Genomic DNA, 109,530 nt, shown 5'->3' with positions numbered 1-109,530 from the left:
CACTCATTTCCATAGAGTTTTTTGAAAGTAAATAAAAGTAAAATGAAAAGCCCAAGAAAAGTCAAAAGAGAAATTTGGGAAAAACACACCCTACCTGTACAATAAAATCCAATCATGGGATCGAAAATCCAACTCTGTAAAAGTGTTCACCACATTGAAGACTATCACTGTCTGAACTTTCATCACGATCAAAAGTCATTTCACCATCGGATCGATGGAGACAAGCGATAGAGATCCTCCCTGGCATCTCCCATGCTCATTCCCCACCTTTCTTTCTTTCTTTTCCTCTTATTTTGCCTCCTACGCCACCAATCCACTTTTATATACATATTAAACAAATTTGAAAACGTCGCGCACCTCGTTTCTTTTAATAATAAATTAAACTGTCATTATTTATTTCACATTTCATAATTATAAATTACACTCAACTTATGATTTTCCACCTTATGAAAAATACTATCATATTCATAATTAAATTTACTACAAGTCTGTTCTTGAAAAAATATCATTTGAGTTTAATTACCTGAAACATTTTTACTTTGAAATTCATTTAAAACATGATATAATTGACTATTAAAAAAATTCAATTTCATAAAAAATTAGAAACATAAAATAATTTTTTTTTCAGCGCCCAAGAAGTCGAAATTTGTAATAACCCTTAACCTGTTAATTTTACTAATATTTATTTACTAAAAAAAATTTAAGTAATATTCTAAAACTTAATTCCATAAATTAATTAGTCATTCAATTTATAAAAATCAAATCATCAACCTTTTGGTATAACTTTTATTTAATTTACTTCATTTGTCAAATTGTTCAATCATATCAAAATTTCAAAAGTTAAATTCATAAAATTCACATTTAATTAATTTACCCCTTTTGTATATATTTTCTAAATTCACATATCAAAATTTAATCTTAATTTAATTTCAATTCAACTATGTTTAATGTTTTGTAATTCTATAAAGTTTAACTTCAATTATAAGAATTAAATTGATTTGTTATAAAATTAAATTCAATTTCTTTTTAATTATCCATTATAACAATTTGATATAATATAAATTTTTATCAAGTTTTTCTTACTATGATTTTCTGATAATTATCAAATAATAATTAAATTAATTCTCTTAACATACTTGATATTCAAATTTTTAAAACTTAATCTCAATTATTTGATGATTAAATTTTTTTTCAAATCTAAATTTAATTTCTAAAATTCTCACTCCTTACATCTAAATTTTTTTTCAAATTATTGATTTTTTATCAACTTCTCCAAAATCTTTCCTAATTAAAAACTAACACGTAAATCTTTACCACTCTTTTTAACTATTTGACCCATAATTTTATAAAAGACTTTATACTCGGAGAATCTGACGTGTACTTAAAAACCCGAGTATTACACCATCACTATATATTGTCAGTGAAAATCCAATCAGCGTGACCTTGAGATAACAAGCCAAATTCCATCATGCACATTTTATTTATATATAAAATAAAAAGTACATAAAACATGAAATTTCAAGAGAAAAAGTGTGTATGGACTAAAGTCTCTAAACCGACATCTTACAATCTTCATCGTTATTCTCACATGCATATTTCACTCACATATTTCAAAGGAAATCCAAGTGAAAAACCAACGGACCAACGCATGTTAAGATATGGACTCACATATCTAACAATAATTCATGATTAAGCTATTCATCTCTTATAGTATTTGTTTTCTGTTCGTTCAAGAGTATGGGTCACTTATGTGTAAAGCTCAAACGTCATCACGAGACTTAGATGATGGGCCTAAAACTCGTGAGGCCCAATAGCCCAATGGGTATGGTCCCAAAGGCTAGAGGGTATAAAAGATCAAGAGTCTGTTCATTTTGTAATATCACATCTTTGAATAGAACAGAACCCTGATCTCTCCCGCTTCCCATTGCCATATTTGGGTATGTTTAATATGAATAAATGCATGTTCTGAATGAATTTGATAAATATATCCCATTATGTTTTGGTGATAATGGAGATCAAAGATATATAACAATTGGTATCAGATCCAGGTTCCATCCTCACCAAAAATACCTTTTAAAACACAAATAACAGCTGGGCTGTTTTGGGCGATCTAGGTGCCGTTCAGGCACAATTTCAGGCGCAATTTCAAGCGCCGTTTCAGGCATGCTTCAGGCGCTGTTCAGGCGCCGTTCAAGGTGCGCCTCAGCCACCATCCGGCGCCGTTCAGCGCCTTTTGAAGCGCCATTTTCAGGCGTGTTCGAGGCACCATTTGCAGCGCCGTTCAGGCGCCGTTAGCAGCGCCATTCAGGCGCTGTTGGCAACGCCATTCAAAAGGCACCATTCTGGCGCCATTTCAGGCGATCGGAAAGACGTTTTGGCGTCGTTGTCCGGTCGGAAACGCTGTCACGACGTCGTTCCGGTGATGGCGCCGTCGTTCTGATGCTGGTGCCGCCGCCGACGTAGTTTGGCGTCATGTGCCCACTTAGTTCTGAGTCTAAATTTTTTTGGAAGATGGGTCCTTGCATAAGTCCCCAGTCCACCCATCACTGAAACCCAGAAATGAGAACTACACCAGATAATGTACAATATTTAGAATATATAAGCCTTTGGGTCTTTTCCCTTTATAAAATCCGGACCATGAGCATTGAGAACGGTTTGGCTTTAGACTCCAGCTCCCTCTCTTGGCTCACTTGTTTCAGCATTTAATTTCAATCATAAATATATATATTACCAAATAAAATTGTGGGTGAGCCATGGTCCAGTAGCCCAAAAGAAATAAAAATTTTTTTTTTTTTTTTGGACCAAAAATACCCCAGAACCATGATATTTGGAAGAGATTTGGTTCCTGAAATGAGGAGGAGCGCAATTAACAAAACCCGAACCTCATCGCCGCCTTTACCTCCAGTCCCGTTTCCTTTTCCACTGCTGCAGATGATTCATAACATGGAGGGGAGGGATCAGGTTTTTTTTACGAGGAAAATATTGGAGGGATCTGACGTTGACGCGGGTCAGAATCGATTTTTTGTCCCAAAGAGTGAGGTGCTATGGGGGGTCTTATCAGAGGAGGAGAAGAGGGAGGTGGAAGGAGGAGGGGGCGTTGAAGTAATGGTGGTAGATCCGAGGGGTGGGAAGTACACTATGAGGTTGAAGAAGTGGGTTAGTTTGAATAAAGTAGTCCTGAATTCTGGGTGGCGAAAGCTTGTGGAAGATAACGGGCTGAAGGCAGAGGTGGATTGTGTAGAGCTATGGAGTTTTAGGGCGGATTCGAATCTGTGTTTTGCCTTGAATGTCAAGAGAGATGGAAGTCCAGTAATTAATCGTTAAAGAAGATGATGATAATGGTGTAAAATGGAATCTTGTAAAGTTTTTGATGTTGAGTAGATGTTCTTGATTATTGTTTTTAGTTTTTGTATTAAGGTTTTGATGGTCAACGATCGGAATGGCTTTTTGTTGCATACTACCATTCTTATAGTCCCAATCCTCAACCCATCTATACTTTACGTTATGATAAAGTAAGGTTTTGATGAAGATTGGTCACTCCAAAGATGGTAAATGTCAACGTGAATGACCATCGGGCCCTTTTGAACCAACCACCGAAGCACACCAACACTATATATTGTGAATGAAAATCCAATCAGCATGAGCTTGAGATAATAAGCCAAATTTTATTTATAAAAAAATTACACAAAACATGAAATTTCACTAGAAAAAGTGTGTATGGACAAAAGTCACTAAACCCACATCTCACAATCTTCATCGCTATTCTCACTCACATATTTCAAAGGAAATCCAAGTGAAAAACCAACCGGACCAACGCACTCTTGTATAGTACCATTATAGCTAGATTCAGATTCTTGAAAATTAATAATATATCATCATCATGGATGGTATTGTCAGTTGTCTCTCGACATTCAAAGCAAAGCACAGCTTCAAACCCATCCTAAAACTCCACAACTCAATAAAATCCACCCCTGCCTCCAGCTTATTATCCTTCACAAGCTTTATCCATCCAGAACCCAACACAAGCGTAGTTGAACTCCCCCGCCTCCTCAACTTCATCTTATTCCTCTCCCCCCTCGGATCTACTACCTCAACTTCAACGTACCCTTTTGGTCTCACCAGCTCCCTCTGCTCCTCCTCCGATAACTGTCCCCACAGCACCTCACCCTTGCTGATCAAAAACCGACCCTGACGCACGGCCACATCGGATCGTGTAACACTGTCTTTCTCGTCACCAAAACCAGGCCACGCCCCTGCATGCCTTCAATAGGATGCAGCATTGCAGCGGGCAGTCGGGAGAGAGGCAGGTCGTTTTCTCCTTCATTCGGCACCATCTCCTTACCAAAAAGCCTCATCTCAGAGATTTAGAGAGAATGAAAAGTCTTTCTTGGCATGAGGCCTGACCATAAAGCTTTATTATATGGTGTCGAGTGTGCTGACTTCAGTCATCAGCTCACTCCTGGAGACCGAATTTTCATGATTTGTTGGGCTTTGTGGAGCCTAGTTTTGTTTGATCCGGTTTGACGACCCGACCCGAATAATATTGCATGACTTTTTTAATGGGAGATTTATTGAGGCCTGTTGGGCCCGTTTAGCCCATTGTGGAACCACCTTTTGTAATTAGGGTTTTTTAGTATGGTAGGGTTGTCGTGCTATATATATATAGAGAATATTGTAGCCGTCATGTTGTACTCTTTGTATTCTTCCCTGATAATAGTGATATCCCTGCAACTCCGTGGACGTAGGCAAATTGTCGAACCACGTAAATACTGTCTTGTGCGTGTGATTGTTTTTCTTTGGCGTGTGTTTTCTCTAATTTTTTGTTTCTCACGGGTTGGGAATTCGGTTTAATTCCCTACAACTGGTATCAGAGCCTAGGGTTAGGTTTGAGTGGGAGCAATGGCAGAGGAAGCAGGAAAGGCGTCTGGAATAGAAAAGTTTGATGGCACAGACTTTGCGTATTGGAGGATACAGATTGAAGATTATCTTTATGGGAGGAAATTGCATCTGCCTCTTTTGGGGACAAAACCTGAGAGTATGAAAGCTGAGGAATGGGCGCTTCTTGACAGACAGGTTCTAGGAGTTATTAGGTTAACTCTGTCTAGGTCTGTTGCACACAATGTTGTAAAGGAGAAGACCACAACAGATCTGATGAAGGTTTTGTCCGGTATGTATGAAAAGCCGTCCGCAAACAATAAGGTGCATCTGATGAAGAAATTGTTCAATTTGAAGATGGCAGAGAATGCATCAGTAGCACAACATCTGAATGAATTTAATACAATCACAAATCAATTGTCATCTGTAGAAATTGATTTTGATGATGAGATTCGTGCTCTGATCGTCTTGGCTTCTTTGCCAAACAGTTGGGAGGCAATGAGGATGGCAGTAAGCAATTCTACGGGAAAGGAAAAACTCAAGTACAATGATATACAAGATTTAATTCTGGCTGAGGAGATTCGCCGAAGAGATGCAGGTGAAACCTCAGGATCTGGTTCTGCCTTAAACCTTGAGACAAGAGGTAGAGGTAATAACAGAAATTCAAATCAGGGTAGATCAAATTCCAGAAATTCTAATCGGAACAGAAGCAAATCTAGATCAGGCCAACAAGTACAATGCTGGAATTGTGGGAAAACAGGTCACTTTAAAAGGCAATGCAAAAGCCCTAAGAAGAAGAATGAAGATGATTCTGCTAATGTTGTAACAGAAGAGGTACAGGATGCATTACTTCTTGCAGTAGACAGTCCACTTGATGATTGGGTTTTAGATTCAGGAGCTTCGTTTCATACCACTCCACACCGAGAAATCATACAGAATTATGTTGCAGGTGATTTTGGTAAGGTGTATTTGGCTGATGGTTCAGCCTTGGATGTTGTGGGTCTGGGAGATGTCCGGATATCGTTGCCCAATGGGTCTGTTTGGTTACTGGAGAAGGTTCGATATATTCCTGACCTGAGGAGGAATCTGATTTCTGTTGGACAACTTGATGATGAAGGACATGCAATACTATTTGTTGGTGGTACTTGGAAGGTTACAAAGGGAGCTAGGGTATTGGCTCGTGGAAAGAAGACTGACACTCTGTATATGACCTCATGTCCAAGAGACACAATTGCAGTTGCTGATGCAAGTACTGATACAAGCCTATGGCACCGTAGACTTGGTCACATGAGTGAGAAATGGATGAAGATGTTGCTGTCAAAAGGAAAACTACCAGAATTGAAGTCCATTGATTTTGACATGTGTGAAAGTTGCATCTTAGGAAAGCAAAAAAAGGTGAGCTTCTTGAAAACTGGTAGGACACCGAAGGCTGAAAAATTGGAACTAGTACACACTGATTTGTGGGGGCCTTCTCCGGTTGCATCCCTAGGAGGTTCAAGGTACTACATCACCTTTATTAATGACTCAAGTAGAAAGGTATGGGTTTATTTTCTGAAAAATAAATCTGATGTATTTGTAACTTTTAAGAAGTGGAAGGCCATGGTTGAGACAGAAACAGGTTTGAAAGTAAAATGTTTGAGGTCAGATAATGGAGGAGAGTACATAGATGGAGGATTCAGTGAGTATTGTGTTGCACAGGGAATTAGGATGGAGAAGACCATTCCTGGGACACCACAACAGAATGGTGTGGCTGAGCGCATGAATAGAACTCTCAATGAGCGTGCTAGAAGTATGAGGTTGCATGCTGGACTACCAAAAACTTTTTGGGCTGATGCTGTTAGCACTGCAGCTTACCTGATAAACCGAGGACCATCAGTTCCCATGGAGTTCAGACTTCCTGAGGAGGTTTGGAGCGGTAAAGAGGTGAAGTTTTCACATTTAAAAGTTTTTGGTTGTGTTTCTTATGTTCATATTGATTCTGATGCTCGTAGTAAACTTGATGCAAAGTCAAAAATATGTTTTTTCATTGGCTATGGTGATGAGAAATTTGGCTATAGGTTTTGGGATGAACAAAACAGGAAAATCATCAGAAGTAGAAATGTGATATTTAATGAACAGGTTATGTACAAGGATAGGTCAACTGTAACGTCAGATGTTACAGAGATAGATCAAAAGAAATCTGAGTTTGTCAACTTAGATGAATTGACTGAAAGTACTGTCCAAAAAGGGGGTGAAAAAGATAAGGAGAATGTAAATTCACAGGTAGATTTGAGTACACCTGTAGCTGAAGTTCGTAGATCTTCCAGGAACATTAGACCTCCGCAACGTTATTCACCTGTTTTAAATTATCTCCTGTTAACTGATGGTGGTGAGCCAGAGTGTTATGATGAAGCCTTGCAAGATGAGAATTCAAGCAAGTGGGAGTTAGCCATGAAGGATGAGATGGATTCCCTATTGGGGAATCAGACATGGGAACTGACTGAATTGCCAGTAGGAAAGAAGGCTTTGCACAACAAGTGGGTATACAGAATAAAAAATGAGCATGATGGTAGCAAACGTTACAAGGCCAGATTAGTTGTTAAAGGGTTCCAGTAGAAGGAGGGCATTGACTACACAGAAATATTTTCTCCAGTTGTGAAGATGTCAACAATTAGACTTGTACTTGGAATGGTGGCTGCAGAAAACTTACATCTTGAGCAGTTAGATGTGAAGACAGCATTCCTTCATGGTGACTTGGAGGAAGACCTTTACATGATTCAACCAGAAGGGTTCATTGTTCAGGGACAAGAGAATCTAGTCTGCAAACTGAGAAAGAGCTTGTATGGCCTTAAACAAGCTCCTAGACAGTGGTACAAGAAGTTTGACAATTTTATGCATAGAATTGGGTTCAAGAGATGTGAAGCTGACCATTGTTGCTATGTTAAGTCCTTTGACAACTCTTACATCATATTACTGTTGTATGTGGATGATATGCTTATTGTAGGGTCTGACATTGAGAAGATCAATAATCTGAAAAAGCAATTGTCCAAACAGTTTGCAATGAAGGATTTGGGAGCTGCAAAGCAAATCCTTGGTATGAGAATCATTAGAGACAAGGCTAATGGTACATTGAAGCTTTCACAGTCAGAGTATGTGAAGAAAGTTCTCAGCAGGTTCAACATGAATGAAGCTAAACCAGTGAGCACACCCTTGGGTAGTCATTTCAAACTAAGCAAAGAACAGTCACCAAAGACAGAAGAAGAAAGGGACCATATGAGCAAGGTGCCTTATGCCTCAGCTATTGGCAGCTTGATGTATGCTATGGTGTGTACAAGGCCAGACATTGCACATGCAGTGGGAGTTGTGAGCAGATTCATGAGTAGGCCTGGAAAGCAGCATTGGGAGGCAGTCAAGTGGATTTTAAGATATCTGAAGGGTTCATTAGATACATGTCTTTGCTTCACAGGTGCAAGTTTGAAATTGCAGGGTTATGTAGATGCTGATTTTGCTGGTGATATTGATAGTAGAAAGAGTACTACTGGGTTTGTTTTTACTCTAGGTGGTACAACTATATCATGGGCTTCAAATCTACAGAAGATTGTTACTTTGTCTACCACAGAAGCTGAGTATGTTGCAGCAACTGAAGCTGGAAAGGAGATGATTTGGCTACATGGTTTCTTAGATGAATTGGGTAAGAAGCAGGAGATGGGCATTCTACACAGTGACAGTCAGAGTGCAATTTTTCTTGCCAAAAATTCGGCTTTTCATTCAAAGTCGAAGCATATACAAACAAAATACCACTTTATCCGTTATCTTGTTGAAGATAAACTGGTAATACTTGAGAAGATTTGTGGATCTAAGAACCCTGCAGACATGTTGACTAAGGGTGTCACTATTGAGAAATTGAAGCTGTGCGCAGCTTCAATTGGTCTTCTAGCTTGAGGACAAGAGGATGAGTTGTAGGGATGAGGGATTGTTTCTTGGAGGATAGCGGTTTGATGTTGGTGATTGGACTAGTCTCCAAGTGGGAGATTTGTTGGGCTTTGTGGAGCCTAGTTTTGTTTGATCCGGTTTGACGACCCGACCCGAATAATATTGCATGACTTTTTTAATGGGAGATTTATTGAGGCCTGTTGGGCCCGTTTAGCCCATTGTGGAACCACCTTTTGTAATTAGGGTTTTTTAGTATGGTAGGGTTGTCGTGCTATATATATATAGAGAATATTGTAGCCGCCATATTGTACTCTTTGTATTCTTCCCTGATAATAGTGATATCCCTGCAACTCCGTGGACGTAGGCAAATTGTCGAACCACGTAAATACTGTCTTGTGCGTGTGATTGTTTTTCTTTGGCGTGTGTTTTCTCTAATTTTTTGTTTCTCACGGGTTGGGAATTCGGTTTAATTCCCTACAGTCTACCACCATTAATTTCCACTAAGCAACACCAAAACCTCCATTAATACTAATGAAAACAAGAGAATGGCGAAATTAGTAACATATATACTTGATGCAACTAGTTTAAACTTCGAAAAGAGCAGAAAGAAATTTAAAAGAAGATTTTTATTACAGATAAGCACCTTACGTTTTTTTCCAAGCTATTTGAAGTTGCCGGGAACTACCGGGGATGTTAACGTGGAACCGCGTCCAGATACTTAGAATCTCATGAGTCATGATTGTACAATTTTTTTTCAAACTATTTGGAGTTATTGGGAGCCACCGCGATCTTTACGTGGAACCGTAATCACGGGGCTAGAATGTGTCGATAGTATTTGATAAATCAATTTAATGATTTCAATTATTAAATCAATCTTAAATTTTTAAAAAATAATTTTAATGTAAGTAAAAATAAATTAATTTTAATTATTATAGTAAAATAATTAATTCTATTCTTACTTAAATCTAAAATTATATTTTAAAAAATTTATAATTGATATAAATTAAGTTATTAAATAAATTTATCAAATAATTAAACTATTTTCCTAAACTGTTGTCCTTTTATATTCTTGTGTCCCACGAATTTCTTAAACAGTTGACCCCTTATTTTCTTGTATACAATTATATTTTTGTGTCCCACAAATTGAAAAACGATACCATAGCATGACATTTTCGATGTTTTCCCATTAATATATGTTTGTCCAAAACTAAAACAATCGTTCATGTAATTTTTATCTAAAATAAAATTATTTGGTAAAAGATGTTTGATAAATTAATTTAATGATTTAAAATGAATAAATTAATCTTAAATTGTTTAAACATGATTTTAGTTTAGATAAGAATAAATTAATTTTAATTATTATGGCAAAATAATTAATTATATTCTTACTTCACTCTAAAATTATATTTTTAAAAAATTTATAATTGATATAAATTAAGTCATTAAATTAATTTATGAAATAGTTAAACTATTTTCTTAAACCGTTGTCCTGTTATATTCTTGTGTTCCATAAATAGAAAAACGATACCATAGCTTAACCTTTTCGATGTTTTCCCACCAATATATCTTTGTCCAAAACTGCAATCATTCATGTAATTTTTATTTAAAAGAAAATTATTTGAAGGACACGGACAACTTCAATAATTTATGGCATTCTACATTTCGCTTCCTACGAAATGACCTACATGCTTATAGTGGAGTCGAATTGACATGCTTCTAAAAGGTACAAAGGAGAATATACATTTTTTTAAGAATGGTATATAGTAGAATGTTTAAACACATTCACACCCATCTAACTCAGACCTATAAATTTTCAACCTTCAAATCCTGATCAAAGCATTTAATTTTTAGAAATTCATGAATAAATACAAAAAATAATGTTTTTGAACATCGGTTTTGGAATAAAATATTTTCAAAAATAAAAATAAATAATCATGTTTTGAAACTTCTAAAATTATAATGACATTAATAATCAACTATCCATTTAAAACTATACACATTAATCATGTACATATAAATTGTAAATAATCACAATATGCCAAAAAAAAAAAAAGTAAAATAATTTTTAAATTTTATAAATATTTTTTATTTGTTGCGATGAGAATAACAAATATTTAGGTTGTAATAACATTTTTTCTTATGATATTTTTGAATTCTTTTAGAAATATGATGTCATGATGGTGTTTTTTTATTTAATTTTAAATAGAATTTTAATGTTTAATAAGGTTAAGTGTTAGATTTTTTTAATATTTTATTTTTATTAAATGTTAAAAAATAAAAAAAAATTAATATATTATTTTTTATTTTAAAAAATCATATTTTAATTTTTTTTCTATTTAATAAAAAATTTATAATAAATCATAAAATTAAAAAAAATAAACAATGTGAAAACAAATTAACAAAAAGTTAAAAAAAAAAACAAGCGCTCTTGTCGTTGATAGGCACAAAAGGTAGAGGACAAAAAAACGCATGCAAAGAGGATACTAAATGATAGACAATGTTCACACTATCGAATCAACACAACATGATTGTCATATTATGTCGTGTCTTGTGCTGATGGACCATTTAAGTAGATCATCCTACTATATTAGTATTTAATTTATTTTTTAAAATCATACTATTATCTTAAAAAAATTATTATTAAATAATTTTTTTTATTATTACTTCAAACTTATTAAATGATTATTTCATTTTTTATGTTTATCAAGTTTATAATAGTAAATTTTGTAGAAATTTTAAATTTTTGTTTCTAAAAATAAATAAAAAATATTTGAATTTATTTGTTATCATAATAACAATAAATTTAAAATATTGAAATATTAAAAAAAATTTGAAGATAAAGAAAATTATTTTATTAATTATTTCAATTAATTACATGAAAAAGATAGAGAAAAATGTGAGAGTTGCATCACTTAAGTTTTAATACATTTCAACTAGATTGACATCCACCTAACTAACTAACCATCATTCATGTGTATTAGTCAACCTTTCAAATGAGGCACAATGGGATAGCGCAACGAATTGGCACGATGAGTTGTGGCCTTAGGCCCAACACAGCCCACTACAATAATTGGGTCAGGCCAGCCCAATCTGATCTTTTGACATGCCAAGCCACATGTCAAACAAGCGGTCCAACCCATTTGACAACTTAGCATGAAATGATAAAAAATCACCATTTTCTTCTTTTCAACCTCTGAACCCACACACCTAACCCTTTTTCTCTTCTTTTCTTTTCATTCCCCACTTTTCTTCCCTTCTACCTCTCTGTTTTCATCTTCTTCCTAAAAAATTCTTTTCCTTTACTGAAAAGACAACAAAAAATGAGGGTGCACATTTCAGATATTTAATCAATTATGATTACATGGATGAAATGCAGCAAATTCATAAAAATGGCACCTGCCAATCTGCTGGAGAATTTACATTTTATTGCAGCTGAAAAAGATTACAGGATAAATTGAGGTATGAAGAATCCAATTAAAAAAGAAAATTTCAAGCTCAATATGCTTGATCACCAAAAAAGAAAACAACTGTGTGACCCATTCTCTCACTGGGTTGGGAGATGGATCAGTACCCCTTTCTGCTAAAAAAGAAACTGGGCTTCCATGATGGTATTAGTATAATAACCTAATTCATGAATTTCCTGCAGTTTGGAGCTCCACATAGGCAGGGGACTTTGGATTCGTCACGTTCATCTGGATCAAACAAGTAATCGTACCTGCAACAAGGAATGGCCCATTGCACAGGTTTTATCAAATCCTCAACCAAACCCAGATGGAAAATTGGTGAAGGGAAATGAAGGGGAAAGAAAAGAAAAGGCCTTACGTAAGCTCATCCCCTGCTGAGACATTGATCTTTGCAATTAGGACTATCCGACTCTCTTCATCACCCACGCTCATGATCCTTGCATAACAGTTGGGGAAGCACTGCAGGATAGGGGGACGAATATTCATATTGAAAGAAGACACACTACTTGATTTTTTGTTTTCGTATGAAAATTTTAACTTCAGAAATAGCGACTTACAGAATGGTTGATTAGGCGTGCAATATTCCCCTTGTTTGTAGCATCAATCACTACTTCCTCACTGATCTTAAACAGCTGCAGATCACATGTTCATTGAATTTTAAGATTCAGAATCACCACAGAAAATTGAAGTGACAAAATTCATCATCAGAAACAGATCTGCTTGAGACCAAAAGGACGAGCCATGGGCTTTACATATAACTTTAAACAACAGGAATTATGGAGTGAATGAAACAAAAGTGAAGGACCCAGTTGGCCAAACTGTTTAAGATTTAACATCAGCATGAATGTAGTTTTAACACAAATTAAATCATGTACTTGATGGGTCGAACAAGGGTACCATACCAAAATAAAGTGTTGCTGTTACTGCTGTAACTTTCTTTAAGATAAGACTGAACCAACAATAAAAAACTTCCCCTAAGTTTGGATCTTGGAAATTTGAGAGAAAATGAGGGAGAGGAAATAAAGAGTAAAACTAAAAAAAATAAAAAATGAAAAATAGATATAAAGTTAATACATGTTTCTCCTCTTCTATAAAAAAAAATTAAATAATTTGAAAATGTGTGTTTCTAATATTTTTTTTATGGTAAATCAAACATGAAAAATCATGTTCTTCATCATTTTTTCCTTTTCTCAATACTTTCAGGGAACTAAACATAGCCTTCTAGTCTAGGAAATGGAAATTTTCCACACCTATAGCTAACGATTCCAATGACAATCAAACGAACCCAATAATGATTGGGCAATTCAGAAACTAAACCAAGATTATCATTTGATGAACTGAGCAAGTCATAGCTAAACATAGTCAAGACAAAGCGTGAGACAAATATACATTATGGAATAATAAAGAATTTACTCACATAACAATCTTTGCCTTCTAATCGATACTTTGCCTCCCTAAGATCTGCAACACTGCGCCTCACCTGCTCACCACGATACTCAATAACCTGGAGATAGATATCCCATAATTAATAATTCTATCCTTTTGAGGAAACCACACAATATATTCTTCAATTAATTTTCGTTTACTCTGCATGTGTATTATTAGCCTTGCTGTAAAATCAGTGGAATGCAACCATTTGGGGAACTTATCAACAGTAAATTTATCACAACAAATGATGTGGTCCTCCAAAATACTATATGTTACTAACTTATAACTTATACCATTTCTCCTTCTTGAATGCTCCGACGTGCAAAGAGGCCCCATCCATGTATTCCAGATTTGCCAAAACAAACCCGGTGATTTTCAGTTCTCTGAAGCAATGAATATACTGTAAGAAAAATAAATTTTATGTAGGCAATAATTACAACTCATAATGAAAGATGATTTGCCTGCAAGTGGTAAAGGCGTTCCTTGAATGAAGAAAATGTTTGCGGATCTTCTAATTCCTGTTAGAAGAAAAAAGAAACCTTTAAATGGTTAATACATTATACCAGCCACAAGGGAAAAAATAATCCACACCTACATATCCCCCAACTAAAATTGAAAATTTTAAATATTTGAAAGGGTAAAAACAAAGACAAGAAAATTACTTTGTACAAGCTCAAGCCATCTATTGCATCCAAAGAATGATGCCTTGGCCCCATCAGTCGGTGGAATATTGCCCCTGCACCCACCTTTGAGCAAACATAAAAAAGAGATAGAAATCAGAGACCAAAGAGGCCCAATTGATCATATAACATTTGGAGACATTAGAAAAATAATGCAAAAGGATATCTGAACTTAGCCATCACAAAAAAGGAATTGCAAGCACTCTTTTCAAGGATACATAGAAAAGCATGTGAAGTGATAAAAAGTCTCAAAAAATAAATTAGTGGCACAACTAAGGTGCATAAATGGAATACATTATTGATTGATCTTTTGAAGACCCGGCATCTTCCAGCAGACAGTGGCTCCAACTCATTAGTCTCTAATGCCAAGGATACAGGAAGTTCCGGTCTTCTGGATGAAACAAGCCTTGACCCCCTGAAGCTCTGATCACGTTTCTGGTTTTGTCGATTTCGGGCAGAGAACACCCCTGAAGGAGTACGTACAACTAAAACCGTATCTGCGTTTGGAGCCCTGCACCAGAAACAACAGATGAAGAGGCAGAAACTGAACCAATAAACGACATGATACATACAGGAATCCCCCTTTTTTTTTGGATGAGGGAGTGAGGGATAATAAGCTACTAGCTAGCCATATCTCCATCATAAATCATTAGTAATTTGAGGACCTTCTCTTACAACTATTAAGTTTGGAAACACACCCCTGCAGGTACATGTATACACGAGCATGCTCATTTTCCCTAGGTGGGCAGACGGTGAAGGGCTTTCCCCCTTTTTTTTCTCTGTAGGGGGGATCCAACATATATAATTTCTTGGGCAACACAAAGTGTTTTAAAACACCTATATACCATCCTCAGGTGCACATAAGAACCTTTTTCTTCAGAATCAGTTAAGTGCATAAAACTCACTATTACATCAATTGTTTGCATAAAAATATTTTAAAACAAAAGGAGAGGCACAACGTAACCTGTGAACAGCACAATATGATAACTTTTTCGTAATTTGTCTTCCATTCTTCTCCCCACAATGCAACTGAAAAGGAGATTTATTAGAGTAGAGGAAATGAATATTGTAACAGCCTTCTTGAACTCCAAAATGCATCTTCATCAAAAAGGCCATCTCATGAAAAGTATGGCATCATATGAATATATTCATAAGTAGCATAGCAGCAAGGAAACTTACTTCCATGCTGTATCCTGCTCTTGATGCACACATTGCATGAAAATAAGTGGCACACTTGCAACATTGTGTGCAGGATCCATGAGTCTGCTTACAAATTACACAAACCTGCATAGCACACAAGAAAAAAAAAAGCATGGTTAACATCCAAGCAAAGGATATATTACAAAAACAGTCATTAATTTTAATCACCTGACCAAAAAAAAACAGACTAGAATGACGTACAATTAACCACACAAACAAAAAGGCCACATCTAAACTAGTTTTATGTTGGCAATAACAGCTGTACTTTTTTCTTCACTGGATGCTACATGTAATCATTAATGAAGAGGAGGCTCAACAGAGATGTGAATGGCATTTATTAGGTGTCAGTTACACAACATACTTGTTGACATTCAGTTCCATCTCACACCATATTCATCATTTATGTCCTCTCACAGATTCAGTTTACATTCCTTTTGACCTTCATCTTGTCCTTCTAGAGCTGTTTATTGACTCCTTATTAGTAAATTAAGTGGAACCATCTTAGAAATTCTCAAAGTTGCCTTGATTTGTTAATATATTATAGTCTTTCTTCTTATGCAGTGTTCATTTAAGCATACCTATTTCAAAATACACCTATTTCTTCAACATGTTTCTAAGCTGACCAATACTTTTTGCCACCTCTAAACTTCTCATAATTCTTATTCCATATTATACTATAATATTGTCAATCATCACTCGTCCATTTTAAATATCCTCATTTTGCATGCATTGTTTGAACACATGTTCAGGGATTCCAATTGGATTTTCCTGCATATAACATCTGTATGTCTGCCCTTGTATCCAAAAGTTCTTTTTGCATGCAAACACAAAGATGTTACAGGTTCACTAAGTTCAGGCCATCACTCATGGAGTCAATATGAAATGCTGGCTTCTCCCTTAAATTTTGCTAATCTACTTCATAATGCACAATCATCAAAAGTTTTGCAATCCAAGCATCTGTAAATAGATAGTGTATGAAAGTATTTAGAAGAATTTCACCTTCAAAAATGAAGTAGATGGAATTCTAAGAATTCCAACAGCAGGCTCCATTTTCTCATCATTCAAGAAAGCAACTTCAGGCCGAAACCAAGCACACGTGACATGAACCCACAGTCCTTCAACATCAGTAGGCTTTAGAGCACCCCCTAAAAGTCAATATTCACATTTAGTAAGGCCAAAAAATCTTTGAAAGACATTGGAAACTTTAATAAATGATTTTTTTGTAAGTGAGATTTTTTTTATATTATTTTGTTCCAGCAAATTGAACCTAAAACCTCCCACCTCCCACATCCCACACCAACCCCTTGCCACTTGAGTCAAGCCTCGAGGAATCTTTAATAAATATATTAGTTAATTAAAGTTAAGCCCAAAACTAATCATCAAATTTACTTTTTGTTGGCAAGACATCTTTATTCATAGTGATATGTAAACATCATCCAAATCAGAAAGGGGCTTGACCCAAAAAGTTAATTTTGAAGATTAAAAATCTAGTTGCCATGCCTTTTACAGGACAAAGACAGCACTCTCTTTTAGCATCAGGTGTTTCACATGCTCTGCAAACCCATGAAGTAAAATCTTTAACATTTCTTGCCCCATAGCATTCTTGGTGGACAGCTATTTGACACCTGCACCCAACAAGAATAGAATTGAGATGCTTAAAGTAAAGTACAAAGAATGATCTTAAGTCAACAAATGCATTTTAATTTTCATCACCCAAAATGTACTAAGTTGGTATGAAGATTCAATCAAGAAACACCTGTTGCAGATGATCATCTTGTTATAGTCCCAATCCTCAACCCATCTACAAATAGCACATCTTTCTGTTGTCCACTTTGCGTGAACAGGTTCATACTTCTCTGTTGTAATGAAATTAAGAGTATAATTAGTTTCTTCAGCAGTGAAAAGTTATACTGCAAAATGCCTCATGGCTGCAGTGGCAGACAGAAAAAAAAAGACGTCAAAAGATCACAAAGAAAAATAAAAATTACCTTTCAAAAAGGAAAATAACTGCTGTTTTTGTAACTTCAGAGGATTGATACCATGTGTAGTATACTCTGCAAGCTGCAGCAATCTCAATGTTAAAAGGAGAATATATTGGAATTGTTCATCTATGACACGTAAACTTTGGTGAGAACAAGGGGTGATTCTTTCTATAATCACCACAACACTTAACATCACAAGTTAGATGGATAGAGATTTTGCAGATGAATAAAATATTGAGGAATTATCCATATGTTCAATGAGTAATCGAATAAACATCTAAAACTGCTAATCCCAGTGACAAATAATTTGAATGCAGCATATTACATAAAAGACCAATGTTGAACCCCCAAAAAAAAAAGGCTCTCTTTCATGACTGAAAGGGAACAGTTTCCTTTCATGATTGTTGCATATACATCTACTGTTCTTTCACAGGACACGAAATGGTCAGAATTTAAAAGTTTCACAGCAATTCTTAACTTATATGTTATTAAATTAGCCTGCTAATAGTTCAATAAAGATATCAGGTACACAAAAAAAAAAAAATATATATATATATATATATATATATGAGAGTTACAAGCTCCAATCAGGACTGAGAAACTAAATTAAACCCAGAGCATAACTTTACTAAAGCCATGCACTAACTACTTAATCAAGAGGGAGAATTTTGAGAGAACCATAAGCACTAATGGGAGCCTTACAATTAAAACTTCTAAGCAAATAAATAGAGGAAAACAATAAGCTAGAGAACTAATTAGGTACAAGTAGTCAAATGAGGGGGGCTGGTTAGGTTTCAAATTGCAGAACCAAATATTAGGCCTGTATTGACATGGCTGCATAGTAAAGTTCTGGAAAACAAGGAGTGCAATAAAGGAAGATTGTACTATGCATTTACAAGCAACTGCCAAACTAATTATAATATAAGGTTCATGTTTAATGCCCCAATTTTTACTGTGCACAAAACAATTCAGACAAAGTAGAGAATCACCATGCAGGTCAGTATAAATAAGCTTGACAGAACCACAGCGGAGCTCAAATTTAAAATTAGTTGCCAAATACACATTAAATGCATATTGGAAGTTCTAATCAACACAGTCTAAATTCTTCCCATGATTGAAAGACCGTATTTTATTCAAAACACAGATTACGCCAGAAATTTAAGTAGTGCTTTGAAACTAACAAGAACCGGTCAACTGGTACAAACCCATTTTTCCAGTGGTATTAAAGAATCCTTTACTTTAACGCTCGCCTTCCATTTTTTAGCTCTAGAACCCGTATGCCTTTCCCATTCACTAAGTGTTTGCTTCCTTGTGCCACATGAACCACACTTGCAAACAACCCTACAATAACAAATTGGAAGTAGGTTAGCAAAGTATTTTACCAAAAATAAAGTTTCAATCAACCGATTTTGCTTTGCAACTCAGCTGAAATTAATTGAACTTAATTCCCTCAATAGAAATGAACCAAATTATGAGTAAGTCTCAAATCAATGACTGAACTTCAGGACATGATCCTTTTTCTTTTTTTTGATAGTTAAAGAAAGGTATGTATAATTTAATAACAGTAAATAATACACCAAAGTACAACTTCAGGACATGATTCTTTAATTTTATTTGTTTTCATAAAACATGCTGTAGGAAAGTGGTGCAAAGGGAAAAAGTTTTGAGAACCACACAAGCAGATAAGACAAGGTTACATCAACTTACATATGACATTTCAACATAAAGACCAAAAGAAGACAACAAAAATGGCAAAATGCAGATCACTGATAGGACCCATTTTACCCACTCAATACTCCTTATCTTTCTTTCTTTTTTTCTTTTCTTTTTTTTTTTTTCTTTTTTTTTTTTTTTTGTGATAGGTCACTGATATTCCTTATCTTCATTTCAAAATATTTCTAATTTTAATTAAAAACATCTTTCGTGCCCCTTACTCTGGACAGTAATTAATCCACCACACTAAAGACCCCTTTGGTAGCATGCCTCAAATTCAATCATTGGCAAAGAAAGTTCTAACTTCCAGCTTACTTATAACTCAAAATTCTGTAGCCTTGTCAACTTATTTAAGGAATTAAAGATAAATCAACCATGATATTTGTAAATATTCCAAATGAATGGTTGAAATTCTAGTTAATATTGAGTACTAGATGGTCCACTGTTTCAAGAGACATCTTTTCCCAAGATAGAACAAGGATGCAGTGGGTGGGAGTGGGGAATACATGCAAGAAAGCAGTAATAACAATTTTTACAGATTAAAATTTACTCTAGCATTTGCCACAAGTGTTAGGGCTTACACATGAAGATTTGGAAGATATATTCCTTCCATTCCTGTGCACACAACAGCTAACTTGTCAGGCAGCACAGGAGGTCCATTATTTTCTATACACCTGCTAAAATTGATTCACGTCATTAAAAATAAAAACTAAGAAAAAAAAAGTAATATTAGAAAGCCACAAAAGCAAGCCGACAACAAACTGCAGAAAAGAAGAATCAAAGATAGTGATGACATACTTGACTTTGGGCTGCCATTTATCTGAATCTGATAATTCAAAATTGAATTTAGCTTTGCAGTCAGGACAGTAATAATCAATGTCCTCCAGATCCTTCAAAACGTAATCAAGTCAGTGATACTTTCCTTCATGAATTAGAGTAAATAAACATATGAGACAGAAGGAACAAATTAACATTGAAGATAACATCAGGTGGACAAACCTTCAAACGTTTGGTAGAAATTTTCTCACATTCAGCATGCACCCAGACATTACAACCATCACAACATACCTAATCCGAAGAGTAAGTTCAAATAACAATCATATGGAACACTGAAATAATCATGTTGAAAAGAACTATACACTAAATTATTGTACAAAACTCACCCAATTGCCTCCATCTGAGTGATGCCATGTCTTCTTGCATACACCACAGAATTGTTTTGATTTTCGCAACTGTTACAAAATTCATGGGAGCATCACTCAGGAAAACGTTGTTCCATTTCATTTAGAGAAAAGAAAACAAGATACCTCCAAGACAAAACATTTCTCACACACCTTAGCACAATGTTTACATAAAAGCTGGGTTTCACCAGTTGAATTGTTCATTTTTTTCGAACTTTTGCATGGTAGAACACAGCCACAACCATCACAGGGTTGTGCCTCCCCATTATTGAATACACCCTGCAAAGAAAACCACCGGAATTAACTCTTAAAACTTCACATATCACATTTTGTGGCATTATTAACTGAATAAAAAGCAACTCAAAAGTTATCCAAAATATGAAGGGACAAAATCGTTGGTCGCACATGTCCATGGTAATACATGATCGATTAATACATTTTAAAACAGTATCTTGTACATGGGCTTGATCCACATTCAACCACAGTTAAGTTTTAGATGAATTTCAACTAGCGCCCAACTGAGAAGTGACAAGTTCCGAGACCAAGTTAACTTCACTGGCCTACCACTGCCTCCATTCCACATTAAATCTCCAGATAACAGTAGACATCCAAATTTTAAGGGTTTAAAAGCTGTTTGCTTTAGGTGGACGCATAGGGGTTGTTGCCACGTTTCTCTATTTCTTTTGGTCTTTTGCCCCTGCTTCAAAGCTGCAGTCTGGGGCTGCCGTTTATGGGTTTTCTTTAAAAAAATTATTTTAGAAAAATGGAATTGAAACATTAATTTATAAATAATAGAAAGATTAAAAAAAGATAATGATAAAGATGTTTTAAAGATAACTTATCAGATAACTTAAAACACTGGTTTAAATAAATAAATAAAGTTAGAAGATAAAAATTGGAGGATGATAGAAAATGATTTATCACATAAATAAAATAATAAAAAATGAAGGATAAAATGATAAAAGTTGATGAAAAATGATTTACTAAAAAATTAGGATAATGAAAAATAATAGATAAGATAAATATAAATCCAGATAAAACCAAAGGTTAAGGACATAATCACAACTCCCAAAATTTTAATACAAGGTAAAAATACGGCTATGGCTTGAAAACGCTATCCTCATATGCGGTTTTGATGAGGCGTTCACTAAAAAAATAAAAACAAAAAATTAATTTTAATACAGTGTAAAAATACGGCTATAGCTGCGTTTTGGTTGAAAACAGGGTAAAAATACGGCTATAGCTGCGTTTTGGTTGAAAACTGACGTTGCTATCTCCATATGCGGTTTCGATGAGACTAAACCAAAAAAATAAAAATAAAAAATATATTTTTAATATATATATATATATATATATATATATATATATATATATATATATATATTGATGTCATCCCTAGTCATGGCAGTTGGGAAAAAAAAAAAATTTGGCCATCTTAATAAAGGCATAGAAACTTCACACATAGCAAAAAACTCTCAAACCAGATGACTAAATTAGGTAATAATATGCCTCTCAGGGTTATATTGTACCCCAGAAGACACTACAGGCAAGGAATGAATGAGAAACCGGGAGCAAGGACCTGGGAGCAGCTCCAGCCACAACTTACATACATCTGTTTTCTGAACCTTCGAGAATGCTGGCAAGAAACACTCACCTAATAACAAGATTAGGAAAACTGTAATTTCAATCATACATTCAGGCCAAATATTCAATTAGAAATGTCTTTCACCCTTTCCACAACTATTAATTAGCTTCACTGCTTGATGTCCCAACCCAGTTCCAACAATGCCGTTCTTGGACCCAGAAAACCAAACTGTTTCAAAGTGTGGTTTCTAAAACTACTTGTGCAAGTTGGGATGGCATAGGGCTTGTATAAAGACTCCTAAATCCATCCCATTCGTGATCTTCAACCAACCTAATGGCAAAACTTGAGGGTCTTCCAGAATCATTTTTCTCAGATATGAAGAGTTAATAAGAAAAAAGTTGAAAATCTTTCTGAATCATTTCTGAACTAGCAGTTGACTTCTAGTGGAAGAATATAAAAAAAAAAATTCAAGTATAAGCAAGAAGATGAAGAAAGTCTTCAAGAGTAAACTGGAGTCAAGGTCTGAGCCACAACCACCAGAATACTTACTTTATCTACTATATTGAGTTTACTGATAGCAAGACAAGTTCACACTTGGATATAAGAACACGGGAATATCTTTTGTGATGCTCCACCCAAGTCAGATAAAATCCTTCATTTGCATATACTGAAATTGAAGAAAGGAAGAATAAAAGTTAAGAAAAATTGAGTTGTGGGAACTTGCCTGGTTCTGAGAGTGGGATTCCTGATCCTGGTTTGAACCAGTGGCTTCTTCAACCCCAACGGGATTCTCTTCCGTACGAGATAATTGTCCACTCCCATTGTTTGTGTCAAAAAAACCGTTCTCGGCTAGAAATGCCTCCTCAATTGCCTCCCGAAAATCACTCGGCTTGCTCTTGTGCAACTGGGTCTGCCCTTGAAATCTGACAAATAAAAAAAACCACTATTAAGAAGAGACTAATGATTTCCCTTAGGCAAATTGTTAAACCGCAGAATGGGTTATGACCCACCTGTCCAGATATTCTAGAAATGGAAATATCATCCCGTGTTTGACCCAAGCATAATCCTGTTCATCACCGTTTTATTTAGATTTAAAAAACAATGAAAATATTATAGGTGGAAATAAAAAAAGAAGAGCCCATTATAATAAAGTGAGAGAGAGAGCACCCTTTGTTTTCCATTTTTGGAATATCCAAAGAACATGACACAAATTGCATCAGCAACACAAGAACTCAACACCGCTTCTGGTGCTTCAAACACAGGGTCAATCACAATTGCAGGCCAAGCTGGATATCTCTTGCCTGATTTCGCCCACACTATATCTCCCAACACAAATTCCTCCGGCCTATAGAAATCCTTCCGCTTTTCGGTTTTATCCTTCCCTGCTTTCTCCCTACCTTTGGAGTTAAACCCCGGGTAATCACTAGCTTCTACAAGTGGATTAAGGCCATCATGTAATGAGGATAATGAACTATGTGAACAAGAATATTTTTTGCTCTCGGATTCTCTAAACCCTACATAACCCGCTTCTCCTTCCTCGGCTTTTTCGCAAAGTCCATAGAGATTTGAACTTGGCAATCTAAATGTCTCCTCCTTGTGCTGTTTCTCTAATCTCAATGCGCCAGTTTTCTGCCTTCCGGTACCAATTCTCTCCTTTTCATATACTACAACTTCGAAATCATCCAGATTTGATTCCATGTCATCAGCCTTTGAATCCTCCTTCGTCCATGAATCAATTATCGAGTCATTGAATCGCGAAGGAAGTGCCCGATGACGACCTCGCGAAGACGGCAATAATGGAGGACGAGAACCCTCCGCTTTTGGATTCCTTCCTTTCCTCTTGCCCTTCGAATTCGACTCCACTTCGCTGGCACAGTACGAAATCTCGGTGCACAAAGAACCTGCAACAATGCTATCCTCCTCAACGTTGCCAGGCGTGTCAGCTGGACCATTCCCATCTATTCTTCGCTTCTTGGGTTTTATCAAAGAAGCAACGTCGTCACCAGGCTGTTCGAGTTTGCACCGCTTGATTTGCGGCATCTCAATTTTCATCGTCCGCTTTATGATCATCTTCCACACATCAAACCCACCAAAGCCACATTCAATTTCCAACCCAAAACCCTAAATTCCACCTCCCACGCAGCAACAAATCCCAAAACCACCTCAAAATTCACCTACTCCGCCCCTTTGTCCTCCAATTCCCGATCCCCAAACACCCCTAAATCCCAACAATAAGCCCTAACTTTTTCCGCGAAACCCTAAATTCCCGCAATGGAACAGAAAACGGCGAACAAAACCCAAGCCCCGACAACTCGATTTCCCGGCGAATCGCAAAGACTCCGAAAAACAAAAAGAAAAAATTCGAACAAAACCCCCCGCACCCACTCCCCGAATCGACCGCGATAAAAATTAGACAACCAACTTTCTCGGGAAAATCCGAGGATTTTCTCAGGGAAAATAAAAGGTTTGTCGAATTCGCAGAGAGAGATTCGGATGTGTAGAGCGTCCAATGGGACAATTGATTATGTGTTAAGTATTTATAGTAATTGTAAAATTAAAATAAAATCGAAATCATAATTACAAAAATAGAAGCTACAATTATAATAATAAATAAACTTAAATTCTAATACGTGTAGGCTTGGGGTTTTGGCTCCAAACTTTTGTGATGAAATTGAAACTTGAGGGGGAGAATTTGTGGTTCCTGGGTGAGGCGCGAAACGAAACGGGGACGGTAGCATGGGTTTCCACGCACCCTATGGTGGGGGTTTGGGGATTTGGGCCGTTGCGGTACGGCTGATTTTAGAGTATCAGAGGTGATTGGTGGTGCCGCCGCCGTGTTGAGTTGGGGTAGTCGTGGGTGCATGGAGTTCTGTGCTGCTCTTTTTTTGTGGGGTCAGTCATCAGTGGGCCAATTGCTTGCTTGTTGTGTGGGTCCAAGTACCAACGTCCAAAAATGGAATAATTTTGGAAGATTTCTAAATTTGGCTATTTTCAATGAATTTATTTATGGTTTATAAAAGAAAAAAAAAATGAAATCATTTGTGGGTGTTTTAATTAATTCGATTTGTTGGAGTCTTGTCATCTCCATTATTATACTTTGTAAGTTTTTTTAATGAATTAATTTATGGGTTTATAAAAGGAAAAAATGAAACCAATTGTGGGTGTTGTAATTAATTGGATTGGGTGGAGTCCTCTTATCTCCCTTATTTTATTACTTTGTAAGTTTTTCTTAATGAATTTATTTATGGGTTTATAGAAGGAAAAAATGAAACCATTTGTGTGGGTGTTGTAATTAATTGAATTGGGCGGCTTCTTGATATCTCCATTATTTGATTACTTTTTAAGTTTTTTTATTTAAGGAAAAAACTTTAATATAACAAATATTTTGGTAATAAAAAAAATAAACAAAAAATATATATTTTTAAAAATATTTTGGTAGTGAAAGAATTTAAATATGATTTTTTAAATTATATGTATTATTTTTAATTTTCTTTTTAACTTCTCTAAATTTTGTAATAAATAAATAAAATTTAGATCAATCACTTAATCCATAAGATCTGCTAATTCTTAAAAATAATTTGAAACTTAGATAATTGATATAATTAATACTATAAGGTTGCGAAGTTAAAAACCTATCCAATTGACATTAAAAAGCTAAATGTTAATGGTAAACACAACAATAAATCGGAACGGGTTTGAAACTTTGAATTTAGTGCTAGATTTTATAAGCAATTTTTTAACAATTTTAAATGTAATTAGCACCAATCATATAAATGTAAATAAAATAAGAGAAAAATAAAATATAAATGACGCAAATTTCAAGTGATACGTTACATTGAAATACAACTCCTACAATCATACTTCATGTTTTAAAATAAAACCTCGAGTAATACTTCAAACTTAAATACAAATAATCCAATGATACCTCTCTCTTATCACATTTTCATAAGATTTACAAAGATAATATCAATATAATAAACTTATGGTCACTTACATCCCTAATTTATTATACCCCAATCTTACTTGAATCCGACTTAAATAATGAATGATGAGTTCTTAACAATGCATACTTCGATATTTATGAACTTTATATCATTGGATTACATAATTTATCATCACATTAAATGTGATTTTATTTCTTATTATACTCGAAACTATATCTTATATAAAATTTTTGTTTTATCATCATCAAAACTTGGATTTTGCTAAATCGTACACAAACATCACATACCAAAACCCATCATGACCTTGCTTGTTTAATTCGTAGACCAAAAATAGAAAATAAACAAAACAAGACTTAACGCATTAATTTATTAACGAGTTTATTAATATTTTAAAAATATTTTGATTATCAAATAATAACTCATTAAATTAAGGAAAACTTAATATTTTTTTATTTTTTAATAAATTTACTGACTTTAATAATGATTTGGAATTTAAACCACTCATCGAGTTAATTACAAATCGAATAAAAACTAATAAAAAATGCTCTATATATAATTGCGGACTAATGGTGTACATATGACAAATAAATTTAATTTATTTAATATTGAAAAAATAAATTTTGATTATTTTAAATGAAATATTATTCACCATTAATGTTTTTAAAATATTATCATTCATTTCTTAAAAAAAAATTATATTCACTATAACATATTTCTTAATAAAAAATATAATTTATGATATTCTTATATTATTAATATTCTTAGTTTACTAAAAGCTATTAATTTCCTAATTTATTTGCAATTATAAACTTTTTTATTTTAATAAGATTTAAATGTAATTTAATTAATATTATATAAATTAAATTTATTAATTTTTTTTATAAAATCAAAATAAAAAAATTTATTTTCGAGAACAACTAAAAATTCACCAAACAAAAAGGGAAAATAATAAAACAAGGCTATTTTTGATAAGTATTATACTTGCAATATTCATTTAAATATAATTATATAATTTATATGTTGAATAATAATAAAAAAAAAATTGATAGTTTATTTTAATGATATATTTTTTTCAACTCAATATTTGGATCAAAATATGCCATTAGTCTAACATACGCAAAACAGATGGTGTGAAAACGACGTCGTTTAGGTTAGCTTCTTTAACACTAAAACCCTAACGCGGGCTCCTAGATCTACAAATTTGCGTCTCCGCATCGATCAGCGCTCTGTACTTCCAGGCAAGTTCCGAGCTATTTCCTCAGCTCCGTTTGTTTTCTCAGAAAATAAAAGAAAGGGAAAATTTTTAGTTTTTCGGTTTCAGAAAGTTCAAACGGAGCCTTAGTGATTGATTTTGAGGCGCTTGTTCTTGCTTTTTCCAATCCAGACATTGATAATGCATGATTTACTTGAAATCATCCGTTGTTTTATTTTTTCATCATTTTCTCAGCAACCAAAAGGAGCGATTGCGAGATCACTGATCTGTACATATCTGCATTTGATGCTGTACTAGTTTATTGTTGTATTGTTACTTTTCAGAATTTTAACTTGCTTTCCTACATTTTCTCGGCGAACATACACAGAAATATTGCATTGAGCGGTGAATGAGATAATTGGTGTTCTATTGTTGTTCATTATTTTAATTAATTTTCATTTCCATATATTTTCTCTCCACTCAAACAGAGCATTTATGATATCATTGATCCGTGTAAACTACATCAATTATTTGGCACGAATTTGGGCCTTTTCTGTTGGTTTGGTTTGGATTTGTTTTCACATTTGTGCTTGTATCTCTACGTATTTGTTGTTTAACAGATAAATAAGTCTTGGCATTTGTGATGGTTTTTTCTATTGATTGAAATGGATTTATTGTTTTGTAGAGTTTTTTTTACGGTTTTTGTGTTAACATTTAGGTTTTTCAACCTAAATGTGCAATTCTATTATGTTGGAAAGGTTGAGCCTTTTAGGCCTTACTGCATACTCCATGAGAAAGTGCTGTTCTATTTATGTGCACCATGTCAAAGTTTCACTCAATTTCCTCTGAACAGCTAAGATGAATTTTTAACCATGGAGTATGCACATTTAGATGAACCCTCACACTGTGAAAAGGCCTAAATATCTGCATTCTTTGGTTGTAAGTTTGCAATTTGCAGCAGCTACATGAAGTACATACTCTGGTAGATTTGTGGGAATTATTGTGAAAATAGAGGGTTTCCTTTAGGTTGAATGTAAATTTTGAGTGCACATTGATTCTTCATCTCATATGTATTTTGAAGGAAATGAACCAGTGCTTGTATGTTGATTTTTATGTATTTTTGAGATGTTGATATTCTCTTTCTTTCTCGCCTCTTTTCTTTTTCCCTTTTATTTTTTCCTTACAAATTCTTACAAGTGAATATGGATATGATGGCTAAAAGTAAAAGGTCTGAGCAGGAAAGCAGTGTTGGTAGTGATGAGATGGAAATGGGGGAAAGGAAGAGGGCCCCTTGTTCCTGTTCAAGTTATTACATTGTGACATTCGCAACCTCTTCTACATCAAATTTTCCCTTGCTTAAAGCTTGGCATTGGGTTGAAAAAAAAGGCGTGGGTTGCATTCTAGAATTGAATGCTGACCTAGAATTCTCCCAACATGATCTATAACCCTATTATTTGAACATCTGTCTTCTGCCATCCTGCTTCCTGCGTTGATAAAACCTTCATGCTGATCCTTTCACTGATGATTTTTTTTTTTTTTGGGTATTAACCTGCTCTGTCTAACTATCCCTCTCAAAAAAAAAGAAAAAGAAAAAGAAAAAGGAAACAGGAAATGTTTTTATTATATCCTAGGTTCAAGCTCATATAGCCTTGTTCAATCTTTCCATCATTCAAGGGGAACTTTCAAACATACCCATCAAATTCAGACCAAACAATTTTAGGTAAGGTAATTATTATTATTTTGGTGCATGGTTTTGAACCAGGAACTTTCCTATCCCTACCCTAGTCTACCCCAAAGCCACACCTCAAGGGCTCTAGGTGGGGTGGTTATTGTTTTTTCATTTTTCATTTTTTGTTTCTATCGGTGTTTTGAAAGGCTATTGGGGCCTCAAGTTGAGGCTATGCAAATTAGCCTTGAGGCTATAGCCTCAATAGAGGATAATCGAGGCTTAAGGCTCAAATATTCAAAAGGTTTTAATGGGTTTAGGGTCTTTATCGACTTTTTATATACATTTTTAAGAGGTTTAAGTCTTAATATTTTATTGCTTGTTAACCTGTGCTTTTACGGGGTTTTGATATAAATTTTTAAGTTTTGTCTTGTATCAAGATTAGGATTAAGCCTTTTAAAAAACAAGGGATTAGTTGACTATCAATTAATTCTTTAAATGATAATGAAAGGAAGAGATTGGGAAGAAGAAATAAAAGATTGTTGGTCACTGTAGTAACCGAACTTATATAATCATTATCTTATTATTGATGGATAAAGGAAAAAAATAATTGTAATTAATGGATAAAAAAGAAAAATGGATTGACACTGACTTTGATGGAGAGGATAATGGAGCAATTGGATATAATTATGATTCATTAGAGGATCCTATTGGTGATAGTGATGGTTTGAAGATTATTTGAAAAATGCATGAGAGAGAATTGGATTTTAGAACAAACAAAAAAACTAAATTAGAAGCCATTGAAAATGACGTACAATTAATTTGAATCATTTGATTATTATACACTGTATGGTTTTTTTATTATTTACTTTTCATGTGATTTTATTAATATTTTTCTGATTTTTAAGATTTTTTTCTTTTTATTATTATTAAAGCTGAGGCCTACGCCTTATTCTGTCTTGAAGTTACACTTTATCTCATCTAGGCAAAATGCTCCCAGGTTGCCTTTAGCCTTTTAAAACATTGGTTTCTATAATAATATTTTTTTTTTACTGCACTAATTAGTAGGTAAATTTACACTCCATTGTTCATATATAACTACTTTAATGGAATGCATGAGAATCATCACTTATTTACCAGATCTTAACATAGAAATTTTAACAAGTCCTTTTTTTTAGCAAAAACCTGGTTATCAACATAGATTTATCATAATCTTTATGAGATCATCCTTTCTGACGGATGGATGTTTATTTAGCTTTATAAATGCATGGATTCATTTATGGAAGCAATCCAGTCTCCATTTTTAGATTATTAATGTTGAAGCTAAATTCTCTTTCAGAATCCTACAAATTTGGGATGAATCAACTTGTTGAAGCTGCAGCCTTAATTTCATCCACAAACCATCATCCTTGCTCTAATTGACTGTTTCAAGCTTAGAAAGTTGTCACACTGGTTTTCTGGGATATGATTATCAGTAACTCTTAATAACTATTCTCCAAGAGAAGTAGGGCAGGCAGAATGGTACGAGTTTCAAAGAAGAATGAAAATGGTGGAGTATCTGAACTGAATCCAGAAGCTGAAGAGCGTAAAAGACGAAAAAAATTGGCGTTCTCCAAGAACTTACTGTCAGATACTCCTTCAAAAGCGTTTTCAGCTCTGAGCCCTTCAAAAACAGTGATCAAACACCATGGAAAAGATATTCTGAAGAAATCTCAGAGGAAGAATCGGTTCCTCTTCTCATTCCCAGGTCTTCTTGCTCCTATTGCTGGTGGCAAGATTGGTGAACTCAAGGATTTGGGAACCAAGAATCCTATACTCTACCTTGATTTCCCTCAGGGTCAAATGAAGTTGTTTGGGACTATAGTTTACCCGAAGAACAGGTATTTGACTCTGCATTTCTCTAGAGGCGGAAAAAATGTAATGTGTGAGGATTACTTTGATAATATGATTGTATTTTCTGATGCATGGTGGATTGGGAGAAAGGAGGAGAATCCAGAAGAAGCCCGACTCGAGTTTCCTAAAGAACTGAGTGAAGGACAAAGTGTTGAATACGACTTTAAAGGGGGTGCAGGCATGGCATCTGACAGTAAGCAAGGTGTTAATAAACCTGAAATGAAATATGTAGAACCGCAGTCACCTAAACCTGAGCTAGAAGATGATTTGTCTGGTGAAGACAGTTTGAAAGATGTGGTTGAAATGACACCGAAAGATGTTGAAGTGACACCAGTTCGACATTCACAGAGAACTGCAGGAAAAACATTCAATTTTGCAGAAGCTTCTTCTGGAGATGATTCTGTTGAAAATGATGGCAACATATCTGATGGACAAGAAAATTCTGGCTCTGCAACACCTGAAAGTGGCAATGAAGATGCTGAAGCAAGGACTGGAGCAACCACACAAATTCAAGAGTCTGCTGGGGCAGCTACCAAGTCAAGGAAACGACTATCTCAAGCTACTATATCCACATTGTTTAAGAAAGTGGAGGAACAGAAAACATCCAGAACTCCAAGGAAATCCTCATCAGCCAAAGCTTCTGCTCAGAAGACTGATTCCAGGAAAGCTCCGGAACACGGGAAAAAAAGAAAAGTAATTGAGGAAACAAAATCTGAGATAGACATCTCAACAGAAAGTGAACAATCTGATGAGGAAAAGAAAACATCTAGAACCCCAAGGAAATCGTCATCAACCAAAGTTTCTGCCCGGAAGACTGATGCCAGGAAAGCCCAGGGACCCAGGAAAAGGAGAAAAGTAATCGAGGAAACAAAATCTGAGATAGACATCTCAACAGAAGGCGAGCAATCTGATAATCCGACCTCTGATGCTTCTGTTAGAGTGTACAAGAGAAAGATGAAAAGCCCTGCAGCTTAAACAGCATTGGCCCAATGACTTGACTAGTGAGTCCAACTCCAGCTTCAAAGATTTCTCTTCCATTGATGTAAGAGAAACTGAATCATTACAAAACGCCTTGTTCTTCATGTTTTATGTCATACATACCTGTTGGTTTATTGTTTCAGGTGGAATTGACCACTGTTGATCACAATTATTCACAATGTGCTATAAAAAGCTATTAATTCCTCTGTTAGTATGTGTGTGTGAAGTCATGAAGAAATGTAGACTTATTTGTTGAAGCATTTGCCAAACATATACAAATCATTCTTTTTTTTTAGTGAACCTAGAACTAAACCCCTGAACAGATTAGCATAATCCCATCAGGAAACCTGAGTACTAGTTTTGAGAATGAGATTCATGCAAAAGTTATGTCAAACGGTTGAAAAAACCAGCCATCTAAATAAAAAACTTGGAAAATTAAGGCTTGTTTGGATTGGATTTTTGGTAGCTAAAGGCTTCACTTTAAGTTCAATGAGAGAGATTATGGACCTGATTGGGATTAGTTTTTAAGGCTAGAAGTACAAGTAGAAGCAAAAGGATCTACTTCATGTTTTTAAAAGTTGTGTCCCTTCAAACTTTGCCTTAGATGTCTAAGAAGTCAACCCCCACCCCCCACCCTTCCCCTGCTTCTTGAACTTTTCTCGATCAACTGCCCATACGGAGCCATATCTTGGGGTACTGATCACACCTGTCACAACCAGTACGGGGCGATCCAAGGGAGCAACAGGAATTGGATAGTACTCCAATCAAAGTTGTCTTGTCTATTTGAGGAACTTCGAACTTACGTGGAAATTGATTAATGCTTGATAAAACTTTCATAATACCATAACCACTCATTTAAATTATGACTTCTTACTTTTAACTACTTGCTCTTAAATCTTCAGAATCCCACCCAACTCCACGCAGCCGACTGGGTTGTGATGACTCGTCAACCACAAGATGGAGAAAGAATGTATGGAAACTACTAGATGTAGGGAGTGCAGACACGAAGCATGGCCAGTTGGAGTTAATTGTTTATTCTGACCCAACATATCCCAGACATTTGAAAGGGCCCGAGCCAAGAGTGTAGACTGTAGAACACAACCCCACCGGTTGTAGCTCTGTAAGTGTTTTATTCGACATCTTCTTTTATCAATTCAATTATTTGTTCTATGTACGAACCTCTACAAAACTGAGCTCATTGCTTTTAAAATACTGAACCTGGAGAGCAAAAATTGGAATAAGGGTAGTTCAGACTTCAGAGGAGTCATTCTCTGCTATTAAATTGCCAGCATACCCTCTACTTTTCAGTACTGGAAATTGAGCTCAGTAGAACTGTAAGTGCTTTAAAAGTCTTATTCTATAATTTAATGGTTGGGAACTTGGGATTGGATGGGGTGCGTGGTACCAATTCAGAGCAATTTTTCAGTTCAAAAACTCCTTTGTTTTTTGCTTTTGAGTGTGCATGTATATTTTTAAAGGATATGCTGGAGAAACAATTAAGACTCTATTTGATATTAATTCTTTCCGAACATCATTTCTTTAATAAAATTATTTATTTTTGAACTTAGAAATGAGTTCTCTATAATAAAAAAATAAAGAAAACATGTTTAATAATTAAAAACTGTTTTTTTGCTTTTTGTGTTTTTTGTTCTTAAGAACAAAAAAATGATATTTTTAGAGAATATTTGTAGTGGTTTTCTATTGTTTTTATATATGATTGTTTTAAAAAATAATTATATAAATATGTAAAATGATTAAAAATAAAAGACTATATATAAAAATTATTTTTAAAACATATTTAATGATATTAAAAATAAATTAAAAATATTTTAGGTTTTCAAATAAATTTTTATTTTATAAAACATCAAAAAATAATTTTAAAAAACCATTTTAAAAAATTATTTTTTAGAACTGTTTTCGAAATCAATTACTTACTAAACAAGTGTTCTAATTTTATAGTTCGAAATAATGGTCTAAGAGGGGAGAACCTAGAGAAGATAGCATCAAAATGAAAAGACACACAAAAACAGAGATGAGATAGATATCATTCCACAACAGGGGACAAAATAAAACAGAATAGAGACATCCAACAAATGCAAAAGAAGCTGCAACAAGAAACCTATGAGATGCCACTCCCACGAGATTCCATGCCCATGGCCTCTCTCTAGTTGGACTAACGTTTAAAAATCTCTCACCATCTTCTTCTCCAACGAAACCCCTCTCCCCCCATCTTCTCATGTCCTAACTTTGAAACAAACAATAAATAACCCATAAAATCACCCCCCTTTTTCCACACTTTTCACCAATAATCTATAATGATAAATCACGATCCAACACTTGGAACACACTCCATTATTTTCTACTTGTTCCCCAAGTGTATTCCACATGCCAGTTAGTTATTTTTCATGATATATAATTGGTGGAAACTTCACCAAAATCATAGCAAATTGGCCAATGAGAGGGCAAGGAGAGATAGATGATTGGGGACAGTGTGGCCAAAAGAAACAATAGTTTTTGTCTAAAGGGGGTGTCCTTTTTTTTGGTATAAACAAACCAACAATGTGATACCTACCGCCCCATTATTCTTGTTAAGTGGTTAAGAGAGTCATGAAAGATTTCTGAGTACTCAGTGGCCACTAGTTGACTTGCTTTTTTGTGCCTAATCAAGGGATTATGAGTATGCTTTTTCCATTTTTTTTGTTCATTTGAAGGCTCAATCTTCATGTCAATTGGATGGTAAATGTGGGTGATCCAAGCTATTGATTTAGAGTCCTTAATGGGGTTTCACGTATATGCATATGTAATCAAAAGTAGAAGCTAGGGCTATCCTCACAAATGAGGCTCTATGATTAGCTTGGTCATCAAAAGTTTTTATTTGAATCATGCCTAATGGTGAAAAATCATTCGCAAATTAGGTCGGTTTGGATCGATTTTTAAATACTTTATAATATTTAATTTTTATTAAATAATTACGTATTTGAATTTGAATGTTGAAAAGCCCAGTTTTGTAATTTTTATATATAAGTAGTAATACCGTCTTAAATGATTATTATTCGAAATTGTGTCAAGCTAAAAATATAAATAATGGAGAAGATGACAATATTGTTTTTGTTTGATTAACTAAGCGTATGAAAAAACGATTTGTTAGCGGGTGTTTTAAATGTCACATCTAAATCCGACTTTGAATTACTTAAATTGTATAACTTTCAAATAAAAGGATGATTAAAATGTATTAATGAAGAGGACAATTATAGGAAATATCAACCAAACTCATTAAAGGGGGATTCAAAATGGAAAAAGTAAAAATCAATGGCTGTGATCGATGATCATTGTGCCATTGGATCTTGGATTCCCTTGTTAGATTGGACCCACCACCAGCAGAAAATATCCACACACAAAAAAAAAAAAAAACAAAAAACAAAAAACAAAAAATAAAATACAAGAAAATCCAAAAAAGAACAAAAAAAAAAAAGTCATAATTACTGAATAACAGAGTATAAGGCAGAGGCTGCCATAAAATGCCATATGTCTGACTGTTAAATCTCCGCCCTACCTTCCTTATCACACTCCACACCTCTCCATATCTCCTCTCTTTTTCTCTGTTCTCTTCTCATTCTTCTCTCGAGCTTCATATTCTATCTCTTCAATGGTGAACATCTCTCCATTATCATCCCCCCTCTGAACCCCCATCCCCACATCCATCTTCGTACCACTTAACAGATACTAGATATTTATAGCTTAGCTGTTCGTTCTGTTGGTGCTCTTTTATTCAGAGCTTTAACGGCGGATTGAAGACCCTTTTGATTGTCTGTGTCAAGAGTTTTCAGCTTAATCTTCTGAATCTTCTGCTCACTCTCTGGTAAGATTGAATGAGAATTTTCTTTCTTCTCCCCCCCCCTTTCTTTTCGAGCTTTTTTGATTGGTTTAATCAAGTCTAGAGTATGTTCGTCGGAGGGCGTTGGATTTTCTTTTTTCCAATAAATACTTGATGGGTTATGCTCTAAACCTCTTTTTTTTTTTTTTTTTTCGATTCAATTTTTTAAGATTTTTTGATTTACTAAATGAAGTTCATACTATATTCTTTGGTGGGTCTTTGGATTTTTTTTATTTTTTATTTTTATAAATACTTGGTGGGAGAAGCTCTAAACCTTTTTTTTTTTAATTTATTTAATTTAAAGTTCACAATTTGAGATTTTTTTCTATTGGTTTGATGAAGTTTAGAGTCTTTAGACCATATTATTTGGTGCTAATTTCGAATTTTTTTAATAAATACTTGATGAACATTAATCAAAGAATATTCAATATTTCAGCTCATTTGGTTGAGGAAAGGTTGAAAATGGCCCCTAAGAGTGGACGTGGAAAGCAGAGGGGAGACAAGAAGAAAAAAGAAGAGAAAGGTATTAATTTATTTTTTTACTTAAATCTTATTTAACCTGTAATTAACATTAATTAACTTCTTAATCACATGTTAATGTAATTTTACAGTCCTTCCTGTCGTCATGGATGTCACCGTCAACCTCCCCGATGAAACTTCCGTCATTCTAAAGGTTTGCTCATTTTCTACATTTTTGGTTAACAACCTCTTTTTGAACAAATAAATAAATAAATATTTTTAATTTTATATAAAATTATATCATATATCATTATATTTTCCCAAAAGCAAAAGGTTTTTTTTTTTTTTTTTTTTTTAATTTTTTAAAGATTTTGATATACAAATAAATTTGTATTTGGCATTATCAAAAATCGACATCCATGATTTGGATTTTGTTGTTTGCATTTTGAATGATAAATTTTTTTCATATACTTTTATTATAAAGTCGTAGAAAATGACGTTAGTAATATTGAAATAGTCTAATTTTTACACTATATTTTATATAAATTTTGTTTTTTTTGAATAAATCATTATAAGAAGGACATACACGCTATACATATAAACAAATAAATGGTTGTAAAAGGTTGCGTAATTGGACCGGCCGAAATCTGCGGACATGAGTTGTGGATGATTATTTGATGTTATTGTATTTAACTCAAATTTATCAATATATTTATATATTGAAAAAAATGAATATTTGGGCAGGGAATATCAACGGACAGGATAATAGATGTTCGTCGGCTCTTATCCGTGAACACGATAACTTGCAACATCACCAATTTTTCGTTATCCCATGAGGTAAATTATGATTTTACCCTAGTTTTTCGTGGGGATTTTAAATTTGAATATGCCATGGAGGGGTATCATTGACTTTTTGTTGTTTATTTAGGTGAGAGGGCCGGGATTAAAGGACACCGTGGATGTTGCAGCGCTGAAGCCATGCGTTTTAACTTTAGTAGAAGGTACTCCATGTGAAACGACGTCGTTGCGTCGCATACTACGTCGTTTTATCTTCACTGAACAACTCACTCCACTCATTTTTTTTTTTTTTCATTTTCGACTCTACGACGTCGTTTTCTGCTTCGCTGAACAGCTAGCTCAGCCCATCGTTTTTCCGTTCTTGGTTCTACGACGTCGTTTTTTATTCTACACTGAATCACTGACTTCAGTCATTTTTGGTTCCTGCAACAGAGGACTATGACGAAGACACTGCAGCGGCGCACGTTCGAAGGGTTTTGGACATTGTAGCCTGCACTACGTGCTTCGGTCCTTCACCGTCCGATGCTGGCAAAAATGCCCAGGGTGCGCAGGATAAGAATTCCGGCAATAAATCGAGCAAAGCTCTGGCGAATGCCAAGCAATCATCGTCGTCGTCGCCGCCGCCTACGCCATCGTCGGCCAATGAAGGAGAGGGAGAGATGAGCAATTCCTGCCCTAAGCTTGGGAGCTTCTATGAGTTCTTCTCTCTCTCGCACCTCACGCCTCCTCTGCAATGTAAATATCTCTTTCGCCTTATTCCTAATTTGCGAGACTCGAATCGGTGTGTTTTAGTGGCGTTCAGACGCTAAAACGGAACGTTTTAATGCGAGAACGGTCGTTCTATTCATGGCTGTCGTTGTTGGCGAGTGCATAAGTCAACAATGAGTGAAATTTAGTGGCAAACCGAATCTATTATGCTTTCAGATTTAGATCGAGTTCCAGTACAGCAATGGAGTATATGAAATTAAGCTTTAAAAGGAAAACAAAAAAAACACTCTTCTATTCTTTGGTTTTAAAAAAAGAAAAAGAGAAAGAAAAAACCTGAATTTTTAAGAATTATGTTTTATTGTTTGTTTTGTCCTTTTTAATATTTTGTCATATTTACAGAATTGGGTTGTGAATTTTTAAGAACCATGTTGAAATGCAACCATCAGAGATTTATTTATTTATTTATTTTAAATTTTAAATTTTTTCAGAACGGCATCTTTGTTTCATGTTCTTTGAAAATATGAGGCAATTTGGTCTACTATCAACATAAGGAAAAAATAAATGCTTTGTTTTTTCCTTTTTAGAGACACAGAAAAGAAAATTTCAATTTTTGTTTCCTTGTATTTCTAAACGTTCGTCACCAAATCCTAAAAGCAGAATTGAATGCAACAATTAAGCATGGTTTTTTAAAATAAAAGTTTCATTTTTCAAATAGCACCTTAATTTCTTGTTCTATTAAGGCAATTTGGGCTACTATCAATTATTAATCATAGACACTCAGTGGGTATCCCATGAATGTTGCAGTTATAAGGAGAGCAAGAAAATGGCATGATGATGAGATTTTAGTGCATGATCATCTTTTCTCGCTTGAAGTAAGGCCCTCTGACAGAACCATTTTTTAAGTTTCAGTTAGTGCTTTTTTTCTTTCTTTCATTTCTATTTTGGAAAAATCCTCATGAGCTGCTTTGCTCATGGGTAGGTGAAGCTTTGCAATGGAAAATTGGTTCTTGTTGAAGTCTGCAGGAGAGGATTTTATAGCATTGGAAAGCAGCGGATTTTATGTCACAACCTTGTTGATCTGTTACGACAACTTAGTAGAGCCTTTGACAATGTTAGTTTTGTTAACTCGCCAAACTTGGGTTCTTTTTGGTTTAATTTTGTCTATACTTGTACTTTTTCTCTTGGGTTATGTGCACATTTGTGTTTATATTTCGGGCTATGTATAACCTATCAAAAGAATAAAAGGGAAAAAAAAAGAATAAAAATTCAGACCGTATATATGCTAGACATGGATCTTTGAACAATTTTCTAGTCTTGTCTCCTTATAATCCAATAAAATTGGAGTTAAACATGTGTCTAGTCTCAAGTGATTTGGTGGAAGTATCCCGAGATTGAGCTTCATGTCTAGTTCGTAACATTGTTTCATCCTTCAGAAAAGTCATACTTTTGGATAGTTCTTTCTTGTTGCTTCCTCTTTTTGGTGGGTCTAAAATCTGATTGAAGTTCTATCACACGTCTTATTTATCATATTTCAGGCTTATGATGATCTCATGAAGGCATTTTCAGAACGCAACAAGGTACATGATCAATGCACTGATTCCTGTGTTCTGATGAATTGACTCTTTTAATCTAGCTATGAGGTTTGACCTTGCAGGATATATCATTTCATGATATAGTTTGTGTTGAATTTCCTTTGGACTAACTACTTGCTATGTTCTATAACCAACTTCCTACACGCCCTGCAGTTTGGAAATCTCCCTTATGGCTTCAGAGCCAACACTTGGCTTATCCCCCCTGTTGCAGCACAGTTACCAGCAATTTTCCCTCCTCTACCTGTGGAGGATGAAACATGGGGAGGAAGTGGAGGTGGTCAAGGAAGAGATGGCAAAAGCGACTTGATACCCTGGGCTAACGAGTTTTTGCTTCTTGCATCTATGCCTTGCAAGACAGCTGAGGAGAGGCAGATTCGAGATCGGAAAGCATTCCTTCTTCACAGCCTGTTTGTAGATGTTGCCATTTTCAGAGCCATTTCGGCTGTGCAGCATGTAATGGGAAAACTAGATTTGACCCATTCATCTGTAAACAGTGAAATTCTTTACAGTGAGAGAGTAGGGGACTTAACCATTATTGTCATGAAAGATGCTACAAATGCAAGCTGTAAGGTGGATACTAAAATTGATGGGATTCAAGCGACTGGAGTGGGGCAACAGAATCTAGTAGAAAGAAACCTACTGAAAGGGATCACTGCTGATGAAAATACTGCTGCACATGTAAGATAATTTCTGAAAAAAAGGATCAATCAGTAGGACTGTTCCTTGAATCCGGAATATTTTCTTTTTGAATTAGTATATATGAAGTGGTTTCCGCTAAAATGGTTGAAGAAAATTTTGCATTTTGAGTGCAGGATTTTGCCACTCTTGGTGTTGTCAATGTCAGATACTGTGGGTATATAGCTGTGGTTAAACTTGAAGGGAAAGAAAGTAGCAAAATGGATACTCATTTTCAAAGCATTGAACTTCTTGATCAGCCTGAAGGTGGTGCCAATGCCCTTAATATTAACAGGTTTTTGTCAAACCCTACAACATGTCACTGAAGTATCCTGTGTAAGCTATGCTGTTCTCATGTTTTTACACTAGAAGTGGAGATATTCATTATGAACTTGTGAATATACTGTTACAGTTGAGGAAATCTTACCATTGGGTGGATTATTGGATTGCGTTGACAATTGAGAATTGCTTGGCGCCTTAGGAACTCATTATTCATGGGTCTAGCCAAGGTTTTATTTTGTAGAGAATGAGGAAATTATGTTAGTCCAAAAAGAATTTGTAATATTTCTTTTTCTTTTGTTTGAAATTTTTGTGAACATGGTGGAAATATTTACAATTATCTTACAGAGTCCAAAATTATTGTGTCAATTACATCTAGGTTTCTACTGAAATTGAAACTTATTACCATGATCTCTCACCTGGGAGAATTCTGTGGCTAAATCAAGTCATTTTCTTAGTGGTCCTAATTACTTTACTTTATCATCAATAATGTGGCAAATGTTCTCAGAAGATAAAAGATTGGGTTTTATCCAATCTCGGAGTTCTTTGGGATGTACTCATCAAATGGTGGGTTAATTTACCCTTCATGTCGTATGAAGCTTGTTTATAGAATGTTGTTTATCCCAATGCTGTTTGCTATTTTCTATGTTCACTCTTCAGCTACCGCTTCCCTTCATAAGAAAAGAGATGTAAGAGTTAAAACTGCATAAAAGCTTATTGACAAATACATTCCTCCATAAGTTTGTGCTGTGCCTGTGCATGCTCCTTAATCTGTACTTCTCCTTTTGATCATTGATGTAGTTATTCATATTTCTCACTCTTACCTTGTTATTTACAGTTTGAGATTGCTTCTTCACCAAAGAACAGCTTCAGAAAACAACAAACTAGTACAGCATTCACAAACACTTGAACACGAAGAGCTCAGTGCTGCTCAAGCTTTTGTGGAGGGACTGTTGGAAGAAAGTCTTGCTAAGCTTCAGGAAGAGGAAGTAGAAAAGCACATTTTTGTGAGATGGGAACTTGGAGCGTGCTGGATACAGCATTTGCAGGATCAAAACAACACAGAGAAAGATAAGAAACCATCTACTGCAAAGACAAAAAATGAGATGAAGGTCGAGGGACTTGGTACTCCTCTTAGATCTCTTAAGAACAATAAGAAAAATTCAGATGGCAACAATCTGAAAATGCAGTCTGAGAAATCAAAAACCCCTGCAGAGTCTGTTATTGGGGAAGCTGAAAATTCTACACTGTCCTCAACAAAACCTCAGCTTGAAGCTAATGCAAATGAAAATGAACTTGCACTGAAGAGGATGCTGTCTGATGCAGCTTTTGCCCGGCTTAAACAATCTGAAACTGGACTCCACCGCAAGGTAATATTTTGTCAATACCATTGGAGGTATAAGCTCCTTCTTTGTTCAGTTTCCTGTACTTATCCTCCCATGTCTTTGACAGTCTTTACAGGAACTAGTTGATCTGTCCCAGAAATATTACAGTGAAGTTGCACTTCCGAAACTGGTAACCACTGAATAATATCTGATTGAACTTGATTATGTCTGCATGAAAATAAGGTTGTGGTGATTTCTGTTTCTGTGTCTGCATGAAAATTGTCCAATTCAGGTTGCAGATTTTGGTTCATTGGAACTCTCACCAGTGGATGGTCGGACGCTGACCGATTTCATGCATACTAGAGGTCTTCGAATGCGTTCTCTGGGACATGTTGTAAGTGCTGTACTCCCCTAGGTTTTGATTCCTTTACATGTCTTAGTAAAGTATTTCTGCATCATAAAGAAACTCCTAATTTTTATCTCAATTTATTGATGCATTGCAACCTCTTGAACTTTGGCAAACTGTGTCTGCATCAATTGTTAATTTGTTATTTGAGGTCACAGTGTTGGACATCCTTCTGTCTATAAGTGTGTCTCCTGTAGCTATTTTCCAACCTTGTTTATCAAAAAGGTTTGAATCAATCATCACCAGTTACCTGCAAAAATTACCTAAACAAACACTTTTGTTTGTTTGGGTAATTTTTTATCTACCCCCAGAAGTAAATATCAATTCCTGCATGGGATATGTAAACAGTCAGAGACTCAGAAATTTGAGTCATAGATTGACAAGTCATCTGTTTCAGTGTCCTTTCTGAGAAATGGGAAATCTCATTGAGATTTATAATTAGGATTACAGAGATTACACAAAATTTATCAGCTTTTTAAGGTTCATTTCTCCATTTAAAACATTGTATTTTAAGAAAGTATCTTTACCATGGTGTAAGATGGAGTATCTGTGACATTTTATGTCCTATGAGGTAATTTCATCCATTTTGAAATATTTTAACAAAAGGAATATACTGAAGTAGGAACTTTTACTGAACTAGGATTTCATCATTTTCTTTTGTTGGACTTGCCTGTGGGGCATTTGCCCAACAGAAGGCATGTCAAGTAAACATCCTCTGCCCATGTCTGATGGTACTTCACTTGTTTTGAAGCGTCCATATAATATTGTTCAAAATTATGAAATATTACTATACATGGGTTTTTTTCCCATCTCAAATAATGCTTGGTATTTTTTCTTTACCAGGTTAAACTTTCAGAAAAGTTATCACACGTGCAGTCACTTTGTATTCATGAGATGATAGTGCGGGCTTTTAAGCACATTCTGCAGGCAGTAATAGCTGCTGTTGTTAATCCTGAGAAATTGGCTATGTCAATAGCTGCTGCACTGAATCTGATGCTTGGGGTTCCTGGAAATAGAGAATTAAATCAGTCATGCAATGCTCATCCCCTTGTGTGGAGATGGTTGGAGGTATTCTTGAAGAAGCGATATGAATGGGATTTTAGCACATTAAACTACAAAGATGTGCGGAAATTTGCAGTTCTACGGGGATTATGTCATAAGGTATTTTGGCATTGGCCTATGTGTTCCAAAACTTTGAGTATGCCCCACATTCTTTTATATTGGATATGTGGGTTTTGTAGTTTTATGATTTTAAACATTATATCATGGGTTATTTATATAAATTTGAAGAATGCTTCAGTTGTGTTGAGAGAATGGAAAAAGAATTAAGAACTTACTTAGGATATTTATATCATGGATGGGCAGCAATTATATATATTCTTAAAAGCAAAATTAATTTCTTTCCTAGTTTAGGGAAAATCCTTTCAGGAAATGAAATATATTAAAACAAATATTTGTAATGCTTAGGAAAAACTCATGGATAATAGGTCTTCTTGCTCACAGTGGAAATGAGGGCTGACGATTCTGCCTTTTTCTTTTTCAGGTGGGAATTGAGCTAGTTCCAAGGGATTTTGATATGGATTCTCCATACCCTTTCCAAAAACTTGACGTTATTAGCTTGGTACCAGTGCATAAGGTGATGAACAAACTATGCTATTTGATAGAATAATAGAACACATTGTTTCTTATCTTGTCTTACAAATAATTAAACCATTCAATAATCTGGATTTAATTGCATTTCTTTTTCTTTTCAGCAAGCAGCATGCTCATCTGCAGATGGACGACAACTTCTAGAATCATCAAAAACAGCTCTAGATAAGGGAAAACTTGAAGATGCAGTCAGCTATGGGACAAAGGTATTTGATTTAAAAGTCCATCGGTTTGTCATTTCTATATGTAAACTACCAATCGGGTGCAGCAGAAAAATCTTTCTTTGCCTGTTCATTGGTAAATTAATATGCTACCTTTTGTATTTTTGTGGTTTTTGCAGGCTCTGGCAAAGCTGGTCGCAGTTTGTGGTCCCTACCATCGAATGACAGCAGGAGCTTACAGCCTCCTTGCTGTAGTTTTGTATCATACAGGGGACTTCAATCAGGTCCATTACGAGTCCATTTTGTCTTGGTGTTCATGGAATCTTCTCTGTTATAGAATAATAAATTTGTTGTCTTTCTCAATGTTCTGTTAAACTATTTCTAGAAATGCACCTAATAGATTTGCCCTTTAGGCTCCAGTCACTATATAGGCATCTAACCTTCAAAGATATTTGGTGTTTTCCTTTCTTTGAGAAAGTTTACATGATATGTGTTAGAGTTTGGTGACCCAAATTCTATTTGGTCTGATCCAAAAAGCTTGCAGTGCGACATATGTAGTAAAGAAAAATTATGAGATATTTTGGGAGGTTTGTGGTGGTAGTGCAGGGATCAGGTTATGATGTTTATGCCTATGTAGTAGTTGTTCGAATCTCTCCCCTTTTGCACCAATTTTTGACATAGTGGATTTTTTTCTCCTTTGCCTATGGTTTTTCCCATCTAGGGTTTTCCATGTAAATCTATGCTGTTTTTTTTTTTTTTTTTCCTTGTTGCCTATTCTCATTTTTCCATAACTATATGGTTAATTCAAGAGTTGTCCCAATTTCAGGCCACAATTTATCAACAAAAGGCGTTGGACATCAATGAGAGAGAACTAGGACTTGATCATCCAGACACAATGAAGAGTTATGGAGATCTTGCTGTGTTCTATTACAGACTTCAACACACAGAACTGGCTCTCAAGTATGTTGGTCTTGTGTAATGCACTATAGACTTTTCATGTATTATTCATAAACATTTGTGCTTTCTTGCTTGAAATTTCAGCAGTCAAGTTATATTGTTTTTCCCTTTTTTGATACTTACCATTTTTTTTGTTCCTACTGGAACTCAAACTTGAAACCTCCCTTCTTTATTGTTGTTGTCATTTAGTTTTTTTTTTCACTAAATAAGATGATATTGTCATTTATTACTGAGAGTCTGACATGAATAAAAGGGAAATGGCTATGCCAATTAGTTTTTTTAAACCTTCATTCTGACACTGTTTGAATGATAATTTTGTTAAGTCAAGTACCAATTATATGCAGTGGAAAAAATTGAGGAATTTTATTTGACTAAAGATTATGAAGGATGTTGAATCAAAGGTTTGCACTGATATGTAAATACTATTGGAGCACTGATATAAGAATACATCCACCTTTGTTTGACTTGCCAATGGCATCTAATATATTTCACTTGTTTAGTTTTCTGTGCACCATTTGGACTGTACTTTAGAAATAATATATTAGCTTGTCTTCCATATTACTTGTTGATCTTCTAAGCAGCTTCTAATCAATTCTCTAATAGTCGATAAAGCCATATGGTTCTGTCAATAGAGAATCTGGTGTACCTATTGGATAGATTAGAAAGTGCATTGGTTACAAAGATGCTGACACAAAGTTTCACATGACGCTACTAAAATATGATTGTTATTGATCTGCTGACCTAAAAGTCAACCTGGTAGTATGGTCACATATATCTAGTATGTCCTCCTTCCAGGACTGCTTATATCTCTTTTGCTTGTTCATTTCTTTTTATTTAATTGTTTGATTCTTTTAATATCGGGCCTTTTTGTCTTTTAGGACTGCTTTACATGCAGTATACTGATTATTGGATGCATGTAGTTGATGGGTTTATCAATAATGTCATACTAGTTTGTGCTCTAGTTTCTTTCTTATGCTAGGAACATACGTACTTACCATTAGGATTACAGGAGGAACTATTGCTTCTGTAGTGATTCCATTTTGTTCTATTAGGTTTCAGCAACATGCTTCACTTTTTATTTTGTTTGAATGCTAAATCATAGGTTTTTTTTTAATTAACTTGAAAATAACATCCCGTCTAATCATAACTTTTTCTGTACATTATCATGCTTTTGCCTAAATGTTTTAAGCGATGTAAGACACAGAATTCTATACTAGCCTGTTTATCCATGGCCTTTTTGCTTCCATTTGATTTTTACCCCTGGCCACATTTTTCATTGATCAGATATGTAAAACGCGCGCTGTATCTTCTGCATCTCACTTGTGGCCCATCTCATCCAAACACTGCTGCGACATATATCAATGTGGCTATGATGGAGGAAGGCCTTGGACATGTGCATGTGGCCCTCAGATATCTTCATAAAGCTCTAAAGTGCAACCAAAAGTTACTTGGTCCAGATCATATTCAGGTTCCTCCCTATTTTAGCTTCTTCCTGTCTTTTATTTTTTTGTTTATTTTTTTTCCATTTATAATATAGTCTTTTGATTTATAGTTGATGACGGAATGAAATATTTTATCTAATGTGAGTTGGAACATGGATTACTTTGATATATTGAATGGGAACATGGTGTGTGCTTACTTTGTGGTATGACAAGGGTAGGCTCATTGAACACTCACTTTGAATGTGGTTGGTTCGAAAGTGCTTTTCTTTTTTTCTTTTTTCCTTTTTTGGTTATTTTTTAAATGTATCAAGCACTTTTAGTTCATAATTTTCTCAAAGATGCGTGGGAGCCTGTTATTAAATAATGAATTATGTAGAGTGTAACTGTGTAAGATCAAGTTTAACTATGAGCTCTTATTGAGCTCAAGTTTCTGCCTGCCCCCTACCCACAACTCTGTTATTGTTGTTGTAATTGTTTTATTAGAAGGAAGATAATTCATTGCATTGAACTTGGTGAGGACAATGAAGGATGAGAAATCCTTCCAAGATTTACAGAACTGATAAAAAAGGAGCCTGGTGTGCTGTTTTTAATACTATTTTTATTTTTTCAGTTGTTATTAGTATAGTAGTACTTTTACTACCATTACACTAATGGACACTGCCTTGATATCTTTTAATGGAAGTTCTGTTTGTGTTTATTATGACTATGCCAGAGTTTCTTATTTGCTATACCATAGAAGGGGTGTAATTGTAATCTTCCCTGTTTTAGACCCAATAATCTTATTTGCTATATTATAGGATGTTGAGCTTGTAATGGTTTTTCCCCTCTTCATTTTTTTCCAAAAAGAGCATCTCTTTTATGCTTAACTTAATGGTACTAAATGGCTTATTAGCTAGGGGTTTTCTCTTAGGATCTGATTCTCCAGTACAGATTGAAGATATGTATTCTGCACAGTAGGGAATCAGTACTGTTTATAACCATAATCTGTGCCATAAGGCTAAAGCTATCCAATGATTCTATTGGGGTTGCTTCTGCTCAACTGTAAGCTTGGGGCTTTGCCTTCTTTCCCAAATACAAACTTTGTTTAAAAAAAAATTTAGCTATATAAACATCATCTTGGACATATTGTATATTTAAGTAACAGATTACAGTATCTCAGAGGATTTCATCTGAATTTAGAAGGGAAAAATTATTTTGGGCCACACTTGTGTATATCATTCCTTTGGAGCTAATTTCCATCTCTTTTAATGCTCTCCAGACAGCAGCAAGTTACCATGCAATAGCAATTGCTCTATCATTGATGGAAGCATACCCTTTGAGCGTTCAGCATGAGCAAACAACCTTGCAAATTCTCCGAGCAAAGCTGGGCCCTGATGACCTGCGTACACAGGTATTGAGTCCAAGATATCCACAAATCATAAATTTTCTTTTGGAAGCATTTATGTCCCTTGCTACTTAAAGTAATAGCTCATATGCATGAATTATTATTTATTAAAGGTACTAGCTATTCACACCATAACATGGATTTTACATGGTTTATCTATAAAATAACTTAGTTGGCAGTGCTAAGGATTGAAAGTAGTTTGATAGTTAGGATAATTAACGACCTTGATTTTAAATATGGAGTCCTGTCAAAGGAATGATTTGAATAAATGAGCTTGTGTGCTGCATGATGACGCTTTCTATATCATCTTTTTGAAGCACGTGTGATGATTCTTTTTAATTTCATTCTATTCAAGTTTTGTCATTTGAAAGTGGTTCTAAGTTCTGTAATGGAATGCTGTAGGATGCTGCTGCTTGGCTCGAGTACTTTGAGTCAAAGGCTTTTGAACAGCAAGAAGCTGCAAGAAATGGGACTCGAAAACCTGATGCATCCATAGCCAGCAAAGGCCACCTAAGGTATGCCAGCATTGTCCTTGGCAAGATTGACCATTCTGCAATTGATCATGCATAAGAAGTTGATAGGGTGCACAGTTGCCCCTGCTATTTTGATGATTCATCATACCATTGGGTTGCATTGTTATTAGTCTGGTTCATTTTACATTTCTTAATAAATATAAAAAATAAACTATTTTAAAAAATTATCATATGGGAAATACTAACCTAAAAATATTTGGGAAAAAAGGTGTACTTGCTATAAATGTCACCTTGCAAGCATCATGAACCTAAACTTTCAATAGGCTTCACTTGGGTCTTCTTGTTCAAGAGAACCATGTCAAAAGGCTGTACTTTCCTGGCTATAGTGCTTTTTGAGGAGTATCTTCATGACTGAAAGGCAGACACAGGGTATTAGAACAATAAATGTGGTACAGATGGCCTTTAGGAATATTCATCAGGAGGACCCCATAGACTGGTATCATTACTAGCTATATGATACATGTGCCTGATAGAGGTTGAAAATTGGCATGGGTTTCTTTCTTGCACATAAACTAATGTTTCCTTGCTAATAATAGTTATGATATATTTTACTTGGCAGTGTATCAGATTTGCTTGACTACATCAATCCTAGTCAAGATGCCAAAGGAAGAGATGCTGTGACAGTGAAAAGGAAAAGCTATATCGCAAAGGTATATTGTTTTTTCCCTGTAGGTTGTTCAAATTATTTTAACCCTTAGCAAATGGGAAAGAGATCTGGAATAGGCTTAAAAAAGTTTTTATTGACTAATATCATGGCATGAGGAAGATTGACTAATTGCTGTTATTTGTTGACCCTTCAAGATTTGTCTGCATGTCACCCTTTCACAGCCTTAGTTCAATTGCCAACAGCCACTAAAGGAAGGTTGGTAATGTAATCAAGCTATGTTAAATGACCCAATCAGTGAAACTGCTGCAGTAAAACTCCTCTGGCTAATCTTTTGGCCCATTAGTGAGCCTTCCATCTAGCCTAGTTTGTGGCCTAAAGCCAGCTCAGCCATGGGCAAGAATCTCAAAGGAGGCGGCTTGGTTTCGGGTCAAAGAGGAGTAAACAAACAGTGAGCTGCTAAAATACCCCAGACATGTATGGGGACAATTTTTCACAAAACCAACAAAACATTTTCTCCAATTAACATGTCTTTTTTCAACCAAGAAAAACAAAAGAAAAAAAAAAAGGAAAAAAATGAAAGAAGGAAATTTGTCCTTTTTGCAGTTTTGGAGGTCAAACATTCAATTTTCTAATGATGGTTTCTCTTTTTTGCTAGTTTTTTCTAAGAAGCAAAATTGCCCACCCTTCAACATAATTAAATGACAGCCAAGATGCCTATTTTGAAGCCCTCATGTCTATGTGCGTGTATATACCTGTAACTTTAATCTCATTAAACCATTTTGAATCTTTCTTTGCAGGTTAAAGGGACATCCTACCAAGATTTCAGTTTAGCAAGTCCCGAGGATTCTCCAAAAGATACCCCAAAGGAAACTTCAGATGAAGAAAAACAAATACGTGAATCTGGAGGAAGTGTAGATACAAATCATGAAACCAGGTTTGCTTCAGTTCCTGCCGAACAGCCTGTTATGGATGAGGCTTCTGGGGACACGCCGAACATTGGCAATGAAACCTCCTCCGAAACGAATGCTGAAGGAGAAGATGGATGGCAATCAGTTCAAAGGCCGAGATCAGCTGGTTCATATGGGCGGCGAATAAGACAGCGAAGAACAACTATCAGCAAGGTCTATAGTTATCAGAAAAAGGATGTGGATACTGAATTGGACTATAGTCAAGTTAAGAATACTTATCAGAATAGTAGGTATTACATGCTAAAGAGACGTACAATATCTGCTGGCAGTACAGATTACCACACCTCAGGCTCCTCCCCAGGTACTAAATTTGGGCGCAGAATAGTTAAAGCTGTTACATACAGGGTGAAGTCTGTGCCATCTACTAAAACAGCCACAAAATTAGAAACTGGTACAATTTCTGCACCAAATGACATGAGTCCAATTTCACAGAAGAAATCAGTAGTGAGTCTTGGAAAATCTCTTTCATACAAGGAAGTAGCGCTGGCCCCACCTGGTACTATTGCTAAGATGCAGGTGACAGTGTTCCAAAATGATATTCCAGATAACCGGCAACTTGATGTTGGAAAACCAGAAGTGGAAACCAATGAACCAAGTGAAAGTACAGACTCGATGATTACAGAGGCGGTAAATATCAATGCAGAGGAGAATAAGATTTCTATTTTACATTCTAAAGATTACTTAAAAGATGAAGTCGAAGTTGTTGAAAAGAAAAATGAAACTCAGTCAGGTGATGCAATCGGAAATATTCCTTCCGAGATTGTTTCTAAGAGCGTGGAAGCTGTTGAATCTCATGGTGCTGAGGTTCAAGAGGTGGTACAGGGTGGTGTCAAAATGGATGGCAGGCCAAATTCAACTGATTCTCCTAATGAGGAGCTATCTGAGGACCCTAGCAGTTCTGAGCCCAATGAAAATTCTCACTCTGCCTTGCAGGGAGTTGAAAATTTAAAGGACAAACCATCAGTTCTGAATTCAGGTGATACTCGAGAGTTGCCCAATAAGAAGCTGTCTGCATCAGCAGCTCCGTTCAATCCATCACCAGCCATAGCACGTCCTCCACCAGTGGCCATGAATATTACTCTCTCTTCTGGTCCCGGTGCCGTTCCAGCTGTTTCTGCTTGGCCATTGAACATGACTCTTCATCCAGGGCCTGCTGCTGTCTTGCCTGCAGTTAATCCAATGTGCTCCTCTCCTCACCACCCATACCCATCACCTCCTCCAACCCCAAACATGATGCACCCATTACCTTTTATGTATCCTCCTTATACTCAACCCCAAGCAATACCGGCCAGTAACTTTCCTGTGACTAGCAGCCCATTTCATCCCAATCATTTTGCTTGGCAATGTAATATGAATCCTAATGCATCAGAGTTTATGCCTGGTACGGTTTGGCCGGGCTGCCATCCAATGGAGTTTTCTATCATTCCACCTGTTATTGAGCCAATTTCTGATCCCATTTTGGAGCCAAAAGTGCAATCTGGTAATTCTGAAGGTCTGATTTCGGCTCCAATCCTGCCCGAAGAGATTAGCAATGGGGGAGAAACTATTAAGGAAGTGAATCTTCTTGCATCAGAGGCAATGGGTGATGCAAATATAATACCTGTGGTTGGCTCAGAAAATGGGAAGGAAATTGCTCATTCAGATCCTTGTACGGTTGAAAGTTCTGGGAAGGAACAACTGGGTCACAGTAACAGCCCAAATGAGTGTACTGGAATCAGTAGTGAGAAGAAGATTGATGGTGAGAAAACTTTCAGCATTCTGATACGAGGGAGAAGAAACCGAAAGCAGACTCTGAGAATGCCGATAAGTTTGCTCAATCGACCATATGGCTCGCAATCTTTCAAAGTTATATATAACAGAGTTGTCAGAGGGAGTGAAGTTCCCAAGTCAAACAGCATTTCTTTGAGGGAAGAGAGTGCAGCTGGTGCTGTGTAACCCGCAGATTTGTTGTTCACAGACCTTATGGTTGCAGGATGGTTGAGAGAGAAAGAAGGTTGCATTCCTCATTTTGTCAATATACAAGTGGCAGGATAATCTTGGAAAATTTCTTGTATCATGGTTGCAACTTACCTATCAGTGTTTTGATTACACCAACTTCCTGGAAAATGCAGGTTAGTTCCCTATAATCAAAGCCATCACTCTATTTATTATTGATTTTTTATTGAGGAGAAAATGGTAGCTCATAGGATGGTGTTTTATTTTTATTTTTATTTATTTATTTATTTTAAAATTTCCATCACCATGGGTTCCAACTCTCTTGCTGGAACCTTCTGGCCACAAACTATAAGTGACCAAGCTGTTAAAACATTCTAATCATCACATGGGTACAATATCCATATGGTCTCAATGCAGAATATTTTGATTTCTCAGGCTACTATTCCAACATTCAAAAACCAATACTGCAGGAGCTTTTCATTTTACTTCATCTTGGGTCTAAATATAAACAATCATGCAGGAAAGGAGACCATCTTTTTCACATCAGGTATCATCCTGCTATTCAAGTTTTGGTTCTGTTTGTTAAATTGTTCTAAAATTAGTATAGACTTGCAGCGATTAGTGGGGATTTCTGAATTTTTTATGCACCTAGAACACAGTTTCATAACTGGAACTACTGTTTGTATCTATAGTTGTTAACTCGTAAAACATATTGTGTATCGTTTTTCCATTTTTCTGTATCAAGTATCTTGTATCGTGTATCGTAAGTTTTTTTATATGGTGAAAAATAAATAGAAAAAATATGTATGTGTGAATATCTATTGAAAGTATGGATTATAGAGTAATATATAACCAATTTTATGGAAGATAATGGAATCTAAAGAGTTAAACTACATCATATCATATGAAAACATTGAATGATAAACTTTTGACAAGTTCAAATTAGCAAAATATAACTTTAATATGTAAATTCATCACATAATCCATAAAAATAAACTTCTTCAATTTTTAGCTATGATTTTTAGTTCCAAATTTTGACTAGGCATATGCACTTATTGTGTTGTTATATATATGTGTGTGATCTTTAAATTTCTAGCTTTTTAGATTTGTCGTCATTTCTTTTCCCCTAAAAAAGAAATTAAGAAAAAAACTAATATATTAAGTAAAAAATTTTATTCACTAATTACCATTGTTTTCATTATCAACTTTCAAATGGAAAATTTTCAATATTCACTGTAAAGATAAACTTGACTTTTAATATAACATTTGACAACAAGAATGCAACTTTTTAGATAAAATTATTTTACCTATTTCTCCTTTTTATGATCAATTTTTAATCTTTTAGTATATTTTAAATAATTAACATAATAAATTCTTTTTAAAAAAAATTTAATTTGATTTTTTTTTAAATTATAGAAAATAATTGAGGATGTCACGTATCATTATATCATAATGTCACGTATCATTGTATCAGAAAATAATTTTTGTTATATTTGATTTTCCTTTGTCCTTTCCATGGTAAATCAACAAGTGAATTTGTGATTCTTTCATAATCTTTTTTTCTTTCCCCAGTTCTTTCTGTGGTCTACTGAAACCTTGGAAATTTGCATTTGTATTTTTGGATGTTAAATTAGGTTATTTGTATATTATCATGCACTGATCAGTGGTTTTGCTTGATATGCAGGTTTATATAGGAAATTTACTTTCTGGGATTTGAAGAGGGGTCTTTTTAAGGTGAAAACATTGATTCTTAATTTAGTTAGAAAATTTTGGTTCACAGCAATAAAAAAACTGAGGATTAGTTTTTCTTTTTTCTTGGTTCCCACGGCGACTTTAATAATTAATTTGATTTAATTGTATATGACTTCAATTCCTTTTTGATTGGGATTGATGAATTGTCTTTGGTTACTAATAAGAGGAAAGAATTCAGTACTGCTTCTGCCAATCTGTTTTGATATTGCTTTTGCAATACAACAATTAGAGAACGGAAAAGGGAGATCATATTTCCAAACAGAGAATTGGAAACTGCATTAAATTATTGAACTGAGAAATTTAGGGCATGGTTGAATGAAAATAATTATTTTTATGTTTTCAATTATTAGAAAGGGCTTGTTTTTTTAAGAACAGAGGATGTTTGATTCTGATCTTAAAATTTTCTGAAAATATAAGGAAATATTTTTGGAAAACAGTTTTTTGAAAATCTGTTGCCAACCACATTTCTTTGCAAAAGGGGGGGAAAAAAAACCAGAAAATGCATTAGGATCTTCATTCCAAATGGGGCTTATTGATCAAAGAGGCATTGTTTCTTCAGTCAGTACTATTTTGTTTTAATAATTAGACGTAGCTTCAGTGAATTCCAATTATATCTCACTGATTTCTATGCTTTAGAGCTTGATTTTGTTCATCCTTCATGGATTTTCTTTGCTCTGTTTTACTCTTGAGAATATGTAGGAAAGGATATTTTTTCTTCTTTGTTTTTTTTGCGTGTATAATAGGATCTTTTTTGGAGTGGTTGCAGTAAGTGGATATGAGATGAATGAAATACACACACAAACAAGTAAATATGTGCTAAATGATATATATGTTGCTAAGTAATAGTTTCTACAGAAGCAAACGAAACATTAACAAAAGAATTGAAACTATGCTCATGCTAACAAAATTAATGCTCGATAATCCCAAATGAAATTTCATTTGGCTGCCGAGAAAACCAAACTTGTAACTCAAACAAAGCTTCATCACTCTTGAGTTTCTGTGGATGCAAGTTTTATGAATTCTGTGGATGCAAGTTTTTCATGCTAGAATGGCCTCAATTTGCAAACCCTTATCTGCTTATTATCACCATTTTTCTACCATAAGACATTCCAAACCACTCGTAAATTCCGGTTCAGTTCAGATTCTGTTTAAACTGAACCTGAATGCAGTTCATCGCGGCTGAGGTTGAGTGTAGAACAATTCCTGACATGCAAAATCTAGAACCGACCCTTCTTTAGGTACAGATGAGAGTAAGAATCTAGAGAAGACCTTTAATGGAGTTCTTGGGTTTTGATTACATGACAGGATTCATTTGGAAGGCTGGGTTCTCATTGAGCTTCTCTGACTTCCTCATGAACAACAATGCTTCCAGGGCGAAAACTGAGATTAGAACTGCACCTAGTAGAAATCCATAGCTTATCTTCCATGAATTCCCAGCATTTCCAATTTGGATCCCTAAAACTATATTCAAAGCTCCCAAAAACAGGGCAATCCTCCCAACCCAGTGGTGGTACCAATTCCAATACTTTCGAGTCTTGGCCTCATGGTTTGGTCGTAGAAAGAATGCCATTACCTGAAACCCAACCCAGAAATACAGATTAAAAAAGCGCAAATCAAAGATGAGAGAAACCTAATCATCAGATGAGGGACAAACCTGAAGAATGCTAAGCGTAAGAACAAAGATACCGATGCCCCTGTGTGTACGTACATGGGCATGGATTTTGTTATAGAGTTGCGTTCCAGCTACCACGGTCGCAAGCCCAAAGATGAATCCCACAAACTGAATAGATATGTGAAGATAAAACCATAGGGGATCCTTATGTCTGAAGTATCTAGCTACAATTGCCCCACAAGGAAGGAATAGACCCCAGCCAACAATGCCCAATATGCCATGATTCTTCTTCAACTCGACAACACCGTTGGATCCAGTGGATACAGAACCTGTGACACGAGCGAAAATTTTCATGTTAGTTGTGTTTTTTGAACTTATAAAGAGCCATTGGGTGTCCTTTTCTTAGTGCCACAATAGGTCAGATACACCTATATGCTGTTGCTGCTACTTTCATCAAACTTAGCCGCATATATAGCTTACTTTGTTCTTGAAGAATGGAGATGAACCAACCTGCAGAGAAGTCGAACAGGATGGTTGTTTTGTCGTCATGGTGCGTTAGGTGGTTGTGGACTGGATATCCACTTCCAAAGGCTAATAGGATGGGCTGGTGAGTGAGGCGATCTTCAGGCTTAATCTGAAATGCCATGTACATTGTAGCCCCATGAAGAGCAACAGCAGAGGGAATTTTAGTCAGGGGTAATTCCCCTTTGTCGGGTATGACTTGAGTTGTCTTTGTGCCTTGTAGGTAGTATTGTTTGATTCTTGCGTGACCTTGTTTGTTGAACCATCCCACGATTGCACTGGAACCCACCATCATCCCATCTCTTGAAAACCCTATTCCCACCCATCCAGTAGTGTATACTGCTGATAATATAATGGTCAAGACATTGTCTTTGTTCTGGGTGTACTGCAAAACAATTTTTCATGTTACTACATCAGAAAACTTGTAAAACTTTTGTGGGTCTAGCTTTAGCAAAAATTCCTGCCTAAGGTGGCTGATTTAGTTGATGAATCCAAATATTCAGACCAATCTCCTCTGCAGCTCAATGATTAAATTTTCCCATCTTCCAAATATCAAATTCTCAATAATGTACCTTACATGATGCTGAGAGTTTTTAATCTCCTTAAAATCATCAAATCCCCGGAAAAGGATCCTAAAAATTTCATTATTCCAACAGAAAATACCTAAGAAAACTCGAGGATAAAAAACGATGACAAGTTTCAAATTCCAATTCTTCTCAATCATTTAAATACAAACAATTTGAAAGGGTATAATGGGACTTACTCTCACAGAAAAAGTATTCCAAACTGGGGAACAAATCATATTAGACATATTGCTATAAGGGGGTGGAAGAAAGGTGGATAAATCAGCTCCACAAAGATTGGATCCGCCTGCCTCGACCTCATCAGCCACTGCGAAAAAGCTCAAACTGGCCTGCCAAACAACAAAAAATCCAAAAAGGAGACTGATAGATGAAGCCCCAGATTGAGAATATGCCATGGCAATGGAATGGAAGGAGATCTAAGATAGGGTAGAGGTTGGGAAGAAGAAAAAGAGAGGTTGTGATTGTGTAGGCATCGAAGCAGTTGAGAGGTACTAGTTTCTTGAATATGAAGATTGAATTATTATTATCGTTTGCTTTGGTGGTGATGGAGGTGATGGGGGTGGTCATTGTTGGTGGTGGCGGGTAATCATCATTCCCGCCAAACCCTGTTGACACACCATCCAACCGCTTGGTTGTCTTTGTCATCAACTACTATTTGAAAACTCTGAATCAGAAAAAAAGTAAGAAGAAAAGGTTTTATTTTATTTTCTGATTAGTCTAGAATTTGGGAATTCATGTTGTTGGAAATGGGCCAAAATGACACGGTGGTTTAGGGCATTATGGGTTTGGGACCAAGTCTACGGAGTATAGTTTTTTGAGGCTGTGGTTTCATGAATTTAGTTTACAAACTAAGCAACCATCATTTCCCACCCCCCACTTTTCCTGGAAAAGAAGGGGGAAAGGATAGGAAAAAATTTGTTGATTGGTTGGTATTCTAGGTAAATGACATTACAGTTATTAGGATCTTGTGAAGTTCATGGACATGGGTTTTTAGCTTCTCAATTTCACTGCATAGTTATCACAATCACAAACAATCTTGGCCCCCAAGATGGTACAAAAAGCTTAAAACTTGATAAAAAAATGGTCTATTTTCTTCCAAGAAGAAGGTTATCATACTTCTTTTGACAATTTATGTTTCTAGATCAGTAGGTTATCGGTCTTAATCCCAACTTCTAATCATATTAAGGAGTTGGTGGGGCTACTCTCTATTGGTTTTTATGGAACTTGAAGGGGACATAATCATCAAGCTTAGACTTTTAAATATTGCTTAGTTTGCTGGGAATACAATTGATGGTTATGAACTTTTGAGCCCCCTCTTGTTTGTATCACAAGATAACATAAAGGTTTCTTTCTCTCCTTTGACATCTCAACTGAAATTTGAAAAGGAGAATTCATCATGTGGAATCCACCCCAAAAATTTGGAACAAAGCTGACATGAAGAGGCACCATAATATGCAGTAAGAGATATTACTATTAGTTTTATTTCTATACCTTAGGAAGATAATATACCAATATATATAGTAGACAGTGGGCCTTGTTTAATAGTACTTCAATAGATAAATCTGGTTGATGTTTAGCTGCAGGGGTGACATTGATCCCTCCTTGTTCTTCCTGTCACTTGATTCACTGAAAACCCGAAAAAAAGCCCGACAAATTGGTATACTAGAACAAATTGGTTTTTCAGGGTATGACCTTGTTATAGATTGTATCTGAAAGTGCCAATGCGTTTATTTCACCTCCGCGTTGCTGCCATGGACGAAGTTTCTTGTGGAAGAAGCTCTAAAGAGACCTGGGCATCCTAAAAAAATGTTCTTCTCCACTCTCTTCATCAACCTTCACAATCCATTTGCTTTTGGCCCCTCTTCTTTTACCCTGAGAATGGCCTCCTCCTTCTCCACCTCTTCCACTGCAATCGCTCTTCTGATCGGTGTCGTCGCTTCTCCCTATCATTGTCACCTCCATGCCTTTTCCAATGGACCTCACTTCAACCTTATCCTTCAGCCCTTTTACATGGCCTCCCAACCCTTTTTTCCCTCCCACCAGATTGTTCGCCACCACCACTGATCTTCTAGGGTTAACATCCAGTACATTCACCAACCTTGAATAGTTTTCGGTCTTGCAGTCGACGAAAGAGAAGTCTATCTTTTCATAGCTGGGCAACAGCTCAAAGGGGTCGCCGGTTTTGAACTCCACCATGTCTCTGAGGCCCGAGTCTTTGATCACTTTAGTGGATTCGTCCAGGACTCGCTCAGGGAGAATACAGACCAACCGGCCTCCGGTTTGTCTGGCGGCCGCTGCTAGGGCTATGGTTGATGGAGACACCCCAGAGGTAACCTCAACTATAAGCTTTGCTTTCATGCCTGCTGCTAGGGCTGATATGAACTCATTGCTTTCCAGCTCCGGCGTCTTCCATGAGTTTTGCCGTCTCTTCTCATCGTTGCACTGCATGGGAAAACAATGGAAGTAGCAGCGTTAGCCCTAGCTACCTAGACGGCCACCCTCTAGGGATGATAATTTTGAAATGGCACGTAATATTATATAAATATTGGTAGATTGGCAGACTCGTTCAAATTTATAGTTAGGTTTTTATATAAAAAAAATATATATAAATATTTTTAATTTTTAAGTAATTATTAGATTTTTTTTCTTTTTCTTTTTCCTCATGCATGATGACAGAAAATTGAGTTAGGGTTGGGCAGCTGAAGCTCTTAATGAATATTTTTCATTAATTTATAACTTGTAAATCTTCTTGTTAAATTTATAGATCCCCATTGTTGGGGGGCCCTAAGAAATTAAAAAATAAAAATAAAAAAAATCGCATCTGGGTTCCACATTGTAATGAATAATTGATAATTTCTGCTGAAAAATACCAAAAAAAAAAAACGGAAAAAAAATCCTTACAAAATTAAAAGATGAAAGACCAATTTCCCTAATCATAAACAGTTGATTAAAGGAAATTAATGAAAATAAAAAATGTGGAAGAAATTAAAGCCTACCAGTTTGAGGGTATCAAGATAAGCATTGGTAGCAGATGATACAGACCATTCCATTACAAAACTGGGAACTAAAAAAGGGCACCTAGATTGAAGAAAAATGTGGAAAACTTTGGTTTGTGGAGATGAAATTTAATTGAAAATTGTTTGGATCTAGTTTTGTTTCTAGGGTTTTGCTTTTGAATTTTTTTACAGGAGGCAAAGATGGAGATCTTGTCTTGGCTCCTATATAGATGGAACAAACCGTGGAAGTTATCTTCCTTTGCCAACCATACCGGAAATAACTAACTTTACCATAAATAGAAAACTTTTTTGAAAAAATAGCAAATAGTAAAGGAGAGGTACTTCACGTCTTTAGACTCGAGAAGCACAAATAAAAAAAAGAAAAAAAAAGAAAAAAAAGGAGGGATCAATATATATATATATATATATATATATATATATATATAAATATGTATATATTAATTTTCATATGAAAAAGTAAAAGAATGTTAGAGTATAATTTTGAAAATGAATTATGGAAAAATGCATCTTAAAGGAGTGGGTAATTTTAGATATAATATCTATTTGCAATATGAAAATTACTAGCATAATAATATTTTTGATACATGTTGAAGATTGATATGTGAAATTTTTATCGAAATATGAGGAAATAACATAAGATATAGGTTTAAATTAAGAATATAGATATTGTTATAAGGTTCAAATTAAGAATATAGATATTGTTATAAGGTTCGGGAGTGTGATTTGATTTTTTTCTTTTGTAAATTTTTTTATATGATATTATTTATTAAAAATAGATATAATTAATTGAATCACATTAAAAACTCCGTTTGCTAGAGAGATGGATTTCTATTTATTTCATAATAAAAATAAATGATTATAAAGTAATGGAACTCCTTGGAAAAAAATAAAATATAATTATGGCACGGTGGCTTTGGCTCCTTATCTGGCTACGGAGGTTCTTTCCTATACACCAATCGGCCTACTCACACTTGGGTAAAATCATAAGTTCATAACAAGAAAGCACTTTTAGTCACGATCACGCCTACTCACACTCATGGAGGAAAATATCGCGATATTTCGCCGAAATATCGTGTATCGAAGGGTTTCGACTTTCTTGCGATTTCTCGCGATATATCGTGTGGTCAGCGCGGATCAGACCCGCTACAGTGCCCGTCAACGCGCTACAGTGCCTCCATTTTCTTGGAGCTGAGAGGATTTGAACCCCAAACCTTTTGGTTTGGGGTTCATCCGCTTACCACCTGGGCTAAGTTGCCCTTTGATATATAATATGCAACAACTCTATATATACTTAAATTCATTATATAAAGAAAATATAAGAATATTTTAAATAGCAAATTAATTATAATTATTTTATAATTAAATGCAAAGTCTTTTAATTAATTACCAAAAATATAAAAATTATATAATTTTCTTCATAATGTTTTTAATATCATTAATAATTAATTAAATATTAAAAAATTATATATATATATCATTATTTATTTTATATTGTTTAATTAGTATGTTTGCAATATGGATGATTTAATGTTATTTTTACATTCAATTGTAATTAATTTTTATATTTTTATTGAATTAACTTAGGTTAATTTGATTATTTAATTATAAATTGATATGTTTATTTTAGATGATTATTTGTGATTTATTTTCACATTTAGAATTAAATTAAACTAGTTAACTTAGCTAAATTATTTAATTAATTTAATTAACATGCTAAATTATTTAATTAATTTAATTAACATGAAATAGTATATTTTGAATATGAAATATGTTTATTTAATGAATTTAATGTGTACAAATTATTGATATTTAATGAAATGAAATATTTTATGTGACTGAGAACAATTACAAAATTAACATTTCTTATAGATCGACATGATGTAATTACATCTATTATCGCAAATTATATCATATATATATATATATCAAATTTTTCAATAAAACAACTTTAAAATGTCAATTATACTTCTAATTATATTATTATGAGGTTTTTCTTGCATTTCCATGAGTTTTTAACAAGTTTAAGTCTACCGATATTTTTTTCCAGAATATCCGCCGATATATCTCCGATATATCCGATATATCCGTAAAATCGAAGTACCGATATATCCGTGATTACCGATATTTTCTTCCATGCTCACACTTAGGCAAAATCATAACAAGAAAACACTTTTAGTCACGATCCCCCTTCTTCCCGAGGCTAATTATATATATTGCCGGGTTTTATATATAGTCACATTCATTTTCCTTTGCATGACTAAAACCCTCTTTTTCTGGTAAATCATTTTACCAGTGAACACCATGCAACACTATAATAAATCAAAGGCTCATAATAAAACAAAAAATCCCCACATAAATTATGACATCAACATAAATTTTACATATTTAAAAAGTGATTTCACATAAAAACAATTATGCAAATCTTACTTAATTTTCTCTTGCTTTCACATAGTACTAAACATATATATTGAAGGATGCAAAGTTAGGATAAGACCAATCTTACATTCCTTGTACTTAGGCATTTCAAAAAAGAGAAAGTGGGTTAGGACTAGCTAATTTAAAAAAATATAAGAAAAACCTCAATTTTTATAAATTAATTTTATTTTTATTTATTTAAAAATATTTCAAAGTACATACATTTTTTCATAAGTTATATAATTATTTTCAAATGACTATTTTACTTGTTATGTTAGTAATATTAATTAATAAATAATCACGTAGATGTTTAATTGTAAAGAATCGATGTCCCTTTTAGTTTTAGTTTTAGTTTTAGTGTTTTTTTTTTAAATTTTTTTAATTTAGAAATTTTTTTTCTTTAGAAACAATCATTCTTAGGAATATTGAATAATAATAAAATAAGAAAATTTCAAAATTAAATACAATTAAAAAAAATATTGATTCCTATTATATTTCTCTTGATATTTATATTTTTTATGGGCAAAGTGAAAGTTAATATTTTATTTTTATATTTTTAGCTTTTAAGTTTTTTAAAATTTCTCATTTTATGGTGGATGTCAAACAATAAAAATTTTATTTAATTTTATTAAAAAAAATAAGAAGATGAAGGGATATCTATATAATATAAAATATAAAATCATTATTAATTAAAGAATTAAAAAGGATTTTAAGTGCTTGGGTTATACTTTGCACTTAAATTGTAAGAGACTCTTAAGCGTCCTTTTAAAATTATGTCATCAACCAGGGTTTCTCATTTTCTCATCGTTTTATTTTATTTTATTTTCTTTGTTGTTTTTAAATGGGTCCCATCCATGCATGCATGGATCATTAATTAGATAATGTTGTTTTTTGAAGTGGCAGCCCACCTTAAACATGTGTTTCTCATTTTCTCAAGATTGGAGAATGATTGACAATGGCCTCCTTGCTGTCTGTAGTCCCACTCTTGTGGACCCACGCTTTGTTATTAGATGTAAAAAGTGGACCCTCTTCAAAGTAAAAAATGGTAGGGATCAATATAAACCAGGAGATGTTCTTATGTAAGCCAGCCCAGAACTTCATATTTAATAGTATTACAATTATTTAATAATAATAAAAATTAAAAATTATGGAAGAAATTAATGAAATGAAGTAGAAATTCAAGCCTTAAAATTAAAAATGGATACTGCAAAAGATATGAGGAATAAAAAAATAAAAAAAAAGAATAAAAAAATTAAAAGATGAAATTAGAAAGAACCCATAATTAGTCATCAAAATACAGTAAATAAAAATGAAATAAAGTCCAAAAAATATGAACTTGGATTAAGATAAAGATATAGTAGAGAGGCATTTTTTATTTAGTACATTATAAATAATTGGTCATCTAATACAACATCATTATTGCAGGAACCTTAAGAAAATTATTTCAGAACATTATAAATATTAATTACATTAACCCTGGCCCTTGCCATGTGACATTCTGTGGAGTTTAGTCTCTAGCCATCACAGCATTCTTGATGAGGTTGAAAGACTCTTCAAGCTCATCAAACAGTTGGTGAGGATCAGGGACTGTACTTTCATCAACTGATAGAATGATATTCATTTTATCCACATAGCTCACCACATGAATCATCAATGCCTGCAATAGATATTCAAGAGACTCAAATTCAGATTGAATCAACCACCATTTTTACTGTACTAAAAATGGCTAATAATTTATAAGAAAGAGAAAAGTTTATGTTTTATGAATAAGAGTTAGACAATAATTTTAAGAAGCATTTTTGTCTTTAAGTATTTGATAAAATTTAGGAAACGCTTTTAAAAATATGAAAAATTATTTATAGTATTAAAAAATCACTTATAGTATTTTTTGGAGAAATATTTGATAGATAATTTATCTTAAAATACTTTTAGAGAATATGTTTTCATTAAAAACATTCTGAGTAAAAATATTATCAAACACAATTTAAGAATGTACTTTGAAGTGTTTTTCTTGAGAGTGTTTTACATGAAACATTAATTAATTTTTAAAAAAAGTATTAAGAGAATTATCTATCAAATATTTCTTTACTTTTTAACTTTTTGAAAGTGATTTCTAAATTTTAATTTTTTTTTTGTAAAACATTTTATAGGCTAAAACATTTTTTAAACATTGTCAAACAAAGTTTAAAAAGACTTACATTGGGTTGACCAAAACAACTTGGAGCAATGTAGGCTATTGGATGGCCAAAGAAGGCAATTTCTTCCTGGGGTCCAACTACATTTGAGAACCATATTGTCGTACGGGAGGGGACTTTGAGGCATAGAACGCTTCCGGTCTGTTTACCAATGAAAGAAGTGAGCCTATATATACCACTTTTAATTGTTTATTAGACAGTGATATTAATTAAGCTAGAAGTACTTAATTTTGAGGAAACAAGCTAAGGTTGAGTGATATTAATTCATACCTTAGTGCCAAATAAGTTGGGAATTGACTTAGCCATGGAATGTATGTAGAGAGCTTCAAGAGAGGCTTTTTTTCTATCCATAGCTTCCTTAGCTTTTTGAATGTAATCTAAAGGATTGTCTCGTAATGCAATGGATAAAGGGAGAAGGACATAGCCAATCCAGTTGCCCCATTTCGCTTCAGAGCCTTTCTCCATCATTTCAGCTAAGGTCTGTACGATATGAATGTATACATGCATTAGACAAGAAATTAAGGACTTGTTTGAAAATTGATTTTAAAATAATTTTTAAATTTTGAAAAAAAATTTAAATAAAATAATTATTTAAAAATGAAGCGTTTTCAGAAAATATTTTTTGATCATTTTTTAAGAACTATTTAATAAATAATTATAAAAATATGGAGATCAATTAATAATAAAACATATTTTAAAACATAGAAAACATAAATAACATTAATTTCAGATTTTTAAACAAACTTTTATTTCATAAAATATCAAATAACAGTTTTCAAAAACTGTGTTTCATTTTTTGAAAACACTTCCCAAAGAGAAATTAACTAATTCCTTCACGAGGGGTTGATAAAGAAAGTAGAAACACCCACATGGATCCCTGCAGATGGTCTTATGTTAATGAAGTGAGTTGCTCTGATAGAAAGGTTCTTGGGAAGATTATTTTTCTTTTCTGTTGCCCCTTTATTCTTCTTGCCTTCAGCTACCATGTGAGCATACAAGCTTTATAACATCCTTTTATACATAGAGAGAGTAGCTAGGTGGTGTATTATAATTACTCTTCACCACTTAATATATGAATTTTGAAAATTAAAATAGGAGCTCACCATATCGCCTATTGAGGTACCGAGACAAACCAGCCTGTGTGATTCCCACCATAACATCATTAACAGTCTGCACATGAGAGCCACAAAAATTTTAGTTCTTAATCTCTCCACTAATGATTGAGAGAGGAGTTATAAACTTCTTCAAATATATGATTACCCACTCTTTCATTGAAGTGATCGTAAAGTAAAAAAGCTTTGTATTTCTTTGCTTTAAAAAATAAAAAAATTATGGGGCATAGTCCAAAAAAGAAAAAATCATAGCTTTGTTTGATAAGTGTTTTTCATAAACATTTATAGAAAATAATTTTTATTCGGGAATGACTCTAGAATATTCTTAACTTATATTTTAAAATATATTTTTGAAAATAACTTGTGCTTTTAATTTTTAATCATTATTATATTTATATAATTATTTTTGAAAACAATTATCACAAAAACAAATGAAAATAAAAATAATTAAAAGTTGTTTCTTGAAAATACCTCATTTTCTATTTTTTATTATTATTATCTAAACTGTTTTTCTATTTATTTTATTTGAAAAACAGAAAATTGTTTTTTATTTTGAAACAGTTGCAAAACATGTATTTGTTTTCCATGCTTGCAACAAGTTGACTTACAGTGCTCATTGCATTTTTTATCATCACAACATCCTCCAGACTAATCGTCCTGTGAATAATTCTCCGTCCTGTGGATCCAACATTGGGCGGACCCCTAAGAGGCGTGTCTCTGTCCTTCAAGAACAACACTGTGGCGATCACCATCAAAACATCGATGATAGTATTCCAAACCAGTCTGAAAGCCTTCCACCACTTTCCAGACCCAACCGATAATTTTGGTTTCTTCATCATGGGAACCGAAGGCAGAGCCGTGGGATCCGAGGCTTTGCGTGTGCATGCAAGTAAAAGAGACATGAGAGACGTGCCATCGCCGAGGGAGTGGTGAATCCTGAAAACGGCGACGGCCTCGGCGTCGGAGGTTTTGACGTTGAGGAGATGAAGGTCCCATAATGGCTTGGAAAGGTCTAGGGTTGTTTTAGTGAGGTTGCAAATGTAGTCTTCCACGTACTTGTCTGATGATGTTTCCATGTCGGAACACATGTCTGGAACTATAACATGCTTTTCCAAATCAACTTTTGTTGGAACCCATTTCATCTCTCCTCCCTTTTCCTCCTCCATAACCTGATTTTGGAAGATGATTTAATGGTTAGCAAACAATGGAAATAGATTAATAATACTGAAAAAATTCACAATGGATTTTGGAATAACACCGCTGCATTTTAGTTCAAAAATGTTCAGTGTAGCTTTAAATTACTAAATGGCTAGTTCATTCCTTCTTGCATGCAAGATTTCTACCTGCAGACTAGAGAAACGAGGGTGTTTAAGGAGACTATGCACCAGGTTGGCTTTAACCACGTCAGGGTCGATGCGAGTTTTCGAGCCTATCATGGCGATAACGTAGAGATTGCAGTCAGGTTCATGAAACAAACGAGTCATTGGACTCAATGGCTGATGATCTTCCTGATCATCACCTTCTTTAGGCACAATTCTAATAGGCTTAAGTGCGTGCTTCAAACCTGATTGGGTTTCCATGGTGCTAGCTGCTTTCAGAATGAAAAACAACTGAAGAATAGAAATCGAAAGATGGCGTGCCTCCACCATCGTTGGTTGTGCTCCTATTTATAGGATCAACCTGGGTTTAGGACGAGAAGTCATATTACTTTTTCTAGAATCAAATTTCAAATTGAATTTAGGATTAATGATGGAGGCCATATAAATTTTTTTTTAAAAAAGAAAAGATTTGAGGGTTTTGCCACAAAAGATTAGTGATGGAACTTTTCTTATTTGAGGATGATTTGATTCAAAGTTGTAAAGTGAATTTCATTTTCATTTCAAATTCTTGGTTAGATAGGCATGAAAATTAGATACATGTTAAATCCTCGAAAGCTACCAATTCCCCTAAAAGGAATTGCTTGTAGGAAATGCACATACTTTGTAAGGCACATACTCTAACTTTATAGTGCACATCTCCTCTCAGGCATTACCAATTCTCCTAAAAGGAATTGCTTGTAGGAAATGCACATACCTTAAAATAATTGCTTGTAGGAAAGATACATACTCTAACCTTATAGTGCACATCTTCCCCCAACAACACGCCTAGAGTTTGAACCCGTGACCTCGACTCTAATACCACTTGTAGAACCTCAGACGCTACTAATTATCCTAAAAGCAATTGCTTATACGAAATGCGCATATCCTAACTTTATGGTGCATTCACCCAAGCACACACGGCGAATACAAGGGGAGTTGATGGACGCGACCAACCCTCTAATTTGCCAACAATTTTATTAGATAATAATATGTTCAAGTATATAATTACAATATTAGCAATACACCTTGTTAGAAGAAATAAAGTTATACTGCTTTTTAAATAAATATATAGAAACCATTCATGAATATGAGTAATTTGAGATATAAATTATAATATAAACAACTATAGCATATCTTAAAAATTCTTTTTAAAATATTATACTTTAAAAACATTTTTAAAATTATTATACTTTATATCATAGAGGCACTTTTTCGGTGAGTCATTTAATTGTTCCTCAAAATACCATTTCACTTGTTATATCAACAACACCAATTAACATGACTCTTCTACCTAAATGTTTGTCTTCCTTTTAACATGTTCTTTATTATTTATTATTATTATTATTATTTTAGAGTTTTTTCTTTCATAAGCAAGCATCTTATATAAAAAGTGAGGTGATTTAAAGAGTGTGGGCATTAGGAATGCTGAAATATGTGGATTATGGATGAGTTTGGATCTTGCAGGAACAAGGTTTATGGTTTTCTTCCACCATATTAGGTTTCATTAGGATTTTATTTATTTATTTATTTAAAGATCAAATTGAGGTTAATTTTAAGGACTTTAGTTATTTGGGACATTTTCTTTCTTTTTAGCTCCACTTTCAATTCAAAGGATAGAAATACAGACAAAAAAGTAAATTATTGCTATTTTTTATTTTTTATTTTTTTTTCATATAAAATTCTTGATATGGTGATTGGTAGCCAAGAAAATATGAAATTAAAGAAAAACAAATATATATATATATATATATTAATTTTCATATGAAAAAGTAAAAGAATGTAGAGTATAATTTTGAAAATGAATTATGGAAAAATGCATCTTAAAGGAGTGGGTAATTTTAGATATAATATCTATTTGCAATATGAAAATTACTAGCATAATAATATTTTTGATATATGATGAAGATTGATATATGAAATTTTTTGTCGAAATATGAGGAAAGCACATAAGACATAGGTTTAAATTAAGAATATAGATATTGTTATAAGGTTTCGGGAGTGTGATTTGATTTTTTTCTTTTGTAAATTTTTTTATATGATCTTATATATTAAAAATAAATATAATTAATTGAATCACATTAAAAACTCGTTTGCTAGACAAATGGATTTCTATTTATTTCATCATAAGAATAAATGATTATAAAGTAATTGAACTCCTTGGAAAAAAATAAAGTATATTTATGGGCATGGTGGCTTTGGCTCCTTGTCTGACTACGAAGGTTATTTTCTATACACCAATCGGTCTACTCACACTTAGGCAAAATCATAACAAGAAAGCACTTTTAGTCACGATCTCTCTTCTTCCTAGGATTAATTATATACATCGTCGGGTTTTATATATAGTCATGTTCATTTTTCTTTGCATGACTAAAACCCTCTTTTCCTAATAAATCATTTGACGATTGAACACCATGCATCACTATAATAAATCAAAAGCTCATAATAAAACAAAAAATCCCCACATAAATTATGGCATCAACATAAATTTTACATATTTAAAAAGTAATTTCACATAAAAATAGTTGTGCAAATCAATCTTAATTTTCTCTTGCTTTCACATAGTACTAAACATATATATTGAAGGATAAGAAGTTAGGATAAAACCAATCCGACATTCCTTGTAATTGGGCATTTCAAAAAGGAAAAAGTGGGTTAGGACTCGCTAATTTAAAAAGATATAAAAAAAATTTAATTTTTATAAATCAATTTCATTTTTATTCATTTAAAAATATTTCAAAATATATGCACTTTTTCATAAGTTATATAATTATTTCCGAAATGACTATTTTACTTGTTATGTTTGTAAATTTAATAAATAAATAAATACGTAGATGCTTAATTGTAAAGAATTGTGTCCCTTTTAGTTTTCTTTTTAAAAAAATTTTATTTTAGAATTTTTTTTTCTTTAAAAACAATCATTCTTAGGAATATTGAATAATAATAAAATAAGAAATTTTAAAAATTAAAATACTTAAAAATTCAATACAATGAAAACAAAAAAAACTTAATTTTTTTTATAAATATTGATCCTATTGTATTTCTCTTGATATTTATATTTTTCATGAGCAAAGTGAAAGTGAATACTTTATTTTTATATTTTTAGCTTTTAAGTTTTTTAAAATTTCTTAGAATATAGTGGATGTTAAACAATCAAAGTTTTATTCAATTTTATTTAAAAAGATAAGAAGATTTATTAATAGGAGAATTAAAAAGGATTTTAAGTCCCTTGGGTTATACTTTGCACTCAAATTGTAAGAGACTTTTACGCGTCCTTTTAAAATTATGTCATCAACAAGGTTTCTCATTTTCTTTTTGTTTTTATTTTTATTTTCTTTGTTGTTTTTAAATGGGTCCCATCCATGCATGCATGGATCATTAATTAGATAATGTTGTTTTTTGAAGTGGCAGCCCACCTTAAACATGTGTTTCTCATTTTCTCAAGATTGGAGAATGATTGACAATGGCCTCCTTGCTGTCTGTAGTCCCACTCTTGTGGACCCACGCTTTGTTATTAGATGTAAAAAGTGGACCCTCTTCAAAGTCAAAAATGGTAGGGATCAATATAAACCAGGAGATGGGTTCTTATGTAAGCCAGCCAAGAACTTCATATTTAATAGTATTACAATTATTTAATAATAATAAAAATTAAAAATTATGGAAGAAATTAATGAAATGAAGTAGAAATTCAAGCCCTAAAATTAAAAATGGATACTGCAAAAGATATGAGGAATAAAAAAAAAATAAAAAAAAGAATAAAAAATTAAAAGATGAAATTAGAAAGAACCCATAATTAGTCATCAAAATACAGTAATTAAAAATGAAATAAAGTCCAAAAAATATGAACTTGGATTAAGATAAAGATATAGTAGAGAGGCATTTTTTATTTAGTACATTATAAATAATTAGTCATCTAATACAACATCATTATTGCAGGAACCCTAAGAAAATTATTTCAGAACATTATAAATATTAATTACATTAACCCTGGCCCTTGCCATGTGACATTCTGTGGAGTTTAGTCTCTAGCCATCACAGCATTCTTGATGAGGTTGAAAGACTCTTCAAGCTCATCAAACAGTTGGTGAGGATCAGGGACTGTACTTTCATCAACTGATAGAATGATATTCATTTTATCCGCATAGCTCACCACATGAATCATCAATGCCTGCAATAGATATTCAAGAGACTCAAATTCAGATTGAATCAACCACCATTTTTACTGTACTAAAAATGGCTAATAATTTATAAGAAATAGAAAAGTTTATGTTTCATGAATAAGAGTTAGACAATGATTTTAAGAAGCATTTTTGTCTTTAAGTATTTGATTAAATTTGGGAAACACTTTTAAAAATATGAAAAATTATTTATAGTATTAAAAAATCACTTATAGTATCTTTTGGAGAAATATTTGATAGATAATTATCTTAAAATACTTTTAGAGAATATGTTTTCATTAAAAACATTCTGAGTAAAAATATTATCAAACACAATCTAAAAATGTACTTTGAAGTGTTTTTCTTGAGAGTGTTTTACATGAAACATTAATTAATTTTTAAAAAAAGTATTAAGAGAATTATCTATCAAATATTTCTTCGAAAATATCTATAAGTGACTTTTTAACTTTTTGAAAGTGATTTCTAAATTTTAATTTTTTTTTGTAAAACATTTTATAGGCTAAAGCATTTTTTAAAACATTGTCAAATAAAGTTTAAGAAGACTTACATTGGGTTGACCAAAACAACTTGGAGCAATGTAGGCTATTGGATGGCCAAAGAAGGCAATTTCTTCTTGGGGTCCAACTACATTTGAGAACCATATTGCCGTACGAGAGGGGACTTTGAGGCATAGAACACTTCCGGTCTGTTTACCAATGAAAGAAGTGAGTCTATATATACCACTTTTAATTGTTTATTAGACAGTGATATTAATTAAGCTAGAAGTACTTAATTTTGAGGAAACAAGGTAGGGTTGAGTGATATTAATTCATACCTTAGTGCCAAATAAGTTGGGAATTGACTTAGCCATGGAATGTATGTAGAGAGCTTCAAGAGAGGCTTTTTTTCTATCCATAGCTTCCTTAGCTTTTTGAATGTAATCTAAAGGATTGTCACGTAATGCAATGGATAAAGGAAGAAGGACAGCCAATCCAGTTGCCCCATTTCGCTTCAGAGCCTTTCTCCATCATTTCAGCTAAGGTCTGTACGATATGAATGTATACATGCATGAGACAAGAAATTAAAGACTTGTTTGATAATTGATTTTAAAATAATTTTTAAATTTTGAAAACAAATTTAAATAAAACAATTATTTAAAAATGAAGTGTTTTCAAAAAATATTTTTTAAGAACTATTTAATAAATAATTATAAAAATATGGAGATCGATTAATAATAAAACATATTTAAAAATATAGAAAACGTAAATAACATTAATTTCAGATTTTTAAACAAACTTTTATTTTATAAAATATCAAATAACCGTTTTCAAAAACTGTGTTTCATTTTTTGAAAACACTTCCCAAAGAGAAATTAACTAATTCCTTCACGAGGGGTTGATAAAGAAAGTAGAAACACCCACATGGATCCCTGCAGATGGTCTTATGTTAATGAAGTGAGTTGCTCTGATAGAAAGGTTCTTGGGAAGATTATTTTTCTTTTCTGTACGTTGCCCCTTTATTCTTCTTGCCTTCAGCTACCATGTGAGCATACAAGCTTTATAACATCCTTTTATACATAGAGAGAGTAGCTAGGTGGTGTATTATAATTACTCTTCACCACTTAATATATGAATTTTGAAAATTAAAATAGGAGCTCACCATATCGCCTATTGAGGTACCGAGACAAACCAGCCTGTGTGATTCCCACCATAACATCATTAACAGTCTGCACATGAGAGCTAGAAAAATTTTAGTTCTTAATCTCTCCACTAATGATTGAGAGAGGAGTTATAAACTTCTTCAAATATATGATTACCCACTCTTTCATTGAAGTGATCGTAAAGTAAAAAAGCTTTGTATTTCTTTGCTTTAAAAAATAAAAAAATTATGGGGCATAGTCCAAAAAAGAAAAAATCATAGCTTTGTTTGATAAGTGTTTTTCATAAACATTTATGGAAAATAATTTTTATTCGGGAATGAATCTAGAATATTCTTAATTTCTATATTTTAAAATATATTTTTGAAAATAACTTGTGCTTTTAATTTTTAATCATTATTTATATTTATATAATTATTTTTGAAAACAATTATCACAAAAACAAATGAAAATAAAAATAATTAAAAGTTGTTTCTTGAAAATACCTCATTTTCTATTTTTTTTATTATTATCTAAACTGTTTTTCTATTTATTTTATTTGAAAAACAGAAAATTGTTTTTTTTTTTTAAAACAGTTGCAAAACATGTATTTGTTTTCCATGCATGCAACAAGTTGACTTACAGTGCTCATTGCATTTTTTATCATCACAACATCCTCCAGACTAATCGTCCTGTGAATAATTCTCCGTCCTGTGGATCCAACATTGGGCGGACCCCTAAGAGGCGTGTCTCTGTCCTTCAAGAACAACACTGTGGCGATCACCATCAAAACATCGATGATCGTATTCCAAACCAGTCTGAAAGCCTTCCACCACTTTCCAGACCCAGCCGATGATTTTGGTTTCTTCATCATGGGAACCGAAGGCAGAGCCGTGGGATCCGAGGCTTTGCGTGTGCATGCAAGTAAAAGAGACATGAGAGACGTGCCATCGCCGAGGGAGTGGTGAATCCTGAAAACGGCGACGGCCTCGGCGTCGGAGGTTTTGACGTTGAGGAGATGAAGGTCCCATAATGGCTTGGAAAAGTCTAGGGTTGTTTTAGTGAGGTTGCAAATGTAGTCTTCCACGTACTTATCTGATGATGTTTCCATGTCGGAACACATGTCTGGAACTATAACGTGCTTTTCCAAATCAACTTTTGTCGGAACCCATTTCATCTCTCCTCCCTTTTCCTCCTCCATAACCTGATTTTGAAGATGATTTAATGGTTAGCAAACAATGGAAATAGATTAATAATACTGAAAAATTTCACAATGCCTTTTGGAATAATACCGCTGCATTTTAGTTCAAAAATGTTCAATGTAGCTTTAAATTACTAAATGGAAAGTTCATTCCTTACCTGCAGACTAAAGAAACGAGGGTGTTTAAGGAGACTATGCACCAGGTTGGCTTTAACCACGTCAGGGTCGATGCGAGTTTTCGAGCCTATCATGGCGATAACATAGAGATTGCAGTCAGGTTCATGAAACAAACGAGCCATTGGACTCAATGGCTGATGATCTTCCTGATCATGACGCTTAACCACCATTCCCTTTTCATCACCTTCTTTAGGCACAATTCTAATAGGCTTAAGTGCGTGCTTCAAACCTTCTAGGGTTTCCATGGTGCTAGCTGATTTCAAAATGAAAAACAACAGAAGAAGAGAAATCGAAAGATGGCGTGCCTCCACCATCGTTGGCTGTGCTCCTATTTATAGGATCAACCTGAGTTTAGGACTAGAAGTCATATTGCCTTTTTCCAGAATCGAATTTCACATTGAATTTAGGATTAAGGACGAGAAGTCATATTACTTTTTTCTAGAATCAAATTTCAAATTGAATTTTGGATTAATGATGGAGGCCATATAAATTTATTAAAAAAAAGAAAGGATTTGAGGGTTTTGCCACAAAAGATTAGTGATGGAATTTTTGAGTTATATGTGGACGGTCATTGAACAAGTCGTCTAAGTTTTGGACGGAACCTGGGCATCCCTTTCAAATTTATGATAACCCCCAACCACCATACCAAACTTTCATGCCACGTTTTAATTATAAAAAATGCCCAAAACCACATAAGGGCATGAATTGGTTTACGTAGGGTTTGTTGATTAATATAATGAAATGAAGGGAATGGGTAATGAGTCATCAATTCCCGGAATTAACTTTTCTCATTTGAGGATGAGTCATCAATTGTAAAGTGAGTTTCATTTTCATTTCAAATTAGATACATGCAAACTTCTCAAGAATATTCTTTCAAGTCCTTATATATATTATATCCTTTAAAATTTTATTAGATAATAATATCTTCAAGTATATGATTACAATATTAGCAATACACATTGTTAAAAGAACTAAAGTTATAATGCTTTCTAAATAAATATATGGAAACCATTCAAGAATATGTGAGTAATTTGAGATATAAATTATAGTACAAACAAATATAGCAAATCTTAAAAATGCTTCTTAAAATATAATACTTTAAAATATATTTCTAAATTTATTATACTTTATGTCACAGAGTTGAGTTGGGACGTGGGCATTTCAATAGGAAAATTAAGGATATATTTAGTAATGTTTTAGAAACTTGTTCTAAAAAACTGGTTTATAGGGACAATTTTTAAAATAGTTTTATGATTTTTTTTTTCTAGAACAAAAATATGTTTGGGAGTTTAGAATATTCTCAACTTGTTTTTTATGTTTCCAAATATTTATTAAAAATAAATTTTATTTCTAATGCTTTATTTTTAATCAATCATTCTCCTTATTTTTATAATTATTTTTAAAACAATCCACAAAGACAAGAATAAATAATGGGAAAAATGGGTCTTTAATTACTAATTTGAAAAAATATGGAGAAAAGAACAACAAATTTTTTAAATATATGTATTGTTTTGTGAGTCATATAATTATTCCCAAAATGATCATTTCACTTGTTATGTTAATAACACCAATTGATATGATTCCCCTAGGTAAATGTTTCTTTTCCTTTTAACACCTTTATTATTATTATTATTATTATTATTATTATTTGAGAGTTTTTTTTCCTCCAAAGACAAACATCTTGTAGGAAAAGTTGAGACATTTTTTTATTTTTTTTGCCTATAAACAAACCTCGAAAAAGTGAGGTGGTTTAAAGAGTGTAGGCTTTAGAAATGGTGAAGTTCATGGATTATAGATGAGTTTGGATTTGACAGGAAATAAGGTTTATAATTTTGGTTCATCATATTAGGACTTCTAGGAATTTTTTTTGTAGATTAAGATAAGGTTAATTTTAAGGACTTTAGTTGTTTGAGACATTTTCTTTGTTTTTGGTTTTATTTTCAATCTAAAGGGAGAGAAAGTACATAGATAAAAAGTAATATTACTATTTTATCCTTCCATTTCATTCATCAAGTTATGATATTTCTTTATCCCATAATAAGACTTTTTTTTTTTAGTTTTATTATTAAGAAAAAAGAACTCTCAAAATTTATTTTAAAAAAATGAATTTTTTATTTTATTTTAAACTATATAAGGGTATTATTGTTAATTTTTTTTTTTAATTTTCATTAGAATGGAAACAAATAATAATTTAAATATTGAATTCCTAAATTCATACAAACTCTAAAAATGCAATCACTAAATTTATTTTCATTTACCAAAAAATAGAAATAGAAATAAAATATTCATTTTCATTCCTTATTCCCCCTATATCAAACACTCCTAAGTTTATTTATTTTTTCAATGAGTTACCTTAACTTAATTACAACTAGATAGATGTGGACATGAGGAGTTAGTATCCACTTATTTTTTAGGAGTATATCTATGACTTTCTCACGACCATGGTTAAATGGATCGAATTAAATTGTCTTTGATTGAGTGAATGCGACTCCATTTTGATTTCTGTCTCGGTGGGATGTATTGACTTTAATCGAGTGTCCTTCCTTTTAGAGTAGTCCCTTTCAAGTTAGTATAAAATTATAAAACAAATTGGTCTATATACATAAAACATAAAATTGCATTAAGGAGTTGCAAAGAGTTTTATCTTTTGTTTTAAAATTTTTTTCCAACTTCTTTTTCGGTTTATTTTTTATTTTTTTACTAGTTTATTTTTTTGATATTTATTTTAATTTTTCTCTTAATTTACTTTTCCAATTTTTTGTCTTTTATTTTATTTTAAAACATCCAAAGAGATACATTATAGTGGAAATATTGATGTCAATGAGACATGTTTTATTTCAGGCATCCATCCCTAATAAGATCAATTCGAGATAAAGATAAATGCCTTAGGTAGAAGTTTTGAGATTTTTCTTTAAAACTCCATTTGGTGTGGGTTCGGATGATATTGCATTGTTTCACCTCGCTCCACTTTGTTTATATATATATATATTTGTGTTATGGATGTCAATGAAGCGGGTTTTATTTCAGGTATCCACTCTTAATAGAATCGATTTGAGATAAAGATAAATGTCATTGGGTAGGGGCTTTTGTATGGGTTTAGATATTGTATTGTCTCGTTACACCTAGTTTATATATATATATATATATATATATAACTAAATAAAAACTATTAATATTTTTTTTTATTTTCCCTCTTTTTATCATAATTAAAACAAAAAATTCATATAAATTGTAAAAATTATACTATTTAGTTATGAATTATATTTATTTTAATGTAATTAAAATTACAAAATTGAAAAAGGGTAAATGGCCTTAAGGTGCTTTATTAAATTTATTTTTAGGGAGGAGGACAAGAATAAATTTAAATGATTAAAACCAAGTTGAGATGGGATGACTCATCCCAAACTTGTTTTGTTCTCATCCTATATAGAAGCCATCAACATATTTTCTCTCTAAGCGTAATGTTAAATCTACCACTTAATGCACCCTTGAGTAATTACTCAAGAACAAAATAAGTCGATAATTTTCAAGTAATAGATTACTTATAAATCGTATGGGAAATTAATCCGACTTGTTAAATGGGCTTCTAACTCATTAGAACTCTAAAACAAAGTTGTTGTCCATGACCCAAGTATCATACTTAAGAAATGATGCAGTAGGAATCCAGCATCGATTCCTAGTACATAGTCCATGACAAAAATAAAAAATAAATGCCACTTTAATTAAACTAGTAAATATGAGCTACAATTTCTGTATGTTTGGTGGCCAAATAGACAAATCAAGTACAAAAACTTTATGGATATGACTTGTGAGACCCCGTGGTCCTAAGCTACAAATATGTGGTGTAACTCTCTCGAGCATTATGGTTTGGGAAATTTTCTACCGATTTTTTTTTTTTGAAATAATTAATTTTAATGTCTATCAAAATGATAGTACATAAATTAAATATTTGATAAAGCAAGATGCCCTTAAGACACAACGTGAACATTGTTGATACCTCGCGTCTCTGACGATCCACGTAGTTGCCAGATGGATGGATACGTGATTTCAACCCATAAAGGTTCTTGATCCAGTCGTTATACCTGCAAGAAGGCATCCGGACAGGGTGTCCGGACGCACCCTCCGATGGTTTTGTTAGCCATGGTCAGAGAGAGAGATATAAATCAGTTGACCTTTTACCAGGTATTAGGAGGTTACCAGGGGGATCCCTTCCTTCTTCGTGTGAAGGCATATATATACAGCTTCAGGGGTACTGTTCCTCTCATTAATGGTGAGGAGATATTTTATGTTGTTTATGATGACAATAGGCGTTAGTAGGAGCATCATCACCCTACGAGCGGCTGTCAGAAACCATGGTAGGTGATGCGGCTGTCAGAGATCGCGGGAGGTGACTTGCTGTCATTTCATCTTGTCTTCTCACTCTGAAGGTGGCAGGATGTGGGCCATGGCCGTTTGTTGTGATAGCGTGTAAGACTCGCTTTACTTTAATTGATGATCCGGACGATTATATCCGGATGGCACATGCTGATTACCCGAATGTATTGTGGAGCGGATGCATTATGAAGGTTGTCCGGATGTCTGTGCTCTGCCAGCGACGTTTGCTCTTCCTTGGATAGGAGAAGCTGAAACGTCATTTGCCTTTCCTCGAGGCGGTCCGGATAGGAGAACTGCATCATGCGTATCCTTAGGGGGAATCCGGATGATGATGGTCCGGCTGATAACACGTGTCACTGTGAGATGCGTGCCACGTGTTTCCCAGAGGGAGGGGTCCCTACATTGCCCCCCTTTTTAACTTGCCTATTTTGCCAAAAAATGGGCGGGTTAAAAAATAACTGGCCTTTTTGAAAACTGAAGAGGTCTCTTCGTTTGACTGGGCCACGTGGCGAGTGGGGGTGCGGAAGCCAAAAAAGGCTTTTATGATGAGCCGCCGACCCTGTGTATCCCCAGGCAATATGTCATTTCAATGATGGCATTTGTTTGGACGTTTGGCTTTCCGAGGGCCTGTCCTCCTATAAATAGCGCACTGTACCTTCTTTTTGCATTTTTTCTACTGTATTCCCTTGAGAGCCTTTCTTCTTCCTACTTCTATTGTGTCCTTTGCTTCTCTGAGTAAAGAAACTCGAAAGCTCTTTTGTACCGGTGATTTTGTGTCGCGACATTCGTTTGCTGCTGGTAATTTTGTATCGAGACAACAACCTTTCTCCTTCAGGGCTTCATTTGGTACGTAGACTTTTGCTATTGTTGTTCCTTTTGTTGCGTTTGTTGGTTCTTTGATCTTGGTTTCTGATTTGTTTGGGTTTTGTTTGGGTAAGTTGCTTACGACTGTTTGTTTGAATGTTGGCATTTGTTGGTGCTCTGGGGGGTTTTTTGTTGGGGTAAAGTCAAGGATTTTGGAATGGGTATACTGGTGGTGCGAGGTTTTCTGAGTGTTGTTATTGTGTAGGGTTTGTGGGGTTGTTTTGGCTGTGTTTGACTGTTGCATTTCTCGTATGTAGGTTTTGGTTCAATTTTGGCCTGAAAAATGTCTTCAAAGAAGAAAGGTGCTTCATCTGCGCGAGTTGGCGACGCTTATGAAAAGTCCATAGACAAGTTGAGCATGAAGGAGTTTCGAGATCGATTCTGCATTCCAAATGGCGTAATTGTTGAATTTCTTCATGGGGAGGACGTGGTGCCTACTGAGAAAGCCGAACAAGGTGCTATCGTCTTCTGCAAGGAACAATTCAATGCAGGGCTCCGGTTCCCCCTGCTAGCGTTGCTCATGGAGTTTCTCCATTTCACTAAGATTCCACCCGTCTTCATTCATCCCAATATTATCCGGGTGCTGATGGGATGCAGCATCATCAACATGCTGTACAACCTCGACCTTACAATGCTGGAGGTGTTCTTCGTCTACTCACTGAAGAAGGCGAAAGCTGACATCTTCAGCCTGTCCGCGCACCTGCCTTCCCTTCAATTGGTGACGGAACTGCCCGACTCGACGAAGGGAGGGGCAAAGGGACGGGTGATGGTCCGGGGTACGTGGGCGGGGTCGAGGCATCCGGCGAGGCCCTTTTCTCCAAACTATTCCTTCAAGATTCCGGGTAAGTTTGCTTTGCGACTTCTGTCCTGATTTTTACCTTGTTGTTTTCTTGTTGATCTCTCCGGATGGTATTCTCAACCTCTGTTGCTGTTAATGCAGGTGCGGAAAAAAGGGGCCACCTCGTGGATTGGGTGGAAAAGGCGTCTTTTGGCTGTCTCAGCAAGCTTTTTGAGATAGACGCCAAGGAGAGGCAGTGCAAGACGTTGCTGATTGCGCGGAACCTAATGGCGGTCGTCCGGGAGTCCCAAGAGTACGTCATCAACATTCTCCCCAGGAAGATGCCAAAGGAGGTAGTGCCTGGGGAGCATTATATTGTGAAGGATCTCCCGATTTACCAGGCGTCAAAAGAGGCTGACGTTGAAAAACGCCGAGCGCTTCTGGTCAATCGGGAGAAGAAGAAAAACGAAGGAACCCTTCGCAAGGCTCCCGGACAGAAACGCGACGCAGACTCTCCTCCAAAGAAAACTCCAGCAAAAAGGAGGAAGCTGGTGAAGAATGGGAAGGGAGTGAGGGAGCCCACTCCTCCCATGGAATTTGCTCATCCGCTCATTACTCACGAGGCGGAGGTAATGATAGAGGAGCCAGTGAACCCCGCTCCTCATTCTATCTCAAGCGGGTCCGGACACATCGCGGGGCTGAATCACTCAAGCACCTCTTTGGCAGCGGTTGCCCGTCCGGCAAATTTGGCTGAGGAAGCTGCGTCCATCAACCATCCGGACTCCCCTACTTCGGGTGTTGATGCAGTTGAAGCCGTTTGCGCGGACCCGATGGAGGAAGCTGGGGCGGAAAGTCAGAGTCAGCCCTCTGACGATCCGGACCGCCTGGCTCTTGTTCTGGTGACGGGGCCACCCTCAAAGAGGCCTCGCTCGGTGCGCAATCTGAGGTCCGGACTCCACGGGCGGCTTCAAGAGCGGCAGCAAGAGATTGAAGTTAGTTGCTCATCTGTCCACGACGCTCATCTGGAGGGGGGCGAAGTGGAGATGGTAATTGAGACTCCAGTCGTCTGGATGGTGGTCCCGGCTGAGGTTGCACCCGGGGAGGTCCATCCGGCCGTAAATGTTGAGGCCCCTTATCCGGAACAAAAATCACCTTCTGCTGCTTCATCCGGGGGGGGACCTGTTAATGACGCATCTTGCTCCTCCGATAGCTCTTTTAGCTATGCGGAGTTGGAAGATAAGCTGAAACAAATTCCACCCGGCTCGCCTGACATCATGCCCTCAGCCCAGATGTTCGAGACGGTGGAAACGGTAAACTGTTTTTCGTGCTTTTTTGATTCTTTTGCTATTTTGATGTGTTGTTGTGGTATGATTTATAACTTTGCTTTGCTTACGTGTCAGCTGGTGAGTGGTCTCCGCGGCATGGCCAAACAACACGATCTCTTTTCTGACCTGCTGCGGACCACTGATTATATGAAGATCTTCGCCTCTCGGCGCAAAGATGTTGAAGATCAGTTGCGCCTGAGACTGGCGGAGGCTGAAACCAGCTTATCCACTGCTCGAGAGGACAATGAAGTCCTTCGGGTGGAATTAGCTGAGGCTAAGGACCGGGAGGAATCATTGATTGCCCGTTTGCATGAGGCAGAGGATGAGATAGCCCGACTGAAGGGGGAGGTGAGGCACCTCCGGACAGAGGTTTCTATCGAAAAGAAACAGAGGGAAGATTTGCAGCTGCGCTTGGTTGCACAAAAAGAGGAGCTAGAACGGGAGTTTGCTGTAGAGAGGGAGGAACTTGAAGCAGAATACCAAAAACAAGTGGATGATACATTCATCTTTGGGTATCGGTGCTGCATGAAGAAGAACGACATCAAGCGGGACGTCCCTTCAATTCCTCCGGGTGAAGAAAAGAAGCTCTATGAGAAGCCTGCTCCATGATAGTTTATCTCTTTTTGCAATTTTCTGCTGTAATCTTCCTTTTGTATTTTTGTGGTCCGGAGACCTCTTTGTTCATACATTTATCCATATCAATAAAAATAGTTCTTTTTCATTTGCACTTGTCTCTGCTTTTTCATTGATAGTACTGCTTTAAATTAGACACATTCCAAGGTCTAAGTAATGGAGTTCCGTCCAATTTTTGTAAATGACAGGCTCCATTGTCATTTGCCTTAGACACTATATAGGGTCCTTCCCAGTTGGCTTGGAATTTCCCTGCACCCACTTCAGTAGTATTTTCAAAAACTTTTCTAAGGACTAGTGTACCATTTTTGAAGCTTCTTGGCCTCACTTTGCGATTGTAATGTGCTGATGCCCTTTGTTGATAATCTGCCATCCGAATGGCCGCGTTTTCCCTCACTTCATCTGCCCAATCTAAATTTCTCCCTAATTCCGCGCTTGCATCATCTTGCTTTGCTGCGTCAGTCCGGATAGTAGGAAGACCTATTTCTGTAGGAATGACTGCATCCATTCCATACGTGAGGGCGAAAGGAGTGTTTCCTGTTGGTCGTCCGGGTGTGGTTCGATAGGCCCATAGGACGCCGGGTAGCTCCTCCACCCACTTCCCTTTAGCTTGCTCAAGCCTTTTCTTTAGGGCATTGATTAGGGTCTTGTTTGTGGCTTCTACTTGCCCATTACTTTGAGGATATCGTGGTGTGGAGTATGAATTCCGGATGTTCAGCTCCGAACAGAAATTCTTGAATGCAATACTGTCAAATTGTGGACCATTGTCAGCTATGATGGTTTGGGGGATTCCAAAACGGCAAACAATGTTCTTCCACACGAACTTGGTGACATCTTTGTCTTTGATGCCTGCATATGCTTCAGCTTCTACCCATTTACTAAAGTAATCAGTGGCAACAAGGAGAAATTTCTTCTGGGCAGGTGCTGCTGGGAGGGGTCCCACTATGTCCATGCCCCACTGCGCAAAGGGCCATGGGCCTGAGACTGTTTTCAATGTTGCTGATGGCGTATGTGGAATGAGAGCATACCGTTGACATTTATCACATTTTTTAACATATGCTGCCGCGTCTTTCTTCATTGTTGGCCAATAGTATCCTTGCGAATGAGCTCTATGTGCCAGAGATCGTCCTCCCGAATGATTTCCGCATATTCCCTCATGTAACTCAGCTACCACATACTGGGCCTCTGAATGCCCTAGGCACCGAAGGTAAGGTCCTATGAAGGATCGCTTGTACAGGTGCCCCCCAATCAGGGTGAAACGGGCAGCTTGTACCCGGATTTTGTGTGCTTGTTTGGGATCTCCGGGCAGAGTGCCTGTCCGGAGATATTCTGCGATGTGATACGTCCATTCTTGATCATCCGCTTGATTTGCCTCAATGGTGTTGCAAGTAGAAATTTCTGCAACAGAGGGGTTGGGTTGCACATGTATGGGCAATAGAATGGCTTCTTTGATAGGGAGGGAGGCAGCTATACCGGCCAAAGCGTCAGCGCGCCTATTGTCAGCTCGCTTGATTTTTTCGATTGTCCATTCGGTGAATTGCTGCAAGGTGTTTCTTACTTTAGCTAAGTATCGCGCCATGCGTGCGTCCTTAGCCTCATATTCCTCCTGGACATGTTTTACCACGAGTTGTGAGTCGCTGAAGATCCGGAGTTTGGAGATGGATAGAGCAAGGGCGAGGTCCAATCCGGACAGGATAGCCTCATATTCTGCTTCATTATTAGAGGCAGGGAATCCCAGCCGGATGACTTGCTCCAAATGTTCCCCAGTTGGGGACTGTAGTAAGAGCCCAACTCCAGAGCCTGATGAGCGTGAGGCTCCGTCAACTCGCAGAGTCCACCATTCTTTTTTACTTGATTCGTCATGTTGGCTGAGCCTTCAGGAATATTCTAGCACGAAGTCAGCCATTACTTGGCCTTTCATGGCCAATCTGGGTTGGAATTCGATTCCAAATTCGCTTAGTTCAATGGCCCATTGCAGCATTCTCCCGGTTAAATCTGGCTTGTGCAGAATGTTGCGAAGGGGCTGGTCAGTTAGTACGATCACTGGATGAGCTTGGAAATACGGGCGGAGCTTCTGGGCAGCGCTTCGAAGGGCTAAGGCTGTTAGCTCCATTTTTGAATATCTGATTTCTACGTCTACTAACGCCCTGCTGACGTAGTAGATAGGCTTCTGCTCCTTGGGTGAGGGGCAGCGAAATAGAACGGCGCTGATTGCCCATTCTGATACCGCCAGATACATATACAATTTCTCATTTGGAACGGGGCTGCTCAAGATGGGCGGTTGCGTAAGACAATACTTAATCTTTTCGAAAGCGTTCTGGCAACTGTCCGTCCATCCATGTGCTCCAGCTTTTCGTATTGCCAAGAAGAAGGGTCGCAGTTCGTCAGTGAAGCGGGCTATAAAACGCCCTAGTGCGACGAGCTTGCCTGTGAGGCGTTGTAGCTCCTTCTTGTTCCTGGGAGGGGGTGTTTCCATGACTGCTTTGACTTGATCTGGGCTGACTTCTATGCCCCTTTGGCTGACCATAAATCCCAGAAATTTGCCAGCACTTACGCCAAAGGTGCATTTAGAAGGATTTAGCTTCATGCCATACTTTCGTAAGAGGTGAAAAACTTCTTGTAAGTGAAGGACATGCTGCTTTCGGGTTTTGCTTTTAACCACGATATCATCAATATATATCTCTACCGTGTGGCCTATTAGAGGTTCGAAGATCTTAGTCATCAATCTTTGATAAGTGGCACCAGCATTTTTGAGTCCGAACGGCATGACTTTGTAGCAATAGAGGCCGTGTGGTGTTATGAATGCTGTTTTTTCTTCGTCGTCCGGGGACATGGGGATTTGATGATATCCGGAGAAGGCATCCAAGAAAGAGAGCATCCATTGCTCGGAAGTGGAATCCACAATCTGATCTATTCGAGGCAAAGGAAAACTGTCTTTTGGACATGCATTGTTGAGATTGGTATAGTCTACACAAACTCGCCACTTTCCTTCTTTTTTGGGTACCACCACTACATTTTCCAACCACTCCGGATAAGAAACTTCTCTGATGAATCCGGCTTCGAGCAATTTGTCCATCTCATCCCGGATGACTTTTTGTCTATCTGGGTGAAAACGCCTAATTTTCTGCCGGACGGGTCTGGCAGTTGAAAAGACGTTAAGCCTGTGAGATGCAATAGAGGGATGGATTCCCTTCATATCAGAATGTGTCCATGCGAAGATGTCATGGTTTCGTCTGAGAATACTTTGCATGCTCTGAGTTTCCTCTTGTGTCATGAGGGAACTGATGTTCGTGAGGTGAGTGTTTTCCTCCGAAATTTGGATTGTTTGTAAGGGATCTGCTGCCGGGGGATCTTTGTCCGCCGGATCCAATAATTGCTATTGGTCATGTGCAATGCTGGGTTCAGGGGGAGACGCATCCTCCTGGTTGACCCCTGCTTCCCGCGCTATCTGATAGCATTGGCGAGCGGCTAATTGGCTGCCATATAGGTCGATTTGGCCATGGTTGGTGAGAAAACTCACCATTTGATGATATGTAGAGGGGATAGCTTTCATGTAGTGGAGCCATGTGCGCCCCAAAATGACATTGAAGGGTGATAACTCCTGTACTACTGAAAACTGTACGTTGAGAGTGACTGGGCCTGCTTGGACCGCCAGTACAATGTCTCCTAAGGACGTAGTTGAAGACCCGTTGAATCCGGATAGGATTCGTCCAGGGTTTTCGAGGCCTGTGAGGCTGTGTCCCATGTGGCCAACGACTGATGCTTGCACAAGATCGGCTGAACTGCCTGGGTCAACCAAGATACGCCGCACATCGAAGTCCCCAATTTCCAGGGACAAGATGAGGGCGTCGCGATGTGGTTGCAGTGTCCGGGTGGGATCTACCGGTGGGAAAATGATTGTCCCATCTATGGGGCGAGGGCCCCCTCCCGTTAGCCCAGGCCGGATGGAATTGATGCGCTCGCGTATTGATGCGGCCCACAACAATTTTTGCCTCTTTCGCCTAGAATCGTACTCCTCGTCAGATGGACCCCCGTTAATATAATTTATAACGGCCTTGGGGGCAGCTGGGGCCCTAGGGGCTCCGGGGTTGTGATGTTGGGATGCGTCCCTTCCTCCATTATCTGATCGGAGGTATTGCTTCAAATGCCCTGCTTTTATGAGCCTTTCGACCAGAAACTGGAAAGATCGACATGTCTCTGTTGTATGGCCATGATCCTTGTGGAAGGCACATCTCTTACTGCGATCTCTTGTGGATGGGTCCGTTGCAATGGGTCTAGGCCATCTGAAGTCGGACAAGCCCTGGATCTTTGGGAGAAGTTTCTCATATGATATGGAAAGAGGTGTGAGAGGCGGCATTTCCGGGCGACTTGACCCTTCCTGCTTTCGGTCAGACGGCTTTGGCCGATCCGGAGGTTTATTATTTCCCTCCGTATTATTTCTAGATGGCCGTCCGGCAACCAAAACTTGCTGGGTGGCTGCGCGTACGTCATCTTCGAGCATTGAATATTTGTTGGCGCGCCTGAATAAGTCATCCATCGTTGTAGGGGGTTTTTTGGCCAGTGATTCGAAAAATGGAGTGCCCGGACAGATGCTTCGCTTGAAAATCTGTAGGACAGCATCCATACTACAAGCCTCTACTTGAAGCACGGCCGGGCCAAATCGCTTCATGAATTCCCTCAAGGATTCGTTATCTTGCATTTTTATATTCTGCAGGGTGCTGATATTTTGCTTGTGTCGTGCGGAGCACAAGTATTGCCCCACGAAAGCTTCGGACAGGTCCCTGAAATCGCCAACGGAGTTGGGAGGTAGGCGATGAAACCATGAGAGGGCCTGTCCTTGTAAGCTGGCGGGAAATACTTTGCATAGCAGTGCATCGTTGCCAATATCGAGCGTCATAAGCTGTCGATAATGCATGATGTGATCAAAGGGATCGTTGGTTCCATCGTATGTGGAAAAATTTGGTACGAGGAATCCCCTTGGGGGCTCGTAATTAATGATATGAGAGCAGAAAGGCGTGGAGAGCATGTCATCCAACCTTTTGCTAATAGAGCCAATGGGTGGCCCATTTGGGATGTTTCTCCCAGTTGGTTGTTCCGCTGGGTGCGAATGAACATTCCGCATCACGGGGGTGACTAAGGGGTCACGATGCGGGTGAACGTTTTGCACCATGGGAGTGGTCACAGGGTCAGGGCGTGGTGCCCAGGTTATGGCCATTGGTGGCCTTGATCTTCCAGGCTCTTGTGGGCCTAGTCTTGCGCGCATTGAGTTCGACAACTGAGATTTTTTATCACGTTGTCTTTTCGCTGAAAAGTGAGTAGAGTCTGAGCTTTCCTCACGGGGAGCTCGAGGCATAGGCGTGCGTGGCTCATGAGGTCTTACGTTGCATGCTCCTGGGATAGCTCCTGTTGTCCCAGGATGTATTGATTCTGGTTCTTGTTGAGGACTTGAGTCTGCTACTTGGCCCCTCGAACGCTGACGTCGAGGAGGTCCTGATGTTGAAGCCTGGATGCGTAACACAGCGTTTTCTTCTCTCAATCTTTCTGTCTCCTGGAGGAGAGCTTTCAGCTGTCTTTCGCTTGCCAACTGTCTCCTTTCGATGGCTAGGCGCCATTCAAAATTATCATCCCCTCCCCTACCAGATGAATGGCTTCGGGACGGTGTGACCATCTTTTTTAGTGACTGAATCAAAGTAAAAAGTTCCCACAGACGGTGCCAATGTTGATACCTCGCGTCTCTGACGATCCACGTAGTTGCCAAATGGATGGACACGTGATTTCAACCCATAAAGGTTCTTGATCCAGTCGTTATACCTGCAAGAAGGCATCCGGACAAGGTGTCCGGACGCACCCTCCGATGGTTTTGTTAGCCATGGTCAGAGAGAGAGATATAAATCAGTTGGCCTTTTACCAGGTATTAGGAGGTTACCAGTGGGATCCCTTCCTTCTTCGTGTGAAGGCATATATATACAGCTTCAGGGGTACTGTTCCTCTCATTAATGGTGAGGAGATATTTTATGTTGTTTATGATGACAATAGGCGTTAGTAGGAGCATCATCACCCTACGAGCGGCTGTCAGAAACCATGGTAGGTGATGCGGCTGTCAGAGATCGCGGGAGGTGACTTGCTGTCATTTCATCTTGTCTTCTCACTCTGAAGGTGGCAGGATGTGGGCCATGGCCGTTTGTTGTGATAGCGTGTAAGACTCGCTTTACTTTAATTGATGATCCGGACGATTATATCTGGATGGCACATGCTGATTACCCGGATGTATTGTGGAGCGGATGCATTATGAAGGTTGTCCGGATGTCTGTGCTCTGCCAGCGACGTTTGCTCTTCCTTGGATAGGAGAAGCTGAAACGTCATTTGCCTTTCCTCGAGGCGGTCCGGATAGGAGAACTGCATCATGCGTATCCTTAGGGGGAATCCGGATGATGATGGTCCGGCTGATAACACGTGTCACTATGAGATGCGTGACACGTGTTTCCCAGAGGGAGGGGTCCCTACAAACATCCTTTTTCAATGTTTAGTCGTCGAAGTCATCATGTTTACCATGAAGACAACGTATCATAGCAAGTGGAGGTGGAAGTGAAGTTAGGACTTGTCATTCATGGTTCATAACTAGTTTGGAAATGAATTTATGGCAACATGGATCCCATGTGCGTGACATGTTGGAAACATTTTTTATTTTAAATAAAATAAATAAATGTTTTAAGTTTTGTGTTCTATTTAAATTTAAATTTAAATACATTATTTTCTTTAAAATATGTGACACTAAATACAAACACATCTCTTAGTGTTGTAACCATCATTTATAGTCATGACACACTTTTAGTGGTAACTATTACTCGGTATTTATTTTGTTTACTTTGATGGAAAGAAAATATAAGAAAATATCATATTTATATTAAACTTTATATAGACAAGAGTCTCTAGTTTATAAGAAGTTTGTAAGTTTTCATCAGATATAAGATCTTAGAAGAACTAGCCAAATAAAACCCTAATTTTATTCTGTTTTTTATTTACTCTCAAAAATTGTGAATTTGATGGCCATAGCCTGAGGTATGATGTTGAATTTTTACTTTTATTTTTTCAATTTTAAGAATTTTCTAATATGACATTCAATATTTAATATAAGAAAGGTAGGTAGTTGATTATTTATGATTCCGATGTTAATGTCCACACATTTTGTCGGTCCTTGTGTTGATTTTTAAGCCTTGATAGAATGACCTCAATCTTGGGTCCATTTGAGATTGCTAGAGGATAGAGAGATCAAAAACGAATTTGACTTATTTTATGACAAGTTTGGTCCGCAATAAATGCAAGAGAAAGAAAATGAATGGTAAATATGGAAGTTTTAAAAAATTATTAAAGAAAAAGGTTGGATTTAATGAAATTTCAAATTTTAAAGTTGGGTGATTTATATATATATATATATATGTATATATTATTTTATTCTTTATAATTTGAAAAATAAAGGAAAACAACTTTTATCATGCCACTTCACCACCAAGCTAAACTTGATTGATATTTATAAAAGCACATAAAATTAATTTATTATAATCTAAAATATTAAAACTAATAAAAAAATTATTATTATTTTTTTAAATTTATCAAACTACATAATCATTTTTGTAATTAAATTAACATTTTAATATTAAATATAAGAAAAGTATAAACTTGTAAATAAAATTTTTAAATAATTAAAAAGTACTCATATCTGTATCATGATTTTTTTATATTCTTAAATATATTTAGCTAAATAAATCATTATATTAAACTGTTTTTGAGTATATAAATCATTATTTTAAATGGGATGTTAAGCATAATATATTTTCTCTTCTCTGTCTCTATATATATACCATAATTTTTATCATTTATTATTTCTTTTAAATATAAAAAATCTTAGAGACTTACACCAAAAAACAATGACTTTTAAAAACTAATTAAAAACTATTTTTTTTTTTTAAATTATCATCTAAAATTTTAAAATATTTAAAATAAATTATAAGGACACAGGGTAAACATATACCTTTTTTATATAAGAACTTCTATTTTCATATAGAAATTATTAAAACTTTTTGTTTCTAAAAAAGAAAAATGAAAAAGTGTATCCGAACGAGACATTTTTAGTTAGAATATTGTTTGAGGTGGTGCAAATCCCTCACAGTATCTCTAACAACCTATGTAGATATGTACCCAATTTTGTAAGAATCAGGAAAAAACTATCTTGAAATTTTGAGATATCATGGAACCCAAAATTTTGCAATTCTTTGACTTCATCGTTCTAATTAACCCAACTTAAGACCCAGTTAGGCTCAAGCCCAAGCCTGGCCCAAGTTAGGCCCATTCCCAGAACAAGGCATGACCCACATGTCTTATTCTCATATAAAAATTTCAAAGCATACATGCATGTGACATATATATAACATTAGAAAGTTCAAAATTTATTCAAAAATAAAACATTTCACTTTAGATTTATAAAACACATACTATTAAAACTGCAAATGACCATAAGAGCACACAGATCTTCATAGTTCACACAGATGTAACATGTACTAATCATTCTTATTTTATGGAATTTTTATGGACAAACCCTCTTGCAATGTCAACATAAACTTGAGTGACTCTTCAAGATCATCACATAATTGGTGAGGATCGGGAATTATTTCTTCATCAACCGAAAGAACAAATATCATTTTATTGATATAACTTTGAAAATCAATCATCAATCCCTACCACAAAACACAGAGTAAAAAATCAGTCCAAATATAATTTCTTTTGCACTTTTTCATGATTTCTCATTTCTAATTTTTTATAAATTTTTTCTAATTGTTTCTAGAACAAATTTTTTTAGTCAAAATTTACATGAAGAATAAGCCCTAAAAGATAGTTTCTTTTAGGATTTATTATTGAGAAGAAAAAAGTTAATAGAGAAAAAAAAGAAGATAGGTATAGAAGAGAAGAATGCGAAGAGTGTTTTTATGATATTGGAAATTTGTAGGTGATGTGTTAATATAGTTAGTATTTTAAAGTGAATGTGTAAATATGATAAATGTAAAGAAAAATTTGATGAATACAAATATAATTTCTCGATCATAGTTCATACTTTCAAACCATGAAGGTCATTTGTCCAAATTTGAGTTTTCAATAACCCATTTAATCAAATAACTATATATATATAGACTTACATGAGGTTAGCCGTAAACGCTTGGAGCAAGGAAAGCCATTGGATGGCCATAAAAACCGATTTATTCCATAGGTCCAACTACATTTGAGAAGCACATTGTTGTGTGATTTATAACTCTATGGTATAAAAATGCTGCAACTTATTTGCCATGCAAAAATAAAAAATAAAAAATCCTAGGTAAGATCACAAGAAGAAAATAGAAAGGAAAGAAACAAAAAATAGATATTAGATTTTATTATTATTATTATTATTATTATTTAAGAACATGAGTTTGAAAATCAATAATTTCCTAGGTGATCTTCAATATTATGGATAAGGAATTTCATACCTTAGCACCAAATAATTTGAGAACCATCTTAATAATGAAAAATGTAAATATAGCTTCATGGTAACGCTTCTTTCGATCGATTGTGGCTTTAGTTTGACGAATATAATTTAAAGGGTCATCGTATAAGACAATGGCAAAAAGGAGGAGCATAGATCCAATCCAATTTCCCCCTTTCACTTTAGACCCCTTCTCCATCATCTCAGCTAAAGCTTAATTAACATGAAATTTCATGATGAATATTAAACCAATCAATTTGTTTTGTAGCACATGAAGGATTTTAAGGTGATTGTTGTTAAAACATTCTTTTTTTTTTTTTTTTTATACCATTTTGTCACTAACACTCTATTGAAGATATTTCTATAGAAAGTTAATTAATATTTTAATTTAAATGGCAAATGTGTTTTGAAAGCATTTTGATAGTTATATCCATTAATAAAATGGTAGGGATCAATATAAACTAGGAGATGGGTTCTTATGTAAGCCAGCCCAGAACTTCATATTAATGCTATTACAATTATTTAATAATAATAAAAATTAAAAATTATGGAAGAAATTAATGAAATGAAGTAGAATTTAAGCCTTAAAATTAAGATACTGCAAAAGATCTGAGGAATCAAAAAAAAAAAAAAAGGAGAATAAAAAATTAAAAGATGAAATTAGAAAGAACCCATAATTAGTCATCAAAATACAGTAAATAAAAATGAAATAAAGTCCAAAAAATATGAACTTGAATTAAGATAAAAATACAGTAGAGAGGCATTTTTACTTAGTAGAGAGCCATCTAATACAACATCATTATTGCAGGAACCTTAAGACAATTATTTCAGAACATTATATATATTAATTACATTGACCCTAGCCCTTGCTACATGACATTCTGTGGAGTTTAGTCTCTAGCCATCACAGCATTCTTGATGAGGTTGAAAGACTCTTCAAGGTCATCAAACAGCTGGTGAGGATCAGGGACTGTACTGTCTGAAAGCCTTCCACCACCTTCCAGACCCAGCCGATGATTTTGATTTCTTCATCATGGGAACAGAAGGCAGAGCCATGGGATCTGAGGCTCTGCGTGTGCAGGCAAGTAAAAGAGACATGAGAGACGTGCCATCGCCGAGGGAGTGATGAATCCTGAAAACGGCGACGGCCTCGGCGTCGGAGGTTTTCACGTTGAGGAGATGAAGGTCCCATAATGGCTTGGAAAAGTCTAGGGTTGTTTTAGTGAGGTTGCAAATGTAGTCTTCCACGTACTTGTCTGATGATGTTTCCATGTCGGAACACATGTCTGGAACTATAACGTGGTTTTCCAAATCAACTTTTGTTGGAACCCATTTCGTCTCTCCTCCCTTTTCCTCCTCCATAACCTGATTTTGAAATACCGCTGCATTTTAGTTCAAAAATGTTCAATGTAGCTTTAAATTACTAAATGGCAAGTTCATTCCTTCTGGCATGCAAGATTTCTACATGCAGACTAGAGAAACGAGGGTGTTTAAGGAGACTATGCACCAGGTTGGCTTTAAACACATCAGGGTCGATGCGAGTTTTCGTGCCGATCATGCCGATAACATAGAGATCGCAGTCAGGTTCATGAAACAAACGAGCCATTGGACTCAATGGCTGATGATCTTCCTGATCATGACGCTTAACTACCATTCCCTTTTCATCACCTTCTTTGGGCGCAGTTCTAATAGGCTTAAGTGCGTCCTTCAAACCTGATTGGGTTTCCAGGGTGCTAGCTGCTTTCAGAATGAAAAAACAACAGACGAATAGAAATGGAAAGATGGCGTGCCTCCACCATTGTTGGTTGTGCTCCTATTTATAGGATCAACCTGGGTTTAGAACAAGAAGTCATACTATTTATTTCTAGAATCGAATTTCAAATTGAATTTAGGATTAATGATAGAGACCATATAAATTATTAAAAAGAAGAAAAAGAAGAAAGGATTTGAAGGTTTTTCCACAAAAGATTAGTGATGGAACTTTTCTTATTTGAGGATGATTTGATTCAAAGTTGTAAAGTGAATTTCATTTTCATTTCAAATTCTTGGTTAGATAGGCATGAAAATTAGATACATGCTAAATTTTCAAGAATATTCTTTCAAGTCCTTATATGTTATATCCTTTAAAATTTTATTAGATAGTAATATGTTCAAGTATATAATTACAATATTAGCAATACACCTTGTTAGAAGAAATAAAGTTATACTGCTTTTTAAATAACTATATAAAAACCATTCATGAATATGAGTAATTTGAGATATAAATTATAATATAAACGACTATAGCATATCTTAAAAATTCTTTTTAAAATATGATACTTTAAAAATATTTCTAAATTTATTATACTTTATGTCATCAAGTTGAATTGCAACATGGGCATTTCAATAGAAAATTAAAGATATATTTGACAATGTTTTAGAAACTTGTTCTAAAAAATTGTTAGAACAAAACTTCATTTGAGAGTTTAGAATATTCTTAACTTGTTTTTTTATGTTTCTAAATATTTATTAAAAATAATTTTTTTTATGCTTTATTTTTAATCAATCATTCTCCTTACCTTTATAATTATTTTTAAAACAACCCACAAACACAAGTATAAATAACAGGGAAAGTGGGTTTTCAATTCTTACTTTGAAAAAATATAGAGAAAAGGACCACAATTTTTCTAAATACACGCACTAGTCATATAATTATTCCTTAAAATGACCATTTCACTTGTCATATCAACAACCACTCTTCTACATAAATGTTTCTCTTCCTTTTAACATGTTTTTTATTATTATTATTATTTATTTTTTATTTTAGAGTTTTTTCTTTTATAAACAAACATTTCGTATAAAAAGTGAGGTGGTTTAAAGAGTGTGGACATTAGGAGTGGTGAAATATGTGGATTATAGATGGGTTTGAATCTTGCAGAAATAAGGTTTATGGTTTTCTTCCACTTATTTATTTTTTTAAGATCAAATTGAGATTAATTTCAAGGACTTTAGTTGTTTAGGATATTTTCTTTCTTCTTAGCTCCACTTTCAATTCAAGGGATAGAAATACAGATAAAAAAAAGTAAATTATTGATATTTTTTATTTTTTATTTCATGTAAAATTCTTGATATGATGATTGGTAGCCAAGAAAATCTGAAAAGAAAAACAAATCTGAGTCTTGACATCCTCTTGAATATCAATTCTAAATGGATATGTATGATCAGAAGGAAAGAAAAAAAAAGATTATTGGCTACCAATTAATTAGTAGATCCAACTCAATGCAAAGTTGAGGGTGCGGGCTGTCTCTTTCCCACTTGATTTTGAACCTTAAAAGTCCATACACAAAGAAATAAATAAAAATTTAAAATCTGCCACTTTAATTAAACCAGTAGATTTTGAGCTACAATTTCTGTATGTTTGGCGGCCAAATACACAAATCAAGCACGAAAACTTGATGGATGTGAGAACCCCGTGGTCCTAAGCTACAAATATATATGTGGTGCAACTCTCTCGAGTTTAATGCTAAGTACTTTTCTTTGGTTTGAGATTTTTTCTATTGAATTTTTTTTTTTGAGAAATAATTAATTTTAATGTCTATCAAAATGATAGTACATAAATCAAATATTTGATAAAGTAAGTTGCCCCTAACATCTTTTTTCAATGTTTAGCATAGGGATGACACATTAACCATGAAGACAACATATCACAGCAAATGGAGGCCAGGTGAAGTTAGGTTCTAGTTCATAACTAGTTTGGAAATGAATTAGGTTATGGTTCATAACTAGTTTGGAAATGAATTTGTGACAGTATGGATCTCGTGTGTGCGCATCGGCCTGACATGTTGGAAACATTTTTTATTTTAAATAAAATAAAATAAATGTTTCAATTTTTATGATCCATTTAAAATTAAATCCATTGAGACATTATTTTCCCTAAAATGTGAGACACATCTAGCTACCATGTGACTCATCTTTTAATGGTAACTACCCATCAGTATTTATTTTATCTTTTTTTTTTTATGGGAAGAAGATATCAAGAAATATTATATTATATGTTAAAACTTCATAGGGATAAAAATCTCTATTCACAATAAGAAGTTTATGATTAAGTTTCCATTGGTGCATGGACATAAGGTTTTGGAAGAACTATCCAATGAATCCCTAATTTTCTTCTATTTTTTATTTACTCCCATAAATTGTGAATTTGATTACCATAGCTAAAGGTATGATGTTGAATTTTCAATTTTATTATTTGTAATTTTAAGAATTTTCTAACATCACATTCAATATTTAATATCAGGAAGGCATGCAATTGATTATTCATGATTCGTGATGTTATTGTCCACACATTTTGTTAGTCCTTGTGTCGATTTTGAAGGCTTGAGAGAATGACTGGGTCCATTGGAGATTGCTAGAGGGGAGAGAGATTAGAAAGGAACTTGACAAAGTATTTTGTGACAAGTTTGGCCTGCAATAAATGCAAGAGAAACAAAATAAAAAATAAACATTGTGTTATAATTGTAGTAATGAATGTCACCACATTAATGTTAATTAAGTATTATTTATGACTTCCATTAATACTCATTAATGGAAACCATTAATGTTATTTATGAGTTTTATTAATATTCATTAATGAGGATATTAATGGAAGCCATTTAAAAAGCCTATAAAAGGGCTTCCTGTCTCTGGTAATAGACATCCCGAGAAAAGAAAGAAAAGTTCTTCTTCTCATTCTCTCTCTCTCTCTCTCTCTCTTTCTTTCACTTTCTCAATTCTCTTCTTTGATTCCTTCTTTCATATTATATATCAAAGTAAGATATATTTTATCTCTACTATGATTTGCATTATATTTGTCCTTATTTTACAACACGTTATCAACACGAATTGCTCTGAAGGTAATTCTCGTATCTTAAACTTGAAGTTATTTATATAGAATAAAATTTTACATATTTATATTATTGTTAATTTGTTTTGTTACATATTGTTAAAAGTTATAAACAAATTATTTGATTTTGTTTATAATCGTAGTTATATCAATGCTATCAAGTTATTATAACTGATTTTAATAATATTGTTTGTCATATATATGAAGTTATTTGATAATGTCGAATATCACAAAACTCGAATTTGTGGCACTTGACATTTCGGGAAAGAACTATCTATCTTGGATCCTTGATGCTGAATTACATCTTGATGCAATGAACCTTGGAGCTACGATTAAACAAGGAAATCAAGCATCCCTGCAGGATCGCGTAAAAGCATTGATTTTCCTTCGCCATCACCTCCATGAAGGTTTAAAAAATGAGTATCTTACGATAAAAGACCCTTTTACTCTATGGAATAATTTGAAGGAAAGATATGACCACCAGAAAACTGTGATTCTCCCAAAAGCTCGATATGATTGGATGCACCTAAGGTTGCAAGATTTTAAAACTATTAGTGAATACAACTCTGTACTTTTCAAAATCAGCTCTCAATTAAAGCTGTGTGGAGAAAAAAAATCACAGAGGAAGACATGTTAGAGAAAATTTTTACTACGTTTCATGCCTCGAATGTGCTCCTGCAACAGCAATATCGAGAGCGTAGATTTACAAAATATTCTGAATTAATATCATGTATTCTTGTTGCTGAACAAAATAATGAGCTTTTGATGAGAAATCACCAGTCTCGTCCAACTGGATCTGAACCATTCCTTGAAGTGAATGCAATATCGTCCCAAACTCGTGGACGTGGACGAGGAAGAAATTCTCGATACCATGGTTCTTATAGTAATAATTCTCAGAAAATGAAAGCCTCATTGCACCACCAGAAGTGGAACAATACTGAGACAATACAAGAAAATGGGAAGCGTTTACAAGATAAACCTCCTAAGAACCATGAGAATAATTGTTATAGATGTGGTATGAAGGGGCATTGGTCGCGTACCTGTCGTACGCCCAAACATTTGGTCGACCTTTACCAAGCATCAATAAAAGCTAAAGGAAAAGAGATAGAGATGAACTTTACCGATGGTGATGGATTGAACCTAACCTACTATGACATTGATTTCTTTGGAGGTCTCAATGAAAAAACAGACCATTTGATAAATGATGAGAAAATTAACATTGATTGATGTTACTTTATATATGAAATAATATATTATTATGTCTTATATTTACATCTGATTTACTTTGTTATTTACATTATGTCTTGTTTTTTTTGTTATATTTGAAGTCCATGTGTTATTTGGTCTCAAGATGAATGAGGATGATGTATGTCTCGCAGACTGTGCGACCACGCACACAATTCTTCGAGATAAAAGATATTTCCTTGAATTGACATTAATAAAAGCTAATGTAAGTACCATATCTGGTACTACAAACTTAGTTGAAGGTTCTGGAAGAGCAAACATAACGTTGCCAAATGGAACTAGATTCCATATAAATGACGCGTTATATTCTAGCAAATCCAGAAGAAATTTGCTCAGTTTTAAAGATATCCGCAGAAATGGATATCATATTGAAACTATGAATGAAGATAATGTAGAATATCTTTACATTACTTCCATTATATCTGGCCAGAAGCTTATAATGGAAAAACTCCCGGCTTTCTCCTCTGGGTTGTATCATACAACTATAAAGCCTATTGAATCATATGTTGTCGTGAACCAGAAGTTCAACGACCCAAAAGTTTTTGTCCTTTGGCATGACAGGCTAGGTCACCCAGGGTCTTCAATGATGCGTCGAATAATCGAACACTCACATGGGCATCCACTAAAGAACCAGAAGATTCTTTTGCCCAATGAATACTCATGTGCTGCCTGCTCACAAGGTAAATTGATAATCAGACCATCTTTTACTAAAGTCATATCTGAGTCACCAATCTTTTTAGAAAGAATACATGGGGACATATGTGGGCCTATCCATCCACCATGTGGACCATTCTGTTATTTTATGATCTTAATAGATGCTTCTACTAGGTGGTCATATGTTTGTCTCCTTTCTACACGTAATGTAGCCTTTGCTAGACTCCTTGCACAAATAATCAGATTACGAGCACAATTTCCAGATTATCCAATTAAGACAATACGTCTTGATAATGCTGGCGAATTTACTTCTCAAACATTCATTGACTATTGCATGTCAGTAGGGATAAATATTGAGCATCCTGTTGCTTATACTCATACCCAAAATGGTTTAGCAGAATCCTTCATCAAACGTCTCCAATTAATAGCTCGACCATTACTAATGAAAACCAAATTACCTACTTCCGCCTGGGGACATGCTATTATGCATGCTGCAGCTTTAGTCCGTATTCGACCTACAACTTACCATGAATACTCCCCTTCACAACTTGTGCTTGGAAAACAACCAAATATCTCTCACTTACGAATCTTTGGTTGTGCAGTATATGTACCAATTGCACCTACACAACGCACTAAAATGGGTCCCTAACGAAGACTTGGGGTTTATGTAGGTTTTGATTCTTCATCTATCATAAGATATCTTGAACCTTTGATAGGCGATGTTTTTACAGCCCGCTTTGTGGATTGTCATTTTAATGAAAGTGTTTTCCTATCATTAGGGGGAGAAAAGTCGATTCCTGAAGAACGACGAGAATTAGTTGGGAGACATTTACTATGACTCATCTTGATCCTCGTACAAATCAATGTGAACTAGAAGTTCAAAGGATCATTCATTTGCAAAATCTTGCAAATCAATTACCAGATGCATTCATTGATACAAAGAAAATGACAAAGTCACATATCCCGGCTGTAAATATTCCAGCACGGATTGATGTCCCTATAGGACAGTTAACAAATGAATCTAAGATACACCTAAAGCGTGGTAGACCTGTCGGCTCAAATGATGTAACTCCCTGGAAGAGGAGAACCCAAGAAAAACTTGGCACTCTAGAAGAGACAATCAAAATAACTGATAAGCTTAAAATTGATAAATCTATAGCCCTAGAAGAGGCACAAATAATGCAGAAAGCCCCTGAAGAGGCACATATTGAACAAGAAGCCCCTGAAGAGGCACAGGTACCTGAAAATTGTGAGATCTCAGTAGGTTATGTACAAACGGGAGAAAAATGGGATCGAAATAATATTGTTATTAACAATATTTTTGCTTTCCAAGTGGCCTCTGATATCATAAGAAATGATGAAGATCCCGAACCACGAAATGTGGAAGAATGTCGACATAGAAATGATTGGCTAATATGGAAAGAAGTTCTACAGGCAGAATTAAACTCATTAATAAAACGAGAAGTTTTTAGACCTGTAGTCCAAACACTTGAAGATGTAAAGCCTGTTGGGTACAAATGGGTATTTGTACGAAAACACAATGAAAATAATGAGATCATAAGATATAAAGCGCGATTAGTAGCACAAGGTTTCTCGTAGAGACCTGGTATTGACTACGAGGAAACATATTCTCCCGTCATGGACGCAATCACATTTCGTTTCTTAATTAGTTTGGCAGTCTTAGAAGGACTAGATATGCGTCTCATGGATGTTATTACAACATATTTATACGGATCCATGGATAATGATATATACATGAAAATCCCTGAAGGATTTAAATTGCCTGAAGCAAATAACACAAAGCCTCGTAGCATGTACTCAATCAAGTTACAACGATCCTTGTATGGATTAAAGCAATCTGGACGCATGTGGTACAATTGCCTTAGCGAATACTTGCTAAAAGAAGGGTATGTGAATAACCCTATATGCCCATGCATTTTCATTAAGAAATCAGAAACCGGATTTACAATTATTGCAATGTATGTTGATGACTTAAATCTTGTTGGAACTCCTGAAGAGCTCACAAGAACAACAAATTACTTGAAAAAGGAATTTGAGATGAAAGATCTTGGAAAAACAAAATTTTGTCTTGGCTTACAGATCAAGCATTTTCCAAATGGAGTTTTAGTACATCAATCAACATACATTAAGAAAGTTTTGAAGCGTTTTTATATGGACAAAGCGCATCCTTTAAGTTCTCTAATGGTTGTCCGATCACTTGATGTGAAAAATGACCCATTTCGTCATTGCGAAAAAGATGAAGAGTTACTTGGTCCTGAAGTACCATATCTTAGTGCTATTGGTGCACTTATGTATCTTGCCAATTGTACACGTCCAGACATTGCTTTTTCTGTTAATTTATTGGCAAGATACAGTTCCGCTCCAACTCGAAGACATTGGAATGGTATCAAACATATATTGCGTTATCTTCGTGGAACTATTGATATGAGTTTATTTTACTCAAGGGAATCAAAGCAACAATTGCTTGGATATGCAGATGCAGGATATCTTTCAGATCCACATAAAGGCAGGTCACAAACAGGGTATGTGTTTAATTGCAATGGTACTGCTATTTCATGGAGATCTGTCAAACAAACAATGGTGGTCACATCATCAAATTATTCAGAAATACTGGCAATTCATGAAACAAGTCGTGAATGTATATGGCTAAGATCTATGATCCAGCATATTCGGGAATCATGTGGACTCTCCTCTATCAAAGGTGACCCGACAATATTATTTGAAGATAATGTTGCATGCATTGCACAAATAACAGGGGGTTATATTAAAGGAGATAGAACTAAACACATTTCACCAAAATTCTTTTATACACATGAACTCCAGAAAAGTGGTGAAATTGATGTGCAACAAATACGCTCAAGTAATAATCTAACAGATTTATTCACAAAATCATTGCCAACCTCAACATTCAAGAAGTTAATATACAGAATTGGAATGCGTCAACTCAAGGATATCGACATGAGGGGGAGTATGCTTGTAAAAGGGTGTTAGTGTACTGTACTATTTTTTCCTTCGTCCAGGTTTTGTCCTACTGGGTTTTACTAACAAGGTTTTTAATGAGGCAATCCTAATATACCAAGAAAAGAATATTGTACTCTTTTTCCTTCGCTAGGTTTTTCCTATAGGGTTTTTTACTAGCAAGGTTTTAATGAGGCATATTCTTTCAATGTGGTGAACATCCAAGAGGAAGTGTTATAATTGTAGTAATGAATGTCACCACATTAATGTTAATTAAGTATTATTTATGACTTCCATTAATACTCATTAATGGAAACCATTAATGTTATTTATGAGTTTCATTAATATTCATTAATGAGGATATTAATGGAAGCCATTTAAAAAACCTATAAAAGGGCTTCCCGTTTCCTGTAATAGACATCCCAAGAAAAAAAAGAAAAGTTCTTCTTCTCATTCTCTCTCTCTCTTTCTTTCACTTTCTCAATTCTCTTCTTTGATTCCTTCTTTCATATTATATATCAATGTAAGACATATTTTATCTCTACTACTTTGATTTGCATTATATTTGTCCTTATTTTACAACACATTGAAGTTTTTAAAATTATTAAAGAAAAAGGTTGGATTTAATAAAGAGAAAACAACTTTTATCACGCCACTTCACTACCAAGCTAAACTTGATTGATATTTATAAAAGCACATAAAATCGATTTATTATAATCTAAAATATTAAACTTAATAAAAAAATAAATTTTAATTATTTTTTTAAATTTATCAAACTACATCATCTATTTTGTAATTAAATTAAAATTTTTAATATTAAATATAAGAAAAGTATAAACTGGAAAATAATATTTTAAATATTTTTAAATAATTAAAAAGTAATCATATCTGTGTCATGATTTTTTTATATCCTTAAATATATTTAACTAAATAAATCATTATATTAAACTGTTTTTGAGTATATAAATCATTATTTTAAATTTGTTTTTAAGTATAATATATTTTCTCTCTATATATATATCTATGAGTTTTTTCTAGGGTTCAGGCGGATTAATATCTCTAGCCATTAGAGCAACAGGGCTTGGGAGTTGCCAAGTGATGGCGGTTGTCGCCTTGCAACTTTAGCCGTTGATGTGGCCCGATATTAATGGCTTTAATCAATTTTAAATTTTGAGATATCATGGAGCCCAAAATTTTGCTAGTTTTTGACTTCATCGTACTAATTAGCCCAACTTAAGACCTAATTAGGCTCAAGCCCAAGGCTGGCCCAAGTTAGGCCCATTCCCAAAACAAGGCATGACCCACATGTCTTATTCTCATATAAAAATTTCCAAGCATACGTGCATGTGACATATATATAACATTATAAAGCTCAAAATTTATTCGAAAATAAAACATTTCACTTTAGATTTATAAAACACACTCGATTAAAACCACAAATGACCATAAAAGCACAAATCTTCATAGTTCATATATGGATGTAACATGTAATAATCATTCTTATTTTATGGAATTTTTCTAGACAAGACCTCTTGCAATAACAACATCCTTGATAAACTTGAGTGACTCTTCAAGATCATCACATAATCGATTAGGATCAGGAATTATTTCTTCATCAACTGAAAGAATAAATGTCATTTTATTGATGTAACTTTGGAAATGAATCATCAATCCCTACAACAAAACACATAATAAAAAGTCAGTCATAATATTATTTCTTTTGAACTTTTTCATGATTTCTCACTTCTAATTATTTATAAAAAAAATTCTATTTGTTTTTCAACTATTTTTACAAAATGTTTTTTTAATCAAAATTTACATGAAGAATAAGCCCTAAAAGATAGTTTCTCTTAGGATTTATTATTGAGAAGAAAAAAAGTTAATAGAAAAAAAAAGAAAAAAAAGATAGGTATAGAAGAGAAGAATGGGAACGGTGTTTTTATGATATTGGAAATTTGTAGGTAATGTATTAATACGGTTAGTATTTTAAAGTGAATGTGTAAAAAAGAGAAGAATAGGAAGGGTGTTTTTATAATATTGGAAATTTGTAGGTGATGTATTAATACGGTTAGTATTTTAAAGTGAATGTATAAATATGATAAATGTAATTAAAAAATTGATGAATACAAATATAATTTCTCGATTATGGTTCATGCTTTCAAACCACAAAGGTCATTTTTTCATATTTGAGTTTTCAATGACCCATTTAATCAAATAACCACACACACACACACACACACACATATATATATATATAGACTTACTTGTGGTTGGCCGTAAACGCTTGGAGCAAGGAAAGCCATTGGATGGCCATAAAAACCGATTTCTTCCATAGGTCCAACCACATTTGAGAAGCACATTGTCGTGTGATTCATAACTCTATGGTATAAAAATGCTGCAACCTATTTGCCATGCCAAAAAAAAGATCTCCAAGGTAAGATCACAAGAAGAAAGTAGAAAGGAAAGAAAACAAAAAATAGAAGTTAGATTTTATTATTATTATTTTTTTTGGAAGAAGAGGAGCTTGAAAATGTATAATTTCCTAGGTGATCTATTTCAATATTAAGGATAAGGAAATTCATACCTTAGCACCAAATAATTTGAGAACTGTCTTAATAATGAAACATGTAAATATAGCTTCATGAGAATGCTTCTTTCGATCGATTGTGGCTTTAGTTTGACGAACATAGTCTAAAGGGTCATCATATAAGGCAATGGCAAAAGGGAGGAGCATAGATCCAATCCAATTTCCCCATTTCGCTTTAGACCCCTTCTCCATCATCTCCGCTAAAGCCTAATTACCATGAAATTTCATGATGAATAAACCAATCAATTTGTTTTGTAGCACATGAAGGATTTTAAGGTGATTGTTGTTAAAACATTTTTTTTTCACTAACAATTTATTGAAGATATTTCTATAGAAAATTAATTAATATTTTAATTTAAATGGAAAATGTGTTTTGAAAGCATTTTGATAGTTATATCCACTAATAATCAGAGTATCGAGTTTAATGTATATTATAATCCTCTTATTGAGAGAACTTTTTAAACATTAAAGTTACTATTAAAACATAACTTCATACTCTTATACACTTTTCAAAGTAATATATTGGTTGTTTGGTTTTCGGGAAGTAATAAAAAAATAAAAAAAATGCTAAAAAAAATAGTTTTCTCATATTTGACTTCACCATAAATTTTTTTTAAAGAAAATTAAATATAATTAAAATTAGTTAAAAATGTATACATTTAAAAATTATTTGATCTTTATATGATAGAAGAACTAAGTAGAATGAGTTTGAAAAAACATATAAAAATAAATTATTGATTTTGAATCTAAATTTTATTTTCCTTCATTTTTTTTTCTATTTTTTTTCGTTAATAATTCCTATGTTTTATATACTATTTTTTATGTTTAAAAATAAAAAGTAAGAAATGCATCCAAACATGACCTTAACCGTTGTTGTTCTATACACTTTGAAAACAGAGGTTAAAAGCTGTTGAAAACAAAATCCCTATTATATCTTAAAGTTGGCCACATCTTAAAGTTGGCCACACAGCAGCCACATTTTCCTACAAATATTCTTTCAAATTGAATATGAAAATCACTCACATGAAGCCCTGGTGATGGTCTTATATTCATCATAAGAGTTGCCCTCAGGCGAATATTCTTCGGAAGATTATTTTTCTTTTGGGTGGCTCCTTTATCTTCCTTGGTCTCACCTGCAATTAATAAATGGAACACATGTTAAAGAGTTTCTACTCATATAGTTTAAAGATTATTTTATCTAGCTCTCTTCCAAATTTCCCAATTGATTATATTATATACATAGCTTCAATGTGACTTGTAAGCTTGGATACAATGGTTGGGTAGGTAGAGAAATTGAACTGAGAATTAATGAAAGCTTACCATATCTTCTATTGAGATATCGAGAAAGACCAGCCAATGACACTCCCATTACAACATCGTTAATAGTCTGCAATGCCCCAAAACAATATGATTTATTAAGTCTAAATAATGTAAACCCATAAGTTTACATTGTTATATATTTCACGTGTAGGCTATTTTATTTTTAAATAAAAATATAAAAAAAAGTAATAATAAATTTGATAAAAAACATAAATTAGGTAATCAATTTATATTTATTTTAAATTATTTTTTAAAATAATCATTATTATTATTTTAATTGAAATTTGTCTTATTTTTAAAAATGAAAATGTTGTATTATGTTTCTATTTAAAGCACAAGTATACAAGGAAACTTAAAGGGTGGAGCCAGTTTTTGGAATCAACTTACTGTTTTCATCCCATTCTTGATTAGTTTAATATCATCAAGACTAACGGTTCGGTAAACAAACCTCCTTGGCACATGCCCACCTCCCTTTTTCCAACCATTGCTGAGTGGTGTCATGGTATCCTTTAAGAAGAGAGTTGTGGCAAGAAACATCAAAACATCTATAATAGTATTCCAAACCAGTCGAATTGTCCACCAAATCCTGCCGGAGTTTACCGGATCAGGATTCGAAGTCTTTTTCGCTGGCAAAGTTGGGAGAGCTTTCGGGTTGGAGATTTGACGGGAGCAAGAGAGGACAAGAGACATGAGGGACATGCCGTCACCCAGGGAATGGTGGATTCGGAAAACGGCGACAGACTCGGCATCCGAGGTCTTAATGTTGAGAATATGGAGCTCCCAAAGAGGCTTAGAGTAGTCTATGTAGGTTTTACTGAGATTGGAGATGTAGTCTTCCACCATCTTGTCTGGTGAAGAAATGGTGTGGTGGAGGCTTGGTATTATAATGTGCTTGTCCAAGTCCACCTTTGTTGGAACCCATTTCATCCCTCCATCCTTTTTCACGTCCTTCACCTAATCGAGATAATATAAAAAAATAAATTGATAAGCCAAGAGGAGATGAGTTTTTATCTTTTAAAAACAAAAAAATAGGACAGGCATTCAAATAAAGCCTTACGTAAAAGAAGCTTGGTTTAGATATATATCATGCTAAGATATTAATTAATGTACCAAAAAGCTTTTTTCATACCTGCAAGCTAGAGAAACGAGGGTGCTTAAGCAGAGTGTGCTCCAAATTGGCTTTAACAACATCCACATTGATTCTGATTTTGAACCCAGCAATGGCTATGACATAGACATTGAAGCAAGTTTCATGAAAAATTCGACCAACTGGACTCAAAGCTTCTCCTTCTTCTTCTTCTTTGATATCCTCGGGTTTTTTGCCATCTCCTTCAACTTCTCTTGCTGCTAATCTCTTTGTTTGAATGGGCTTGAGAGCTTGCTGTCTTGAATCCAGATCACCTACTGGCTCCATGACACGCAGCTCAGCTTTTGGATGAGACTGAAACTATATCGGAATGTCAAGTATTGTGCAAACACATATATAGCAGTAGTCCAACGTACTTAAATGAAATGACAGGAAGGTTGTTGCTAGTTGGAGCGCTAGGACACATAAGTCTTTCATGTGGGACACCAGTAACATGATTTACATCAATTTTGATAAGATTTTTAATTGCGCATCATATAGTTGAGATATTGAAATGTTTGACCTTCAACTGATGTGTGAAACACATTTAAAAAGGCTGTGTTGTATTATGTGGCTTTTATATATATATATGGAGAAAAATGGTTAAATATTGAAGTAGAACATAGTGGAATGATGACATTTTTCATTCAAATTCATATTTTTATTATTGAGGGTGAACGATATGTTGGGGGTGCGAGAGGCAACGCCCCTTCATGGTACGATTTAAGGGTATTTTTAGAATTTTAATATTTGATGGTTAATATAAATACCTTTTTATATAATCTTAATTTTAGATGTAATAAAAGTCTTCCTTTTTATTCTCGTGGATATAGACAATTTGTCAAATCACATTAAATTTGTGTGTTTTCTTTTGTTTTTTTCTAATTTTTTCACTAAGAATTGTTGTAAGAAAATCAACAGGCTGCATGAATGATCTTATCATGTGTTATACATATACAAACATATATAAAGAAGCATCTAATTCTTTTTTATGCATGCTTCATTTGGCTCAAGGTGATATAGCTCACATGATAGAGCTTCACTTTTGTAGCTGGGGCATTTATTTGTCTAATAAACATCCTGCAATTGAGTAGGTAACTCTTATCTGTCAAAGGAAAGGGGAAAAGCTGATATCGTACGTGACTGTTACTTGGAGTCTTTTACCCTTCCTAAGGTTTCCTCATTTAGGATCTCAAGAAAAGTCGATCAAATCGGTCTTTACGAATAGTTTAATGTTCTATCTTTTTTATATACTTCTCTTAATAAAGTCTTTTTTTGGGTATATGTTCATTATCTAAATAAACCGAAGCCACTTATTAATAGGTATGTAGGTAGGTAGGCCCCCCTTCAAGTCATCAATGGAAATGGAAAGATGGCGTGTCTCCACCATTGTTGGTTCTGCTCCTATCTAGAATCCAGTGGCATATGAGTTATAAGACCACATTGGAAATTAATTTCGAACTCATAATATTGAAGTTTGGAATTTCAAATTGAATTTAGGATTAATGATAGAGACGGTACAAATTTTAGTTCCAAGAAATGGATTTGAGGGTTTTGCCAGGAAAGAATTTGGCTTGCACATGGAGAGTAATTGAACCAACTATCGTTTTTGAGATTTGGACGGAACTTGGGCATCCCTTTCAAATTTATGATAATTTCAACCACCGTACCAAACTTTCATGCCATGTTTTAATTGTAAAAAATGCCCAAAGCGACCGACACTGTCAGAAGAAATAAATTGTTCTACTACTTTTTAAATCAATAGAAACCATTCAAGGATATTTTTGAGTAATTTGAGATATAAATACAAGGATCTTATAATATAAACAAATATATAAAATTTTTAAAATATTTTTTAAAAATATTTTTTTAAAATATGGTACCTTAAAATATTTCTAAATTTATGGTACTTTATGTCACATAGTTGCTACGTGGAACGTTAGGAATATTTTAGATACCCATTCTAAAAAAGTTATTTTTTGGGAATGGTTTTCTAAATTAGTTTTTGTTTTTTGGAATAAAAGGTTTTTTTTTGAAAATTTAGAATGTTATCAAACTATTTAAAATTTAGAATTGTCCACCAAATCCTGCCAGAGTTTACCGGATCAGGATTCGAGGTCTTCTTTACTGGAAAAAGATCAACATTGATTCTGGTTTTGCACCCAGCAATGGCTATGACTTAGACATTGAAGCAAGGTTCATGAAATATTCGAGCAGCTGGACTCAGAGGTTCTTCTTCTTCTTCTTCGATATCCTCGGGTTTTTCGCCATCTCCTTCTACTTCTCTTCCTGCTGATCTCTTTGTTTGAATAGGCTTGAGAGCCTGCTGTCTTGAATCCAGATCACCTACAGGCTCCATGATACTCAGCTCAGCATGTAGATGAGGCTGAAATTATATTGGAATGTCAAGTATTGTAGTCCATAACATACTTAAATGAATTGATAGCTAGGGAGGTTGTCGCTGGTCGTCTTTCATGTGGGACTTTACATCAATTTTGATAAGATTTTTAATGGTCTGAGATGTAGTTCAGATGTTGAAATATTTGACCTTAAAATGATGTGTGAAAGGCATAGAAGTCCAAAAGGCTATATAAATTAATTGGAGGGTGGCTGGTATTATTTCAACTAATTTCACCAAGGTTTCTACAAGTGATATTTCTGTGTTGTATATTAATCATCTGATTCATTTATGCATGCTTCATTTGGCTCAAGGTGATATAGTTCATTTGATAGAGCTTCACTTTTGCAGGTGGGTCATTTATTTGTCTAATAGACATCTTGTACTTGAGTAAGCAACTCTATTTTTTCAAAGTAAAGGAGAAGAGTAACAAAGATAGCCGATGAAGAATGATAGGTATCATCAATGGGATCAAATATAAATCATACATGAATGCTACTTGGAGTCATTTATCCTCCCGATCGAAGGTTCTCTCATCCGGGATCTTTGGGAAAATTGTTCAAGTTAGCTTTTACAAATAGCTTGATACATCATCTTTTTTACTATCAGCCATGCGTAAATGATGTAGGTTTTGATGTATGAAGGTTCTTCTAATTTGACAAACAGAATAGTAGAATCAGAAAAAGACACACAGACAAACAAGACGTACACTTGGTTTAAGGAATATACCTAGGTTCGTGAGATTACCTATGATATAAACAAAATAAAATAAATAGCTGGTATGCTTAGATTCAAAATTTGCCTTAACTTTTGATTAATCATCATCCTGGTCAATCCTTATAATCCCTAAAAGGCTTAATGATAATATTAAGAAAATCAAATCATTCCTCCCAAAAACCAAAAGAAGCCATTTGTTAATTATGTAGGTAGGTAGCCCTTTCACCCTTGATAACCACTGTTTTCACCCTTCAAGGTTAGAGCTTCTTCCATGGAGGCCTCGTCATCTAGAAATAACTTTTGATTGTCACCCGTCAAAATTTTATTGGCACGCGCATCGAGTATAATAATAGTCTATTTTCGTACAAAAAGATTGATTTGATGACGAGGGAATAGGTTTGAATCCAATTAACAAAGTTCGACAGATAAACACATGGCGTGGAGGGTAACCACACAGAGCATGTGGCAGGCTGGTAGCCATGCAGACTGTTTCTGCACCAATTACAAATTCAAAGTCAATATGCTTCAATCATTCTCAGTCGGTTGAATGTTGAGATCATTCTAGACCTGCATTTAATTAATTGTCTGCCGCCCAGCTGCATGCCTTCACACCATGAGACGATTTTGATTCGCATGATATATCAATATCAATACTCTTTCAGAAACGTTGTACCTGGTGAGGAACGAAAGAAAATAATTGCGCTCCGGTTACGTTTGAATTACAAAAGGAAAATTTTGGCTCATGAGTTATGATTGCGCTCCGATTACATCTCTTGTAGCCAATCCTAATCATGTAGGAGTCAAATCGTTTGTAGCACGGGACTGCTTCAACCCATGAAGTGATTTACTCAATTTACAGACCAAGTACTGTTCTTGTTCAGGTTGAATAAACCCTATTGGTTGTACCATATAGACCAACTCCTCCAAATCACCATGAAGAAAAGCTATCTTTACATCCATTTGCTCCAATTGCATGT

General features: G+C 34.8%; 10 protein-coding genes across 19 annotated transcripts; 3 read left to right on the top strand and 7 right to left on the bottom strand.

The window, feature by feature from the left end:
* The first annotated feature begins 2,820 nt into the window (after nt 1–2,820).
* Nucleotides 2,821–9,082, top strand: LOC104881968 (retrovirus-related Pol polyprotein from transposon TNT 1-94). Its single transcript, XM_010663714.2, has 2 exons — nt 2,821–3,319; nt 7,562–9,082. Exons 1-2 carry the CDS (start codon nt 2,821–2,823, stop codon nt 8,794–8,796), a joined length of 1,734 nt encoding a protein of 577 aa, XP_010662016.2. The 3' UTR covers nt 8,797–9,082.
* A 3,110-nt stretch (nt 9,083–12,192) lies between these two features.
* LOC100246631 (histone-lysine N-methyltransferase ATX4) lies at nt 12,193–24,830 on the bottom strand. Of its 2 annotated transcripts, none has more exons than XM_010663625.3 (23): nt 23,188–24,830; nt 23,031–23,086; nt 22,745–22,943; nt 20,589–20,714; nt 20,418–20,486; nt 20,254–20,322; nt 20,053–20,144; nt 19,836–19,931; nt 18,747–18,882; nt 17,548–17,620; nt 17,316–17,415; nt 17,060–17,184; nt 16,559–16,704; nt 15,539–15,643; nt 15,324–15,388; nt 14,654–14,870; nt 14,342–14,425; nt 14,141–14,197; nt 13,973–14,062; nt 13,669–13,755; nt 12,809–12,883; nt 12,610–12,710; nt 12,193–12,502 (listed from the first exon to the last, which is right to left on the bottom strand). In XM_010663625.3, the coding sequence occupies exons 1-23, from the start codon at nt 24,088–24,090 to the stop codon at nt 12,412–12,414; spliced, it is 3,162 nt and encodes a 1,053-aa protein (XP_010661927.1). In that variant the 5' UTR covers nt 24,091–24,830; the 3' UTR covers nt 12,193–12,411. The 2 variants fall into 2 exon arrangements, with proteins under 2 accessions (XP_010661927.1, XP_010661928.1); XM_010663626.3 differs by having other exon boundaries at nt 19,836–19,928.
* A 2,247-nt stretch (nt 24,831–27,077) lies between these two features.
* On the top strand, nt 27,078–33,097 carry LOC100256840 (DNA-binding protein RHL1). 5 transcript variants are annotated; one of them, XR_009467835.1, is made up of 3 exons: nt 27,078–27,202; nt 30,162–31,757; nt 32,596–33,097. XR_009467835.1 is itself a non-coding variant. In XM_002281924.4 (2 exons), exon 2 carries the CDS (start codon nt 30,341–30,343, stop codon nt 31,688–31,690), a length of 1,350 nt encoding a protein of 449 aa, XP_002281960.1. In that variant the 5' UTR covers nt 27,078–27,202; nt 30,162–30,340; the 3' UTR covers nt 31,691–31,904. The 5 variants fall into 5 exon arrangements, 3 of the variants coding, with proteins under 3 accessions (XP_002281960.1, XP_059599103.1, XP_010661929.1); XR_009467836.1 differs by having other exon boundaries at nt 32,590–33,097; XM_002281924.4 differs by lacking the exon at nt 32,596–33,097 and having other exon boundaries at nt 30,162–31,904.
* A 2,126-nt stretch (nt 33,098–35,223) lies between these two features.
* On the top strand, nt 35,224–53,391 carry LOC100263581 (protein REDUCED CHLOROPLAST COVERAGE 1). 3 transcript variants are annotated; one of them, XR_002031968.2, is made up of 26 exons: nt 35,224–35,552; nt 36,004–36,090; nt 36,179–36,240; nt 36,771–36,863; nt 36,955–37,027; nt 37,257–37,559; nt 38,337–38,404; nt 38,512–38,643; nt 39,068–39,109; nt 39,278–39,802; nt 39,937–40,094; nt 40,917–41,448; nt 41,531–41,593; nt 41,696–41,797; nt 42,653–42,970; nt 43,353–43,445; nt 43,564–43,665; nt 43,800–43,904; nt 44,447–44,580; nt 45,862–46,045; nt 47,278–47,409; nt 47,806–47,918; nt 48,496–48,586; nt 49,341–51,622; nt 51,917–51,993; nt 53,131–53,391. XR_002031968.2 is itself a non-coding variant. In XM_002278334.5 (24 exons), exons 2-24 carry the CDS (start codon nt 36,030–36,032, stop codon nt 51,444–51,446), a joined length of 5,592 nt encoding a protein of 1,863 aa, XP_002278370.2. In that variant the 5' UTR covers nt 35,224–35,552; nt 36,004–36,029; the 3' UTR covers nt 51,447–51,672. The 3 variants fall into 3 exon arrangements, 1 of the variants encoding a protein (XP_002278370.2); XR_002031967.2 differs by having other exon boundaries at nt 51,882–51,993; XM_002278334.5 differs by lacking the exons at nt 51,917–51,993; nt 53,131–53,391 and having other exon boundaries at nt 49,341–51,672.
* A 619-nt stretch (nt 53,392–54,010) lies between these two features.
* On the bottom strand, nt 54,011–56,463 carry LOC100258436 (cytochrome b561 and DOMON domain-containing protein At3g61750). The gene is made up of 4 exons (XM_010663632.3): nt 56,096–56,463; nt 55,321–55,717; nt 54,853–55,139; nt 54,011–54,771 (listed from the first exon to the last, which is right to left on the bottom strand). The coding sequence occupies exons 1-4, from the start codon at nt 56,309–56,311 to the stop codon at nt 54,493–54,495; spliced, it is 1,179 nt and encodes a 392-aa protein (XP_010661934.1). The 5' UTR covers nt 56,312–56,463; the 3' UTR covers nt 54,011–54,492.
* Nucleotides 56,464–57,695: 1,232 nt separating this feature from the next.
* On the bottom strand, nt 57,696–58,364 carry LOC104881935 (uncharacterized). Its single transcript, XM_010663633.3, has one exon. The coding sequence runs from the start codon at nt 58,362–58,364 to the stop codon at nt 57,696–57,698; it is 669 nt and encodes a 222-aa protein (XP_010661935.2).
* A 4,325-nt stretch (nt 58,365–62,689) lies between these two features.
* LOC100253301 (wax ester synthase/diacylglycerol acyltransferase 11) lies at nt 62,690–66,410 on the bottom strand. Its single transcript, XM_002278368.3, has 7 exons — nt 65,999–66,410; nt 65,264–65,824; nt 64,647–64,713; nt 64,413–64,522; nt 63,814–64,023; nt 63,547–63,684; nt 62,690–63,005 (listed from the first exon to the last, which is right to left on the bottom strand). The coding sequence occupies exons 1-7, from the start codon at nt 66,302–66,304 to the stop codon at nt 62,856–62,858; spliced, it is 1,542 nt and encodes a 513-aa protein (XP_002278404.1). The 5' UTR covers nt 66,305–66,410; the 3' UTR covers nt 62,690–62,855.
* A 3,427-nt stretch (nt 66,411–69,837) lies between these two features.
* On the bottom strand, nt 69,838–73,458 carry LOC100852737 (wax ester synthase/diacylglycerol acyltransferase 5). 2 transcript variants are annotated; one of them, XM_010663634.3, is made up of 7 exons: nt 73,163–73,458; nt 72,447–73,007; nt 71,827–71,893; nt 71,589–71,702; nt 71,003–71,210; nt 70,736–70,873; nt 69,838–70,178 (listed from the first exon to the last, which is right to left on the bottom strand). In XM_010663634.3, exons 1-4 carry the CDS (start codon nt 73,424–73,426, stop codon nt 71,656–71,658), a joined length of 939 nt encoding a protein of 312 aa, XP_010661936.3. In that variant the 5' UTR covers nt 73,427–73,458; the 3' UTR covers nt 69,838–70,178; nt 70,736–70,873; nt 71,003–71,210; nt 71,589–71,655. The 2 variants fall into 2 exon arrangements, with proteins under 2 accessions (XP_010661936.3, XP_059599238.1); XM_059743255.1 differs by lacking the exon at nt 71,589–71,702.
* Nucleotides 73,459–82,400: 8,942 nt separating this feature from the next.
* LOC100852772 (wax ester synthase/diacylglycerol acyltransferase 11) lies at nt 82,401–92,370 on the bottom strand. The gene is given in 7 exon segments (XM_019225564.2): nt 82,401–82,550; nt 89,643–89,650; nt 89,746–89,884; nt 90,341–90,424; nt 90,668–90,876; nt 91,635–92,028; nt 92,129–92,370. Coding segments are annotated over 7 exon segments (1,173 nt in total). The 5' UTR covers nt 92,318–92,370.
* A 9,393-nt stretch (nt 92,371–101,763) lies between these two features.
* On the bottom strand, nt 101,764–105,789 carry LOC100852808 (wax ester synthase/diacylglycerol acyltransferase 5). 2 transcript variants are annotated; one of them, XM_019225451.2, is made up of 7 exons: nt 105,442–105,789; nt 104,700–105,266; nt 104,313–104,379; nt 104,016–104,125; nt 102,990–103,199; nt 102,670–102,807; nt 101,764–102,079 (listed from the first exon to the last, which is right to left on the bottom strand). In XM_019225451.2, the coding sequence occupies exons 1-7, from the start codon at nt 105,724–105,726 to the stop codon at nt 101,924–101,926; spliced, it is 1,533 nt and encodes a 510-aa protein (XP_019080996.1). In that variant the 5' UTR covers nt 105,727–105,789; the 3' UTR covers nt 101,764–101,923. The 2 variants fall into 2 exon arrangements, with proteins under 2 accessions (XP_019080996.1, XP_059599194.1); XM_059743211.1 differs by lacking the exon at nt 102,990–103,199.
* Between the last annotated feature and the right edge of the window lie 3,741 nt (nt 105,790–109,530).

Source organism: Vitis vinifera, chromosome 15 (genome assembly GCF_030704535.1).
Source record: "Vitis vinifera cultivar Pinot Noir 40024 chromosome 15, ASM3070453v1".
Taxonomy (NCBI): Eukaryota; Viridiplantae; Streptophyta; class Magnoliopsida; order Vitales; family Vitaceae; genus Vitis; species Vitis vinifera.
Note: the sequence above shows the minus strand (reverse complement) of the source record. Positions and strands in the feature narration are given on the sequence as shown.

Coding starts and splice junctions, on each gene's coding strand:
- LOC104881968 (XM_010663714.2), top strand. CDS start 2,821: ATGATATTTGGAAGAGATTTGGTTCCTGAAATGAGGAGGAGCGCAATT. Junction 3,320..7,561: donor TGGAAGTCCAGTAATTAATC/GTTAAAGAAGAT, acceptor CTGCAGAAAACT/TACATCTTGAGCAGTTAGAT.
- LOC100246631 (XM_010663625.3), bottom strand. CDS start 24,090: ATGATCATAAAGCGGACGATGAAAATTGAGATGCCGCAAATCAAGCGG. Junction 14,198..14,341: donor ATGGCTTGAGCTTGTACAAA/GTAATTTTCTTG, acceptor TTCTTCTAACAG/GAATTAGAAGATCCGCAAAC. Junction 13,756..13,972: donor GCATTCAAGAAGGAGAAATG/GTATAAGTTATA, acceptor ATCTATCTCCAG/GTTATTGAGTATCGTGGTGA.
- LOC100256840 (XM_002281924.4), top strand. CDS start 30,341: ATGGTACGAGTTTCAAAGAAGAATGAAAATGGTGGAGTATCTGAACTG.
- LOC100263581 (XM_002278334.5), top strand. CDS start 36,030: ATGGCCCCTAAGAGTGGACGTGGAAAGCAGAGGGGAGACAAGAAGAAA. Junction 41,449..41,530: donor AAACTGGACTCCACCGCAAG/GTAATATTTTGT, acceptor TGTCTTTGACAG/TCTTTACAGGAACTAGTTGA. Junction 43,666..43,799: donor CAGTCAGCTATGGGACAAAG/GTATTTGATTTA, acceptor TGGTTTTTGCAG/GCTCTGGCAAAGCTGGTCGC.
- LOC100258436 (XM_010663632.3), bottom strand. CDS start 56,311: ATGGCATATTCTCAATCTGGGGCTTCATCTATCAGTCTCCTTTTTGGA. Junction 55,718..56,095: donor GGAATACTTTTTCTGTGAGA/GTAAGTCCCATT, acceptor ATTGTTTTGCAG/TACACCCAGAACAAAGACAA. Junction 55,140..55,320: donor CCTGTTCGACTTCTCTGCAG/GTTGGTTCATCT, acceptor CTCGTGTCACAG/GTTCTGTATCCACTGGATCC.
- LOC104881935 (XM_010663633.3), bottom strand. CDS start 58,364: ATGCAGTGCAACGATGAGAAGAGACGGCAAAACTCATGGAAGACGCCG.
- LOC100253301 (XM_002278368.3), bottom strand. CDS start 66,304: ATGGTGGAGGCACGCCATCTTTCGATTTCTATTCTTCAGTTGTTTTTC. Junction 64,714..65,263: donor TAAAAAATGCAATGAGCACT/GTAAGTCAACTT, acceptor TCTCATGTGCAG/ACTGTTAATGATGTTATGGT. Junction 63,006..63,546: donor GTTGTTTTGGTCAACCCAAT/GTAAGTCTTTTT, acceptor TATCTATTGCAG/GCATTGATGATTCATGTGGT.
- LOC100852737 (XM_010663634.3), bottom strand. CDS start 73,426: ATGGAAACCCTAGAAGGTTTGAAGCACGCACTTAAGCCTATTAGAATT. Junction 71,894..72,446: donor TAAAAAATGCAATGAGCACT/GTAAGTCAACTT, acceptor TCTCATGTGCAG/ACTGTTAATGATGTTATGGT. Junction 71,703..71,826: donor GTACCTCAATAGGCGATATG/GTGAGCTCCTAT, acceptor CTCACATGGTAG/CTGAAGGCAAGAAGAATAAA.
- LOC100852808 (XM_019225451.2), bottom strand. CDS start 105,726: ATGGAGCCAGTAGGTGATCTGGATTCAAGACAGCAAGCTCTCAAGCCC. Junction 105,267..105,441: donor CTCGTTTCTCTAGCTTGCAG/GTATGAAAAAAG, acceptor TATCTCGATTAG/GTGAAGGACGTGAAAAAGGA. Junction 104,126..104,312: donor ATATCTCAATAGAAGATATG/GTAAGCTTTCAT, acceptor TATTAATTGCAG/GTGAGACCAAGGAAGATAAA.